We start from the raw sequence: 144179 nt of genomic DNA, 5'->3' as shown, positions 1-144179 counted from the left end.
ATGGTTCTGAAGAACGTAGGGGCAGGACAGGAATAAAGACAGAGTTAGAGAATGGACTTGAGAACACGGGGAGGGGAAGGGTAAGCTGGGACGAAGTGAGAGAGTGGCATGGACATATATAAACTACCAAATGTAAAATAGATAGCTAGTGGGAAGCAGCTGCATGGCACAGGGAGATCAGCTCCATGCTTTGTGACCACCTAGAGGGGTGGGATAGGGAGGGTGGGAGGGAGACGCAAGAGGGTGAGCATATGGGGATATACGTATATGTATAGCTGATTCACTTTGCTGTACAGCAGAAACTAACACACCATTGTAAAGCAATTATACTTCAATAAAGATGTTTAAAAAATAAAGGAGAAAGAAAAATAAATAAAAGAACAAACAAAAGCTTGCTTCCTCCAATAGTACCTTTTCTAGTTCCCCTTCTTGCCTGAAATGCTACAAATAGCAACCCTTTTTCTCAGCAAGTATCTACTGAATGCTTTAAGAAAAATCATTATTTTAATAGCTATTTATGACAATTGCATCAATGAAAAGTTCTACTTACTACTCTGGTGTGGGTAAATGAAAAGAGGAAAATGAGTACTTCTAGGAAGAGAGGAAAAGGAGCCTAGTGGCTGCCACTCAGCTGACGCCAAGTTCTTTGCCTGGTCAAGGTCAGCTACCTTCATCCTGCTAGGAACATGGAAGGCAAAAATAGTAATAGTTCCAAGCCCCTTTCTGTTTTAGTATCTTCCTGAGGGGAAAGGGGGTTTTAATAAATTCCCAGCATATACTCACTTGCTCTCCAATTGAATCTGTAGCTTTAAGAAAGACAGTTCTAACAGTGGTAGTTATTTGGACTTTTCAAAATGGTGTTATTTAATGCCAGTCATATCATCCAATTTCTTCTATTTTCTCAGAGCATTAATTACTTCAATCTCTTCTTCCTTCTCTGTTTCTGTGCTTGGAATTTCCAGAGAGCAGCTTTGTTCCATGAAGAGCAAAATGGCCCCTAAGTCTGAGTAACTGACTTATACATAAAAAGGAGGTTCTTTATTGCACCATTTGTTTCACTGGACTGCAAATTCGGCAGCACTTTGTTCAAGCGCTCAGTGAGAGTGCTGGTAAAGCGTTGATATTTGACACATAAGCTCCAAGCACAGGTATTCTGTGCATCATTCAAAGGTCCAAATAGCAGTCAGACTCTAGTTGCCTCCTCTTAAATGCCTTTAAAATGTTTACAAGTCATACATTCTGCCACATAATCTTATGTCCTGTTTATTGTGAATCTACATCTGTATAATTGTCTCATGCTTCTTTACTGAACTTTAAATTATGTCTTTATATACTCTTGAACCTAAGAAAGTACTGAGAACAAAGTTGGTGCCACATGTTTCATTTACTTGAAACCAGAAAAGCGCTTGTCAGAATATAATTTTTATGACAAACTTATGATGTTTATTAGTATTGAGAAATAGTAACTATGACTTAAATAGATAATGAACATAAGTAGATAATGATAAACACAAATGGATAATGAACAGCAGGGGGAAAACCCCTTTCAGTTGAAATCTTTCTGCCCTTCCTACATAATGGACCTGCTTACCTATAAATATAACCCATAACACTTTCTTTTTCCTGAATAATTCAAAATTACTTGCTAGAATTTATTTGTACTGAAGACAGCAAAAATTACAATCCAAAATGTATTCAGTATGATGTCAAGTCATTTCTTCCAGATATAGAAACAACTGGTAATAAATTTCCAGTCATCACTGATGAAAGGACTGGTGTCACTCAGATGCCACATCTTGTGTTTTGGGACCATTATACCTTCAGTGTGTCTATGGGGGACCCTCTTGGAATCAGAGGCTAATTATTTCCTGAAGTAAACGCCTGTTGTTGTCCCAATGTTTTAGAGACTATAAGCCTACAAGTAATCAGGAAATGTTTCCAACTTACTTTTTAAAAACACACCAAAAAGTATTCTTTTGAGTATGGTTTGCACTTGTTAATAAAGTTAGCAAGTATAAGTTTGCTTACCATCCAAACTGAAGCACTTTGGAGCAAAGGAGAGGATAATTAATAATTTTACCAAGAAAATAGGCATAAACTAAGACTGTCCCAGGCAAAATGGCTTCTATGTTCATCCTACTCATAAATACACTTTTGCCACAATATCAAGAAAAGGTAATTTGTGCCTAAAAGTATATTATTGTTCTAAGAGTACCATGATTTTCATCAAAATTTTTCAGTCTTTTACTGTCTGCATCGTTTTCTCCTGACTGCTGTAATCCAAATGTCAGTCAAATATATAGAACTCACAAAGATGCACAACAGAAAACTCAAAATCTGAGCTGTCCAACATTGGATGTGACTTCCTGATACTGCCGGAGTCTGTCTTACAAGGCATGGAGAGAAAGGGTACCAAATGGGGAACTTGACCTCTTTCAATGCTCTATCTCTCCCACCCCAAACAATAGAGTGAGAAATAGAATCAATTGTTTTGTCTAGACAGTATCAATTAATGTCATCCATAAAAAATGAACAAGCGTGGAAACTAATAGTGAGAAAGTGAACTTGAAGTGCTCACAATTATCTAATTGCACACATATCACCACATAGAGAAGCTCAAAATTAATGCTTAGTTCTTGCTAATGCCTTCAAAGTATGTGGCTTTTATAAATCCACAACCCCTGCATAGGCAGAGCCCCCAAAAGCCATTTTGATTCTAGAGTTTGAATCTTTTGGGAAAATAAATAGAGTAAAAATATTTTTATCCCACATAGTTGAATTTAAAACATGAATCTTGTTTTGTAATTGAAAAAAAGATATCGAGTTTGAAATGTTTTTGCTTCAAGACCTCAGGGAAATTATTTCATTCATTTTGGATGACTATTCTGTCCAAATGAATGTGCACAGGTCTCAAGAGCTAAGGTGTTCCTGAGGCACAGACAAAAGAAGGCAACGACTCCATTCCCCTGGGTAGCCTCGCCTCCTGTGATGTGGAAGGAGAGAGACTAGATCCCAATCTCAGTCAGGCACATTCAATATCTTTGTACTAGAGAAGGCATAAAAGACTGGTCAAGGTCAACTTCTGGTTTTAGTTACACTCAATATCAGTTGTTACTATTCCAGGGTCTGGCTGCTGATAGAATATTTTAATAGCTTCAGGGGGAAAATATAACTGAATCACTATAGCTTAGTTAATGTTCTTCACAAAAGGCTTATATACTTTCAATTCTGTAGTCAGAGAATTTTCATTCTAGAAAAATTGGAAAGAGCTTGCAGAATAGGAGTGTTACCATGCACTCCTTTGTAAGAAGAAGCTTAAGTACAAATAGATTTCGTGGTTTACTTAAGGTCACCCTGTGTGTGTGGCAGAGCTAAGGATGTACAATACGGGTACCTTCTGTTTTGTTAGGCTACAGGGAAGTGAAGGATATTTTTCGGCATTTCAAGAACATTCCCGCAATTTTTTCAGTGAAGAGCACACTGTATGTTTTAATATATCACCCTGATCAGTGGTTCACAGAGTGTGGTCTCCAGACCAGCAGCATCAACATCTCTGGGGAACTTATTAGAAGTGCAAAGGTTTTGCTCCCCGCACCCCCCCAGATCTCTGTGTGGAGTCCCCAAGATCTGCTTTAACGAACATTCCAGCTCATTCTGAAGTATGCTAAAATCTGAGAACTATTGAACTAGTTCCCCAGTATCTATATGAATGGCAACATATTTAGGAGATTCCCTTCCCACCTCTAATTTAAAAAAAGAAACAGGGCTTCCCTGGTGGTGCAGTGGTTGAGAGTCTGCTTGCCGATGCAGGGGACACGGGTTCGTGCCCCGGTCCGGGAAGATCCCACATGACACGGAGCAGCTGGGCCCGTGAGCCATGGCCTCTGAGCCTGCGCATCTGGAGCCTGTGCTCTGCAACGGGAGAGGCCACAACAGTGAGAGGCCCACGTACCGCAAGTCTGTGTTTGAAGCATGACCCTGAGAAAATGTTTAGGACCCCAAATTTAGACCATTTGCTTGGTGGTGATAGTTGAATCCACAGGAGTCTATTCAAATAGCTAGAGAGAATATAGAAAGAATGTGCTTTGAGGAAAGAAACCCTCTATCTACAGAGGATATGAAGTAAAGGAGCTAATGAAATATTATCAGAGGTACAAATTCAAAATAATACAAGGAGGATAATATTAAGAATAGCATGGTTGTTACTAATGATGAATGCTGCAGAGGTTAAGGAGACTGAAAATCCATATGAAATCTATTGTCTCAAATGAACTGAAAGTCATTGAACTTGTACAGAAGATACCATAGAGCAAAGAGTTTGAAAATCATATTGGCAGGGCTAATGGGTTGGAAATAAAAACCCCAAAACAGTAAGTTTACCCTATTCTGCCCACTCCACACTTTAACATTCTTGGGAGATAAGGTAGGAATCTGATTGCCTAATAATATAAAGATAATGAATTTTCCATGAAAAAAGCCTTTTTGACAAAATTTTTTTGAAATAATTTATATTATCAAAAGCCAACCAGGACATACCGTTGTCCATGGCAAACTTGGTGAGGCTTAACCTAGCCCTTTTCCTACCAAGCAAGAGGATAATGGAATCTCTGTATCAATGTGGCTTTGATGACGCCATCAAGTTTTTACTTGAAGAAAGCTGGTTTGAAAGAATGCTTAAAACTTTATAATGCAAAACATATTTCAGAGAGTTCTTGATGGAAGTTTCTGATTAAATCCTTTTTAAAAAGTGAAAAGAAAAAAAAAACCTGTCATCAATAGTTAAGGGTTAGACAAAAAACAAAACATATAAATAACTCTTTGCAGGCACTGAACAGCAACTGGAGCATAGCTCCAATCCTTGAGAGAAGGAGAGAAGAAGCTCTTCCTAGCTCTCCTGGAGGGCATCTTCCAAACCTCAGTGCAGGAAAATAGAGTCCAAACAAAGGACAGTGGTTCTTGCTGGCAAGAAGATGCAAGTCTTTGGGGTTTCCAGGGCAGGTAGGATTTGAAGAGAGTGTCCTCAAACAATAGAGAACAATAGAGTAGGAACTCCAGATATCTGTGTTAACAATTACCTTCAGGTCCATGGCTGACCTCTAAGCTGTATACTCACAGGGAAAAATTCCAAAAGGCCCAGCAGAGAACACCACACAGGTCTGGGGAGATAGAGGTTGGAGTTTGGGCTAAACCAAGGTGCAGAGACCTTGGTGAACAATCTAGTCTTTGATTCCAAGCCCAGAAAGGTCACACCTTAGAAGAAGGGGCAAAACAAAACAGACTTGCTCCAACAAAGGCTAAAATCAGAGGGATCTGCCAATAATTTAACTGACTGTCAGAACAAGATTTATACCTCTTAAAAGGAAGACATGATAGTGTAGAGCCTGACAACATATCATCCAAAATGTGATTAAGCAGGAAAAGGTAATAAAAGAGATTTAAAAAATTAATGAGATTCAGAGATGATTCATGTGTAGGAGTTAGTATGTAACATAATGTGATAAAGGAAACAATGTGATAAGGAAAATGTAGACAAATTAGATACAAAATGGAATATTTAAATACAGAATTTGAATCTAAAAAAATTCAATGGGAATTCTAGAACTGCAACTTGCAATAACTGAAAAATATCTAAAATGAAGAACTCATTGAATAAGTTGAACAGTAGACCAGCACAGAAGACAGGATTAGTGCATGCAAAGACAGTTTAATAGAAAGTGTCAAAACTGAAGCACAGAGAGAAAAAGAATGGAAAGAATAGATCATGTAGGACATTCTCTCAAAGTCTGACACCTTTCACTGGAGTTCCAAAAGGTGATATGAGAGGAGACGGAAGGAACATTTGAGAAATATTAGCAAAGAATTTTTCAAGTCAGCTGAGAGATATCAACCAACAAATTCGGGCTTACTGAACTCTACAACAGGACAAATACAAACAAAATCACACCGAAGCACGGCATAATCAATTGCTTAAAATCAAAAAATGAGAAAATCTTAAAAACAACCAGGAAGAGAGGCACAGTATTGAGTGCTTCCAAAGGAGCTGGAAGAAGACTGACTTTCCCCATCTTCTCCTATTTCCTCCCCCTGTGCTGGGCAGCCCACAATCCCCACCCCTTTCACTAGCAAATAATTCTCTGATATCACTTGTCCTCATAGGCCCCACATTTTAAAGATTTTGTTGAAGACAGAAAAATGAGAAGACTAAAGAAATATTTCTGGACCAGAAAGCTTCAGTCCAGATGGCTGCAAGCTTCACAAGGTCACCTTTGTCCGGGGCCACTCACCTAGTGCCTAGGACAATATAGGCCACGGAGGGATGATTCCATCAAATTTTAAATTATGAAATGAATGATGAGTATTGAAATCTGAGTCTAATAGACTATGACCAAAAATTACAGAAGTAAACTCTACTATAAATCAGGAGTATATTATTAAACATTATTTAACATTATAAACATCATTTAAACATTATATAAATACTATAAAACAATATTTATAAGTGCTCTAAATCCATTCTGAAAGACTTGTATGAGAAAGAAATCAAGATTCCTAATAAGAGTCTACCTGATATGGAAATCTGTCTGACACTTGCAAATATAATAATAAATCTTTCTTTTTAATGTCAGTTTTTTATAATTTGTCTTTCTAGACAATCACATTTCAAGCAAGGAAATTGTTTTCTAGATATTTTGTCATGTACTTGAAATTGCTTTAAAATTGTCTTTCATTGTAAGGCAAATCACTTGGCAAGGCACATTCTTTAAAGTTAAAAAATGGCGGGGAAGGAGGGGTGGAATGGCAAAATAATTTTAAATTGAAGTTCCATCCATGGTATTACATGCTCTTTGATCTTGCCCTCAACCAGTAGAGGAAGCATCACTAAGATTGATCTTAATCTTTAAAGAATATAGTTGAACATAAATGGCTTGAATATCAGAGAAAAGAAGACAGTTCACCATCTCATGCGAGTAGTATCTAATAGCAGTAATATGACTAAGAGTTGGAGGGTCTCTCCCAGAATAATCAGAGTAAATTTGGACCTGCTGAAAAAAGTACATTGGTTCAAACTTCTGAGTTTAGTTATAGCATAATATTTTTACTTTATATTGAAGTATAGTTTACTTACAATATTATATTAGTTTCAGGTGTAAAAATATTGATTCACTATTTTTATAGATTATACTTAGCCCAGGATTCTTTTTAATTTAAAGCTAAGATGGCACACACATACACACAAATAATACAGGTAATTAGAGTTTTTAAAGTTGAAAACTTATATTACAATAACTCATTGTTAGCATTTAATTATATTGTTTCTTTGATAATCCTAGACAATTTATTTATACCATATGTTTCCACTTGAAGATACTTAAGTTACCTCTGTAGTACTACATCTATGATACATAGAGAAACCAGTGGTATGAACATTTGATGCTGGCCACAATTTCACCCCTCTGATACGCCCTCTGGGAAAAAGTGTTATTTCTGATATTTTTATTCATTTTGTTTGCAGACCTCTTATTATATGTTATGTTGGGCACAGTGCTATACAAGGTACAAAGATAAATGAGACAAATTTCTGCCCTCAGAGTCTACTGGAAGAGAAAGGCAAATTATAACATTTGATATTATATAACATTTTATTGATATTGATGTAATGCTGTGCTTTGAGAGAGGTAATTACAGACAGAGCACCTGATCCATCAGGATGGGTATGAGAGGACTCAGGACTCCATGGCACAGAATGAACACTGGAACTACACCTTGAAGCCTGAGCAAAAGCCAGCTCAGTATGAGAGCTGGTGGAGGGGCGCAGGGGTGGCGTGTTGAAAGAAGGGTAACTGTTTCAAGAAGGATCATGCACAAAACATACAGAAAGAGACTGGTAGGGCATCTATTATAGTCTGCCAGCTAGGAGCAAAAAAATAGGTGCATATAGGCAAAGCTGGCTTGGCATAGAATTTTGCCACCGTTTAACATAAATATTCATGAAATGATATATAGATACACATATCTATACTGGCTAACAAAACCGTAGTCTAGTATAATGTGACTATTATACAATATGTTTGCAATGAATAAAACTTTCAGATGCTCTAGAAATTTTCTCCAACCTACCTTCTTTTAAAACCCTGTGATATTTGTTTTTCTCTTTCTGACTTACTTCACTCTGTAAGACAGACTCTAGGTCCATCCATCTCACTACAAATAACGCAATTTCGTTTCCTTTTATGGCTGAGTAATATTCCATTGTATATATGTGCCACATCTTCTTTATCCATTCATCTGTTGATGGACACTTAGGTCGCTTCCATGACCTGGCTACTGTAAATAGAGCTGCAATGAACATTGTGGTACATGACTCTTTTTGAATTATGGTTTTCTCAGGGTATATGCCCAGTAGTGGGATTGCTGGGTCGTATGGTACTTCTATTTTTAGTTTTTTAAGGAACCTCCATACCATTCTCCATAGTGGCTCTATCAATTTACATTCCCACCAACAGTGCAAGAGGGTTCCCTTTTCTCCACACCCTCTCCAGCATTTATTGTTTCTAGATTTTTTGATGATGGCCATTCTGACTGGTGTGAGATGATATCTCCTTGTAGTTTTGATTTGCATTTCTCTAATGATTAATGATGTTGAGCATTCTTTCATGTGTTTGTTGGCAATCTGTATGTCGTCTTTGGAGAAATGTCTATTTAGGTCTTCTGCCCATTTTTGGATTGTGTTGTTTGTTTTTTGATATTGAGCTGCATGAGCTGCTTGTAAATTTTGGAGATTAATCTTTTGTCAGTTGCTTCATTTGCAGATATTTTCTCCCATTCTGAGGGTTGTCTTTATGCTAACACATATATGGAATCTAAGAAGAAAAAAAAAAAGGTCCTGAAGAACCTAGGGGCAAGACGGGAATAAAGACACAGACCTACTAGAGAATGGACTTGAGGATATGGGGAGGGGGAAGGGTATGCTGGGACGAAGTAAGAGAGTGGCATGGACATATATACACTACCAGAGGTAAAATAAATAGCTAGGGGGAAGCAGCCGCATAGCACAGGGAGATCAGCTTGGTGCTTTGTGACCACCTAGAGGTGTGGGATAGCGAGGGTCGGAGGGAGGGAGATGCAAGAGGGAAGAGATATGGGAACATATGTATGTGTATGACTGATTCACTTTGTTGTGAAGCAGAAACTAACACACCATTGTGAAGCAATTATACTCCAATAAAGATGTTTAAAAAATAATAAATAAATAAATAAATAAATACTTCTTCCAAAAAAAAAAACAAAACCCTGTGATAGAGATTTTGTTATAAATCATGCTAAATACTCCACTCATCTAGTTATACACTGTAACTACCTTCTTTATAAGGTAAGAGGACTGCAAGGATCCTATTCAAGATAGTAAATTGCGATACAAATATTGAAGGTTATTCATGTGTGGAAGAAAGTACTTAGCACTATTACTTCTTCACAGTCATTAGGACTGAACCTCGTGGGAGCCAAGGAAACCTCAATTTCCTCTGTAGTTTTCCTGGGTAACCTAGATGTAGCTCCATTTGGGCTTTTGATTAATAACAGAAGACTACCCAGCTCCCGCAGCTTTTCCCTTGTCTCAAACCACCTTATTTTAGGGTCACAGATGTATGTTCGTATTTGATGGAAAGCTGTTTTATTCCTAAACATCGGGGAAAGGTAAACACTGCTTTTTTAAAAATAGTAAGAATAGGGCTTCCCTGGTGGCGCAGTAGTTGAGAGTCCTTCTGCCGATGCAGGGGATGCGGGTTCGTGTCCCGGTCCGGGAAGATCCCACATGCCGCAGAGCGGCTGGGCCCGTGAGCCATGGCCGCTGAGCCTGTGCAACCGGAGCCTGTGCTCTGCAACGGGAGAGGCCACAACAGTGAGAAGCCCGCATACCGCAAAAAAAAAAAAAAAAAAAGTAAGAATCAGGGCAACCTGCCAACCATTGTTATTCATAATGACTTAAACACAAGGCCCTTTACATTCCTATTTCAAACTCAATTTGCTTACAATTCAGGTAAAAGAGTTAAGATGCCAGAATACATAAATGGTAGAGTGGCACTGGATAAAGGCAGCAGTGAGAGGCACTTTATACTTTCAGATGATCAAGCCCTTCTATTTAACGCTGGGGTTTATGTTTAGGATAGTTTGTGTTTCCTTTCTCTATAAATTCCACTACCATAATCACCAGCTCTAAGCAGAACTGGACTCTTAGTTACATTTTATTTGTATAATCAACTCCATCTAATAGGAAAATGGCAATCCTGCTTTCAGGATTGGTAAATGTTGCCATTCTGGTTTGAAAAGGGTTTTGTTGTTGTTATTGTTATTTTTAACAAAATTAGGAAAGGAATAGGATAGATTTGAAGTCTAATGTATTTAGCATATTTATTCAAATATCCTTGAAATTTCTGAACCCAGTTGTCATGAAGAACTGTGTACCTTTAAATGATCACAGCTGTGACTGAAAGGATAACAGACAGCTGATAAACACGAAATAGATTAAATACCAGAAAGAATCATAGATCATCTCCTTAAACATCCTTAGTTTATAAGTAAAGAAACAGACCAGAAAGGATATGTGATATTTCAAATGTCACAGTGGTTGAGTTAGAATGCTGGATGATTCCATAGCCTAACCTTTGAGCTAGTGTGCTTGGTATACACACATTAGACTAGCATTAGTTTACAAATATTGGTGGTTAGAAGTAATATGCAGCACTGCATTCATCCATTCATCATTTCCTTTTCAGTTCTTCAGAAGGGTCTAATGACATACAAAGGCATTTTGCAAAAGAAGAGATTAACATACACAGAAAATAAAAGCCTTAAATTGTATGAAGACAATCACACCAAGTGTTCCTTACTTCTTGTGGTACCAATATCACCTAAATCGACTCTATTTCGATCATTATCATTCTTTCAGTGTTTATGAGAGTTATATTGTATTATAGTATGTCTTATTTTAGTGAATTAATTTTATATTTCCTTCCAGAGGCCCAAAAGATTCCAATACCTTTCTTTAAGTACCTCACAAGACTCCATACAGGAGAGTAGAAGTATTAAGTAATTGAAATGTCAACTGAAAAAAATGCACAACCTATAAGTTGAGAATTATGTTTTATCTGGCAGGCAAAACTGAGGATTTAAGCCTGGGACGCACCCTCTCAGGTAGTTTTGAGGGACTCCTCTGAAGAGGTATGGGACGAACCAGGATATACAGGAGTTTCTGCAACAAAGACCACGTAATCGGAACGTCAAAAGCTTACTGTTAATTAAAGAAAACCAGATGTCTCAAGTTAATGTATTTAGCCCTTTTCTGTGTATGGGAAAATACAGAAGTCTGGGCTCACTGAAATCATTCCTTTGATGTGCACCTCAGCTATCTGGGCCAGCGTCCTGTGTTTTCCCATCCTGAGTCTCCTCAGGGTCATTGGTGGCTGGGCTGCAGTGGCTGAGGGCTTGATGGCGGGCATCCTGTTTCTATCTTGAGTTCCCTCAGGGCTCACTGTTGAAGTGGCTGTAATATGATGGCTTGATGGCTGTAACATCCTTTGTTTACTGATATGGCAGGCAACGTTTTTTCATTGACAGAAATAATGTGAAAATATTGCATGTCTCATTTCTAAAGGCATTGCTTTTAGTGTAAAAATTTTTGGCCATCAGAGCAAAAATGAATAGCTACTACAATTCTACCTCAAACTTAATTGGGGTGGGTTTCTTTTAGCAATAAGTAGAATGCATCTGATCATTGCTAGATGATTGGATTGAATTCATTTCAAGCAATCCCATATGTGAGCGGTAGCAATGTCAGTATCAGACATTCAACAGCATGCTATAATTTTCAAAGAAAAGAAACTTCAGCTTCCATTGTGCGCAGTCAATTAACTTTTATGAGTTCTTGTGACACCAATGAAACCTCTGACTCCACCCCCAAGAGCTCATGTAACAAGATTGAGTATAATCAATCCAAAAAAATTAACTGTGATAGCCAAGGAAACATAAAAACTAGTGTTTTCAAGTAGGAAATTGAATACATGAATTTATAATTTCACTTAGCAATTCAAAATGAAAGGTCAAATCGTGTCCCTGGGCCAGGAAGTAGGAATGACTATTGCTAAACAGTAATTTAATAAGTGAATAAATGGCCAACTAATCTTGCAGTCATGGTAACTGATTTCTCTATGATTATACTGAAAACAGATTTGCCTGAAAAAGTAAAAGCTCTCATTTTATTCATACAGCCTAGATTTCACATAAGACAAGACACAGACATAAGCATTTGCTGCTAATGTTTTCGATATTTGCTATTGAGAAAATGATACTTAAGATGTCTGTAGGAATGGTGAATATTTGATTAACCACTGTACACTCTGATTATTTTTTTCAAAGCAGTAAATAGGCATATATTAAATTACAAGGCATAAAATTTTCAAACTAGGATCCCAAGCTGTGTTTCTGAATCTGCTGATATTAGAAACAAATTTGTGTGACGAGTCTACCTATAAAACAAATGCTTCTGATTAGATTTAGAAAAGACAAAGATGAAAGGTAGATTTGGACATTCAGATAGGCCACATAGAGAAAGCAGCATTCTAATGGCATCTAAACATATACTACATTATGCATATATATTCTATATTGTATATATCCTTAAACTAAATATATATATTCTTAAAGAGAACTGATAAATGCCAGAGCAATGCATAAAATTCTGAGGCTATGAGGTTAGCAGAAGGATAGTAAATACTAAAACTTAGAACAAGTTTAGGATTTATTAGGATTCATGATAAAATGTATGCTACGTGTCCAAAGACCACCATCCTTTCCTGTTTTCAATAGGTTCTAATGGGGGAATTCTCTGGCGGTTCAGTAAATTAGGTTCAGTGGTTAGGACTCTGTGCTTCCACTGCCGATGGCCTGGGTTCAAGCCCTGGTTGGGGAATTAAGATCCCACAAGCCATGGGGCACGGTCAAAAAAAAAAAAAGTTCTAATGGAATGCTTGGTAGAACAAAGATTTTTTTTTTTTTAACTGAAAGATAAGCTACTTCTTGCAGTGGCTCTAGAGGTGTGTGGATCAAAAAAAGAGATGAAAAAATTTTAGGACATTGAAAAATCTGTAGGTTCACAGGAATATTCCAGTCAAGAAGAAGAAACTTATGATGCAAAAGACAGAATGAAACTGTAAGACAAGTAGGAGTAAACAGTTTTCATGTAGAAGGGACCTGGTATATCATGTTTAGTTTGCAGATAATGAAACCATAGAAATTTAGCTTAGCGCCAGAAATAGTCCTAGAACCCTTACCGCACAATCCGTACTTCAATGTGCTTGTAATTACACTGAGCAAAAGGGTTGGGTTTTTTTTTTTTTTTGGTGGGGGGGTTGTTTTTTTTTGTTTGTTTTTTTAACTTTCTTAGTCCCTGAGACAGTAGGATGCTATGATCTTACTTTTGAGGCAGGAAAACAAACAGCTATATCCTAAGGCATTCTTTTCTCCACCAGGGCCTGGTCTAGCTACAAAACTCATCTGTTAAGGTTCCTAAAGCCAGAATTCCAGTGAAAAGGAACTTTCCCCCATCTACTTCAACCTGAAAGGAGTAATCAAATTTGAAACTACAAAGATAATGTTTCTTTAAACAGGTTTACTCCATAAATAAACGTATCAGATTTCTTAGTCAATTTTTCTCTCCCTGAAAGATAAAGTGTGATAATCCCATGAAATGAAACCAGCTAGAGTCATTAAAAAACACAATTTTTCATGTCCAAAAAAACCTTGGGAGAAGACATATGGGGCTTTGGAATATAAGGAAAAAGAACTGTTCTAAGAAATGGAGGCAAAGCAAGTGACCCAACTACAGCACAGGTATTAAAAATTTTTTGTCAAGCATAAGTTATGGAATCAGGTAAATATGGAATCAGGTAAATATGAGACACATTTCCTGTTTTCACAGAACTTAGGAGGAAGCTAAACAAGTAGTCCAGTAATTAGAACAAAGGATGCTGTATGTACACCAAAGGAAACCATAAAGGAAATGAAAAGACAACCTACGGACTGGGAGAAGATATTTTGCAAATGATGCAACCGACAAGAGCTTAATTTCCAAAATATACAAAAAATACAATTCAACAACAACAAAAAAACCCCAAACAGCCCAATCAAAAAACAGGCAGAAGACCTACATAGACATTTCTCCAAAGAAGACATACAGATGGCCAATAGGCACATGAAAAGATGCTCATCATTGCTAATTATAGAGAAATGCAAATCAAAACTACAGTGAGGTATCACCTCACACCAGTCCGAATAGCCATCATTAAAAAGTTTACAAATAATAAATGTTGGAGAGAGTGTGGAGAAAAGGGAGCCCTCTTACACTGTTGGTGGGAATGTAAATTGGTGCAGCCACTGTGGAGGACAGTATGGAAGTTCCTCAAAAAACTAAGAGTTGCAATATGATCCAGCAATCCCACTCCTGAGCATATACCCAGACAAAACTATAGTTCAAAAAGATACACACACCCCTATGTTCATAGCAACACTATTTACAATAGCCAAGACATGGAAACAAGCTACATGTCCATTGACAGATGAATAGATAAAGAAGATGTGGTTTATATATATATATATATATATATATATATATATATATATATATATATATATACACAGTGGAATATTACTCAGTCATAAAAAAAGAATGAAATAATGCCAACTGCAACAACATGGAGGGACCTAGAGATTATCATACTAAACAAAGTAAGTCAGATATCACTTATATGTGGAATCTAAAATACAACACAAATGAACATATCTATAAAACAGAAACAGACTCACAGATGTAGAGAACAGACTTGTGGTTGCCAAGGGGGTAAGGGTCGGGGAGGGAAGGATTGGGAGTTTGGGGTTAGCAGATGCAAACTAGTATATATAAGATGGATAAACAACAAGGTCCTACTGTTTAGCACAGGGAACTACAATCAATATCCTATTCAGAATGGAAAAGAGTATTAAAAGTAACTAAGTCACTTTGCTGTACAGCAGAAATTAACATAACATTGTAAATCAACTATACTTGATTTAAAAAAAAAAAAAAAGGACGCTGTATGGAGAACTATAGCCGGAAACCTGACAGGGTAGTAACTGAACTTTACTGCACACTAGAATCACTGGGGACTTGTTAAGAAAACACAAATAGATGTTCCCCAAACTCACAGTTTTTGTTTATTTATTTGTTTGTTTTTTATAAATTTATTTATTTATTTACTTATTTATTTATGGCTGTGTTTGGTCTTTGTTGCTGTGCACAGGCTTTCTCTAGTTGGCGGCGACTGGGAGCTACTCTTCTTTGCAGTGTGCCAGCTTCTCATTGCAGTGGCTTCTCTTGTTGTGGAGCACGGGCTCTAGGTGCACGGACTTCAGTGGTTGTGGCATATGGGCTTAGTTGCTCTGTGGCATGGAGGATCTTCCTGGACCAGGGTTCGAACCCGTGTCCCCTGCATTGGCAGGTGGATTCTTAACTACTGCTCCACGAGGGAAGTCCCAAACTCGCTGTTTTTGATGTAGCAGGTCTTGAATGAGGCCAGTAAATTTTTATTTCTAACAATTCCCCAAATGATGCTCATCTTAAACTTACACTTTGAGAAGCACTTTCTAAGGAAGCAAGGAAATTCTCCTAGAAGTTTAAGCTTATTTAAGTTATATGATATGGGAAAGCTGAGTATAAAGTACTATTATAAACTTATTTTAAGCTATGGTTATCTAATAGAAACAAAGTAGCTCAAAAACAGTCATTAAGTAAAACTTCTGTTCCTGCCCATGAACCAATTCCACTTCTGCCCAAGATGAAATAACTGATACCCAAGTAATTCTTCCAAGGTGAGCAATAGTAAAATGTGACAAAATATATGAGGAATATTTTCAGATGTTGTACAATAGGCAGCATAAGATTATTATCTATCTAGAGGAAAATCCCTCAGAGAGGAAAATACGTAAGATGAACCAAACAATGACCTTACCTTATTGGCTGGGGCACATTACTGATTGAGGTGTAAGGTGGCCCCATGGGTCTCAATAAGCTGATAAGGTAGAAATCATACTGATGTTGCCACATTGGCTGAATAGGGCAGGTTATCAAAGAGAAGAGAGCTACTAAAAAAAAAAAAAAATCTTTGTATGACTCCTCTTAAGATTTCAGCCAAATACTAATATGCACATGCATAGGACAAAGATAAGTGAGGTCTTCCAGGGACTAGTTTCTAGAGGTCTATGATCTGAATGGAGATTCTAGAGCTGTACAGGAAGACATAGAAATTTTAACGAGCCAGAACAAAGAAACCTTGCTGAATACATACAGGGCTAAATTAAGAGCTACTCTAAAAGCACCCTTAAAAAGCTTAAAAACAAACTTCAGAATGATCAAGTGACCAGTGAGTTAACTGCCGACTGAATAATATGAGGGTGTTTGTGCCAGCTTTAGCCTATTGATAACCAATGTTGTGGTTGGACTGGCCGTTCAGGTTCTTGTTACAGTTGCAAGAGGCCCTCAGCAATAACCATCAAGAAACTTTGAAAAAAGAATGAGGTTTATTACTCACAGGTCCTGGAGAGTACATGGCATATGCCTGGGGCCACAGGGTAAGGTTGTGGGTAGAGAGAAAGAGAGCTTGGTCTTGTGGTTCTTTTACTCAGGCTGAGGGTGGAGGCCTAAGAGTTTTGCAGGTTCACTCTTCGTTGGTGAATTTAAAACATAAGAGTGGGAATTTAAAGCACAAGAAGGGAAAAACAAGCACCCCCAGGGGCGAGCTATGTAAATCAACCAAAATCTCTAAAACAAAGAAGCCTGATTAGGGGCTTGGATGGAGGGATCGGTGGTTACTGCCTCTTTATCTAGTTGTGTGGCTGATATTGTGTTTATTTGAAAGAGCCATCTTTGAAATGGATACCTCAACAATCAAAGTGTAAGTCAGACACACAACATTTCAAAAAAGAAAAACCAATTGTCAGGCTTATGCTACAGAAGGGACAAAATAATTGCAGATGCCATGGATGTTAAATGGATGTTAAAGGGATAATGAGGGTGTCTTGTGGATAACTTTATGCCAATAAATTTAACAACTTAGAAAAATGATCAAATTCCTTGAAAGACAAAACTTACCAAAATTGAGAAAATATGAAATAGAAAATCTAAATAGACTTATTCTTATTATGGTAACTGCAATAATAAAAAAATTTCCACCAAGAGAACACCACATCCAGAATTAGTGAATTATATCAAATACTTAAGAAAGAAATAGGGCTTCCCTGGTGGCGCAGTGGTTGAGAGTCCGCCTGCTGATGCAGGGGACACGGGTTCGTGCCCCGGTCCGGGAAGATCCCACATGCTGCGGAGCGGCTGGGCCTGTGAGCCATGGTCGCTGAGCCTGTGTGTCCAAAGCCTGTGCTCCGCAACGGGAGAGGCCACAACAGTGAGAGCCCCGCATACCGCAAAAAAAAAAAAAAAAAAAAAAAAAAAGAAAGAAAGAAAGAATACCAATTTTACATAATCTCCTTCAGTAGAAGTGGGGAGGATGGAATATTCCCAGACTGTTTTGAGGTCAGCATAATTCTGATACCAAAAGCAAAGATATTACAAGCAGAAAAAACTGCAGACCAATATGTATCATGAACATATATAAAAATCCTTAACAAATTTAGCATATTAATTTAGCCAGATGGTGTTTACCATAGGACTGAAAAATTGGCTTCACATTTGTAAATCAGTGTAAATCAGCACAATAACAGGTTAAAGGAAAAGCCACATGGTCATCTCATCAGATATAGAAAGGACTTGACAAAATTATGTACCAGTCATGAAAAAAGTTCAGAGCAAATTAGGAATAACATGGACTTTCCTCAGTCTGATAAGTGATATCTATAAAAAACCTACAACTTACTTAATGGTGCAACACTGAACACTTTTTTTTTTTTTTTTTTTTGTGGTACGCGGGCCTCTCACTGCTGTGGCCTCTCCCGTTGTGGAGCACAGGCTCCGGACGCGCAGGCTCAGTGGCCATGGCTCACGGGCCCAGCCTCTCTGCGGCATGTGGGATCCTCCCAGACCAGGGCACGAACCCGTGTCCCCTGCATCGGCAGGCGGACTCTCAACCACTGTGCCACCAGGGAAGCCCTGAACACTTTTTACCTTAAGATCAGGAATAAAGCAAGGGTATGTGCTTTCATCATTTCTATTCATTACCATATATCATTTCTACTCAGTACCTTATATGGTCTTATATAATGCAACAAGCCAAGAAAAATATAAACTACATTAAAAAGTAAAACTGTCTCTATTTGCAGATATGAATTTTTATATAAAAATATATGAGGTAATCTATGAAACAACTACTAAGTGAATTCAGCAAGTTCTCTACACAAGTCAATATGCAAAATCAATTTGTGTCTAGGTACTTGCACCATACAGTTACAAAATAAAATCCAAAAATTTTACTTACAATAACATCTAAACAAAATACTTAGGAATAAATTTAACCAAATATCTAAAGGCTTATATACTGAAAACTACAAAGATTGCCCAGAGAAATTAAGAAACTAGGTAAATGAAGGGATGTATCAAATTCATGGATTGAAACACTCAATACTGTTAACCCATTAATTCTCTCCAAAATAGATTGGAATACACTCTAATTACAATCCCAGAAGGATTTTATCAAAATTATCAAGCTATTTCTAAAATTTAAATGGAAATGCAAAGAGCCTACATTATTATAAAATTGATTTTGACAAAAATCATTGGAAGACACTGTCATTTCAAGAATTACTATTAAGGTACAGTAATTAAGATATTGTGGTGTTGGCATAAGGATCAAACAGAAGAGATGGTCCAGAAATAATCACACTTACACGGTCAATTGACTTGAAAGAAAATAAAACTATTCAATAAAGGGAATAAACATCTTTTCAATGAAAATTGGTGAAATAGCTGTTTATCCACCTGGAAGAAATTAACCTCAACACTTATCTTACACCACACAGAAAAATTAACACAAAATGGACATAACATAAATGCTAAACTTATAGGCCAAAATGTAAAATCTAAATCTATAAAACACTTAGAAAAAATATATCTTTGCAACCTGGGTTATGGCAAATATTTCTTAGACAGAATGTAGAAAGTGATAACAACAATAGAAAAAAATGTTACATTTTTGTTCCTCAAGACAGCATTAGAAAATGAACAGACAAACCAACTCAGAGAACACATTCACAACACATACATCTGACAAAAGATATGTATCCAGAATATATAAAGAACGCCTACAACTCAATGACAAAAAGACAATCCTATTTTAAAATGGGGGAAATTTGGGACTTCCCTGTGGGTGCAGTGGTTAAGACCCCATGCTCCCAATGCAGGGAGCCTGGGTTCGATTTCTGGCCAGGGAACTAGATCCCACATGCATGCCACAACTAAGAGTTCACATGCCACAACTAAGGAGCCAGCAAGCCACAACTAAGAAGCCCGCCTGCCACAACTAAGACCCAGCACAAGCAAATAAATAAATAAATAAATAAATATTTTTTTAAATTAAAAAAATAAAAATGAGGGAAATGTTTGACACTTCACTAAGAAACATTCACAAATGGCATATAAGCACATGAAGGAAGCTCAGCAACTTAACCAAGGGAATGCAAACTGCAACACAATGAGATCCATTATACACCCACCACAATGGTTAAAATTTAAAATGCCGACAATACTAAATATCAACAAGGAGGATGTGGAACAACTAGAATATTCATACATTATTAGAATGTATTTTCAGACCAGACAAAACTATGCTATGGTGGTTAAAAAAAAAAAAAAAAAGGCAGAACAGTGTTACTGAGTTCAAACTTGTATGGCTTTCTACCTGGCAGGTCAATAGAGCAAGAGATGAGTTGTTGGGCAAGTAATAGTGACTTTATTCAGAAATTCAGCAGACTAAGAAGATGGTGGACTAGTGCTCCCCAAAAACCATTTTACCTGAGTTAGAATTCAGGTTTCTTTTATAGTAAAAAGGGATGGGGTGCAAACTTCTTGGTGCTGGAATCCTTTGTTCTTGCAGCTGTCCAAGTAGGTCTGGTCACAATGTTCCTCCACCAAGACAATTGTTATTTTCTGTTCCACAACTTTTTATCTCTATATGAATGGTAAAGTGTTATACCTTTAGAGGTAAGAGCCTTGAGAATGGGCTATCCTGTATATTTCAGGCCATAGGCAACATTCTTTTAAAAAGGTGCAGAGAAAGGGCAGACAGCAGAAGTAAGAAGAACTACAATCCTGCAGCCTGTAGAACAAAAACCACATTCAGAGAAAGATAGACAAGATGAAAAAGCAGAGGGCTATGTACCAGATGAAGGAACAAGATAAAACCCCAGAAAAACAACTAAATGCAATGGAGATAGGCAATCTTCCAGAAAAAGAATTCAGAACAATGATAGTGAAGATGATCCAGGACCTCAGAAAAAGAATGGAGGCAAAGATCTAGAAGATGCAAGAAATGTTTAACAAAGACTTAGAAGAATTAAAGAACAAACAAACAGAGATGCACAATACAATAACTGAAATGAAAAATACACTAGAAGGAATCAATAGCAGAATAACTGAGGCAGAAGAACGGATAAGTGACCTGGAAGACAGAACGGTGGAACTCACTGCTGCGGAACAGAATAAAGAAAAAAGAATGAAAAGAATTGAAGACAGCTTAAGAGACCTCTGGGACAACATTAAATGCAACAACATTCACATTATAGGGGTCCCAGAAAGAGAAGAGAGAGAGAAATGACCCGAGAAAATATTTGAAGAGATTATAGTCAAAAACTTCCCTAACATGGGAAAGGAAATAGCCACCCAAGTCCAGGAAGCACAGAGAGTCCCATACAGGATAAACCCAGGAAGAAACATGCCGAGACACATAATAATCAAATTGGCAAAAATTAAAGACAAAGAAAAATTACTGAAAGCAGCAAGGGAAATATGACAAATAACATACAAGGGAACTCCCATAAGGTTACCAGCTGATTTCTCAGCAGAAACTCGACAAGCCAGAAGGGAGTGGCAGTATATACTTAAAGTGATGAAAGGGAAGAACCTACAGCCAAGATTACTCTACCCAGCAAGGATCTCATTCAGATTCGATGGAGAAATCAAAAGCTTTACAGACAAGCAAAAGCTAAGAGAATTCAGCACCACCAAACCAGCTCTACAACAAATGCTAAAGGAACTTCTCTAAGTGGGAAACACAAGAGAAGAAAAGGACCTACAATAATACCCAAAACAATTAGGAAAATGGTCATATATATAGTCTACCCTTTCTTCATTTTATAAATAATTCATATCCCCAAAGCAAAGCCAGTCTATCACACCTTGGCTTAAGAATCTTAATGGAGTCAGTCCCCTATGTATGGCAGTGTTTCTTTAAGTGGCTGAAAGATTACATGTAGCCAGTTGACTAAAAATCTCTTCTATCTGCATGAGAACATAATGATTCAAAAAGTCTGGTTGCCCTATCCTAGTCAGGACAGCCGTAGCTTAAAGTTAAAATAAAACAAACCAAAACAAAAGTCCTAAGACCCCAAAAAACAGGTTAATATAGAGATAAGACCAATGGATATATTATAAATTAACACTTATACCAAAATACAAATGCTTTCCAAAGGCTAAATTGAAATGAGAAAAATTTTAGTCTGTTGTCATTCTTAATTATTGGTGCAAGAGAACAAATGGAAATAAAACATATGGAATCATGATATTTGGTCAGGTCAGTCTCTCATAGCTGAATATGGGATTTGCAGATACTTTGTGAATTTCCTTCTATATTTGCACTTATTTGGCAACAACAAGAGAGAGAAATAAACAGCATCACTTTTGAAGAAACAAAGGTATAATTTATGCTTAAACAGTGGGTAGTTACTCTACCCTTGTTTTCCTTTCAGTGAATATATTTTTCATTCAATATCATGGACATTAAGTGTTAGATCATTTGTCAAAGGAAAATGTCCCTGTCCTTGTTTATATTGGCATAGTCCTTGGATCTAACTAATGCTGTTTTGTTCTTAACAGCCTTGATGGTTTCATTTTTAAAAATATAACCATGACTTACCTGATAACATAGGGGGGACATATACTGAACCAATCTACCTTCAAAGAATTTTAGAAATAAGTGAAAACAGAAACTCTTTAAGCAAGAGAATCATATGAGCAAAGATTAATTCAGGGTCATCTCTCTTTTTTTCCCCCATCTTTTCTCTTACTCAACCGAAGTGTTCCAATGTATTGGCTGTTTTCATGCTTCCTAATCTTCCCTGGACAGAAAGTAATCCAACTTGCTTTAGCATGCAAGTCTTTCTCATTTTCCCCAAAAATAATCAGCAAAGGAAGGGACATTGAGAACAGGAGGGGCAAAGGGGATATTGTTTGGACACAGGAAACAGGCTGTCTGGTGCCATTCAAATCATACAACATAAAACTCCACTGTGTGAGTCCAGCTCTGAACAAAAAGCGAATTTTCTACTGCAATTCTAAACTTTGCAGTTTATGTTCGAATATTAGACATCTAAGTACTTGGCTGACATTTAAACATATGGCTAACATATGCCAAATTTGTTTAAAGTTGTCTCCAAAAGTTCAAATGTGGAAGACTAAAAGTCCTGATTCATGTTTTCTTATTATATTCTCCTGAAGATAAATCAGTGCCAGTATGTCTATGTGTGTGGCAGGGTTAGGGGGTGGGAGGTCATGAAAAAGGATTAGAGGGCAGGGAGAAAATCCTTTTTTTTTTTCCTTCTCCCTCCTTGGCAAATGGGAAACAAGGTAAAATGCTATGAGTCTTGTAGCAAAGCAAGACTTTGTGTCCAGTAGAATATACATTTTAGATGATAGTTGAAGATAAGGGTACTATTTATCCAGAGCAATGGAAAACCACCAAATTCCATAAAGGGGTGTATATTATAGGGTGGAGTTTTCTAAGCCTGTATAGTAGTAAATTTTCAGTGATTAAAATATATATATATATTGGAAAACTAAAATAGGTAATGTTTAACCATAATTATATAATGATTTATGTTCTTACTTTGTGTCTAGCACTTTTTTAAATGCATATATTCATTAGTTGCATCTCAGAACAATCCCAAGATGTAGATATTTATTATCATTTCCATTTTACAGATAACAGTACAGATGGACTGAGAAACTAAATATTTTGACCAAGTCAAGAGTGCCAGAAAAAGGGGGAGCCAGGATTTAAACTAAGTCAATTTGTTTCCATAATTCATACCCCTACCCACAATGTCATGGAAAGGCTGAACTGATCAAGTCTCTGTTACTATTACTTTGAGAGGAGAAAGTAAAAGTAAATTAGCATACTTTAATAGTAAAAGTAATTAGCATACTTCTTTAGTACTGCAGTCCCAGGTTTGGGGGAAGGGTAGGAGAACATGTGGTTTCGTGTTTTGAACTGCTGTCAGAATTAAATGCACAATTACAACAAACTTTTTTTTAAAAGGACATTGCATTGTACTGCAAAAATCTGGATATTTATGTTTCTTGGGGTTTTTCTTTATATATTTTACATTTTAATACTTTGACAACTGGGAATTTGTAACAGATCAATTTGTGACAGGAGCTTAAATGTGTCGATAAGGTCACAATTTATCCAGAGCAGTAGAATAAATGGCCCATCCTCAGAAACCTAAGAATTAATTTAATTCTTCTTATACCCATCTATTCATCTCCACTCAGTTATTAGAAGTAGGAAGAGCTAAAACAAACAAATGCCACATATGACTTCCTACAATAGAACTTTAGTTTATCAGCAAAAGGAAGTAAGCAGCACAGTGTGGCATTGAGAATAAGCTCTCCAGCATCATTAATGTGCCAAACACAAAAAAGTGGGTTGATGATAAACCATAACTAGTGAAAATGTAGTCCTCAGCCTTCTACCATTACCAGAAAGGGATGATCTCAGAGATCAGTACTGATTAGCACTATAAGCATTCAGTGACACAAGTTAAAATAAGAGATATGCTCTTAAAGTACATAAAAGGAGCAACTTCAACATGACTTTTGTGTTAGTGAATAGAATTTCATCAAAAAGGCAAGTAAATGTATAAATGCATTTTTTAAATATAATAATTCACAATTTTTAAAGGTTATGCTCCATTTATAGTTATTATAAAATACTGGCTATATTCCCCTTGTTGTACAACATATCCTTATAGCTTATTTTATACCTAATTGTTTATACCTCTTTTACTCCCCTACCCCTCTATTGTCCCTCCTGTTTCCCTCTCCTCACTGGTAACCACTACTTTGTTATATTCACTAGTTTGTTTTATTTTTCAGGTTCCACATGTAAGTGATATCATACAGTATTGTTTTTTCTCTGTCTGACTCTGTCTGACTAGCATAATTCCCTCCAAGTCCATCCATGTTGCTACAAATGGCAAAATCTCATTCTTTATTAGGGCTGAATAGTATTCCATTGTATATATGTACCACATCTTCTTTATCCATTCATCTGCTGATGGACACTTAGGTTGCTTCGATATCTTGGCAATTGTAAATAATGCTGCTATGAACATTGGGATGCCTGTATCTTCTCCAATTAATGTTTTTGTTTTTCTTTTTTTCAGATAAATGTGTTTTTCTCAAAAGCGATCTGAAATTGAACCCAAACCTTTCTTCCAGTTGACATATCTACTTATTGTTAGCGATCATACCTAACTTAATCCTATGACAATACCTTAGTTCAAGTCATTCCCATATGACAATAATCTCGCCAAACACATAAAACCTTCTTCAGGGCTTTTCCTTCAAGCCATCCCATTCCCATGAAGCTTTATCTGATCATATGTCTTCTCTGAAATTTGTGGCATTGAATACTTATATACTGCCCTGTATGTTGTCCATATTTTATGTGTTATCCTGTTATCTAAACTGTAAATTCCTGTTGGGCAGATATTTTTATCTACTCACTAATATTATAAATTTATAAACAAGAAATATTCAGTCTACTTGAATGATTTTATATTTTTGTAATTACCATGTAATCTTGAAAAGGGTGACAGAAGATAATGAAAATTGATTGTAAATGAATAGCTAGGAACCCAGGTAATGACATTGTTGCAGCAAAGCAGATAAGAATAATTTTACAAATCACAGGTACACACTGGTACACTTGCCAAGATAAATTTGAGTTATTTTCTCTCACAATGGTCCAGACTCAAAAGGAATTCACAGTGTGCTATGTAACAAGTTTTGAATGCACACATTTACTTTTCAAACCAGCATGATAAGCAAGTTACAGTACTTGTAACTTGTACAGCACATCAGCCCTTATTTATTTATTTTGCAGGCAGCCATTGGAGCCGTGAAGCTGGTCAACAGAGGTTCTATAGAAACATTCAAAGCCTCTACCTCAAAGGACTGGCATGCGGCCATCTTTACAGGTTTTGAGTTTCCTAAGCCACAAACCTACCCAAGGGGTAGAGTTCCAAGCATTCCACTTATCCACCAGCATCAAGAATTTGTTAATTCTGCCAAGACCCACAAGTTTTAACACCTGCAGTCAAACTAGGTTTAGTTTGCGTTCTACCCTAAAGAAAAAATATTTGGGTAGCTTACAACACATTAGCCTAGGAAATATTATTTAGGCTACTAGGCTATAACAGCTGTTGCCTGAGGGGGTAAAAATGAGCAATGGGGTAAGGCAAAAGATTAGAGCATAGGTGGATTAGTGGGAAAACCTTACTATACAATAACTAAAACGAATGTTCCAATACTTAAAGTCAATACTCCGATAATCCAATTAATAACATTAACACTTAAATGTGAAAAAAAACTATATAAGTGATTCTTCTCTAAGTCTTTTAAATAATATACTATGCAAAAATATTTCCTCCAATATATACAATTAGGAAATAATATGTCCTAGAATTGTTGTAGGGAATAAACAGAATGATATCAGTACTTAGTACGGTGCTCAAGAAAGTTAAAATTCCTTATAAGTCTTTAAATGAACAAACACTTTTAATGGGGGTCTAGAATCGACCTTAGAGTATTTTCTACTCTGGCTAAAAGTATGTTAGTGAAGCACCATTGCAGCAACACAGTACTTTCACTAGCTCAGATATTACTCATCAATACCAAGATAATAGCTGACTTTTGATTAATTATGATGCTGTTCTCAACACTTAATTTGAACTAACATATTCAATCAACAGGACAAAGCAAAAAATATCATCCCCACTTTTCAGATGGGGAAACCGAGGCAGAGAGGCATTAAGTAAACTACTTAGGTTATAAGATAGCTGGGCTGAGATTTGAACCAATGCAGTCTGGCTCCAAAACCCTTGCCTTTTTAACTACCGAACTATACCACCTCTGGCATTTGGGGAACTAGAGGTAATAATTAGGGTGAAATTGCACCCTTGACTTATAACTAAACATAGTGGAGCAAAGGCATCTTTACTCTATTCCTCTCTCTTAAAACAGCTGCAAATAAGAATTTAAATAAAGATACAACAACCCAAAAAGGTAAACTTTAAAAACTATTTACCAAATAAGTTTGCAATAAAATAATGGAGTAATTCAAACTGACTGGTGTTCTAATCCTATTTTTTCACTTACCATTGTGGTCTCAGAAAAGTTATTCTACCTTTAGTGTTTGATTCTTCAATTAGATGAAAATACAACTATTGGGATAAGGATTAAACACCTGAAACTATACCCTTTGCTCTTGGAACATATAATGTCTATAAATTATTAATGATAGTTCTTCCCCTCTTCCTTGAGGACACTAGAGTGAAGGAATGGGAGAAGAAAAAAGAAGTCTTAATTAAAGGAACATTCTTAGTACTGAGAAGCCTGTTCCTTGTCTGCTTCAGGGGCAGTAACAGTATTTGTTGTTCAGCTTCTAATTTTATTTAGGTCTCAACTCTGAGACACTCTAGAAATTAGAAACTCTTAGAGCTTTATAAAAACATTGATACTATGACCCCCAACTCAGTCCAATTAAAGCAAATCTCTAGGGAGTAGGACTGGGCATCATAATTTTTTAAATACCCCAGGGGATTCTAGTCCAGGATTGAGACCCACTTTGCCATGTGCTTGTCAGCTTGGCTCTACCAAAGAGCCTACGTTTGTGGTCATGGTTGGTAGCTACAGGTGCCACAGCTCAAGTTACTCCACAGTCACTCAACTGGTAGGGAAGCTTAGCAAAGGAGGGAATGCCAAGACTCACCATCCCATAGTTAATAGAGAATTGGTACAAGGACATTATAGTTAATGAGACTCAAAATGTCAGCTTTATTTAAAGTCAGTCAGGTGCTCATTTCTCTCGTAAAGCACAATGTTCTTTGGCAAAATTGATTTTAACACCACAGTAGGCCATTTTTTCCCCAACCCCAAATGCAGACATCAAAAACAGGCAGGGCTGATCTGATGAACTTACCCAATTGCAGGCCAAGAAGCTGGCACAGAGCTAGCTGGAACAGGTGGACCTTCTAGGAAAAGTCCTTTTCTCTTTCCTCAAGGGGACTAGAAGACTCAACTGCCTTTTTGACTGAGTGGCATCATTTTCCTCGATTAAAGCAAAGTACCCTACTTACTAGTAAAAAGACATGACCCACTGAATGCACAGACTCTGATTATCCACCCTCCATCTAAAGGGAAGGAAAATAAGGATGTGAATTTCTCATTTCAGATTCCCTAGTAACTTTATTCACTATAATTCATCCAAGATTATATGTGACAACATAAATAATATCCCAAATAATACAATACCCTAAAAATTAATAACATAGATTGCCTAAATATGAAGTTGCCAGAAAGATTAAATTCCTAAGTGGAATATCCTTTTCATGCACTAAAAAATTTAAATTCAAAATCAGTTTTCTCTTTAGCTCAGCTCAGAAGATACTCACTTAATCTGGGTTTCTTCAGCAGTTTGGTGCTTCTGGATTCTGTCTTCCATTGGCTACTCCCAAACTGTTGTTATTTCAACTCTAAACCTCGTGTGTTTTCCAGTCACATTGAATAGGATACAGGCTATCACATCACTGTCTTCATACCCATAAAACTTGTAAAACAAATCTTTGACCCCTGTGGGTATATTCCTAGGGGGAAAAATTGTATTCCAGAATTTAAGACTACCCATACCTACAAAAGTACCAGTATTATCTTGGAAAGAATGGTAGACAGGAAGTATAAGAGATAAAGGGAGAAATGTCTTGCCTTCAGTGGATCAGGGTGCCATCCAGTCTATGAACAACAGTCTGAAGCTCACAATCTGTAAGCTGAAACTCATTTCTAAGAAACTGCCCACTGAGAAGTAAATTGTCATAATATGCTTTCCGCATCCTGGGGGTAAAATTTATCCATACGCACTGCTTTCTCTCTCAGACAGAGCATTTGAGACATTTCAATCTCCATAAGCCTTCTTTTTGTCCCTCGATTCCCACATATTTAAAAAGTCTTAATTTCCATTTTCCCTTAGAAAATATACTTAGTACCCTGGCCATGAATTTAGTGTAAATTATCTCTCATGGAACCACTGGTGCTTGTTATAAGTAGAGCTTCTCCCATTTTTAACATGCAACTTCTCCAAGCAACACTTATTACCCTTCTTTCTCTGCAGCCTTTTTATCCCTTTCTGCATCCCAGTAAGATCCCAAGGCTTTGCAGCTATATGCTACATGCAGCCTGTGAATCCTGTCTCCTAGGAAGGGTTCCCCCATTGACTCTACATACATGCCAGCTGGAGAGCTACTCTCAGAAAATTCCAGAAATGAAGCTGCTGTTGGTGCTTCCAAAGGCCATGCCCTCAGAAGCACCATGAGGTTCAAGTCTTTTCTAGATAGTACATAGAAAGCTGAGCAAATAAAAACAAGTCAATTATTAACTCCTGCAAGAAAAAAAGTAACCTCCATACACCAAATGCCTCAGTGAGCAACATGTATGTGGTTCTAATAATCTAAACCTAATGCTGATCTAACCAAATGTGTTGAATAAATGTGATGGAAGGATGGGAAATGGAAGTGCATGGGAACAGGATATAATATAAAAGGACTAAATCTTCATCTTCCAGAGTAGGAAGCCATCACACAATACCCTAAGTTGAAAAAAATCAAGAAATAGCCAATAAGCATACTACTCACAAACATGGATGAAAATACTAGAAGCCATATCCAAACATGTTGATAAACGATTTTCCCAGGGGAGTAGCATGTAGGGATGAGAGACAGGTCATGTGATTACTCCTTGCATGTTTGTGTATATGTGTGTTTAATATAAGCCTGTGAGGCTATCAATATTTCCAAACCATATACAGGTACCAAAATAAAATTTTAAATTAATGTATAACATTACACATACCAAGCTGAGAAAAACCATTTTTCTAATTTTTGTCTTGTCAAGCCACGTAAATACACCAGAAATGGAGCACTGAGGGTGTAATGGCTAAGAACACACCTACAAATATTTAACAGAGCCTATCCCTTATTTCTAAACACAATAAAAACAGACTAATTACTTGGGTTCCCCTCCCTCATTTTTTCTTCTCATCTATATGTAACTTCTCATTCTCAAGCAGAGAAAAGCTATCTGCAATTTTCCATTTCCATGAAGCAAAGAAATAAGACCCATCTGGAAAACTCTGTCTCCCAGCCTAAAAACTTTAGGAAGCTTTATTTGCTTGGGCTTCATAGTGCCTTGAATTTTAAAAAGAGGCAAGGAAAAGAGATCAAGATGGGTAAGTGAACACTCCATGGAGGAAGACGTTTCTGAATTTGAGCCAGTGGAAGGATAAAAAGTCCTGTCTTGCAGATGGAGGCTGAGGCTGCACATTTGGAAGGAGTCCTTCCCACATGCTAATCCAATTGACAAGCCTGCTGAGCCTGACAAGGATTTTACACCAGCAAAGCTTCTTCTTCAGACTTCTGTGTTCCCATTTTAAAAAGAAAAAAAAAAAAGAGACAGAGAGAGAGAGAGAGAGAGAGATCAGCTTCCCTTTCTGGATGCAGGACATAGCATTATAACTTCTTTACAGACAGCTTCATTTTGTTGAAAATACAAGTGTAATTTGAACCAATATCTTTAGTCGCAGGTCAATTTCCTGCCACATCAGTCCATGTGATTCCTATTTAATGCACAGAATTCTTGTGTTGTGTTGGGTCCCTGTTCCTATCATTTAAAATTTACTGATATTTATATGGTATTTCAATGTGCTCTGTAATTAAAATGTAGGTCTTGAGACTTGGAAACAAGAAGAAAATTAATGAAAGGATTGCAAAAGGAACATATGGAAACGCTAACAGAATTCTGAGTTTTGAATCTGAGAAGAAGTATTCATGAATCTGAGAAGTATTCATCGCATATTTCAATGTAGTATAAGAAATTATTATAAGGGAATAACGATCATACATTTTTTCCTCTCACATTGAATAAATGCCAGAAACAACTGTGACTTGCTTCAATTATGGATTGAATACATAACTACTCGTTGATTTTATTTTATCCTGAAATAATCAAACATGGAGCAAACTTCATATTAAGCTTGGCAACGTTCTCTTCCTGCCTCCAATTATGTGGTCTGTTGAGACCAGCTTTGGCCTGGTTTCCAGTGATTACTTCTGTCTGGAACTTTGGTGTTTCTCTGTATTTCACTGCCTCACCGGCAGCCGATTCCCTTCACTTTCTCCCTGGTGGCAGTGGCCAGGCTTAGCCCTCTTTATGTTCAGTAGCCTGCATGCTGTGCAGTCCCATGCCCAGGCAGCATTCTGGGCCTGTGGTCAGCCTCAACCCCTGCTCCCTAGCTTCCTGCTGGTCTCTTGTATCAGTCCCCATGTTCTGGCCAGTCTTACTGGGTGATATCTATTTTAAAGAAAGTTTCAAACACAAAAATACAGAGTACAGCAAAAATAAAGAGTCAAAGTACCCACATCAACACTTGGCCATATTTTTTTCCTCTCTTCCATATACCTTCTTTTATTACAAGATTTTCTATTTTTAAAATGAATCCCAGACTCCAGGAGATTTGATCTTTATCTACTTTAGAATGAATCTCAAAATAATAGTAATGACAATAGTAATGATAACACAAATGACATTTTCTTACCAAAAGACATACCATTTTTATATTTTAAAAAACTACCAATAATTTCTTAATATTATCTAATAGCCAGTCTATTTTCAAATAGGTCTGATTGTTCCTAAAAAATAAATTTAGAGTTTGTTGTTTTTATCAGATGCAAGCAGACTTACTCAATGTATCTGATTGTTACCTCTAACGTCTTTTTAAGTCTATTAATTTAGAATAGTCTCAACAATGTTACTATTATTTTAATGCCATTGTCTTGTTTAAGAAACATGATCACTTCAGTTGGCAGATAGCTTCTTTATATCATTTAACGTGTCCTTCGTATTCCACATTTCCATTAGATTAGAAGTTCAATGTAAAGGCTCAATTCAGTTTCAATTTTTCCTTTTACTTTTTTGGGGAGGTAAACAAGAAAAATTAAGTGGTGCTGTATAATTCATATAGCATGACATCAGGAAGCATAGAATTTATTTTTCCTCTTAATAACATTAAGGGTGGTCAGTAAATTCAGGTGGTAAACTTCCTTATCAGTAAAGTTCCTTATCATTCTTTCCCCTAATGATACCACGATCATTGATAACCTTTGCCTGAATCATTTTTTTAAAATTAGAGATTACAAAATTGTGTTTTTCCAACTCCAGTTCCTTCTGCATTTATTACTTGGAATTCTTCAATTGAGAACTAGCCTTCATTCACTTGGGCTATTCGACTACCTTGAAACAGATCTCAAACTAGAAAGGATAAAACTGGGTCATTTGTAGAGATGTGGATGGACCTAGAGTCTGTCATACAGAGTGAAGTAAGCCAGAAAGAGAAAAACAAATATTGTATATTAACGCATATATGTATAATCTAGAAAAATGGTACAGAGGAACCCATTTGCAGGGAAGGAATAGAGATGGAGACATAGAGAACAGACATATGGACACAGGGGGGAAAGGAGAGTGTGAGGCGAACTGGGAGATTAGGACTGACATATATACACTACCATGTGTAAAATAGATAGCTAGTGGGAACATGCTATAAAGCACAGGAAGCTCAGCTCAGTGCTCTGTGCTTCTAGATGCGTGGGATGAGGAGAGGGGTGGGAGGGAGGTCCAAGAGGGAGGAGATATATGTCTACATATAGCTGATTCACTTCATTGTATGGCAGAAACTAACACAACATTGTAAAGCAAGTATACTCCACACACAAAAAAATAATAACTAGAAAGGATAAATACTTAATTCTTATCCTTTACGTATTGGTTTTCACTATTAAGAGTTGTTAGCAAACAATAGTGGCTAAAGAGTTTTCTGTTGTGCCTTTTTTCCCCCATTGGTATCTTTGTCTTCATGGTTCATATCACACAAATTCATGGCATTTACATATTCAATATGTTTTAATCAGGTGCAGTTACTATGGGTGGAGGCAGTGCTAAAATGGTCTTATTTTGGCCAGTAGAAGCCCCTTCAACCTGGCTTCTATGTCTTTTTGATACAACATCATTAAGATTTGATAGTTTTCTTGCATTCTGGCTTAACATATACAGATTTATTTTGTACATTTACTGTCCCAGAGCTGGAATTAGTCATTTTTCTAAAGAACCCTGACCCTTGTAGTGGAAAATATTAATTAGAAACCATAATCTGGGCATTATGTATGTTCATTGTTCCTGAGTTTTCATTGTTTTTAGGTCTTTTTGTCAAGCAGAGTTAAGAAATACATGTTTATAAAGAAAAAATATGAATTTCACTGATATTTACCATTCAAATTTAATATTAACCTCCTTGATTTTATATTTGTATCTCTTATTCTAAATAATACCCAAATATTTCCTAACAACATTAACATAGTTCTATGCTTTATTACACAGTGAACATATAATACTTTCAAATTAATAATACAGGTTATTTTTAACTAAAATTAAGCTTCTAAATGAAGTTCAAGGGCTTCCCCAGTTAAGAATCCACCTGCCAATGTAGGGGACATGGGTTCGAGCCCCTGTCCGGGAAGATTCCGCATGCCGCGGAGCAACTAAGCCCGTGAGCCACAACTACTGAGCTCATGTGCCACAATTACTGAAGCCCACGTGCCTAGAGCTGTGCTCCACAACAAGAGAAGCCACCACAATGAGAAGCCTGCGCACTGCAAGGAAGAGTAGCCCCACTCGCCACAACTAGAGAAAGCTCGAGTGCAGCAATGAAGACCCAATGCAGCCAAAAATAAATTAATTAGAAAAAAAAAGTAATCCATTTTGAAAAGTAAATTCAGTACTTAATATATACATAAGGTACCCTAAATTCAAAAGGTCATTAATTGTTAATGAGATTAACTATACACTCATGATCTAGAATAAACTAAAAAATAAATAAATAATGAAGTTCAAGGTTTTTTGCAGTTTTTAGTCCTTAAGTTATACACAGTCACAGCATTGTGTTCTAAGATCAGGTGGAATAAATCTTTTCTCTGTAACATTTTTCCACCAACTTAGTATATAGTAACATTCATTTGTTTCTATTGTTTTCAAATTTCAGCAATACAAAAGACTTCTTCTTCATTACTTAATTTTTGCCTATGTAAAATATTTACATGATTCCAAACTCAAAACTCACTGAGGACAGCAGAAACTAACACACCATTGTAAAGCAATTATACTCCAATAAAGACGTTAAGAAAAAAAAAACTCAATGAGGTATATTCAAAGAATTCTTACATCAACCTTAAATTTCCCTCGTGTTTCTTTTTGTAAATACATATATTTTCCCATTTCCCTTTTTTATACAAAAGTGAGCACTCTATATACACTCCTCTGTACCTTGCTCTTTTCACTTTACCATATTTTCTGGAGATGACTGTACTTCAATGTACACAGTCTTCTAATACCTTTAATCCTTTAAAAAACTGCATAGTGTTCCATTGTGTGATTGTACTCTAATTGTTCAACCAATTGCCTATTGATAACCACGTGAGTTTTTTCTTTAGTCTTTGCTATTACAAATAATGCCATAATGAGTAACCTTGTGCATATATTTTTCATTTTTGAAAAGTTATGTTTATGATAGATTTCCAAAAGTGAGATTGCTAAATCAAAGGAGGAAATTTAATGGGAATTTTACAAACTGCAGCAAACTCTCCTACATAAGAGTTATATCATTTTGCATTCTTGCTAGCAAAGTATGAGAAGGCCTGTCTTCCCAGAGCACACCAACAGAATATGCTGTGAAACTGATGGCTAGAAACAGTATCTCAGTGTGGTTTTAATTTTCATTTCTCTTACCATGAGTAAGGTTGAACAGTACTGTTTCATATTCATTCATCAAGATCATTGTCATTCTTTTTTGAGAAATCTGTATTTTTGCCCATTTAAAAAATCAAGTTGTTCTATTTCTCCTTGATATTTAGGATATTGTTATATATTAGGGTCATTAGTCCTTTTCTGTGAGAGAAGTTGCAACAGTTTTTTCCCCAGTGGGTCATTTGTCTCTTGATTTTTTGCTATGCAGAAGTTTATTGGGCTTTTTTGTTTGTTTGTTTGTTTGCGGTACGTGGGCCTCTCACTGCTGTGGCCTCTCCCGTTGCGGAGCACAGGCTCCGGACATGCAGGCTCAGCGGCCATGGCTCACGGGCCCAGCCGCTCCACGGCATGTGGGATCTTCCCGGACTGGGGCACGAACCCGTGTCCCCTGCATCGGCAGGCGGACTCCCAACCACTGAGCCACCAGGGAAGCCCTGGAGCATATTTTTAATTACAGTGATATCAACATGATTTCTGCATAGACATTCTTCTTTTCTAGTCCTGCATAACCTTCTGTTTTGGTTTGGTTCTAAAGGTAATTAGAGAGAGTGACAGTAGCAGTGACTTTGATTAGCCTCTCACATCCAGACTTTTGGAACTACATGATTTCAACAAAAAAGAAAGTGACTTACTTGAGTATTTCCTCTCCCCTCAAGCAGTTGTCCTACATATTTTTCAGGGAAACATGAGTTAGGAAAGTGGTTTTTAAACTGTTGGCAGGGAAAAACAGATTGGGCTTGAGTCTCCTCCCCCAGATATCTCACTTCTAGGTGAACAACTCAGATCTATAGGCGTTATTTATGTTACACATCCATGTTACAAAAAAAAGAAAGAAACAAACAAAACCAAAAAAATACAAGATTTTAAACATTGTGAAGATGGGTCTCGGAGTTTTTTTTTTTTTTTCTGTACGTGGGCCTCTCACTGCTGTGGCCTCTCCCGTTGCGGAGCACAGGCTCCGGACACACAGGCTCCGCGGCCATGGCTCGCGGGCCCAGCCGCTCCGCGGCATGTGGGATCTTCCGGGATCGGGGCACGAACCCGTGTCCCCTGCATCGGCAGGCAGACTCTCAACCACTGCGCCACCAGGGAAGCCCGGGTCTCAGAGTTTTGATGTGGTGTGTTAATAAAGAGTGAGGATGGGAAATGCAGGGATAATGGATACCAAGGAGGAATGGTAAATGCCCAACATTTGTACATGTTGCTGTTCACGGTGGGCAAAATTAGAGATGTCTGTATCACTACTTTCCCCAAGGTTAAAATCTGCTGATGTATTTTCCCATAGGTGTTTTGCACTTCAAGCTGTTTATTTTTGATTGTAGAATAAAATAATTTGTCCTCTCTTAAAAGTTTTTAGTCATCAACAAGCATGAGAACATGTATGGTGAAACCTTTTCTTGTACTCCTAAAATCACATTTTCTTCACACAAATAAGACAGACCAAGCCTGGCAGAAAAGATAAAATCTGTTTGTCATAAGGTCCACATATCTGAAACTCTCAGGTGTTGAATTCTGGGAATTCAACATTTTAGCAAATCTAATCAAACATAGTATAAAAGGAATAATCCGTCATGACCAAGTAGAATTTACTCCATATATGTAAGCTGGTTTAATCTTCAAAATTTAATCAATCTAATTCACCATAACAACCAGCTAAAGAGGAAAAATCATATGATCATATCAATTAACACCAAAAAAATTCAACATAATTCAACTTCCGTTCATTATAAAAACTCTCTGTATGCTAGGAATTGAGGGCGACTTTTCCAACCTCATAAAGAACATCAATAAGTAATCTACAGCTAACATCATATTTAATGATGAAAGATAGAATGCTTTCCCTCTAAGATCAGAAACAAAGCAAGGATCTCTCACTTCTATTTAACATAGAACTGGAAGTTTTAGTCACTGCAATAGTGTTACTGAGTCCAAGCTCATAGTGCTCTTAGCATGACAGGCCAATAAATTGAGAGACGAGTTTTGGGGGCAAGGAATAGTGACTTTATTTGGAAAGCCAGCAAACCAAGAAGGTGGTGGACTAGTGTCCCAAAGAACCATCTTACCTGAGTTAGAATTCAGGTTTCTTTATACTAAAAGGTGATGGGGATGTGGCTGGTTGTTACAGACTTCTTGGTAAAGGAATCCTTTGTTTTTGCAGCTGTCCAAGTAGGTCTGGTCACAATGTTCCTATAAACCTGCAACAAGACAATTTTTATTTTCTGTTTTGCAACTTTTTATCTTTATATGAATAGAAAAGTATTATACCTTTAAAGGTCAGAGCCTTGAAAATGGGCTATCATGTACATATCAGTCTACAGGAACATTCTTTTAAAAAGGTGCAGAGCCAGCATGACTAAGCACAGGCAACAGAGTTAAAGAAATAGATTCAATATGGAGTCAGGTTTGTTCTTCTCTGTCACAATTATAAGGCATGAAAAAAAAAAAAGGCATACAAACTGGAAAAATAAATAAATCAAACAACCTCTGTTTGCAAATGGCATCGTGTAGAGATAGAAAATTCCAAAGAATCTACAAAACAAAACCACCTAGAACATTTTAGTAGGATCACAGGATTAATTATCAGGACACAAAAATATTGACAATGATTTTGAAAATGAAAATGTAGAAACTGAAATAAAATATGCATATCATTTACAATTGCCCAAAAGAAAATGAAATAGATATAAATGTAGCAAAACATGTATGGGAGCTGTACGTGAAAATGAGAAAATGCTGAGGAAAAAATCAAAGAAAATTTAAATACTTGGAGAGAGTATGCCATGTTCATGGATTTGAAAACTCCACATAATAAATATCAATCCTCCCTAAATTTATGTATATGTTTATCAAAATTCCTATCAAAATCCCAGAAAGTTTTATGTAGACATTGACAAACTTATTCTAGAATTTATACAGAAGGGGAAAGACTCTAGACCTTTATTTTTCAAAATAATTTTGAAAATTAAAAATGAAGTGGGAGGAATCCCTCTTCCCAATGTTCAGGCTTAGTATATAGTTGAAATATGCAAGAAAGTATATTACTGACAGAGGGAAAGACACAAAGATCAATGAAATAAATAGAGAACCCTGAAATTGAGCCACATTAACATGTCCAGTTGATTTTTGACAAATAAGCAAAAGCAATTCAATTCAATGGAGAAAGCATTACTTTTTCAATAAATGGTGCTGGAGCAGCTGAGTATTCATTGGCAAAAAATGAATCTTAACCTATATCTCACACCTTATACAGAATTAACTTACGCAAAATTTAACTTACACAAAAATGGGTCATGGACTTAAATGTAAAATTATAAAATGCCTAGAAAAGAACATAGGATAAAATATTTGGGACTTAGGATTAGCCAAAGTGTTCTCAGACTTGACACTAAAAGCACGATGCATAAGAGGAGAAAGTAATAAATTGAATCTAATCAAAATCAAGAACTTTGATCTGCAAAATATCTTGTTAAAAGAAAAGACAAATTATAGACTCAGAGAAAATATTTGTAAATCACATATCCAACCAAGGCTTTATATTTAGAAGCACATGGAAATATGTTCCACATCATAAATAATTAGTGAAATGAAAATAAAAATCACAATTAGAATCCCTACATACCTATCAAAATGGCTAAAAATACAAAATAATGACAACATGCAATGCTGGTGAGGATGAAAAGAAACTGCAACTGCAATTCTCCCTGTAATCCCACACTCATACATTGCTGATGTGGATGTAAAAGCCACTTTGAAAAACAGTTTGGCAATTAAGTAAAAAAAAAAAAAAAAAAAAGAATAGCGTGAAACTATTATATAGCCTAACAGTTGCACTCCTGGGCATTTATCCAAGAGAAATGAAAACTTATGCTCACACATAAACCTATACAGAGATGGTCCTAGCTGCTTTATTCATGATAGTAAGAAACTAGCAAAATCCCAAACGTCTTTCAACATCTGAATAGTTAAAGTGTGTTACATCCGTACCATAGATTATACTTCACAATAAAAAGGAATAAACTCTCAATATGTGCAAGAACATGAATTTCCAGAGAATTATGCTGATTTAAAAAAATCGAATTCCGAAAGATTCATCCTATACGATTACATTTGTATAACACTCTTAAAAGGACAAAACTATAGAAATGGAGAAGAGATTAGTGGTTGCCAGGGGTTAAGGAAGAGGCAGGAGGGAGGTTCATTAAAAATTTTAAAAAGTGCTCTTCTGATATTACCTCTGATACTGAGAAAACTCAGTCAATGACAGTATCCTTCTCTATCCAAGAATGAGAATTTTCTATGTCTACTCTTCCAATCTTTCTCTTCCACTCTTGACCTTTGTTGGAGGTACTACGATGTAGATGCTGTCAGTCCCCATCCACGCCCCTTTTGATGTTATCATTGGAGTGAAAACCAGCCAATTTTCAACTTTCTGAGGACTTTCTCTGCAGGTGAGAGCCTGCATAAATCTGGCTAGAAGTGTTGGGGAATCAGTGTTCTCCCTTTACACCCACCTCTGCAACATTTCTTAACCCTCGCCCTTTGGATGGGCAAACTATGAAGTACATTTTCAACATCCTGGGAGAATTAAGCTCCAGTCACAAACAGCAGTAAATGGTTTGATAATGCACCCTTTATTGACTGACTTCCCTACCCTTTCTCAATTTCCCACTCTCCAGCTGGCTTTTCCTGAGTCGCCACCTCCCAATCAAATTTCTTGCATTAAAATCTTTGTATTAGGATCTTTTCCTGAAGAACCCAAAACAAGACAATCACTCCACAAATCTAGGAGTTAATTCTGGTGAACTTGGGATGGTCTTTTCTTCCACTGTGTGTTTCTGTACTTCACATGCCCTTACCTAGACCTTGGAAGGAGGAGATCTGAGGTTCATTCTTTTCCTCTATTTGCTTTGACCTCATGAGCAATGAGTACAGAACCAGCCTAAGCATCCCTGGTTCTAGTACATTTCCCATCCCTTATTAGCTCCCTGAACATAGCCCGGACAAACAACCTCATTGGCTCTGAATTTCTTTTCTTGAATAAATAAGGATAACAGTACCTGCCTTGCTGCCCCCAGAAATCTGTCTCTAGGATAAAACGTGAACATGATTGGGAAAGAATAAAACACGATAACATGTGAAGTCAGAACATCCGTACCTTTGTTTTCTCAGGGAAAATTCTCTCTGTAATCCCACTGTCCTGGTGTGACCGGATGCAGAGAGGGGAGAGGCTCTGAATCATCCATTGAACCTTCCCCTTCAAGTCTTTCTCTGCATTCCACTAGCGCCAAATGGTTTTTGTAGGCAGTATAAGTCTGGTTGTGTTCTATCTTGTTGGGAACTTCAAAATATCTAATTTCCTCTTCACCAACCCTGCCACAACATCGTTTTGTGTTCAGCCTAAGCCAGCAAAGGAGCTTCCATTCTGTAAAAAGCATTTACACGTTCCCTTTGTTGTTTTGTGTGAATCTCTAACAAAGGGATCTGAGTTTTATGAATTTTCCCTTCCCCACATTCATAACAGAGATATACTATTTTCTCTGTCTTTTAAATTCAAAGGGAAGATGTTGCCCAAGGCAGAGACTACTTATTATCAGATATTCATTTTTCATGCAGCTTTCCCCCTGTTGTGGCTTAATGTAGAGATGATGAAGCTACAGCTCTCATATAATCTGGGTTTTAAATAACTACGACAAAGGTCTCTCACCCATCTTGGCTGAAGTGGTGCAGATCTCTTAAAATGAGGGAAAGCTTTCAGAGTAAAGAAATGAGAAGTGTTTGGTAGAACATGTAGAAAAAATTCTCTTTTTCTACATTCTCTTAGAGGCAGTAGTAACTATAATGCCAAAGAGGCTTTCTCATTATACTTTTATTTAAGAGCTGTGTGACCTTCAGCAAGAGACTTAACCTTTGTGAACCTTCATCCGGAAAATGGGTATAATAATGATGACACCTACCTCAGAGGTAAAAATGCTCAGTTCCTGGTACAGAGTAAGTTTTCAACAAATGTTCGCTGCTGCTATTATTACCATCATCATCAGTAGCATTAAGATCATTTTTTCAAAAGTAACATTATGGTCATTAAGATTCTCTTCTTAGAAGATGTACATCTGTTAACTACTTTTTCTTTTCTTTAAATAGCAGATTATTCATTTGCTTCCAATGGTAGGGCAATGCTGGCTCATTTGAGAATCTATTCCACTCCACAGAAAAATTTTCATGAGTGTCCCAAGGATCACCACTTCTTCATCTGTAATGCTTGGCACTAACGATGCCAAGAAAAAAGTGTCTGCCTGTGTTTCCCTAATGTCATCTTTACTTTAGTTTCTTAATGTTCTTGTGTTCCCTATCATCAGGGAAGGGGCTTAATAAAGCAGGCATAAGTGGTAAGCAAACTTATTACTTTCCTGTTTTCAGGAATTGTGTGTACTTTTAAAACATGTAATTAATAGACTTTATTTTTTGAGTAGTTTTAGGTTTATGGAAACATTGAACAGAAAGAGAGTTATCATATAATTGTACACTTTTAAAATCAATAAAATAATAGTCATGAGCCACTTACAAATATGACTCCAACTGGCTAAGAAAAGTGCATCTCTCTTGTAAAAGAGACGGTCTCAAACTGAAGAGTTCAATTTTGCTTGAGGGTAGGACGCAAAGGTAACATAAGTAAGAGATGATGCTTAAGAAAAGGAGAGAGAGAACTCAAAAGACACTGAAAAGGTGTAAAGATTTTGTTCTAGAGGTAGTGGGAAACTATTAAAGAATTTTGCACAGAGAAAATGACATAATCAGATTCGTGTGGTAATGTCATTCTGATAGTAATGTGTCAGATGGATTAAGGAAAGTCAAGGCTAGGTGAGTGGAAACTAACATGTCTATTGAAATAATTCAAATGTGATAATTCAAATGAGAACTCAAGCAATGACAGTAAAACGAAGGAGAGGGTGGCTCATATTTATAAATTATTTGAGATGAAATTAACAGACCATGTTGGGTCATTCTCGGTGAGGACAGCATAGAGGAAGAAATATAAAATGACTCCCAGGTTCTGACTTGAGCAATTAAATTAATGATGATGTCAATTCCCGATAAAGAGCATGTAAGGAGAGAAGGACATCAGAAAAGAGAGTAAGTTGAGTTTTAAATATGTTGAGTTTGGGACATTCAGGTAGAGCTATCTAATAATGTATAGGATGTAACATTCTGGGGCCCAGAGAAAGATGTTTAAGGTGGAGATAAGATTGGGAGGCCAGTAGCTAGTTGAAGAGTTTTCCTAGGGTGTATGTACTTGGAATAAAGGGGAGGGTCTAGGATAAAACCCTGAAGAATACCAATATTTATGGAGTAGCTAGAGGAAACAGCTTTAGCAGAAAAAGAACCAGGTGAAGGTGAAGTCAAGGAATCCAATAGAGAAGAAAGCTTAAAGAAGAAGGAAATAATCAATGAGGATCTGTAAAAAATGCTTCTAATGTGGCTTGTCACTAGAAGGTCATTGACAACCTCAGCAAGGGGAATTTGCAGTAGACTGAGGTATGAAATTGAAATCAGTCTTATTCATCGCTGAATCCCCATCACCTAGCACAATGATTTGCCCTTCTCTTTGTTCAGTAAATATTTATTGAATGACTGCATGATGTAGTCACTTAACCGACAGGAAGAAGCAGAATTGTTGTTCTTTTGTTGTACTCAAAATTTAGTGATTCTTCTCTGATCTGAAAGCTTATCTGATAGACTAACGTAATCACATGCGCTCAGCTATACACTTTCCATTCTGTGCTCCTACTCAATTATTCTTGATAGAATTTTAAAACAAAGTCCTTTTCTTTGCCAAACAGTTTAAAATAAATTTTTAATGCTTTTAGAAATTTTTAATTGTGGTAAAAAAAAAAACATTAAATTTACCATCTTAACTTTTCTATGTCTTAGTTCCCTAATGTTAAGTGCATTCACATTGTTGTGCAACAGAGCTATAGAACTTTTTCACCTTGCAAAACTGAAATTCTATTATCAATTGAACAACTCCCTATTTCCCCCTCCCCCAGCCCCTGGCAACCACCATTATACTCTCTGTTTCTATGAGTTTGGCTACTTAGGTATTTCCTATAAGTGGAATCATGCAGTTTTTGTCTTTTTGTGTTGGGCTTATTGTCCTCAAGCGTCAAACATGCTGTATCACATAAAATGGACCTGTTTTTTTAAACATGGCTTCTGTACTTTTCTCCCAAAAGTTCTAAGAATCCAACACCACATATAAATCATACAATTTCAAGTTAAGTGGGAATCATTAGGGTTTGTCCAACTGTTTTGTGTGTTTCTTTAACAGGGAAAGAAATTCTTCTTCCTATCAGAAATCATTCAGTGATAGGGAACCCACAAACTCTGAGGGTGCCTACCCCATTTTTTAATATACCTCACCATTGAAAGTTACCACTACTCTACTCTCTATAATGTTCTGGAGAGGCATTTATTGAAATCCTAGAATCTGACAGAAATAAAGCAGCGATCTAATGCCAGTTTAGAGCACTGATTTTCCTCAAAACCTCATAACATCCTTCAAGTCACCTTTGTCTTTCTGGCAACTAGCCATTCTATTCCTTGTATCATTAAACTGGGGTTACTGATTAATCATCACCCATGAGATGACTGAGGTAACAATGTTTTGCAAAAAGTTTAAGCTTTCTGGCTTGAGGGAATGAAAAGAGAGAGAGGTATAAGAGAGGAAGGTTTGAATTTATCCCCAAAGACCAGACAGAAACAAAAAGCTGTCTGCTATCTCAGCTGCTGAAGGCTACCTCCTACCCTACCAGATTTTACTATAATTAAGCTCTCAGTATCCAATTTAGCTCGACTGCAATTTCCAAAAGTATTTCAGATACAGAAAGCCTAAAGCATATTCCACACATTTTCATTTGTAGTTTGATCAACAGAAAAGCTGAAAATGAGAAAGGAAGATGTCTAAATTCCTACGTAAATAGAAGATGAGGATAATCCAGTCATGGTGCTTCTACCTACACTTCTCAATTCTGCCACATATGTATTCCAGAAAGAACTGGGTTAATCTTATTTAATGTCGTTCTTCCTTTTGGCCAGGTACAATAGTCTAGTCTCCCGAAGGTAAACATGTTTAGTTATTTTTATAGGGTTGAACAAATAAGCACTAAATCTTTCTTTAAAACTTCAGCTGATCCTCAACATAACCTTTTAGGAAGTTCCAAAAGGTTTTCTTGCCTTAAGTTTTCAACCTGGTGGTTTCACTTGTTTCCCTGTTGTCTACCAGCCAATCCTCATTTTTTTTAAAAAATTGTTTTGAGAAAGATTTTATCAGTTCTCCATATAAAATATGAGAACAAATTCCATGATTCCTCTGTATACAGTTACTTAAACTATCTTTTTAAAAAGTTTTTGCCAGGCAAGTATTCTTCTTTCTACCATAGAACACAAGCAGTACAAACAGTATTGTGGGCTTAGTACTAGCATTTACTAAAGTTTTCCCTTTGAGAAGACCCAAAAGTGTACATTGAAATTAACAGAAATTCCTTTATATGGAAGATGTTAAGTTAAATTTTACTATCGTATCTACTCAGATATATACGCTCTTGAATGCCCTTCATAACGGTTCCCTATGCCCAAGAATCCAGAGTTAGGTTATGAAGTATGACTTGGGTTTTTGCCAAACTACATGATTCTGCTCTAGGATGAAGCTGACTCTCTTTAGCCCCAAGCCCTCTACAGACTTGCAAAACATCCTCTCAGCCTTCTGACTTACACATGAGGCACAGCTGTACATAAACAGTGATTCTTGACACTTTTAAAGAAAACACAATTACAAAGTATGTTCTTATGTGTTACCTTAACACAACAATCTGAGATACCCAGGTCTGGAAACAGCCGCATTTTATAGATGGGGAAACTAAGGATAAGCCCATGGTCTAAAAACAAAGAGGTGAGCAGAGTGGAGACCAGATCCTTGGTTTCCTGACTGTGGTTTTCCTTCTGGTTATCTGTGTAAGACCTAGAGTGAAAGCAACATTGTTCTTCATATTTCTTCTTCCATTCAGCTGTCTTTCTCTATACCCCTCATCTCTGTCTTCCCTTCATCAGTCTTCTATGCTTCTCCGGAAATTACCTCTGCCTCATAAGAGCCAGTGCATATTTACCCTTTGTAGCCACTCCCTGAGACTTCCTGAGCTGATGATTTTCCTGAGCTCTAGAAACCTCTCATTTTTCTCAATGCCCTGCTAGACTGTTGGGACCAATTCATGAATAATTAATGGAAGGTAGTGGTTTAGTGCAGTGCTTCTCAATCAGGGTGATTTTATCCCCTAGGTGCCCTTTGCAGTGTCTGGAGACATTTTGTGCTATTGGCATCTAATGGGTAGAGGCCAGAGATGCTGCTAAACATCCTACAATGCACAGGACAGCCCCCCAAGACAAAGAATTACCTAGCCCCAAAAGTCAAGATTGAAAAACCTTGCCTTAGAGCAATAACCCACCCCACAATATTTATTACAACCATTTTCCCAAAAGAATGACCAACATGAGGACTTTCTGTCACCATGGTAGTTGGAGAAGATAATAGGATTCAACGGAGTGGGGAGCGGGAGTGGCAAGAGGGTGTGGTGTTTTCAGTGAGGTCACGGAAGTCATAGCCTAGTTGGATTGTATGAACTGATCGTTCTTGACACCATAAGCCACGTTAAACTTGCAGGGCTGCTTTCTGGCAACATAGCAGAGCCTCGCCATGAGAGGAAAGCAAAAAAGGGAATGTGACCATGGAGTTCTCCATCTCAGAGACACTCAAGGTTTGTTGTGTGAGTCCCACAATGGATCTCCTGCTTTCAGAGGTGAGTTCTGGGCAAATAAGTCCCAAGTAACTACAGGAAATGATTACTTGATGGGCAAAACCTTGAGAATTAAAAGACAAAACTTATTTTTGATGTAGTATCCCACGGTGAGGAACACATATCAGACGTGAGAACTTGAATGTGAAATCTATGGTCTGCTTTTGCTGGATCTATCAGAGCCGGAGGTCATCTAATTCCACTCCATCTACAGAATAAAATACTTATAAAAATTCATTCTGAGACCTGTGCCATGTAAATTTCTAACTAGGAGTGCAAAATTCCATTTCATCTCAAGAACAAAGAACATTTTACTCTCAGCCACAAGCATCCTTTCTTCCTTCTCTGACATCATCAATTCTGTTCTTGGTTCCTCCTGTCTACCCTCATGTGGAACCAGCTCAAAGGACAAAGATGTCCTTTCACCCTATTGTCCCTCCTCTTTTGGTTCATGACATGTATTCACAGTATTTTGAATGCACTATGATTACTTAATTCTAACTTTTTTGAAAGAACATTTTCCTTAAACTTCTTACTTTCTGACTCCAATTCTCCCAATCCAAAGTAATTTCTTCCCTCCCACTTAGCTAAATCCTGGGACCAATCTTTGTTGTTTACCTTCTTGACCCCTGTTTCACATTTGATGTTTTTCCATACTCTCTACCTAACTGCTTTCCAGTTTCAACTGCAGAGGCATTTAGTTTTTACCTTTCCTCTCTTATTGCTTCTTTATGTTACCAGAACATTACATGTACAGACATCACTTCTTTTCTTTTTGTACTATAGGATTGAAACTATATGGGTATACAAGTTCTACTCACCACTACTCATGGAAAACTGCATTTATTTTGAGCTTTCATCCCAATTAACTACAACCCACCCATCACAGTCTGATTCACTGATTCTTCAACTGAGATAAATAGGCTGGAGCTCTTCTACATTTCTCCTTTCCATAATCAAGTTAAAGCAAAACTACTTGTGGGGTGTGTGTGAGTGACTGTGTGTGTGTGTGTGTGACCATCAGAAAAAGAGAGAAAGAAGATTATTTTCAGGTATTTAAAGGTGATAGAAGTCCTTTTTCTTAAATAAGTTTCTACCTGTGTCACTGGCTGGTGTAGTACATACAACATAACACAATGACCCCCTGCTCTTCCACTTCAAGGTCCCAAGCTTATAAGGATCATGCTAAAAGAAGAGGGATTTAGGGCTGTGTTAGTTTCCATTCACTACTGGAGTCTCTTCCAATGGTCAACTATTTTTTATCCTTTGGCAAGGAGAAGTTTTTGTTTTGTTCAGAAAATCCTTTGCTGTTGGCAGTAGGAGATATTTCAGTTCTCTGAAGGAATTGGAGAGAACTATGTGACAGAACATTTTTCTTGATTTTTTTCCTCAAAATGGAAGGATATGGGTCATTGAGGATGAGAAAAATAAGGTGTATTTTGACCTCTACAAAGTAAATACTGTATGTACTTCACCGTCCCACAGAGCCTAGTTAAATCTCTATAACCACTCAGTGTCAGGTCAGTATTATCACCAGTCTGTTTTTGTCCTGAAAGTCTAAGAAAAAAATAGATAAGAACTTCATGCGAAAGTATACATTTCACCTTTATAATAAAATACTGTTTAGAAGGTTAAAGGGATCCACCTAATGAAAGTATATACAAAGGCTTTAAACCTTTCAATGTGCTGCTCCCTAGTGAGCATTTGCTAAAAAGACATCTCTGCCTGAACGTTTTCTACCACAAGCTGGAGGCGGCGCCACAGCCCATGGGGCCAAGTTGGTGGTGATGATGGTGCTGATGTTGGGGGGAGATGAGGAGGGGCAAGAAATCCACCAGGGAGACTGAGACAGAAATACAGAGACCAAAACTGGTGTGGAATGGCTACTTCTCAGAAGTTTCTCTGATGCATTCATAGATTTTGTGGACTAAGCCTGCCAGGCTTAAGTCATGGCAAGTTCCAACGATCACCCCAGCACTCTATTTTGGAAACCAGGGGCTAATGGGGGGGGATTGAAAGGCAGTGAGAAAGAAGTTGGCCTACCAGCTGGTGGTAAAAAAACAAACCTGAAATTTACATATGATCACAATCCTGAAAGATGCTCTCTGAAAGAGCTGGCTGGCTATTGAGAAATACTCCAACTTTGACACATTACCTTCTCTGCACAACAAAATTATTGTGAGAAAAGGAGTTGAATTTGTGCCACGTTGGGAAGGGTTGAGTCTGGGCCCTGGGAGTTCGCAGGTCCAACATCGGCACACTGCCAGAGGGGAGATGTGGGTAAGCTGAATCCAGCATACAAAGGATGAGGAGTTTGGAGGTCTGACCACGCCAGTAAATACTGAATCTTTTGTTTCAGCATTCTAAAGTAGCCTACTGTCCCCTTTTTGGGTATGGAATATAGGCTTAACTTCTTCAAAATTGTATAAAGGTAAAATACATTTTAGATGCCATCTCTTTAACTAGCAGCCTATCCCTTTTTGGCAGCCTTGCTCTACTACTACTACTAGTATTACTACTACTAATGTAGGAAACATTGTTTTTGAATACCTACTGTGTCTTTCTTTAATCCTAAAAATAACCAACCCTAGATGTAAATCTAATTCCCCAGAGATTGCTGCAAAGAGAGTTGCCCATGATTAGGAAACTAGTACATGGCAGTACTGAGACTTGAACTGCTTTGTCTGATACTAAAGACTAGAGTCTTTTCACTATGCTCAAGTTGCCTTCTCCCCTCTTTAACAATCATTTCCTTTCAAGACATACAAAATTCTGTTTGCTCTTCAGGAAGATAACTAGTGAAGTTGATCTAATCTGAGCAAAGTAACCGTCCCTCTTCTCCTGAGTCATATGGGCATTTGTCACCATGGTTTTGGGAGATGGTGTCAGATTCAAGGAGATCATTGGACATTTCTAATCAGACGTAAAGGGAAACTATGATAGAATAGTAGAAGTAATTCTGGGCAGATGAAACCTTGCAATTCCTCTCAAATTAAACAATATTTCTTTGGATGAGCAGACTTTCCCTCCTGCTTCGTCTTACTTACCCATTGTACTGGGCTGTATAGTGTCTCCCCAATTTATGTCCATCTGGAACCTTAGAATGTGTCCTTATTTGGAAATAGGGTCTTTGCAGAAGTAATTAGCTAAGATGATGTCATACTGGATTATAGTGGGCCCTAAATTTATAAGAGAAGAGAGAAGGAGACTCAGACAGGAAAACACAGAGGAGGCATAAGGAACATGGAACTTAGGGAACAGAGATGGGAGTGATCTCTCTGAGCCAAGGAACACTGAGGATTGCTGAGAGCCACGAGAAGCCAGGGAGAAACAAGGAAATTTCTTCTCCTAGAGCCTTCAGAAGGACTGCAAACCTGCCAACACTTGACTTTGGACTTTTAGCCTCCTGAGCAGTGAGAGAATAAATCTCTGCTCACCTATTTTGCGGTACTTTGTTACGACAGACCTAGAGAACTAACAGAACCTTCATCACTAATTGATTTATCCATGCAGTTATCCCCTTGAACACTGAAAAAGCATAGAATGTGAAAGACTGAAATAGAAAATAGTCAAGGTTCAGTGGCTGCTGAAAGCACAGCAGTTGGAGGGGAAGTACATGGTTGGAGGGGAAATACAGCGATCCAGGAACTGAGAAAGCAGATAAGGCGAAAAGGACAGGTCAAAAATACGATATTGATGTGAAACCACTTGCTGTTCACTTTTGTCTAAGGGTCCCAGTTGATGGTAATCAGTCCTGCCAATTTCCTAAAAATAAATTAGGAAAATTAACATGCTGAGAGGATTATTTTTTGTATTGGGGTATAGTTGATTTACAATATATTAGTTTCAGGTGTACAACATAGTGATTCAATATTTTTGTAGATAATACTCCATTTAAAGTTATTACAAGGGACTTCCTTGGTGACGCAGTGGTTGGGAATCCACCTGCCAATGCAGGGGCATAGATTCCAGCCCTGCTCTGGGAAGATCCCACATGCCACAGAGCAACTAAGCCTGTTTGCCACAACTACTGAGCCTGAGTGCCACAACTACTGAAGCCCACACGCCTGGAGCCCATGCTCCGCAACAAGAGAGGCCACTGCAGTGAGAAGCCCACACACTGTAGCACAGAATAACCCCTGCTCGCCACAGCTAGAGAAAGCCCACATTCAGCAACGAAGACCCAGTGCAGCCAAAAATAATTAATTAATTAATTTTTTAAAAAGTTATTACCAAATAATAACTATACTTCCCTGTGCTGTACAATATATCCTGTTGCTTATTTATTCTATACATAGTAGTTTGTGCCTTTTAATCCCATACTCCTATCTCACCCCTCCCCGCTTCCCTTGTAAACACTACTTTGTTCTCTGTATATGTGAGTCCCTTTCTGTGTTGTTATATTCATTTGTTTGTTTTAATTTTTAGATTACACATATAAGTGATAACATAAAGTATTTGTCTTTGTCTGACTTATTTCACTAAACATAATAATCGCTTAGAGGATGTTTTTAAAATTAGTGTATTTCTTTTAAGTTATGCTTTAGGTATTTTATGTAAATAAAACCAGTTTTCCCAATAAAAACATTATCTAACAAACTTTGATTCCAATATGCTAAATCAAAACATATATTTTTAGATAAATGAGTGATTTTTTTAAATAAATAAACTTCAAAACCCGATATTCATATGAAGGCCTTCCTAAAGTCAACAGTAAATGTACGTTTATATTAGTTCTAGGCAGAAAACACTTTCAAAATGGTATTAGTACACACAGTTCTTTGCTTAAGGTTTCATAAAACCCTTAGTGGATACTTTTCGGGGCTCTTCAAAACAACAAAGTTTGAGTTAAAGTTAATTGCTTTCTCAGAACAAGCAAGCAGGAGTCTTGGATGGAGTGTGGAAATCCTTTCTAGTCCCATTCATTATTAAGGAAAAAACAAAAGGACTTCATAGTTTAATAAAAGGAGCCTTGTGCAGAGAATCAGAAGACTCCAACTGAATTATAACCCAGGCTCTGACAGTGATTTACTGTATGACTTTTTTTTTACAACTTTATTGGAGTATAATTGCTTCACAATGGTTAGTTTCTGCTTTTTAACAAAGTGAATCAGTTATACATATACATCTGTTCCGATATCCCTTCCCTCTTGCGTCTCCCTCTCTCCGACCCTCCCTATCCCACCCCTCCAGGTGGTCACAAAGCACCGATCTGATCTCCCTGTGCTATACGGCTGCTTCCCACTAGCTATCTACCTTACGTTTGGTAGTGTATATATGTCCATGCCTCTCTTTCGCTTTGTCACAGCTTACCCTTCCCCCTCCCCATATCCTCAAATCCATTCTCAAGTAGGTCTGTGTCTTTATTCCTGTTTTACCCCCAGGTTCTTCATGACATTTTTTTTTCTTAAATTCCATATATATGTGCTAGCATACAGTATTTGTCTTTCTCCTTCTGACTTACTTCTCTCTGTATGACACACTCTAGGTCTATCCACCTCATTACAAATAGCTCAATTTCGTTTCTTTTTATGGCTGAGTAATATTCCATTGTATATATGTGCCACATCTTCTTTATCCATTCATCCGATAATGGACACTTAGGCTGTTTCCATCTCTGGGCTATTGTAAATAGAGCTGCAATGAACATTTTGGTACATGACTCTTTTTGAATTATGGTTTTCTCAGGGTATATGCCCATTAGTGGGATTGATGGGTCATATGACAGTTCTATTTGTAGTTTTTTAAGGAACCTCCATACTGTACTCCATATTGGCTGTACCAATTCACATTCCCCCCAGCAGTGCAAGAGGGTTCCCTTTTCTCCACACCCTCTCCAGCATTTATTGTTTCTAGATTTTTTGATGATGGCCATTCTGACTGGTGTGAGATGATATCTCATTGTAGTTTTGATTTTCATTTCTCTAATGATTAAAGATGTTGAGCATTTTTTCATGTGTTTGTTGGCAGTCTGTATATCTTCTTTGGAGAAATGTCTATTTAGGTTTTCTCACCATTTTTGGATTGGGTTGTTTGCTTTTTTTGTTATTGAGCTGCATGAGCTGCTTATAAATTTTGGAGATTAATCCTTTGTCAGTTGCTTCATTTGCAAATATTTTCTCCCATTCCGAGGGTTGTCTTTTGGTCTTGTTTATGGTTTCCTTTGCTGTGCAAAAGCTTTGAAGTTTCATTAGGTCCCATGTGTTTATTTTTGTCTTTATTTCCATTTCTCTAGGAGGTGGGTCAAAAAGGATCTTGCTGTGATTGATGTCATAGAGTGTTCTGCCTATGTTTTCCTCTAAGAGTTTGATAGTTTCTGGCCTTACATTTAGGTCTTTAATCCATTTTGAGCTTATTTTTGTGAATGGTGTTAGGGAGTGATCTAATCTCATACTTTTACATGTCCCTGTCCAGTTTTCCCAGCACCACTTATTGAAGAGGCTGTCCTTTCTCCACTGTACATTCCTGCCTCTTTTATCAAAGATAAGGTGACCATATGTTCATGGGTTTATCTCTGGGTTTTCTATCTCGTTCCATTGATCTATCTTTCTGTTTTTCTGCCAGTACTATACTGTCTTGATTACTGTAGCTTTGTAGTATAGTCTGAAGTCAGGGAGCCTGATTCCTCCAGCTCCATTTTTCGTTGTCAAGATTGCTTTGGCTAGTCGGGGTCTTCTGTGTTTCCATACAAATTGTGAAATTTTTTGTTCTAGTTCTGTGAAAGATGCCAGTGGTAGTTTGATAGGGATTGCATTGAATCTGTAGATTGCTTTGGGTAGTAGAGTCATTTTCACAATGTTGATTCTTCCAATCCAAGAACATGGTATATCTCTCCATCTATTTGTATCATCTTTAATTTCTTTCATCAGTGTCTTATAATTTTCTGCATACAGGTCTTTTGTCTCCTTAGGTACGTTTATTCCTAGATATTTTATTCTTTTTGTTGCAATGGTAAATGGGAGTGTTTTCTTCATTTCACTTTCAGATTTTTCATCATTAGTATATAGGAATGCCAGAGATTTCTGTGCATTAATTTTGTATCCTGCTACTTTACCAAATTCATTGATTAGCTCTAGTAGTTTTCTGGTAGCATCTTTAGGATTCTCTATGTATAGTATCATGTCATCTGAAAACAGTGACAGCTTTACTTCTTCTTTTCCGATTTGGATTCCTTTTATTTCCTTTTCTTCTCTGACTGCTGTGGCTAAAACTTCCAAAACTATGTTGAATAAGAGTGGTGAGAATGGGCAACCTTGTCTTGTTCCTGACCTTAGTGGAAATGCTTTCAGTTTTTCACCATTGAGGACGATGTTGGCTGTGGGTTTGTCATATATGGCCTTTATTATGTTGAGGAAAGTTCCCTCTATGCCTACTTTCTGCAAGGTTTTTATCATATATGGGTGTGGAATTTTGTCAAAAGCTTTCTCTGCATCTATTGAGATGATCATATGGTTTTTCTCCTTCAATTAGTTAATATGGTGTATCACGTTGATTGATTTGCATATATTGAAGAATCCTTGCATTCCTGGAATAAACCCCACTTGATCATGGTGTATGATCCGTTTAATGTGCTGTTGGATTCTGTCTGCTAGTATTTTGTTGAGGATTTTTGCATCTATGTTCATCAGTCATATTGGCCTGTAGTTTTCTTTCTTTGTGACATCCTTGTCTGGTTTTGGTATCAAGGTGATGGTGGCCTCGTAGAATGAGTTTGGGAGTGTTCCTCCCTCTGCTATATTTTGGAAGAGTTTGAGAAGGATAGGTGTTCACTCTTCTCTAAATGTTTGATAGAATTCCCCTGTGAAGCCAACTGGTCCTGGGATTTTGTTTGTTGGAAGATTTTTAATCACAGTTTCAATTTCAGTGCTTGTGATTGGTCTGTTCATATTTTCTATTTCCTCCTGATTCAGTCTTGGTAGGTTGTGCATTTCTAAGAATTTGTCCATTTCTTCCAGGTTGTCCATTTTATTGGCATAGAGTTGCTTGTAGTAATCTCTCATGATCTTTTGTATTTCTGCAGTGTCAGTTGTTACTTCTTTTTCATTTCTAATTCTATTGATTTCAGTCTTCTCCGTTTTTTTCTTAATGAGTCTGGCTAATGGTTTGTCAATTTTGTTTATCTTCTCAAAGAACCAGCTTTTAGTTTTATTGATCTTTGCTATCATTTCCTTCATTTCTTTTTCATTTATTTCTGATCTGATTTTTATGATTTCTTTCCTTCTGCTAACTTTGGGGTTTTTTTTTGTTCTTTCTCTAATTGTTTTAGGTGCAAGTTTAGGTCGTTTATTTGAGATGTTTCCTGTTTTTTAAGGTGGGATTGTATTGCTATAAACTTCCCTCTTAGAACTGCTTTTGCTGCATCCCATAGGTTTTGGGTCATCGTGTCTCCATTGCCATTTGTTTCTAGGTACTTTTTTATTTCCTCTTTGATTTCTTCAGTGATCACTTCGTTATTGAGTAGTGTATTGTTTAGCCTCCATGTGTTTGTATTTTTTACAGACCTTTTCCTGTAAGTGATATCTAGTCTCATAGCGTTGTGGTCAGAAAAGATACTTGATACAGTTTCAATTTTCTTAAATTTACCAAGGCTTGATTTGTGACCCAAGATATGATCTATCCTGGAGAATATTCTATGAGCACTTGAGAAAAATGTGTATTCTGTTGTTTTGGGGTGGAATGTCCTATAAATATCAATTAAGTCCATCTTGTTTAATGTATCATTTAAAGCTTGTGTTTCCTTATTTATTTTCATTTTGGATGATCTGTCCATTGGTGAAAGTGGGGTGTTAAAGTCCCCTACTATGAATGTGTTACTGTCGATTTCCCCTTTTATGGCTGTTAGTATTTGCATTACGTATTGAGGTGCTCCTATGTTGGGTGAATAAATATTTACAGTTGTTATATCTTCTTCTTGGATCAATCCCTTGATCATTATGTAGTGTCCTTCTTTGTCTCTTCTAATAGTCTTTATTTTAAAGTCTATTTTGTCTGATATGAGAATTGCTACTCCAGCTTTCTTTTGGTTTCCATTTGCATGGAGTATCTTTTTCCATCCCCTTACTTTCAGTCTGTATGTGTCTCTAGGTCTGAAGTGGGTCTCTTGTAGACAGCATATATATGGGTCTTGTTTTTTTATCCATTCAGCCACTCTGTGTCTTTTGGTGGGAGCATTTAATCCATTTACATTTAAGGTAATTATTGATATGTATGTTCCTATTCCCATTTTCTTAATTGTTTTGGGTTCGTTATTGTAGGTCTTTTCCTTCTATTGTGTTTCTTGCCTAGAGAAGTTCCTTTAGCATTTGTTGTAAAGCTGGTTTGGTGGTGCTGAACTCTCTCAGTTTTTGCTTGTCTGTAAACGTTTTAATTTCTCTATCAAATCTGAGAGAGATCCTTGCTGGGTAGAGTAATCTTGGTTACAGGTTTTTCTCCTTCATCACTTTAAATATGTCCTGCCAGTTCCTTCTGGGTTGCAGAGTTTCTGCTGAAAGATCAGCTGTTAACCTGATGGGGATTCCCTGTGCGTTATTCGTTGTTTTTCCCTTGCTGCTTTTAATGTTTTCTTTGCATTTAATTTTTGACTGCTTAATATGTGTCTTGGCGTATTCCTCCTTGGATTTATCCTGTATGGGACTCCCTGTGCCTCCTGGACTTAACTATTTCCTTTCCCATATTAGGGAAGTTTTCAACTATAATCTCTTCAAATATTTTCTCAGTCCCTTTCTTTTTCTCTTCTTCTTCTGGAACCCCTATAATTCGAATGTTGGTGCATTTAATATTGTCCCAGAGGTCTCTGAGACTGTCTTCAGTTCTTTTCATTCTTTTTTCTTTCTTCTGCTCTGCAGTAGTTATTTCCACTATTTTATCTTCCACATCACTTATCCGTTCTTCTGCCTCAGTTATTCTGCTATTGATCCCATCTAGGGTATTTTTAATTTCATTTATTGTGTTGTTCATCGTTGCTTGTTTCATCTTTAGTTCTTCTAGGTCCTTGTTAAATGTTTCTTGCATTTTGTCTATTCTATTTCCAAGATTTTGGATCATCTTTACTATCATTATTCTGAATTCTTTTTCAAGTAGACTGCCTGTTTCCTCTTCATTTGTTAGGTCTGGTGGGTTTTTATCTTGCTCCTTCACCTGCTGTGTGTTTTTCTGTCTTCTCATTTTGTTTATCTTACTGTGTGGGGTCTCCTTTTTGCAGGCTGCAGGTTCGTAGTTCCCGTTGTTTTTGGTGTCTGTCTCCAGTGGCTAAGGTTGGTTCAGTGGGTTGTGTAGGCTTCCTGGTGGAGGGGACTAGTGCCTGTGTTCTGGTGGATAAGGCTGAATCTTGTCTTTCTGGTGGGCAGGTCCACATCTGGTGGTGTGTTTTGGGGTGTCTGTGGACTTATTATGATTTTAGGCAGCCTCTCTGCTAATGGGTTCCTGTTCCTGTCTTGCTAGTTGTCTGGCATAGGGTGTCCAGCACTACAGCTTGCTGCTCATTGAGTGAAGCTGGGTGCTGGTGTTGAGATGGAGATCTCTGGAAGATTTTCGCCGTTTGATATTATGTGGAGCTGGGAGGTCTGTTGTGGACCCGTGTCCTGAAGTTGGCTCTCCCACCTCAGAGGCACAGCACTGACTCCTGGCTGCAGCACCAAGAGCATTTCATCCACACGGCTCCTCAATTTGGGATGATTCGTTGTCTATTCATGTATTCCACAGATGCAGGGTACATCAAGTTAACTGTGGAGCTTTAATCCGCTCCTTCTGAGGCTGCTGGGAGAAATTTCCCTTTCTCTTCTTTGTTCTCACAGCTCCCGGGTCTCAGCTTTGGATTTGGCCCCGCCTCTGCGTGTAGGTCGCCGGACGGCATCTGTTCTTCGCTCAGACAGGACAGGGTTAAAGGAGCAGCCACTTCGGGGTCTCTGGTTCACTCAGGCTGGCGGGAGGGAGGGGTATGGAGGCGGGGCGGTCCTGCGGCGGCAGAGGCCGGCGTGACGTTGCACCAGCCCGAGGCGCGCCGTGCGTTCTCCCAGGGAAGCTGTTCCTGAATCCCGGGACCCTGGCAGTGGCGGGCTGCACAGGCTCCCCGGAAGCGGGGCGTGGACAGTGACCTGCGCTCGCACACAGGCCTCTTGGCGGCGGCAGCGGCAGCCCCAGTGTCCCACGCCCGTCTCTGTGGTCCGCGCTGTTAGCCGCGGCTCGCGCCCATCTCTAGAACTCCTTTAAGCAGCGCTCTTAATCCCCTCTCCTCGCGCACCAGGAAACAAAGAGGGAAGAAAAAGTCTCTTGCCTCTTCGGCAGGTCCAGACTTTTTCCCGGACTCCCTCCCGGCCAGCTGTGGCGCACTAACCCGCTGCAGGCTGTGTTCACGCCGCCAGCCCCAGTCCTCTCCCTGTGCTCCGACCGAAGCCCGAGCCTCAGCTCCCAGACCCGCCCGCCCTAGCGGGCGAGCAGACAAGCCTCTCGGGCTGGTGAGTGCTGGTCGGCACCGATCCTCTGTGCGGGAATCTCTCTGCTTTGCCCTCCAAACCCCTGTTGCTGCGCTCTCTTCCACGACTCGGAAGCTTCCTCCTCCGCAACCCGCAGTCTCTGCCCGCGAAGGAGCTTTCTAGTGTGTGGAAACCTTTCCTCCTTCATGGCTCCCTCCCACTGGTGCAAGTCCCGTCCCTATCCTTTTGTCTCTGTTTATCCTTTTTTCTTTTGCCCTACCCAGGTACGTGGGGAGTTACTTGCCTTTTGGGAGGTCTGGGGTCTTCTGCCAGCGTTCAGTAGGTGTTCTGTAGGAGTTGTTCCACGTGTAGCTGTATTTCTGGTGTATCTGTGGGGAGGAAGGTGATCTCCGCGTCTTACTCTTCCGCCGTCTTCCCCGGAAGTTACTGTATGACTTTAAGGCAAATATTTCATCTCCCGCTATCTCACCTTTCAACTTACTTTCTGCTGTGTAACATTTGACCAGTTATATAATAATGTTCTACCTCAGTTTCCTCAGCAATTAAATTAAATAACGCCATCTTCTTGTAGGGCTGCTATGAGGATTAAATGAATTAACATGTCTAAAGCATTGAGAACAATGTCTGGCAGAGTCACTAATATCAGTGATTGTGGTCTAACATGTCTTCTCTCCCCTTTGAAATTTTAAGCTTCTTGAGGACAAGGATCATATCTTGCTCATCTTGCTATCTCTCAAAATACCTAGAAAAGGATCTGGCATATAGTAGTTGCTCAATAATTATTTACTGACTTGAACGTAAACATCAAGGACAGCGGCTATATACTATCTAGGTTGCTGAAGTTGCATTCATTTAAATGTTTCTAAAATCCTGTCATCCAGGAAAATAAGAGAAATCACTGGGGGAAACATCTGTGAACAAAGCATTCCCGTGAGAAAGTTTCTATCAGGTTGGAAAAGTACTTTAAAAAATCTTCCCCCCAGTGAGGGCAGAAGACTTTCAGTCTCTCTGGGCGCCAGTGTCTGCTCTCTTAGCACAGCCTGGAATATACCCACTGTCTGGAAAAGCCTAGTTCCTCTCGTGATCCCCTTCTCTTCTTTCTACTTTCCCCTTCCTGGCCCCAGGCCTCACCCCAGTCTCTTTCCCATTCTGCTGGAGGCCTCCTTCTCCCAGGAGAACTAACTGTAAATTCTTTATTACTTTAGCTTTATTGCTTTTAGCTCTGGAAACAGCGCGCTTTTAGGCAGTAATTATATTTCATTTATAAATATTATCTCTAAGAGAATAGCTAATAGCTTTTTGGTAATGCTATCTGTAATTCTGTAGCTGCTAAAGTTATGTGTCAACTAGAATCTCGAACTAAACAAAGCTTATAAATTGATTCCTGTAGAATGATGTAAGATCTTGCTAGACTCTAATGCCACTCAGATAAGAACAACCAAGCTCTTCAGCTAAGCCAGCAGTGAAATCAAAAATACAATGAACATTCTGAGCAGTCTTGGAGAACCAGGATAGATTAACAGTGAAATTCAACATGTGAATGTCAATTGTTTTGTGAAGCAGTCAGGTTGCAGGTTATCCAGCCTCCAAAGGTTCACGTGTTTTTTTTTTCCCCAAATTCGGTTCAAGTTAGCTTTTCCCATAAAAAAAAAAATTATTTCAATAGAAAGAGCCTTTAACCTTCACAGCGAAGAGTTCAAGGAATTGTGAAAAGAATATAAATCACAGGTAGCTCTATTGACCCCTGTAGAAGGTCAGCAGATAGAAATGCTTCTCAGTAAGAAGTTCACTTCCACTCTGATGTCTTAGCTGTAATGACAGAGTCAGGATGAGGATAGCATGGTTGTTGGATCCCATCCTCATCTGGAGGAGCCCGTAAGGTAAACTACGTGTGGTGGCCTTCCCAACACTAAAAAGCATGAAATGTTGGGAAACTTCTGTATGCTAAGATGAGATTCACATTCTCTCAAGAGATAGCATTATGGAATGATAAACTGCATAAGCTCTGAGGACAGAACTTCACAGGTTTATATTCAAATACTCTTTGAGTTGGACAAGCTGTGTCGGTTTTTTCCATTTGCAAAACAGGCAGTAGTTGCGAAGACTAAATGAGTTAATAGAACAGAAGGACCTAGCACATCATAAGAGATCAATGAGTGTTTGCAATTATTATGTTACTACTATTATTATTATTTAGAGTTATTTTTCTTCAAAATAATTATTAGAGTTATTTCATTCTGAATTGTTCTATTATTTAGAATTATTATTTAGCTCTCTCTTAGCTCTTGCAACCTTTATTTCAGCTCAGCTACTGCCAAGCTGCTGTCATCATCTTTACTGTCCTGAAAATCTCTTTTTTTTTAAATTAAAAGACCAAACAAGAATAAAAACAGTTAAATATGAACAGAGAGATAATTCAGAACACAGCCTTCCAGAGTGACTTGTTGCTAGTGCTAAGGGAACTGAGGTCCCCGGGGAGCCTTTGGCGTCCGCAGGGTTGGGGGAGGCTCTATTTCTGGAAATACAAGGAATTTAGCCAGTTTTCTCCTCCTCTGATCTGTGGCTTCTGTTTTCATTTACTGAGATTTCTATTTCCTCAAGACTGATTCCAGAGTGGATCATAATTCTCCCCGAACTTTCCGTTTTTGTGCTATCTCCCCAAATTAACAAACAACACTTTTTCATCCAAGAATTTGATTACTATTGCTATAGAGTAAAAAAAAAAAAAAAATGGTGCTTAAATTTTTAAAACATTTAAAAAACATTTCTCAAACAAAAAGTAAAATTGGGAAGCTGCAGAGCTCTCAAAGTTCTTATGAAACACTGGGATTTTGACCATGAATGTCTTTCTTGCATGGAACACAGACCCCGCTGTCCTCCAGTTCTTCTGCCCATCTTAAAGGTGGAACCTTTAACCAAAATAGCATCCATCACTAAATCTTCTCCAAATCCTTTTCTTTTTAAAGACTCTTCAAAATACGGGTAAGGACATAATTAGGGTGAATGAATTAGGCTCTTTGCAAATGAGTGCCATGTACCTCAGATGAATTCCAGATGTACAACTCTCATTTGGGGCCACCTCTGTGTTCCTCCATTTCTGTACATTAAAGGTCACTGGGTGAAGTCCGTTTATTTCAGGACCCAGTTCCCATTCTTAAACCAGTGCTTCTCAAATTTTAGTGTGTATCACAGTTACCTGGAGGGCTTGAAAAGGCACTGATTACTGGTTCCCACTATCAGAGTTTCTTATCCAATAGGTCTGGGTTAGAACCTGAGAATTTGCATTTCCAACCAGAATCCAGGTGATGCTGATTCTGCTGGGAGCACTTTGAGAACCACTGACTTATGGTCTTCCTACCCCGGTCCCTCCTTTTTGCTCAAACGGGGAGAGCCTTTCTGCAGAATGAAACCAGAGTGAGTCACACAAAATCAAGGGAAAGGACAGGCCACACCAACAGAAACAGAAATAAGATTGTTCAGCTCTGGGACCCATCAGGATCTGAAGCCAGCTTCAACACTCCATTTTCCAGTTATATATTAAAAGTTATAAATATACTTTTGGCTAAGCTAGTGTGAATTGGGTTGATGCCACTTGCAACAAGAGACAACACAGCCAATATAATCTCAGTAAAATGTACCGTTATAACGATGTCCCTTCGAGGGCATTTCTCACTACTTCTGTAGGTAATCAGAGAAGTTATTTCTCCACATCAGTTTATCAGCTTCATCAACAACAAATATCTGTTAACGACGTGACAACCACCACATGTTTGATGATGGAGATCTGACGGGGTTGCAGCAGATGGAAATTCCCCCAGGTAGCTGCAGGCACAGAAGGCAAAGTTGAGTATATGTTTGGTGAGCCCAGAATCATTCATCTATTGATTCAATAAATATTTGTTAAACCCCAGCTACGTGCCCCTCACTATGCCAAGGGCTGGAAGAAAACAGTGAAAAAGACCCATCCTGTCAAGTTGGGATGACAGAAGTAAACAGTCATTTACAGTAGAGTCAGATCAGTGCTCTGCAGACATCAACATGGCACCATTGGCTCTGGAGTGAACAGAGGCACCAGGGAACCAGGAATGTGCTCTGTCAACTATTGCTCTGAGACAAGTTTTGGGTGATGGTGAGAACACAGTGGATTTTAATGGTTTGACGGACAGGCTTTTGTCTTCGAATAGACTTGGATTGGAGGCATGGCTCCACTGTCTTCTCATCTAGTTAGTTACATTGATTAATTACCCCAAGAGCCTCAGTTTCTCTTATTTATAAACAGCTGTTTTTACCTATTTTAGGTTAATATTGCAGTAAGAACTGCACACCAGTATCAAACATACAATAAATGTTCTATCAATGTTTACAAAACAAACTCCCCCCAAATTACATAATTTTAGAAAAACAGTAAAGGAAGCCACCGTCTTCCACTGGAAATCTACTTATAGAGGAAACATGAAACCTGAAATTCCAAAGACCAATGTGACACTAAAATTAAATAGAAGAGGAATTTTGAGTGATCAATAGCTTCAGACCTGAAACTCCAAGGAACATCTGTAAGAATCAAGACTGAGGCTATAACATTTTTTGGAAAATATAAGAAATGGCATGGTATCTGTTTTTGAAAATAGAAAGATGATGGAAATAAAAAAGAAGCCATGAGAGACATGCAGATTAGAAGCAGTGAAGACATAAGTGCTCTGTGGCCCTCATTAATGGAAAACAGGAAAATTGCCACTGCAAGATTATTCATGTGCACATAGTAGAAGAAGGAAAAAAGACAAACCATCAGGCTTTAGACTTAGATTTCACTAAGAACTAGCTCCACTACTTTCTAGTTGTGGGGCATTAAATTCTGGGTTCAAGTCTCATGATAAATTATGTCATCATAACACCTACAAGACAGGTTTGTGGAGAATCAAGAGAGACAGGAGTGTGAAGCGCCTAGGATAGCGCTTTGCACCCAAGAGGCACTCGAAGGATGGGAGCTACAGTAACTGGTGAGACAGAGAGAAGTGAATTGATTCCCACTCCACTGGGCAAGCAGCACTCCATTCTGATGGCTTGAACCTTCCCACTGCATGACTCCTTCATCTTTTGCAGAACACAAAAAAATGCTGTCATAGCCAAAGTCAAGTTGGTTGCTGGACCTTCAATCAACAATTCTGAGACAGAAAGCCTACTGTAGGCTTAATTGTGAAATTATTGAATGCAAAGAATTTCAGGCATTTTAGATGGCATTTTCTGCCCCAGCCCAGGTGTTTCTAATGAAGAATTAACTTTGAAAGCTGCCGTGACTCTGACCCAGCAAGAGAGGAGAGTTTCTTAAAACGTGGTTCTCAAAGTCCATGGACCTTCATCCCCTCTTACTCTGAGCAGATGCTGGCACAAATGAGCAAGTGGTGTGTCAAGATTGGGTGCTCCTGGAAGCTACTGAAATTGTTCCATATGAAAATTTTACCTGTCTGATGATAGGATTATAAACCTATAGACAGTTTTTCTCCCCTCCAATATGATAGAGAAAGGGACGATCTCAGAATCCGTGGACCATTGAGTTTTTTACGTAGCATTTTAAAAAATAGGTGCTTTTAAAAGTAAGAGAACATTGATCCCACTGAAATGTGTTAAAATTGATAAATAAGTATGACACTTATATTCTGTACATACCTCCACTTGTTTTATGTATTTAAATATCCACTATCAGAAAAATATTTCTAAATTAAGAGAAACCCTGCAGTTAAAAATTTTTTAACATCTTTATTGGAATATAATTGCTTTACAATTGTGTGTTAGTTTCTGCTGTATAACAAAGTGAGTCAAATATATGTATACATATATCCCCATATCTCCTCCCTCTTGCATCTCCCTCCCACCCTCCCTATCCCACCCCTCTAGGTGGTCACAAAGCATCGAGCTGATCTCCCTGTGCTATGCGGCTGCTTCCCACTTGCTATCTATTTTACATTTGGTAGTGTATATATGTCCATGCCTCTCTCTCGCTTTGTCACAGCTTACCCTTCCCCATCCCCATATCCTCAAGTCCATTCTCTAGTGGGTCTGTGTCTTTATTCCTGTCTTACCCCTAGGTTCTTCATGACATTTTTTTTTCTTAAATTCCATATATATGTGTTAGCATATGGTATTTGTCTTTCTCTTTCTGACTTACTTCACTCTGTGTGACAGACTCTAGGTCCATCCACCTCATTACAAATAGCTCAATTTCGTTTCTTTTATGGCTGAGTAATATTCCATTGTATATATGTGCCACATCTTCTTTATCCATTCCCATTTCTTGACGACAGGAAATAGGCTTCATTTGTCCTCCATGACTTTCCCTGAGTTCCGTTAATTAGGGAAGGGAGAAGATGCAGAGACAAGGGAGAAACAAACAGTCAAGAGAAACAATAGTGTAGCCTTGGGGCAGGGTCCTGGTTCCCCATCAAGGAATATACATAACAATATCTTTGAGCTGTTTTGCAGTTACTGAAAACCCCACCCGGTGGGAGAAATTAACTGTACGCTGCCCACAAACATGTAGACCCCTAAACCCCAGACCAGTTGGAACCAGAAGGCTCATGACGGTGACTCCCACTTACCTCACCACCAACCAATCAGAAGAATGTCCACGAGCTGATCACACCCTCTTTGAACCATTACTATAAAACTCGTCACTAGCCCCTCTAGGTCAGGACACACAGTTTTGAGGACATTAGCCTACTGTGACCCCCTTTGCCTGACAAAGCAATAAAACTATTCTTTTCTACTTCACCCAAAACTGTCTCTGAGATTTAATTCGGTGTCAGGGTACAGAGGCCAGATTCAGCTTCACAACCATCCATGTGAAACAGGAAGGAAGGAGGCAGGGCACAACCTCTGAAACAATGACATAGCCCGAGGACATGACTTAAACTGATTAGAACCAAATGGGTCCAAGATGGCGGACAAGTCACCTTCCACTAGACCTTGAGCCTCAGTATACGGTCACATCAGCAAGCTAAATGACACACCCACAGGCACCATGACAGTCCCAAGATCGACCATAAGGATCAAAATGTGGGTGGTGGCCCAGTTCCTGGAAATCCCCGCCCCTTCCTAAAATAGCTGGAATACTCCTCCCACTCATTAGCCTATGAAATTACCCACCCCTATAAAAACTGACAACCCCATACCCTGGTGCCTTTCTCGCCTTCTGAGATGGCCCACACTCTGTCTGTGGAGTGTGTTTCTCTCTAAATAAATCCACTTCTTACCTATCACTTTGTCTCTCACTGAGTTCTTTCTGCAATGAGACATCAAGAACCTGAGCTTCCTTAAGTCCTGAAACCAGGTGTGTGATCTCAGTTGGAAGACTGCGGGTTTTGGCCAGGTTCGAGCCCCAGCCATGTGGTTTCAAGTCCCAATCTGGGTTTTGGCCGGATTCAAGTCCTGGCTGCATGGGTTCAAGTCCCAATCTGAGGTGCATGGTTTCACATGCACAAAATCATCTCATTCATTTATTCTTGGATTTATTCACCCAAGAAGTATTTATTGATGTCCTTCTCTTTCCAGGCATTTTTCAAGGGGCTGAGATGGCTATAACAGTGAATAAGATAGATAAATTCCTTGTCCTCATGGAGCTAACATTCCAGTGGGGCAGATGGACAACAAACAAATACATAATCAATGGCCAGTAGTGCTAGGTCCATGGGGAAAAGAGGGTATTCAATCCACTTTCTTTTCCTAATGTGATGAACACACAGAACATTTTATAAAAATAAATAATTGCTCCAGTTTACCTGGATTGACATTTTACATTAACATTCTCTCTGTCATAAGCCATCATTTCAACTGTCAAGTGGCTCATATTAAGCAGCCTGATTGACATCGTGTACCTGATAAAAGAACATCTAAGATTTATTGTTTTCTGAGAAGAGCCAAAATACTGACACATCAGCTCAAATGCAGCTCGTTGAGGTGGGTGGACTGTAGGAAACTCTCTCTGAAGATGTTCTGGTGTCCCAGACATATCTTGTGTGTGTCTGAAATGATCCATCTCAAAGAGATTTAGCGATGAGCTGCAAGCACAGATTTTGTAGGAGAAATTAAAACCTAGAGGAGATGTTTCAGGGACTGATCCTTCTTTTAAATCTTCAGTGGCAAATCACCTATTTGTAGCTTAGTGTACAGTTAGTTGCCTAGATAAAATAATATCATAAGATGATTCTTTTAACTTTATTTTTACTGTGGGAAAAAGATATATTACAGATGCCTTAACCCCAACTTGTTGTGCTTCTTCTAGGCACTATGACTATTAAAATATGGAGAAAATTAATCAAATTGCATGCGTGTGTGTGTGTGTGTGTGTGTTGTGGTAACCTCTGTTAGAAGAAATAACTGAGGTTATAACATACATTTACTAATCCTTAACTAATTTAAACTCTATGCAATATCCACAGATTATGTATACTAACATTTTTAAATGCCATGGATATAAATCTTAATTATTTTTAGAGCACTTAAAAAAAAATCTCTGCTCTGCCATATGATCCAGCCATCCTACTCCTAGGCATATATCTGAAAAAAACTCGAATTCGAAAAAATACATGCACCACTATGTTCATAGCAGCACTATTTACAATAGGAAAGACATGGAAACAACCTAAATGTCTATCAATAGATGAATGGATAAAGAAGATGTGGTAGCACATCTTCTTTAGTAAAATAGAATACTACTCAGCCATAAGAAAGAATGAAATAATGCCATTTGTAGCAACATGGATGGACCTAGAGACTATCATACTAAGTGAAGTAAGTCAGAAAGAGAAAGACAAATACCATATGATATCACTTATATGTGGAATCTAAAATACAGCACAGATGAACTTATCTACAGAACAGAAACAGACTCGCAGACGTAGAGAACACATTTGCGGTTGCCAAGGGGGAGGAAGTTTGGAGGAGGGACGGATTGGGAGGTTGGGATGAGCAGGTGCAAAATATTATGTATAGAATGGATAAAAAAACAAGGTCCTACTGTATAGCACATGAACTATATCAATATCCTGTGATACACCATGATGAAAAAGAATATAAAAAAGAATATATATATGTGTGACTAATCACTTTGCTGTACAGTAGAAATTAACACAACAATGTAAATCAATTATACTTCAATTAAATAAATTTAAAAAAAAAACTCTTCTCACCATATTCCTTCTCATACCTAACACTACAACTCATATTCTGACTCCTCTTCTGAGAATCTAGGAATACTGGGCCCAAATTCCCAGTGGCTACTGCTTGTCGATGTCATGTAAAATGTAGCACAGTCTCTGGTTCTGCTCAGGCAGCTTCACCCAGTTTCTGCACGTACTGGCCCCTGGAGGCATTTGAGCTTTGCAGACTCTGCATTCTACTGAAGAGCTTAGAAGAAGTATTAAAAATATTTAATACCCAGTAAGGCACAGACAATAGAGTGTGTTCCTAAAGGTCTCAGGCAATGTTAGGTATTCATCTCCTGGTTTATGATTGTGGGGAGAAGAGGCTAGGGCGTGTGGGTGCAGGGAACACTTAGGGGGCTCAGGAGGTCATTACTTGCCTATGTTGTGGAAATATCAATATCTGAACAACCCATATGGCCATATCAATTATATATCAAACCTAGGTGAACACTTTAGGTTGAAGGAGTCATGAAACTCCATGAGTTTAAGGTAACTATTGAGAGAAGGGAAGATGTAGAAGAGAAAGAAAAGGTGGAATGAAGAAAGAAGACATAAAACTAGAGGACAAAGGAAGTGTGTGTGTGTGTGTGTGTGTGTGTGTGTGTGTGTGTGTGTTTCTACCAGAAAACCTAACTAAGGAAATCTGTAGAGATTAGAAAGAATACTATTTCTGAGGCCCTGAGCTTTGAACTACATAAGATGCTTGACCTACAAAACATCTAAGAGACTCTGTCTTAAAATGGATATGAGGGCTTCCCTGGTGGCGCAGTGGTTGAGAGTCCGCCTGCCGATGCAGGGGACACGGGTTCGTGCCCTGGTCCAGGAAGATCCCACATGCCGCGGAGCGGCTGGGCCCGTGAGCCATGGCCGTTGAGCCTGCACATCCGGAGCCTGTGCTCCGCAACAGGAGAGGCCACAACAGTAAGAGGCCCGCGTACCGCAAAAAAAAAAGAGTGTGTCTGGGATGACATAGCAATGCAACAAGGTTGGAAAACAATGAGTCCAGAGTGGTCCAGTAGGACAGAAGCTCTGGTAGGGGTGACTTCCCCAAAACAGTCAGAAGACTTGGTGCAATAAACAAAATAATCATGAAGCCAGATAAACTTGAGGGTATGACAAAGGCATATCATTCTTTTGCCCCCCCCAAAAAAATAGAAAAACATGAGAAATAAACAAGTAAACAAAACAAAAAACTTTACAGGACTTTAAGTAATTGATGACATGTAAGGAAAGAGAGTCCTTTTTTTTTTTTTTTTTTTTTCCCAATGCTACATAAATTGTTTCAAAGCACTTTCTATGAAACAAATTCTTTTTTTTGGTTTTTTTTTTTTTTTTTTTTTTTTTTTTTTTTTTTTTTTTTTTTGCGGTATGCGGGCCTCTCACTGTTGTGGCCTCCCCCGTTGCGGAGCACAGGCTCCGGACGCGCAGGCTCCGGACGCACAGGCTCAGCGGCCATGGCTCACGGGCCCAGCCGCTCCGCGGCATATGGGATCCTCCCAGACCGGGGCACGAACCCGTATCCCCTGCATCGGCAGGCGGACTCTCAACCACTTGCGCCACCAGGGAGGCCCTTTTTTTTTGTTTTGTTTTGTTTTTTGTTTTTTTTTTTACAAATTTAATCAGTTATACATATACATATGTTCCCATATCCCCTCCCTTTTGCGTCTCCCTCCCACCCGAAAGAGAGTCCTTTTGACCTTAGTCCTGGGAGATGTTCCACTGAGCAGCCTGGAAATGTAGACATTGAATGGATGGAGGGGAGAATGTTTTCTAAAGCATGCTACTTGGCCTTGCTTGAAACAAATAACATTATATGGTCCTAATAATGGAACTGCTGTTGATTAGTTCTGCTTTTAGAATCAATATATAGGAAAAAATATATACGGTTCATGTAGGGCTAGTGAACAGAAAACTAATGCTAAAAACTGTGAGAATGTAAAAGAAAAGTTGTGGTGACAGAATGGGGAAAAGAGGAAGGAAAGTCAGAGGGAGGCATAAAGGCACTAACAGTCTCATCCTAAGTAAGCAAAGATTCGAGACAATGACTGAAGCTGATGGAAGAAGAAATACCACTTGAACTATATTTTCAAAATTATAGTGATAATCAATGAGACCTAAAAATATTAAGGATTGAATTTAGGGAATAAGAATGGATGGGGAAAGTAGCCAATGGTATAAGTTAATATCTCATCTTTTATAGCAGGGAGTCTCTAAATGTTGTTTAATTAAATAAAGGTATAAATCTATTACTTAAAGTTGTGGTAACTACAAGAAGATGAAAAATAGAAGCAGTTAAGGAGTCAACTCTAGGAAGTGGAGAACAGAAAGAGTATAATGGGTACTTTGCTGTTTGGAATAAGCTCTTTAGTTTTATGAAATGCATTTTTACACTGGTTTTATAACACTAATTTTGTAATAAAATAATGTATTAAGAGAATTCCCTGGTGGTTCAGTGGTTAGGACTCCACGTTTCCACTGCAGGGGGCAGGGGTTTGATCCCTGATCAGGGAACTAAGATCCTGCAAGTAGCCAAAAAACAAACAAACAAACAAAAACTATAATACGTTGCTATTTAAATGTTTCATGTAACTCACAAGAAAATAATGTATTAAGAACCATCCCTCAGCCTCATCCCTATTCCTGAACCTCATCCTATCTTTATTCTCACTCCAAATCTCATATCCGTCCAGCCTGGGACTTACATAGTCTTCATTACTGAGCTTGAAAGGAGAACATGGCTGATGTATCGAAATTGCCCATCAGATTAGCCAAACGAAAATATCATGAGTGACTAGTCATTTCACCCTCTGGACCTCAGGCTTTTTCTTCAGTAAAATGAGGGCATCAGTGAATAATCTAAAGTCTCTTCCAGACTTCAAATATCTTAAGAAAGTATGTGCATATTTATTTATTCGTCTACATATTTGTTCTTGTCAGCACTAGATTGCAAATCTAAGTATCCACAAGATGGCAGTATAAGTCCAGTTCTATAAAGAATCTGCCCTTATTTTGCTTTATAATTGTCTTAGACTTGCTGGTAGAAACTACACAGCATAAAGAACCAAGAGAAATATTTTGAGGAAAAGTTCAGTATGGCCATCAACCACACCCAGAAAGCAGGCTTACCTCCCCTAACCTTCAAGCATTAACCAAACCTCTCCAACAGCAAGTGAATTGCATTGTCAGAAGTCCTAACAGCCTGAGTGTAAACATGTTCAAAATAACGATCACAAAACCAAATTCTCTGCTTTGGACCTCCATTATCACAGTAGGAAGTGCAGTCTGCTGCTCATTCCGCTATGCCTTCCAGCTATTTCTGAGATTCCTGGCAGGTGCTTCATCAGCCAAACCTGTTACACCTTTATTTCTGTATCAGCCAATGTTCTGCTGCAGAAACACAACAACTAGGATATAAACACAGAGGGATAAATTAGGAGTTTGGGGTTAACATACGCACACTACTACATATAAAATAGATAACCAACAAGGACCTACTGTAAAGCCCAGGGAACCCTACTCAATATTTTGTAATAACCTATAAGGGAAAAGAATCTAAAAAAGAATCTATATATATTATATGTATAGATATATACATATAATATATATACATATAATATATATATATATATATATGAGTCACTTCACTGTACACCTGGAACTAACACAACGTTGTAAATCAACTATATTTCAAATAAATAAATAATTTTATGGCAGAAATTAATGTACGTGATTGTGGGAGTTGATTAGCAAGACTGAAATCTTTAGGACAGTCTAGAAACTCTAAAGCAGGTCCACAACCAGGTTTCTTCTCCAGGGAAACTTCAGTACTACTCTGAAAGTGTTGCAACTGATTAGGTCAGGCCCACCTAGATTAGCAAAGATGATCTCTTTTATTTAAGTCAGCTGATTGTAGATGTTAATCACACCTACAAAATACTTTCACAGCCATACCTAGTGTTTGACTGAATAACTGTAGCCTTGCCAAGTTAGTACATAAAACTGACCACCACAGTTTTTGTACCATTTTCCTTTCCTCCCTCTTGAGGGGGGATGGGTTCTTTGGGGCAATGTCGGCTCCCAAAGATGCAGATGTTGCTGATGCTGCTTACATTGGGGGTGTCTGGAGCACTCCTTCTGAACTATTGAAGCTGCAGCACCCAAGGGTTTGAATATCCTCGTGCTCCCTTGTCCTCTTAATTTCTTCACCCAGATTTCAGCAACATGGTCTTTGGTTAAGGCCTCTCTTCCCTGGCTCTCAGGACACAGGATAATCTAAGTGAGAAGAACCCAGGACACATTCATGTACAAACCCACCCTCAGCCACCAGCTGTTTTCTTTAGACTAAACTTGTATACCTTGACTTTCTCCTCCATTCTCTTAGAATGGATAAATAAAGGTCTAATTCTTGGCATGGCCTATGAGACACAAAGTGTCTGACATTTTCTGTTTCTGTCTGGTCTTGCACTGTGTTCCCACTGCCTCCCTACACTTGTTAATTGCTTTGTTCAATTCCTTGCCGTTGCCAGCCTCACTCCTGCCTCGGGACCTTGTATGCACTCTGCTCTCTGCCTGGTGTGCTCCCATCAGCCACACCTTCATTACTCCAGTATCTACATAATTGTATTTTCCCTCCAGATTTCACTTCAGTTGTCATTTCTTCAAGAAAGTCTGTCCTGACAACATTACCCGGTTATTTCCCCACTATATACACCTATAGATTTATGTGCCACAAATACTTATAGACCTTACCACAGTTGAAATATTTTTATATGTCAATTTTGTTTCAAGTATTTCTTCCCAACTAGAGGGTAAGTACCACGAAGCTAGAGACTATGTCTGGTTTTGTTCCTTATCATGTCTGCAGCACTTAGCAAGAGCACCTGACATAAATTGGAGCTTAAAAAATTTGGTGACTGAAGAAATAACTATCTTTTGTATTCCTTTCAAAACTTAACCAAGTATATTCATTTCCTATGACACTGCCATAACAAAGGCAAATCAGGCTTCCGTAACAAAGTGTCACCAACTGGGTGACTTAAAACAACGAAAATTAATTCTCTCACAATTTTGAAGGCTAGAGTCTGATATGAAGGTTTTGGTCAGGCCATATTCCCGCAAACCTCTAGGGAAGCATCTTTCCTTGCTTCATCCAGCTTCTGATAGTACCAGATGTTCCTTAGTTATGACAGTATAACTTCTGTCTCTACCTTTATTGCCACATGGCCATCTTCCCTGTGTTTGTCTGTGTCTGTGTCCCAATTCCCTTTTTTCATTTTTTCTTAATCTTTTCTATTGTTTTCTCATTTATTAATCAAAGTAGAGTTGACTTACAATACCATGTTAGTTTCAGGTGTACAGCACAGTGATTCAGATATATATATATTCTTTTGCAGATTTTTTCCCCTTATAAGTTACTACAAAATATTGAGTAGAGTTCCCTGTGCTATATAGTAGGTCCTTGTGGATGAACTATTTTATATACAGTAGTGTGTATCTGTCAATCCCAAACTCCTAATTTATCCCTCCCCCTCCCCTTTCTCCTTTGGTAACCATAAGTTGGTTTTCTATGTCTGTGAGTCTCTTTCTGTTTTGTAAATAAGCTCATTCGTAGCTTTTTTTTTTTAGAGTCCACATATAAGCGATATCATATGATATTTGCCTTTATCTGGCTTACTTCACTTAGTATGATAATCTCTAGGCCCATCCATGTTGCTACAAATGGCATTATTTCATTCTTTTTTTATGGCTGAGTAATATCTAAAAAATGGGCAGCAGATCTAAATAGACATTTCTCCAAAGAAGACATACAAATGGCCCACAAACACATGAAAAGATGCTCAATATCACTAATTATTAGAGAAATGCAAATCAAAACTACAATGAGGTATCACCTTACGTTGGTCAGAATGACCATCATCAAAAAGTCTACAAATAATAAATGCTGGAGAAGGTGTGGAGAAAAAGGAACTCTCTTACACTGTTGGCAGAAATGTAAATTGGTACAACCACTATGGAGAACATTATGGAGGTTCCTTTAAAAAGTAAAAAGAGAGTTACCAGATAATTCTGCAATCCCAGTCCTGGGCATATATCCAGAGAAAACCATAGTTCAGAAAGATACACGCACCACAGTGTTCATTGCAGCACAATAGCCAAGATATGGAAGCAACCTAAATGTCCACCAACCGATGAATGGATAAAGATGTAGTATATATATTTAATGGAATACTACTCAGCCACAAATTCCCCTTTTCTTAAGGACAACAGTCATATTGGATTATGGACATAGGGCATGGGGTAGAAAAGAGACTTATCGTTGTACTGTATTCACTTGTATACTCTTTTAATGTTCATCTTGTACATAGACAAACATGTACATGATAAACATGGACAGCCAAGTAGCACAACAAGTTTAAACTGGTCAATAAGGGGGAATGAATTCAGAATTAGCTCAATGGATTCCAAAGTCTAATAGAAATGGTCTTCCCAGGGTTCATGAAGTGTTCATTCATGACAGCAGGTGGCAGCATTATGCATGATTTGGTTTAGGGGACCGTGGAGAAATGTGAAAGGAAAGTAGTTAACCGCTCATTCTGAAAAAAGCTGGAAACAGTCTCAGGGCCTTGGACCTCTGGCCATAAAGAGAATGGTTTGCTCATGTTTGAAATATGTTTAGATTTATTACCTGAGTTTTAGAGTTTTATACTGGAAGGGTCCTTGGCAATTATTTCATCCAATATCCTTTCTTTAATCCTCAAACATTGAGCCCCAAGAAGACGAGTGAATTAGCTGATTACCTAGTAGGTGCTCTGTGGCAGGGCCAGGCAGAACAGAGCGCTCCTGACTGCTTTGTCTCAAGAAGATGGTGTCCACTGGTGTGGACAATTGTCCACACGATTCTCACTTTTAAATTTCAGTTTTCAGCAGCCTGACTCTGCCCTAATGAAGCGAGAAGTCAAGCAGCTCATTTCAAGTTACAAAAAGAGAAAAATAAATACCGTATGCTAACACATATGTATGGAATCTAAAAAAAAAAAAAATGCTTCTAAAGAACCTAGGGACAGGACAGGAATAAACACACAGAGCTAGAGAATGCACTTGAGGACACGGGGAGGGGGAAGGGGTAAGCTGGGACGAAGTGAGAGAGTGGCATGGACATATATACACTACCAAATGTAAAATAGACAGCTAGTGTGCTTCCCTGGTGGTGCAGTGGTTGGGGGTCCGCCTGCCGATGCAGGGGACGTGGGTTTGTGCCCCGGTCTGTGAGGATCCCGCGTGCCGCGGAGCAGCTGGGCCCGTGGGCCATGGCCGCTGAGCCTGCGCGTCTGGAGCCTGTGCTCCGCGGCGGGAGAGGCCACAGCAGTGGGAGGCTCGCGTCCCGCAAAAAAAAAAAAAAAAAAAAAAAAAAAAAGCTAGTGGGAAACAGCCGCATAGCACAGGGAGATCAGCTCGGTGCTTTGTGACCACCTAGAGGGGTGGGATAGGGAGGGTGGGAGGGAGATGCAAGAGGGAAGAGATATGGGGATATATGTATACGTATATTTGATTCACTTTGTTATACAGCAGAAACTAACACACCATTGTAAAGCAATTATACTCCAATAAAGATGTTTAAAATAAAAAAGCACATGCTAGTTTACACAAACACACAATTTTTATGGCCTGTATAAGCCTTCCCCTCTGGCCTTTTATAAAACAGAAGTTCTCTTCTGTTTCTCTCTTTGAAATAATTCAGTGTCATATCTGCTCAGTTCTCATAATATTAGCTTTTATGTTGCTCAGTCTTGTGTGATTCTTTTTCCTCTTGTGCTAAATATTGGACTTACTGATTATTCTTGTCTGTGTATCTTTTCCCTTTGCTTCTCTAGTTGTTGAGAAAATGCTCTCCTTTCCTCAGTTTATGGTGATTCTTGATCTTTTTACAACAGCAGAGTGGCAATTGTTTAATAGCAACTGTGTCTCTTTGCCTAGGGTGTGTACACCAGAGGAGCACTTTCTCCTTATATACAGTTTTCTGCTCTAACTGTAATGCTAGGAACTCTGGAATGGGGGTTGGTATCTACATCACCAGCACCATCAACCCCAACCTCTACCCAAGGATGCAAACAAATAGGAAAGGGGTGGAGGGTAAGTGAAGGTCACTGCCTCACCTGCCCAGAAAAATCTCTCATTCTCTCTGGTCTACCTACTCCCGTCAGAGGAAGCAGATGAGGACAGGGAGTGACAGAGGCTGTAGAGGGAGGGTGGCCACGCCAGGCAATGGCAAGGAGTCACCCCTGGGAATAATGGTGGCTGTTGGGCTCTAGCTTCTTGGAATTTGTCCAACACTTAGATTCTGGACTCTCTGACATTCTCTGCAACTGCAGAAGCACTTAACTGGGTTAGGTGTGGAGGAGGGAGGCATCGTCTATCTCATTAGTCCACACAACGGTCTGAGAGTCAGAACACATGACTATTAGCCCCTGTTCTCACCCATATTACATATGTTTTGGGGGCAAGTGGAACTGATCTCGGAGAGAAAGCAGTGAGCGTTCCTGAAGAGGGATCTTAGTTCCCTGTCTGGGAATTGGACCTGGGTAGCCTGGATGAAGACCAGGAATTCTAGCCACTAGACCACCAGGGGCAAGAGGCTTGAAGCAAACTTCCCCTGGCTCTTACCCCCAGTGAAAGTAAGAATATTTCAAGAAGGCAAAAACTGTAAAAACAGGTACAAAGTATATTAATAGAGACACAGCACAAGGTATGGGAGAGCCCACAGAGAAGCAGTTTATTTATTTAAAGTCAGAAGCTAGGCAGAAATACACACCCAGAGAGAAAGGGTATGGGCATCCTTCCTAATGAGAAGGGCGGTAAGGAGGTGATTTAAATCCCTTATATAGGACGGTTCTTCCAGGTCTTTGTTTACCTTTGGCCAATGATCCTGTTTCTTTTTTCACACCTGACCTGCCCTAGGGTACTCCCCAACATGAGTGCGCAAATTTTTGCTAGGATGGATCCCACTGCAGAAGCCTGTGGGTGCATGTCCACACTTATTATGGGGTGGCGCTCCCTCCCTTTTTGACCCCCAAGGAGGCTTCCTATGCTTGGGCAGACGGGCGGGTCTTCCTTGACCTCAGGTGTGGGTGCCTTATCTCTTCAGCAGAGCTCAGCTTCTGCCACTAGCTTTGTCCTTGGAGTGTCTGGGTGCGAACAAAGCTTCTATTTTACTCCACCTGACAAACACCAGCTGTTCAGCCCAGGGGCACATCTACCTACAACCTCAGAGCCAGTTAAATCAGTCCCTGGATGGCAATAAGCTAAGAATTCGCTAATTCCCAATGTTTAAAATATAGGCTTGGACCACATCAGTGTTTTCAAACTGACACAAATTAAGAAGCATTGGGGACCCATATTAAAAATATAGATTCTAAGATCTTTTCCTTGGAGATTCTTCTTCAGAAAACCTGGTGTGAGGTCCAAACTGCATGTGTTTATGACAAGAGATTCTCAGTGGCTCTTGTTATCGAGAAAGTGTCAGAAGATTTCAAAAAAATCCTCCAAACCCTAAACTTCTACGAGAACTCCCTTCTGCAATTGCTCTTTTTCATCTATTGTGTTCTTCCTATTTGACATTGCGCTTCCTCCGCTTCTGGGGTTTATATTAGAATCAACTTTGGAGGTTTTAAATGTAACCATGCTATTTCCCAACTCTAAGTAAAGATCACTGGTTGACAAAGAGTGTCTGTTCTTTGATACCATTGCTCTACTGGCTATGTCCAATTTGCCCCTTTACATCCATTCTCCACCCTTCTCCACCTGATCTTTGGTGTTGAAGGTGAACGCTACTCACCACACCAATGGGCTCCTTTGCCTCCTGACTTCAAGTTAGGTTTATCCAATGGGAGGCATCAACAGAAAAGTAGAGGATGGGAGAACAACATTGGGGTATTAATTAGCCTCACTCCCACCCCTCCTGATTACCCATGGGATCACGGTGGGTTGGCTGTATCTTACTACTGAAGACCACCTCCCTCTCGGGGTTGGGGGGTGCACTTCCTTATGATTAGAGCTGACCTCTTAGGGTTCCTCCAGATCTAGGTTGGTCACGTAGCCCCCAAATTGTTGCTAGCCCCAATTTACTCTATTACCTTTTGTAGATTCTCCTTAATCCTTCCCAAGCCTTTGTAAACAGTCCCTTTGTTAAAATTTCCCCAATTACTCTGTTTGAGTATGGCATCTCTGCTCCCGGGATTTTGATGGGGATAATAATTCACCTTTATCTCTTTCACATGTGCTATTTGTGTAATAAAGGTTTTCTTGTATCTTATTAAAAATAATAGAAAAGATAGAATTAGAATTTAGGAATAGAAAGAACAAAATTCTAGTGCTTGAATAAGCTTTAAATTATGTCTATTCTACACTATGCTTCATAACAGGAACTAACATTGTAGTAGGTCAAATGTACTTCAAAATCAAACAAACAAACTCATAGAAAAAGAGATCAGATTTGTGGTAACCAAGGGGGGGTGGGGGGATGGGAAGAGAGGGAATTGGATGAAGGCAGTCAAAAGATACAAACTTGCAGTTATAAGATAAATTAGTACTGGGGATGTAAGGTACAATATAATAAATATAATTAATGCTGCTGTATGTTATACATGAAAATTATTAAGAGTAAATTCTAAGAGTTCTCTCATACAAGAAAAACATTTTTTCTATTTCTTTAATTTTCTATCTATATGAGATGACAGCTGTTCACTAAACTTATTGTGATAATCATTTCATGATGTATGTAAGTCAAATCATTATGCTGTATACCTGAAATTTATACATTATTGTATGTCAATTATATCTCAATAAAACTGGAAACAAATAAATAAATTATATCTATTCTAGCTTACTACTAAATACTAGAATCCTACATGAAACAGGTCTGCTCCATCTGTTCATTGCAACTTTTAAAAAATTTATTGACAATGAACATTTTCTCTTTCAGACTAAATATTATGCATTCTTCAACAGTTCTTCACGTAGCATGGTTTCTAGATCCCTCTCCATCCTGGCCATTGGCTACGTTCCTTTGGGTGAATTCTATTGTGTCAACATTATTGCTTCATGTTTAGGAAACATTTGCAAAGTAAGCCAAATGTGGACAGATCTCCCCAGCTGGAGAAGAGCACAGGCATCCCTAAGTGAAAGGCACACCCTTCCACTGGGATGAGCAAGTGCAGACTGAAGGTTCTGGCTGCCAAACGGAGAAGCTGCTCAAAAACAGGCACATGGGTGGAGGCATGAGCTCCTGCTGCAGGGAAAACATCCTTACCACTACACTTCTTGCATGTCATGGTTTCACTTTTGAATTTATACCCTACTTTTTCTTTTATACTTTTCATTTTTCACTAAGTGTAATAGGGAAGAACAAATCTGACTCCATACTGGATCTGTTTCTTTTACTTTAACCTTTGTATTTTATTGCTTTTGCTACAAGTTAATCACTAAAGGGATGTTACCTATAACTTAAAGTATGCATAATGGCCCGTCTCTGAAGCCTGGCTCCCATGCCTGAATGTTAAGCAAAAATGCCTTTGTTTAAGCTCAGAGGAAACATCCTGACTAGCCCACCTGTGAATGGCTACAGGAAAGAAGAAATTAACAATCCCCTCCAGAGTCTGGCCAGGACCAGAAAATATTTGCAACAATTTATCACCTTTTTCACTTTACCTCCTCACACCTCCCCCACTTTTTTCTAGAAAAGAAACTAGCATCCATATACGTGGAATCTAGAAAAATGGTACAGATGAACCTGTTTGCAAGGCGGAAATAGAGACACAGATGTAGAGAAAAAATGTATGGACACAAAGGGGGAAATGCGGGATGTGGAATGAATTGGGAGACTGGGATTGACATATATACACTAATATGTATAAAATAGATAACTAATAAGAACCTGCTGTATAGCACAGGGAACTCCACTTCAGTTCTCTGTACAGTAGAAACTAACACAACATTGTAAAACAACTATACCCCAATTTAAAAGAAAGAGAAACTAGCATGCAAACCTGGACAAGATGGTTCTTTGGGACACTGGTCCACCATCTTCTAGGTCTGCTGGCTTTCTGAATAAAGTCGCTCTTCCTTGCCCCTTTTTTGGCCTATCATGCAGTGAGAAATACGAGCTTGGACTCGGTAACATGAGGAGGTAACAAAGTGGAATTCTAGTTGGGCCAAGGGTTAAAATGAAAAATAGGCATGCTTTAAATTTCCATGATCTGGAAACCCAGTGTCCTTACCCCATTCCAATCCAGATGTGTCCCTTGGGCTTTTAGATTTCTGGCCAGAAGGTAACAATGTCATTTGTGCAAAACAGTGAGTGCAGAGCCTGCAGCAGAAGAAATGTTCCGAAGAAATGTTCTCCAGTGCTGAGCATCTCTCATTCCCGTGCTCAGACAAAGTCACAGAATTTATTGCTACCGTGAACCTTAGATTACTTAATTCAGGCAAACTGGAGGATTTCAAGAGTGAGATCTTTGCCCAAAATGATGGCGTCAGGATTAGAACCCACATCTCTTTCCCCTCTATCATCCTGCCTCTCTTTTCAGTTAATTTACTCCATTCTTTTGCCACAAATTACAAAACTGAAATGAAGAAGTTAATACTGCTAGTACCCAAAGCATCCAAGTCAGACAGAGGCAGCCCTTGAATTGCACAATTGCCTTGAAAGTATCGGGGAAAGATAGCTATGTGCACATTACATTGGACAATACTCCACTGGTGAAGCAAACCATTATCTTATTTTTCCGATTCCACTACCTATCTTTTGCCTCTGAGTCTAAACTTTAAAGGATACAAATCTTTTCAATCAACTGAATCAAGGCACTCAGAAGGTTCAGAGTCTTGAGTTTAAATCTCCAGTTTGCCACCAACTCAGAACTGTACGATTTAAAGCTGCATCAGATCTCAGGGATAACCTAGTCCAGTAAAATTTAGACCCAGAGAGGCCGTGATTTACAAAGTTACAAAGAGGAATCAGAACTTGACTCTTAATCCTATGCTCTTTTGCATGCACTGTGCTTATTTCCTGTGTGACTCTGCCTTCTTTGTTTAATTGGGTCTCAGAACAAGGCATCAGATATTTGCATATAGCATTTAATACAACTTCATCATGAGATTCAAGGTATCTCCTTTATTAAAGAAAAAGGTAGAGGAGTAACATAAATGGTATCTTAAAAGTCTAATACCAATCATAATTAATGCCTAGCAAAAACAGATTTGAAAGACTTAAACTTTAGAGAAGTACTGAAGACTTCTAACCAGCTGATAGGAAAAAGTAGTAATGTTTGAAAGGCCCTATGAAAAGCTGATTTCACCCGCTATTCTGAGCTAAACTATACTGCGTGAGAGAGTCTGACACTAAGAGAGCTCTTAGTAGTAACTTAAGGGAAATGACTGTGTAAGCCAAAGAAACCACTTCCGACAGCTGTATGTCAAGACTCTGGCAGATCAATAGGGCAGAAGTAACCAAAGTTACAGCAGATGCTGTTGAGAGTGGCAGAACCTCTGGTGCCTCAGACGATCCCAAACTGAGCGAGCTCGTGCACCTCCAAGAGGCTGAATGCCTCCCAAGGACAGATCACCGTGATATCTGCAAGGGAAAAAAGAAGAACTTATAAGCCAATCTCACCCCTAGGAGAGCCTCTTCTGCTCAAAAGGGCATCCTTCAGGCTGAGACCCCCCACCCCTCCCTTCCATATGCTGTCCAGATGACCGGGAAGTTGTCTAGAATGGCCCTTCATCCCAGGAAGGATCAGACCAGTTGCTTAATCCTCTGCAGGGCTCTGATTCCCCCAGAACAGGCTCCCAAGGTATTTGTGTTGGTTTTATTCTGCATCCTTTTTGGGGAGATGATCCAAGGCTTTTGACTGGGACTATCCTGTGGGAGTGTAGCTCTCTGATCACACAGAGTCTCACAAAACCACTAAAGAGGGAACAGAGGTGGAATTCTAGTTAGGCCAAGGGTTAAAGTGAGAAATAGGGGCACTTTAAATTCCCATGGTCTGGAAATCCAGTCTCCTTACTCCTTACCAATCCAGATGTGTTCCTTGGGCTTCTCTGACTGCTCTTAAGCTCCTTTACATTCTGAAATGCCTATATCCCACTGCATACTGAGAGGTGATCTCAAAGCATCATCTCATCCAGTCTCTTGCATCAGCAATAAGATATTATTGTTCCCGAATTACAGGGAAGCTGGCTGATACCCAGAGTGATTAAACACCCAGCAAAAAAATCACACAGTTGTAGAGACTGGACTAGAACCAGATCAAAGACTTCAGAATTTCCATCAGTATAAACCTTTTGCCACTATTCCAAATCTGTTGGCAGAGTTAAGGATATATTCCAGAGTCAAAAGTGAATTTGCTGGTCTTATACACACCTGGCCAAAATAGAGAAGCACTTGATTTAAAAGAGTAGCATATGAGGTTTATAGAAGTGGCTAGAAATTCTATTTGAGATCCGAGGAGTGGCATTAGACAAGAAAAAGTAGATATACTGAGAGTTGCCCGGAAAGGACACTGATTGCTATGAGTGCCACCATTTATCAAAAGTGTATTGGATGAGCTGGAGACATGTGGCTACACAAAAACCTGCACAAGGAAGTTTATAGCAGCTTTATTCATAATTGCCAAAACTTGGAAGCAATCAAGATGCTTATCAATAGGATAAATAAACTGTGAGACAACCATATAATGAAATATTCAGTGATAAAAAGAAATGCACTATCAAACCATGTAAAGACATGGCTTGAGCTTAGATAAATATTACTAAGTGAAAGAACTCATACTATATGATTCCAACTGTAGGACCATCTGGAAAAGGTAAAACTATAGAGACAATAAAAAGATTAGTGCTTGTCAGAAGTTTATGGGGAGAAAGGGATGAACAGGTAGAGCACAAGAGATTTGGGGGGCTAGTGATGGTATTCTGAAAGAACCTGTAATGGTGGATACAGGATATTGTGCATTTGTCAAAACTCATGGAACTGGACAACACAAAGAATGAACAAGCTATTTCAGTTAATAACAATGTATTAATATTGGTTCATGAAGTATAACAAATGCCCCACAATAATGCAAGATGTTAATAATAAGGGAAACGATGTACAGGGGGAGGAAGGTGGCAGAGGGGGTCTATAGGAACTCTGTACTTTCTGTTTAATTTTCCTATAAACCTAAAAATGCTCTAAAAAATAACGTCTATTAATTTTTTTTTCTTTTTTTTTTTTTTTTTTTTGGTACGCAGGCCTCTCACTGTTGTGGCCTCTCCTGGAGCACAGGCTCCGGACGCACAGGCTCAGTGGCCATGGCTCACGGGCCCAGCCCCTCCGCGGCATGTGGGATCTTCCCGGACCGGGGCATGAACCCATGTCCCCTGAATTGGCAAGCAGACTCTCAACCACTGCGCCACCAGGGAAGCCCCACGTCTATTAATTTTTAAAAGGACATGCTTCCCTGCTGGAGCAGTGGTTGGGAGTCCGCCTGCAGGTGCAGGGGACATGGGTTCGAGCCCCGGTCTGGGAGGACACCACATGCCGTGGAGCAACTGGGCCCCTGCACCACAACTGTTGGGCCTGAGCTCTGGAGCCCACGAGCCACGACTGCTGAGCACACGCCCCTAGAGGCCAAGCTCCACAATGGGAGAGGCCACCGCAGTGAGAAGCCCGCGCACCCCGGCGAGGAGCAGTCCCTGCTCTCCGCAGCTAGAGAGATCCCGTGTGAAGCAGCAGAGACCCAGTGCAGCCAAAAATAAATAAATAGAATAAATAATTTTTTTAAAGGATATGCAGTAATTTGCATGCATTAGCCAACAAATAAAAATTCTAGCCAATTAAAAAGTGTTGTACCGGATACTTTCAGTGCAGCCAAAAATAAATAAATAGAATAAATAATTTTTTAAAAAAGGATATGCAGTAATTTGCATGCATTAGCCAACAAATAAAAATTCTAGCCAATTAAAAAATATTGTGCAGGATACTTTCAGTATGTAGGGCCCTGTTCTGGATGCCAGAGGATGTGTGAAAAAAGGAAGTAGGTGAGGGAGTGGTTGGCCCTGTAGAGTGAAAAGGCTTTCCTGGCCCCACCCTTGTTTCCAGTACCTCACTCTGTGGCCTCAGATTGTCACTTAATTCCTCTATGTCTCAGATTTCTCTTCTGAAAAATAAAGTTGGTCTAGACTCACTCTAAGAATCCTTCTACTGTGAAAGACTACAATTCATCATTGTAAGCCCTCAAGAGTATTTAACAAAACACGAAGATTTATTAAACTTTGGGGCAAGTCTGATTTCTTTTAGAGTTATAGCCTCTGGACACACACATACTTATTTAGGAAGTTAAATTAACACCCCACTTTTCTAGGTCTTTAACGAATCTGCTGCCTTAGGTATTTCTGGTAACTTTCAACTGCCCCATGTGGGCTGAAGTAGAAAAAAAGGTGAAAGTCCAAGGGTAAAATTCACTGAAATCTTTGGGTGGCTCACCTGTTCCTAGTCCTTCCATGCCCGGAATGTCATCTCCAAACCTGTGGAAAAAAATGCAAGAGAAATTAGCTGATATCGGAGCCAAAGGATCCTGTAATAAGTCATGTGAAGAGTTTCCTGATTCAAAGAGAAAGAAGGAGAAGTTTAAGTTTTTGTATTTGAGAAATCCCTTCTGTCTGCATTGAGCTGGGGCAAAGGAAATGGCACTCAGGCAGGTTTTAGACAATGTGTCCCAGAGAAGGGATAGTTTCCCCTCTGTAAAAATTTAACTCAAGACAATTGAGAGCCAGAAAAAAAAAAAAAAAGAGATCAGTGGGGCAATTTAGTCAAGCTCCACTTTTTAAAATAGAAATTGGAATGAGAAAGCAATATGAAAGTCATTAAAATGATTAATTTATCCATTTGTTTAGTTTATCCAAAAGTACATAGTAAGCATCTACTATGTCCCTGTGTTAGCCCCTGGGAGTTAAGGAAAAAAACAAACACACAAATTTTCTCTGAGGGATCTCAGTCTCAGGGAACAGATGACAAGAAATAAGTGTAATATAAAATAACACAAGTTACCATCGCTGAATGTACAAAATGCAAACATGGAAGTAATGATGTTTGTCTAAGGGAGTCAGCAATGCCTTTCAGAAGAAATTAACATGAGTGTGTGTTGAAAATAAACAAGATTTTGCCAAGAAGAGAAAGAGGAAAACAAAGAACTGAAGAGAGATTTGAAGCCATAAAAATAAATGGTATGTTCTAGAAGTGGCCAGTGTTTCTGTGTTCCAGATTAAAACACAGGTTACATCAACGGAGAGTGGTCAAGAAAAGTCTGAAAGGTCAAGTCGAAGGTCACTGTGAAGTTTCCATTTTCCATGTTAATTCTGGCTGTAGATCTGGGAGCTGACAGAGAAAGGATTCCAGGACTGAAAACATGATTCAGCAAAGATTCTGTTAGATAGGAAAACAGAGGGTGGGGTTGGAAATGTTTATAAGTCTATTTAATATTGTGAGCATTAATTTCTTAAAACCAAAGCACTCTTTTTTTTTATAGATCTTTATTGGAGTGTAATTGGTTTACAATACTGTGTTAGTTTCTGTTGTACAACAAAGTGAATCAGCCATATGGAGGGAAAAAAACAATAGAAAGTCTTCTCTTTAATCTTGGTCTTACCCTTTCACACCTTTCTTAGGAGGCTTGCTCTTGAACTGACGAGTCTGCCTCTGCTTGAACTTGGGGGGTCCTTTGCGTGGGGTGGTGGGACCTTGGTTTGAAGTTGGAGGGGCCAAAGTAGAATTGTCACTCATTCTGCTGGTCCCTGGGGGGCTGATGGTTTTCTTTCAGGCTCCTTAGACAGTAAGAGAAAAAAAGAAGACCCTTCAAGGTATGAGAACTATTACTTATTAGACCCGGACAATAAACTGGAGGTAGGGAGAAAAGCACCTTGATAAAGAAGCTCAGTATCTTGTGTTGACACCAAAAGGGAGAAGTTATCTTTTAAAGGGATTTTTAAGAGAATGTGGTATAAATCAAGGGAGGCGCTCAGTAGAGTGGGATATAAACTGGCAACTGATAGAGTTCAAAAATCTGGGTGGATTTGTTGCTCCAATAAATCTGCCACTAACTTTCTATGTGAATTTATTATAATGATGTCCTTCTGTTTGATCACCAGTTCTACCATCTATAAAGGAAGAGAAATGAACTAAAGAATATCTATAGTCTTTGCAGCACTGAAAAATTCTTTAAGCTTTACATATTTTTCCATCTAGCTGTAAAATAACCTGACTCTGAATGTTTACTGACACATTTTTTATGGTCTTTTTTCTTTATGGTCCTTATTTTATTTACTTCTCATGTGATCCAGAGAATTCTATCCTAGCTCTGGGGATGACAGTGTAGTAGTCTGGATAGGGGAAACTCTGAACCTGGTATACTGACACCATGGAAGTGTTCAATACATCCCAATACACGCACACACAAACACAAACACACAGAAGACAGTGTGGGGTGATTAAGTAGTAAGTGTGTGCTTTAACTCCACATCCAGATATAGTTTTCTAGCCACCTATTTCTCAGAAATCTTCAACATTTTCTCCTATCTAAATCAAGGAGCTATCCAATATAATTTTCCCAGACTTTCATTTTAGCTACAAAAATGTACATAGTCATTCTTCAAGTACAAATAAAAGGACATAACAAATTTTTATTACGTGCGACAATAACATGTAATAACAAATTAGCATGATTTATGCTAAGCTAAAGAATTTTTTTTTTTTTTTTTTTTTTTTTTTTTTTTTGCGGTACGCGGGCCTCTCACTGTTGTGGCCTCTCCCGTTGCGGAGCACAGGCCCCGGATGCGCAGGCTCAGCGGCCATGGCTCACGGGCCCAGCCGCTCCGCGGCATGTGGGATCTTCCCGGACCAGGGCACGAACCCGTGTCCCCTGCCTCGGCAGGTGGACTCTCAACCACTGCGCCACCAGGGAAGCCCCTTTGTTCATTTCTGTAGCCTCAGAACCTACAACAGTACCCGGCCCATAGTAGGTATGCCATCTACATATTTGTCAGATGAGTGAATAAATAAATAAAGAGAACTAATACTTTGAACCTTGGGTCCTGAGATCCTGACCCTGTGACCTTCTCCGTCAAACCATAGGTAAAGCATCAGCTGATCTTCACCTCATAAAGCCCTCAGTGGCTTTAGAAAATACGCTGCCAGCTCCTCTATTCCCTGAATCCAGTTCTTGTGCTGCGGGCCCTCTCCCGTCCTGGTAAACAGGCAAAGTTTGTGCCTCTCCCAAGTGTGGTTGGGACCATGGGAATGGCTAGGCAGGCCGCCGAGAGCAGCATTACTCTCTGACTGGGCCACCAGTAGCTGACACATCCCAGCTCTGCCAAAGCCACAGAGGAAAATTAGAGAATTTCCCTCAGATCAAGCTTTTGGACTTACCAATTCTTTCAAAGCAGTAAAAAACTACAAACTTTCCTTTGTTTAATCTAGAGAGCCTACTAGGCTTAGGATCACCACATTTAGCAAATAAAAATACAGTAAGACCAGTTAAATTTGAATTTCAGCTATACAACAAATGATTTTTTTTCTAGTATAAATATATCCCAAATATTTCATGGTATGTACTTATACTTAGAAACTTGTCTTGTTGTTGTTTATCTGAAATTCAAATTTATCTAGGCATCTTCTATGTTATCTGGCAACTCTAACTGGGATCCTACTATGTTAGATCCAAAGTCTATAATGTGAGGGTCTAAGGTAACCTTAATCAGTCAAATCACCCTTTAGGGGGCAAAACAGTGTAAAGAGTAGATGCTTTAGAATCAAATAGAAATAATCTCAAATTCCTGCTCCACAAAACTGTTTATGTGACCTTGGATAAGTTGCATAACCTCTCTAGGTCTCACTCCATCTATAAAATGAATCAAATAATATCTTCTTTTTAGGGTAATGGGGAAAATAAGAGGGAATAATGTAGAGTGTTTGGTGAAAAATACTCAAAAAGGTGTAACCTTTTTATAGTAGACCTTCTGACAGACAAGGAAGCCCTGCAAACAAATTTATGGTTTCGACATAGGTTCACCTGGACTCCCACACCCCTTCCTCCAGGCCATCCGCTGAAGGGTCCTTGTCAAGCACCAGAGAGGTACTTGCTACCTGCACTTGCTGGGTAATCCTCTGCATCCTTCAAATGCCCCAACTATTAACTTATTTTTGCTCTCAAAATTCTGTCTTAAGACGACTTCTTTGGATTCCTTTGACAACCCTAACAGCAACCCCAAAGAACTTAAATTTCTTCTATGTACCCCTGATTACACTTCCCCTTTTCTCTGGTGAGTTTCTTTTGCATGTTTATATAATTCTGAAATTGCAGTTGCAAGTTTCTCTAGGCTTGGATCGAGTTCCTGTCTAATTCCAAGTGTGATAGGTTACATAAAAGAATTGTCCTTGGAAAGGGTTATGTAACAGTTGCCTGGCTAATCCCTGAATCCTCATGGCCCTCAGGATTTGCACTATGAATAATAACTGTCTTTACATTTATTGTGCATTTCGAGCACAATATTTCATTTTTGAGTACCTAGGACACTCAACCAATCCCTAGGGTGTTTTTTGTCATAGATTTACCCTCCAGTTTTCCCTGGAATATCTTTGGGATGAGCAGAACAAATATGACCTTGTCCTGCCTTGGAAATCAGTCCTGTCGGCCACAGGTATCACCTACAGCTGAACTTATCCTGACCACGCTTTCCTAAGAACTCCAAGGGCATCCCTGGAAGCTGAAAAATCCTGAACCTAGTATCACACTTGATTTTAGCTGCAAGCAGAGGTTTCACATTTTTGCCTCCCAAAGTGCCAAGTAATTCATTCCTTTGTGAGACAGAATGTTTTCCCTGTTTTTAAAACAGTTAGCCCTTCCACTTTTGAAAATTACAAGCTGTTCCTCTGCAGAAAGTGGATGCAGCAATGTAAGATTTCAAGGCATAGGTTTGAGGGAACTGAGGTTACTGTGGCCTTAGACCCAAGGCAGCAGAGCTCAGCTGTAGGAAGCTACAGATGATGCTCCATAAATTCCAGCTAAGGAAGGACAGTTTCTGAAGGTTCTTGAGTCAGGTTCTCTAACGCTACTATGATCGCCCTAGGTTTCGAGTTCCCTCTTTCTCAGCAAAGATATGGGCAGATAGACGGTTCCCTTGTTGATGGATGAGGATGGGGAGAATATAGGCGAAGGAGCAATTTCCTCCAATGATGTGGTTGGACCTATAAACATAACCCAGGGTCCTGCTGAGGCAGAGAGACTCTAATAATTTGGAGAGCCAAGGAAGACCCAAACCAAAGCCATAAGAAAAACAAAAACAAAAATCCAGCAAGTACCTTGCTTCAGCTAGGAGCAAACAAACATTTTAACCTCGGAGGGAGATGGTTTAGTACACCTGTGCTGCACTGTGGTCATTCCCCCACTGGTTCTGGGATCCTCATCCTCATGCTCCCACATCAGCCTCTTGGTGCCTGGACTAAGTTTTCAAGCACACCCTGGGAGTAAAGAGCTGTGTGCTCTGTGGTCATTTAGTGCCCCAGATCCCTCCTTTCCCAGAAAACTGTTTGCTATGGAGCCACCAAAAGGGAGGGTCAGTTTTGGGTTGCTTCTAAGTGAATTTAGTAATCAAGCTTTGCAATGACCTTGTAATAATCAAATTTCACTTATTAGCTTGTCACATGGCATTATAAGGAAGTTTGGGTGTATTTCCTCCATGATTTCTCCCATTTCCATCCCCAGCCCTGGTCCAGGCCCACAGGTTCAGCGTGTTCTTTTCTTCCATTTCTTTGTTTTAGAGCCAAATCGAACCCCCCTCCCCCCGCAAACAAAAGCCCTTTGATTATATCCTGCTTAAACTCTCCAGAAGTTGAGAAATACTCACAGAGCTGAGTGTTTCTCCGATGAGCTGTCCAGTTGCCTTCTTCACAGTAGATGAATAAAGGACCTTTGCATCCTGATTTATCTCTCTGTAATACCCTCATGCTACCTAAGCGCATCATCATAGGCTTAGGAGCATCTGCCCAGGTGCAAAGAAGCTGGAAGAGTGTGGGGTGAGACTGGGACAGGCTTTTCTGTTAATTGGATGTTCTTACAAACTGACTTGGGCTCTCTCCTGTCCATAAATAGGTATTGAATTCACAAACACACACAAAGTGTTGATTTCCAAGGGGAGACTTGCAGATTGTAGTTCAATATCTTTTTTCCTTCCCCATTGTTACCTTTAGTCCTTACCCCCCCCATTCTTCCCTTTTCCTGACACACACAAGCCCTTGCATACTGTCTCTCTCTCTCCTCTCTCTTTCTGTCACACACACACACACACACATATACACACACAGATGATCACATAATTCTCACAGTGTCCCCTGCTTCATTGGAGACATTGATCGTGTGAGCAGTGTCATTGAGAAATACCAGTATCTCTCCCTAATCGGTGTTATATGCATTTTCTCAGACAGATGAAACCACAAATCAGGAATAACCTAAAATTCAGTGATACGTGACAGAGAAAGAGCACAAGTGATAGCTGGGAACTCTTAACTGATGATATTTATTTGAGAATTGATTGCTGGATCTTTCGCACCAAACACTTCAGGGTGTAGGGTCCAGACTACAATCCCCTTCAGTGGGACACTTGACACCCATCTTCCAATTGCATTGAGCCACTAATATGAATTTGTACATCACTTTATACAGTTTTGAATAGACCTTAACTCATATGCCAGCATCATTAAGCTCTTTTGACAAATTTGTCATAAAGAAATGAAATATTTTATTCAAGATTGCATATAAAGTGAGTAGGGGAGCCAGGAGCAACGCCCAACCCTGCAAATATCTTGTTTATTCAGCTATCTTTCTACTCCACTACAGCAAAGCAGACCTGGACTGAGATGCCTGTGTTGCTGGTTACTCTCATGCATTGCTAGTGAACTACAGTGCGCTTCTCTAAATTGTTACTTATAAGAGAATTGTACTCCATGAGATTATAGAGAAAGAAGATCAATTTATCCTTTCTAGGCAGGGAATGATTCTTAACCTGAAGCCCCAAGCAGATTACATAGGCAGCTAACCAGTTTAAGGGTTATTTTCAGTAATCTTCCCCTTGGTATTTACCAAAATTAGAGGAATTCTGAAGACAGCAAACACCTTGCAGAGGCAGCAGGGTGTTTTGTCTCTGGATGGGTCTTTCCACTCCCTCCTTTGTCTCCATTATTTTTCACATCTTTCTCTACTCCTACACACCAGACCCATGGATGTCTTGATGCTTATCTGTCAAACCCTCCCACATTCTCCATTTCTTTGGTGAAGGACAGAGGTCTTCTCATCAGAAACAGTGGAAGCCAGAAGGAAGGGGAACATTTTTCACATCCTGAAAGAAAAGAATTGTCAACTCTGAATTCTATTATCAAGTGAATTGATCTTTCAGGAATGAAGAGGAAATAAAGACATCCTCAGACAAAGGAAGATTAAAAGAACCTGTCATCAAAATACCCTAAAAGAATAATAAAGGAAATTCTTGAAACAGAAAGGAAATGACAGAAGAAGAAACTGTTGAACATCTAGAAAGAAACAACGATGACAAGAGTAAAAGTATGGGATACAAGGAGGAGTATGAAAGACAAGGAACACAGTCAGCTTCAGCAAGGCTATGTGGAGAATGAAACATTGTTCAAGACCCTGCAGTTCTAAAGACCTGGTCACCTGGTATCTTCAGGAGGTGCATCGTGTTTCCCTGTTCCAAGTGGCTGCTCTTTCTGCTCTGCCTCCACTACTTCTATTGAGTCTTAGAGGATTGGAGTAGACTAGCCAGTCAATCAACACCTCCTGCCTCTGTTGGACAGAGTTCTTCTACCAGGTCACTCCATTGGTCATTGCCTTGCCTAGTGTGGTGAACTTTTGGTCAGTTATCTATCTCAGATCTTATCAATCAGGTAATAGGGTCACACAGCTATAAACAAGGTGATCAATAACCAAGTAATTTCCTGGAGGAAGCTGGGGGGGGGCCTGGATTTCACAGACAAAAGAAACAAAGCCAGCAGGAACCTTGCTGGGGGGAAAAATATAGAAGATTTATAGATGGATGGAGTGACATAAATGTAATAACATTATTTAATAGATGAATATTAAACACATTTTGCTAAGTGAAAGAATCCAAAGTCAAAAGACTCTAGACTGTCTGATTTTATTTATGATGTTCTCAAAAAGGCAAAACTATAGGGCTGGAGAACAGATTGGTGGCTGCCAGGGGTTGAGAGGAGGAGTTGACTATAAAGGGAAATGAAAGGAATTTTTGAAGGGTTATGGAATGATTTGGTATCTAGATCATAGTGGTGGATATACAACTCTATGCATTTGGCCAAACCTATAGAATTGTACACCACAGAGAGTGAGTCTTCCTATATGTCCATTTTAAATCTAAATATCATAAAATACTTTTAAAAAAATAATCTTTGTTCCATAGCTCTATAATCCTTGGCTCTTAATCCTTTCTGATGGATGGGAAAGTCTTGTTAATTATATATAGGGAAAGAGTTAAAGGGCAGGTACTAAGTAATTAGAAAGTAATTAAGATTTTATCTGTCCTATAAGCTGCTTACACAAGTGCTAATCTCTAATCTTTCTTTAGTGTTTCTTAAAATACCATTGAGTCGGAAGACACACGTCAAAAACGCATCTCCTCCACATTTTGAATCTACTAGACTGAGCTTCCCCCTCTACTAATGCACAGTGGACCCTAGAGAGGAACACTCTAAATGTGAAGGAGGAATGCACAAGGCCAGTCCCTCCTTCCCTTAACACCCTACCATGCTAAGGGATTCTCCAGAACAACGTTATTAATCTTGAAACAATAACTTCGTTAAAAATACAATATTCTCTTTCAGAAAATAGAAAGAAAGGTAGACTTCCCCACTCATTTTATGAGGCCAGTTTTACCCTCATGAGTTTTTTAAATTATTTTTATGTAAGATTCAGGTGTAAGAATTATAGTTTAACATCTGTATACACTACAAAGTGATCACCACAAGTCTAGTTATCTAGTTACCATCTATCACCATACAAGTGACCCCTTCACCCTTTCCCACATGAAACTTTTCACACCAAAATCAAACAAAAACAGTAAAAAGGAAAAATACAGACCAATATCGCCCATGAATTTAGATGTAAAATTCCTTAAAATATTAGCATATCCAATACAGCAATATATAAAAATACTAATACATCAAGACCAAGTGGGATTTATTCCATATATGCAAGATTTGTTCAATATTCAAAACTCAATCAACATAATTCACTATATCAACAGACTAAAGAAGAAAATTTCTATGATCATACTAACTGATGCAGAAAAACCATTTCACAAAATCTGGCAGCCATTCATAATAAAAACTCTCAAAAAACTAGAAATAGAGGGAAACTAATAAAGACCATCTACAAAAACCCTACAGTTACATCATATTTAATTATGAAAGGCTGAATGCTTTCTCTTTAAGCTCGGGAACAAGTCAAGGACGTCTGCTCTCATCACTTTTATTAACACGGTACTGAAAGTTCTGGCCAGTGCAATCAGGCATAAAATAATAGAAACCACAAAGACTGGAAACAAAGGAAGAAAACTGTTTCTATGCACAGATGACATGATTAGAAAATCCTAAGGACTCTATATTTTAAAACCTTCCTAAAACTAATAAGTGAGTTCAGCAATGGGAGATCTCATCCATTTACATAATTAAACCAGTGTTTCTCAAACTTTAAGTTTACCTACAGAGTTTTTTTAAAACAACTTCCTGGCCCCAACCCCTGAGATTCTGATACAATAGTTCTGAAACCAGGCCTAAGAATTTGCATTTCTAACAAATTCCTGGGTGATGCTGATCTGCTGATCCTCAGACCACACTTTGGGTAACCTGGTTTAAACTACTGCCCGTAGCCTGATGAAGTGTAAATCATTAAGGTTGAAATCCAGTTTTATACATCACACCTACTGTCTGAAATCACTTCCTAGAAATGACCCAGTGTCTTTCAAACTCAATACTCAACATGTCCAAACTCAAGTCATTACTCCCCCAATACCTCTATTCATTCCTTTGTGTTCTCTATCTCAGCTGGTATTCCTACCAAGGACCCACTCATCCAAGCAAGAAACCCATAAGTCATCTGTGATTCCTCCCTCCTCCTCACTCTCATCCTTCACATCTCATTCATCACTGAGCCATGCCAATTGCACCTAAATCTTTCTCGAATCTGATCACCTCTGTCTCTAGTTCAGGCCTAAACAGTCTCCAAACTGGTTTTGTTCTCATCGAATCCATCTACACAGCTACCAGAGTAAACTGCAAAGGAAAACACAAATCGATCCTGTCCCTCCTTCACTTTCAATGGCTCTGATCACGGACAGGATCAAGGCCAAGCTCCTTGTTTACATAGTGTAAGGGGTCCACTGTGACCTGGACCTGCACCTACCCCGTTCGAGGCATGCTTCTCCTCCTTATGTAATGTGCACTTTGAGGTCCAGCCACCCTGAGCTGCTTCCTTGTAATCCCCTGCACGTACCACATTATTTTAGGATGCCACTCCTTTGCTCATGTTTCCGCTTTCCTTAAATGCCTTCTCCTCCCCTTCCAACCCTCCCCATGTCAACAACCCAACACCTACTATCCTTTGAGATTGAGCATTGTAGTCACTTCCTCCAAGAAGCCTTCTTTGATATCTTTAGTGCTCTCATAATACCCCATGTATATTACTTTTCTTAAGCTCACAAAAAGTTTTCCATTTGTTTTTTTCTGTTTTCCCTCATTACATCGTTGGCAACTAGGACTAGCTGCACAGATCTAGTTCTGTGTCTTGTTTATCTCTGTACCTGTGCACAGGTTGTGGCATGGTGTGGACTGGGAAAGATAAAGGGTTTGTGGAATTAAGAAATGAGTCTTTATGCCAAGGCTATGGAACCCTGAATAATGTAGTTAAAATGTCATATATATGAAAGAAAGGAAGAAAAAGAAAGGTTGGTCTCATTGATCCCTGCAAACACGTGACCATACTCATCCTCATCCTTCCCCAAGGCAATATTCTCACCACAGGAAGGAGATGGAATCAGGGGTAGAATGTAGGTAATTCTGTCTAGTTTAGATAGATACACTTCTACTAAAGAACTTCAATTCTGGCATGATTTGGTCAAGTCTTACACTGGGTATTCCAAAGACTACAAGTTATGTAAAACACAGACCTTTCCTCCTGCAATGGGTATTTGGGTGGAGAAATGAGACTAATATTCATAAAATAATCACTAAATAATACATGGCAGTGTTTACTAAGGTAGTAAACTATATTTGTATAAACAGTGCACACTCTAGGGGTTCAGAAAAAAATTACACACTTGTTTTGGATCAGCAGTGGAAAGGTTCAACAAAAGAGGTAATATTGGATATGCATGCAGGGTGATTATAAGCATTGAGATGAAAATGACTCTTTTCTAGTTATTCTAACATTTGCTCTGCAGTAATAAGGATCAGAATGTGATGGTGGTGATGATTTTCTTAGGCTGGACCATTTATTGAGCACTTACTCTGAAGTAGGGATGCTGCTATATGATTTCTCACACATTATTTCCAACCCTCCAGCAACGCTGAAGTTTGGTATCAGCCTTCTTTTACAGAAGAGAAAACTAAGGCTCAGAGGAGTGAAACCATTGTCCTAAGGATACAAGGACAGGAAGACACAGAGGCAGGACATCTGCCTGAACTGCAGCTCTCCCCTCCACCCCAGGTGCTGTTTGGGCCTCAAGGACACATTGCAGAATGACTAGCTCTTGGGGCAGAAAGTCTTCCCTGAGAGTTTATTTTCCCTATTTGTAGCCTCCAAGAAATATGTCTGTGCAGGTGGGTGGAGACAATGGTGAGATGCAAATCCCACATCTCTTTGAGGACTGAAGTTGAAGAGTTCCTTTGAGTTGTCTGTCGACTGAAGAAAATTTGCGCAGCCTAAAATTTGTGAGTTAAATTTTATCTGGGGATCTTACTGAGGACTCTAGGCTGGGAGTCAGCCTCTCACATAGCTCTGAGGAACTGCTCCGAAGAGGTAAAAGCTCTGGTTCAAAATGACAGCTCCTACCACTCTGTGACTCTCTCAGAACTTGTCACTGGCAGAGAGAAATTTCATCCCTGCAAGGGAGATGAGCCCTCTGAATTGCCGTTCTTCTTCTCTGTTTAATATAAAAGCACCAGGCCAAAAGAGAAGACTCCCTAAGAACAAGTTCAGTCCTCAGACTCAGATCCTGATGACACCTCTGAAGGCAAGAAGCCGTTAGACCCCAGGCCCTGTGCTATGACCTAGCAGTGCATGGTCTACTTTGGGGGGAAGGGAGGGAAATACAACATTCAAGTTTTTACTCCATCGAATGATGAGAGAATAATGCTAGTTTTGAGCTCAGACAATTTTGGGTCATGATGGATGTATTTAGAGTTGATGCTGGTGATTTCTGCAATGTCAATAGCATTTTCACCAACACTGTGAACTTCTCTTCTCCTGGCTTAAACATCCTTAGTTTCTTCAGTAATTATTCTGATAGTTTCTAGAATTTTCCCTCTGGTCAGCCCTCCTCCACTTCCCCACCAAGCTTGTTGGTCTCATCTAGAATGTATGTAGTTAGCCAACATTTTTCTTGAAATACTGTGTCTGCATTAACATAATACTCCATGTGTCATCTAGCACGGCTAGCCCACATTCTAATAGTACAATATATACATGTGATCAGGGCAGTATTACTGAGAGAGTCCAAAGTTGAATTGTCCACTCTCCCACCATCTGACACATCACACTATTGATTGTCTGCTAAATCTGTTGTCTGCTACAGCCTTGGGAGTAACTTCCAAGACAATCTCAACTCTCTTTATTCTCAACTTTTAGAACTTCCTTTTCTTTTTTCTATTTATTTATAGAACTTTATATCTATTTTATTTCAAATGCATCTAGTTTAAGTCTGTGGAAGGCCTTATTTAGTATCATATGATGTCCCTAGAAGGTGCTTTTAAAATGCTGGTTAATAGAATGCTTAATATATGCTTTTTAAATTAAAAAAAAAAAAACGGGGCCTCCCTGGTGGCGCAAGTGGTTGAGAGTCCGCCTGCCGATGCAGGGGATACGGGTTCGTGCCCCGGTCTGGGAGGATCCCATATGCCGCGGAGCGGCTGGGCCCGTGAGCCATGGCCGCTGAGCCTGTGCGTCCGGAGCCTGCGCATCCGGAGCCTGTGCTCCGCAACGGGGGAGGCCACAACAGTGAGAGGCCCGCATACCGCAAAAAAAAAAAAAAAAAAAAAAAAAAAAAAAACGAAATATGTCTCTGCAGAAAGGGGAAGTTTCAACAGTCTGCAGTCATCCGTCACTTTTTCAGGCTCATGGCGCAGGTACCATGGAAAATTTGCCTAGAATTTACATTTCAGTATCCTTATAGCAGCAAAGGAAAGCTGGAAAATACTTAAAAGTTTTGATTGTTTTCTGGAAATTCCTGTGCAAATTTCCCAGTTCCGTTGATTTCATTTGGCATTACAGACCTAAGGTCCTTAGAGTAAGAGCATCTTACTACCATGACAGGCATTTTCGTACACTTGCAGAAGCTCAGATATGGAGATGGGAGCCTTGGTACATAGCACATCTTTGTCAGCATGGGCTAGAAAGGAGGTGTCTGCTGTGTTAATCTTCTTGACGGAATCTCTTAATCTCAGTTTACTCATCAGATAAAAATACATGTGAAAAATGAACTGCAACAGAAGAAAATGAGAAATGGTAATTTCAAGTGGATCCCAACCCTGACTGTGATGCTGGAAGATATTTTAGAAGAATATGGCAATTGTCCTCCTATTTACTGAAAGTCCATCATTATTTCATCAAGAAGAGGCTCTATTCTACATTAGCAACTCTTAATTCATTTGAGGTCACGGACCTCCTTGAAAATTTGATGAAAGCTATGAATTCTCTCTCCTCCCCCAATAAATGTACACACACTGCATACATACATATTTCTTTTACAGACACTTTTAGGGGCTTCCATACCTTCCAATGTCTGTGCCTAAAGCAGTGCATTAAGAAAAATTATGAGGACATATTGGGTTTAGAAGAAAAAAAATGTCCTGTTTGAATAGTGATGGCTTCCCTAATAGCATGAGAAATGGGTACTGGCAACCATTGAATCTACCACTCCCAATTTTTCAAATCCTTCTTGTTCCAAATAATTTATTCTACCTATGTTGTTGTTTTTTATTGAAGTATAGTTGAGTTACAATGTTGTGTTAGTTTCAGGTATACAGATCCTTCTGTACACCTGATTCTTTTCCAGTATAGGTTATTAAAAGATACTGAATATAGTTCCCTGTGCTATATAGTAGGTCCTTGTTGTTTATCTATTTTATGTACAGTAGTGTGTATCTGTTAATCCCAAGCTCCTAATTTATCCCTCCCTCCTCCTTTCCCCTTTGGTAACCATAAGTTTGTTTTCTACATCTATGAGCCTTTTTCTGTTTTGTAAATAAGTTCATTTGTATCATTTTTTTTAGATTCCACATATAAGTGATATCATATGATACTTGTCTTTCTCTGTCTGACTTACTTCACTTCATATGGCAATCTCTATGTCCATTCATGTTGCTGCAAATTACATTATTTCATTCTTTTTAATGGCTGAGTAATATTCCATCATATATATATACTATGTCTATATATACCTTCTATATATATATATACCATGTCTTCTTTATCCATTCATCTGTCAATGGACATTTAGTTTGCTTCCATGTCTTGGCTACTGTAAATAGTGCTGCTGTGAACATTGGGGTGCATGTATCTTTTTGAATTACAGTTTTCACTTTTTTTGGATATGTGCCCAGGAGTGGGATTGCTGGATCATATGGTAACTCTACCTATGTTATTCTATGTTATTTTTCAATTGTGTGTCTCCCCTAGAACATAAATTCCACAAGAGAGCAGAGATTTTGAGATTGTCTGTTGCCTACTGCTGTATCTAGATACCTGGTATTTATAAACAGTGTATCTAGATGCAGTGTCTAGAACAATACCTGGAGGAATTATATGCTCAAAAAATATTATTGAAAGAAGAAATATGTCCCTTCTTGAGAGCTCTGAGTTACAAACTTTACTATCTTCTGTGTAAATTAATATTTGCTTTTATTTATAATACGGTCAGATACTTTGTTTCAAAGGCTATGTTCTATCTACATCATTTTGAAATTTATAGACTAAATCTGTATTTGGTTTTCCTCACTTTTATTAATTTTAATTCTATACTGTTTTCCTTTTCATGTTTTTCTAGATTAATCTCTTTTCTCCCATCAAATGACCACCACCTCCTTACTTATTTCAGTTCCATTGACTAAGGAAAAGATCTAGTTGGTGGCATCAATTTACTAAATGAAGTGAACAAAATGCACTACATTTAAATGACTACAAAATACATGTCAGTTTCTCATAATAAATGTCAGTTTGAATAATTAGTCAGCTCTAAACATATTAGAACAATGTAAATACTGAATATTGAAATATTAATATAAATAAGCATTTATTATTGGCAGCAACAATGGAAATGTATAGTGAAAATGTGGCTGGGGTGCTTTAAAAACTGTTTGTTCCCTCAAGTGATTTAAATATGGCCTCTGCAACTTGTTCCCATTTAAATTACTTCACAAGCCATTTCCTCAAATAAGGTACAAAGTCAGTTTTAGCACTTGTTAAATTATAACAAGTTCTCAGTTAGGAGACTATGAATTAATGAAGTTTTATTTTGTAATCTGCATTCCTAGGTTTAATCAAAACAGTGCTTTGGCTTCTTTTAATTGAAGAGAAAAATTAGTGAAAACTACAATAAATAACATTTGATGGTTTGTGCTGGAATACACGCTACATCTTGAAATTATGACTGACAAAACTCTAAAGCTCAGTTTGAGGACAAATTTTAAGATTTAGGGCTAAATACATGTAGTTAAAATTCATAATTTCTTAGCACCCTGCATTCACTGCCAGCCAACTTTCAAAATATCTGGCTGATAAGGAAGCTGGCACAGACCCCAAAGGAACAGAAGTTAGTGATACAAAGTAAGGCCTATGTGAATTTTCTGCTACTGGTTTTAGATTACTTGCCTCAGAAGCGTATGCACTGAAATGACTTGATTTTTAGACATATCCACACAATTATTCATAGGACGCACAGTTATAAGCTCCGGACCCTTGTCTGAACACTCAGGTATATCCGTGTTCACATGGGTGGCCATGCTCTCACATGTGCTATGAATTGTCAGGAATGCTGTTCAGAGTTGGCTGATCAAGAGATACACAGCGCAAAGGAACAGGATTTGAGACAGCCCAGGGTTTCCTCTTCAAGTAGGTTTAAAACTTTTTTTTTTTTTTTCTCACAACTTCCTTCCTGTTCTAACTGCCAGTGCTCAGAAGTCAGCCTTGAGAGACAGAGGCACCCAGGACGGAGACGTGAACCCCTGAATGTAAGTTGAAATACCTTCAGGGTAGGGGAGGCTACAGGTGAGCACAGACAAATGGAGGAATCTCTACACCAGACTGCAGTCCTCTACGGTTTATTTTTTTGAGAGGGGTTGTGCCTCTTTAAAACAAACTTTACGAAAAGAAAGTACTAGGAGGCTTCAGAGAAGGGGAAGTCAGAGCCGGGTGTGGCAGCAGTGACTCAGGGGAGGCACCTCGGTGAGGGAGGGTGAGTGCTGCAGCCCAGGAGATAAATTCTGGATGTCCTGGAAAAGGGCTTTGCGTGTACCCACCGGGCGTGCCTGGCCAGCTTCCTACAAGGTTGGAGCCGGCATCTCGCCAAGCTCAGAAGCAAAAAGACTGTAGATCCAAACTGATACGAAACGCGTTGGTGGATGGTGGGTTTCTGCTGGGGTGGAGATGTGTGGTTTCCTGTTTATAGGCAGACTTTAAAGAGACTGGTTGAAAAGAAAAAAAAAAAAGGGTCAAAGTTGTCAAATATTAAGCTCTTTTCCACTGAAGAATTTTCTGGGGATATAAGAGAAATGCATAATGAAAGCCTCCCCTAGGGTACAGTGGGATTTAATTATCCAGGGGGCAGCATGGCTATTTCTCATCACTCTACAGGGATAGCATTTCTACCATTAGCAAAAGCCAGTGAGAATGGCAAAAAGATAAGTTCTGTTGTTGCCAAAAACCATCTCTTTACCTCTGAGAGAACTAAAAGCAAACACAGAAGACACCAAACAATTTATTAAGAGATACATTCTAGAAAAATCCAAGTGGGCTCAGATAGGACCCCCAGTCAGTGGGCCTTCAAAATGTCAGGGTCTGAATTTGGCAGCCATGAGAAGTGCTTTAGGTGTGACCTGAAATACTTTCTTCCTTTTTAGAGGATGTCCTAGGCAGCATGTTTTAGAAAGTGGTCTGTAATTAAACTCTGGACCTAGGGTAACTTGTGGCATGGGTCTGATAAACTCTGAGCTGTTCTTCTGCTCAGGGTCGGGGAATGCAGATTGCTCCTACATGGAGGTCCCATAGTCACCCCTTCACGTAGAGACCAAGAACCACTGAATTCAGGGTTAGCATGTTGGAGCCTCAGTGCAGGAATGATCAAGCAAAGGAAATCAAGCGGTCTGTGCTGGCCCCAGAGAGTTCAGTCATAGGCAACCATCATTCACCTTCGCCATTGCTTTGTTTCATTACATTTATAAGGAAACATCCCTCCCAGATCCAGATATGACACAGGCATAGGAAGATCATCTTATTATTTCCTGAGATGTGTGGACTTCTGAGGGAATTGTTCATTCCCCATCCATACCGCACAGATCCAGCACACGTGGAATAACCATGTTATAGCCGAACAAAGGCTGGCATCTTCCAGGCATTGGAATTTGGTCCTTATTTGGGAGAACTTGAGTTTGTCCCTCAGGAAGTATCCTCTGAGCAATGTCAAGGTTCTGTTTTCAGTGGAAACTCAGAACAGCAGAGTCAATCTGATGCAAAGATGAGGGCCCCGACCAATTCATGGGAGGGCAATAAATTCCAAACTTCAGCTGGCAGGAAGAGAGGTGCCTTGGGGGGAGTAAAAATTAAGCAGATAGAGAAAGAGAAACAACGTAAGTGGAGGGCCTTCTTTGTGTCAGGTCTGGTATGAGAAATTTATAAATCTGAATTCTGAGAGGACAGGAAGGCTCAGAAGTGTTCAGTGACTTGGCTAAGGTCACACACTGGTGCAAAAAAGAACCAGTAGCTACAATGCCTCAGAGGGACATTTTAGGAAATGCGCATGGAAGAAGTATTCTTTAATCCCACATTCTGAGCATCCTTGTTCCTGGGTCAGTGTTATTGTCACCCAGGATCTTGGGTTAGAGTCCATACTGGCATCCCCAGAAATGGGTCTCATGTTACTCCTGAAACTTCAACATTTATCCATTCAATGAAGAATCACTGGGTCCCTCCCTGCTGGTTTGCACACACTCTGGTTTCCACAGCCAGAGCTTGTAAAAATTCACTTGGGTTTTCTTAGAGGGGCTGATAGTCACCATTTGTGCTTATAAAAATTGTCTCTACTTCTGTCTAACTTTTCATGCTTAATTTAAAACCTCTGTGAATGGATCGAGTAGTTGCAGTGTAGTCTTTTGCCCAATAATGGCTGCCTTAATGCAGTTTCCTTTGAGGATTATTTAAAATGAATGTTTGTGGAAGTAGAGTGACTTCACACAGTAGAGGCTCAGGAAAGTTGAATGCATCCGCTGAGTTCTCTCTCCTTTTGCGTATGAATCTGGGTGTCCTGGGGCATTGATCCTAGGACCACCCCCTTTCTTCCTTGATACTAAAATCTATGGATGCTCTGAGTCCCGTGCCCTCAGTATCAGCAGAAGACCAACTGTACTATGAATGTCCAAGAAGGAATGACGTATTATTTCTTGGGAAATAATTATTTCAAGGGAAATGCTAAAGAATTCTGCTTCTAGGAATCTGTACCCTCCTCTGATTGATCTTAATGTTTATTGTATGTAACAAGACACTGTCCTCTCAGGTATTGGGTTGGTTCCTCTTATCCAGCACTGCAGTTTCAGATGTTCTTGGTGGGGCGGAGGTGGTAAAAAGCAGCTCTCAGCTGCTTTTTGGAAGCACCAATTCCTCTAGGTCACTAGGGAATAGTGACACACCAGAAAGGAATCCAGAACCAAGACAGCTTCTGGAGTCCTGAAGGATAAACTTGGATTCCCCAAATGAGCCAAATTACCACGTAGACAGCAAAGCAGACCCAAATCCTCCTCAACTGGCTCTGAGATGGTCCAGCTCTCCATGACCTTCTGTAAAGCTAGAACCCCAGATTTGGGGAAAGTGGGCATATCCTGCATATTGGGAGACAAAGATGACAGGGAATGCTGATGCTCACATAGGTACTTCTCTGATGGAAATCCCCTACTTCTGTTACTTCCACATTTCTCTCTCTCTCTCCCTCCACTTTACTCTTTTATCTAATACTCCCGGCCTGTGCATCTAGAAGCATGATCTGGCAACTTTGGGGCATGAGTTAAGTCTCCACTGTGCTTTGCTCCAGAGCCAGAGGGAATTCTCTCCATTAGCTGTGCCTGTGTCTCCTGTCATTTCCCATCATTCACAGAGTGACCCCTGACTTCACTTATGAAAGGGAGCAATAAATAGAATCTAAAATTAGATAGCTTTTTAAAGAAATATAATAGTGACAGTCCTATTTTATGGTTGACTCAGTTCATAAACAATCCTTGCAATTCCCAGAACTTCTTGTCTCTTTTGTACTCCTCAAAGAGACAAAATCTATTTTTAAGAAGGAAGGAGATGACCTTGTCAACACTGCAGATCCAGAAGAAAGCATTGGGGTCTGGCAGTCAGTTATCTTGCTGAAGCTGAAACTGTAGCAAAACAGACAGCGTCACCAGGAAGGGAGGAGAGGAAGGGAATAGAGTGTTATTGAACATCTACTACTGACCAGGATAGTCCAAGAACTTTTCATGTTTTCTCCCACTCTTCAACCCTGTAAAGAAAAATTATTATTCCCACTTTACTGGTGGAAAAACTTGGGCTCAATGAGGTTAATAACTGGCTTAAGTCCCATAAAAAGTCAATCGTGGATGCACATTTTGAATTTCTGGTCCATCGGTCTCGAAGTTCAAGTCCCAGGAGACATACAGGGTCATCTTTCTATGAATTAACCAGGTGATGTGTTTCATCTAAACTCAAGAGTTTTACCTTTTCTTGCCCTCCACTTATTTAGAACTGCATTAATGAACCAGAAGAGTGTGTTCCATCCTGGAGACTGGTAAAATCTCAAGTGCATTTCACTTTCAGTGTCTTGGAAATTTCACTGAATTTGTAAGCAAAGACACCGACTTGTACTATGTTATACTCATACCATGAGTACCCACCCTAACTTAATTCGTCATTTTAATTGAGCCAGAGAGGATTAAGTTCCTGCCTCAGCCCATCTAAATCTTGGCACTGTTTCACTGAATACTAAACATGGGTGTGTGTGGGTTTGCTGTGAAAATTCACATGTGTAGGCATCTGTGAAGCAGGAAATAGATAACTAGAGTGGTGAGCACATAAAAAAAAAAAGCGCATGTGCTTTGGGGCCTTATGAAATGTAAAATTGATAATTCTCCATTTCACTTCTACTGTGTAAAGAACCAAAGTCAGAAACACCCTACAAAGAAAGAAACAAACAAAACAACCCTGCTCTTTGTGGGGGTGAGCTGCAGAGGGAGGTAAGCAGACCCCAACAAGAATGTTCTATGCCAATGGGCTGGGTTCTCCCCAACCTCACCTCCACTTCCTCTTTCCCTTTCTTGTTTTACAGCCTTCTTTAACTTAGGAGCATTAGGGTCATTGAATTATGAAGGGGTCTCAGAGATCTTTTAACGCAACGATCTCATTTTGCAGAGACCAAAACTGGAGCAGAGGTTTAGTGACTTGAGCAAGGGGACATGGAGCCTAGTTGCACTGAAACCCGCTTTATGTGACACTTCCCTGACTTGCTAAAGCCGCCCTGCAGAGTTTTGCAAAGCAGCACTTACCTCTGCCTGTGCACCCCCCAGGGAGATTCCCACAATGACCAACCGAGCTCTCCAGATCTCTCCAGTTTCATTATTACTTCTTAATAAAGAAAGCTGGAGCGACAGAGCGACAGAGCGTAGAGCCTCAGGTCAGGCCACCCGGGCTCACATATTCATTCTGCCACTTACACAACAAGTCTTCTTGGGCAAGTTACTTACCTCACCTTTAGGTTCCTGATCTCTAGAAGGGAATGATGATAACGGCCTCCTTAAGGTTGTGGTGAGGACTAAATGAGATAATCCTCATGACAGCGGTTAACATTTGTGTGATAACTGTTAGAATTATTATCATCAATTACAAAGCCAGCTGTTCTTTAGATGATGAGATTAGAAAAAAGTCTGGAATTTCCATAAAATTCCTATTTTCACTTCAGCAGCACCCATAAAATGGAAAAGAGAAAAATGAGGGAGTTCCCTTGTGGCCTAGGGGTTAGGATTCTGGGCTTTCACTGCCATGGTCCGGGAACTGAGATACTGCAAGCTGCACGGTGCAGCCAAAAACAAACAAACAAACAAACAAACAAACAAACAGTAAAAATTATTTAAAAAAAAAAAAGGAAAACTGTATTTGTAGTTCAATATACACACACAGGTAGTCTGGGAAACCATTGTCAAGATATATAAACCAGTTGGGGCTTTGGGAGGATCTGAAGTTCCCTGGAAATGAACTGTGAAATTGAAAATGTAGGATCTTTGGGGAATTCACATAAATTTGAAATAGTAAAACAGAGGTAGGTAGTCTCTTATATACACCGGTGAAATAAGGTAATTGAATGGCAATTTAGCTGACACTTGACTACAAGTAAAGGCCTTAGAAAAGGAAAGCACCTAGAGATGGTCTACCCTAACCCCTCACTTCCCTAGATGAGGAAAGGAAGATCACAGCAGCTGGAACATTTGCTCACAGGGTTACAGCTAGTTAGTGGCAAAGCCAGAATGAAAACTCATGCATGATGAGGCCTAGTTCAGTGAGGGAATAATTATCCAAAATCAAATAAATTGACCCAGAACTCTTCCCTAAAACTGCCCCCTGTGCACCATCGCTCTTCTGCTGGGCTTGTGGTCAGATCCAGATGTTACCTGGTATCTTCTCCTGCTTCAGAGAGCCAAAGTTTCAGGTTCACAGACAGTACCCTTGGCTTGAGGCTGAGTGTGTCATTGGTCTGGCCAGGCTTCAGAGACAAGCAAGCTTCCCCTTTAACACTCAACGCTCTGCTTCATTGTTTCCAAAAGTTACAGTTTCAAGGTCAAACTCTTAATCATGGACTTCAGTAGAATCTACAAAGGACTTCAGGGGTCCATGAACCCCTGTACTGCATGCACAATTTCATGGGCTTTTTCCATTTTTCCTTTTATGAGGACCATGACCCTTACCCGATTTTTAAACAGCTTTGTAATCTCCAAAAAGATTAAGAACCATCAGTCAAACAAGCTGGGCTTTTTGATATGGCTAGATTGCTCTTCCTCCAACGTTTTCTCCACTTTGGAGAATAACTTAGATATCAGTATGTACTAAAGTACAGTGTCTTGTAAATACTGGATGCTCATCATATATTTGTGACCTTAATTTTGCTTTAAAAAGGCCTTTCCCTGAGAAGTGGTTTCCAGTCCTTTATTTGCCATATTATGACATTTTCGTCTTTTTTTCCAATCAGCTCTTCAGAGTGAACTGGTTTGGGGTCATCTGACTTCATATCTCTTTTTTTTTATGCTATATAATTAGACCAAATTATTTTCATGTAGTCCCAAATTTCCTCCTCTTGACTATAGTAATCCCACATTATCCTCTGATCTTCAATGTTTTTAAATAAATTTTTGGCTCTTTTTTTTTTTTTTTTTTTTTTTTTTGCAGTACATGGGCCTCTAACTGTTGTGGCCTCTCCTATAGCGGAGCACAGGCTCCGGACACGCAGGCTCAGCGGCCATGGCTCACGGGCCCAGCCGCTCCGCGGCATGTGTTCCCGGACCGGGGCAGGAACCCGTGTCCCCTGCATCGGCAGGCGGACTCTCAACCACTGAGCCACCAGGAAAGCCCTTTTGGATCATTTTTATAGAGCAATTATTGTATCTGTAATGAATCAAGGAAATTTAAAAGTGACACAAGTCTCAGATTCACTAATGAAAAGATCAAGCTCTAGATGACAGATAAATTGACTTGTCAATGATTACACTGTGAGAAGATAGGAAATGCTGTCCTAGACCAGATCTTTCTCTCTCTGTCTCTCTGTCTCTGTCTCTCTGTCTCTGTCTCTATCTCTCTCTCTCTCTTTTCAAAATTGATATTTGAGGGTGCAGAATTACAGCTCCCTAGGTTAGTAAAGTCACCTTGATCTACTGTGATGTCTTCATCTCATGGTCAAACTTCAAGCACATGACTTGTTAGAACCAAGCAATATATTCCAGAAAGTCCTGCCTATGCGGGCCGAGATGCTTTCATCTGTAGATAGCTTTCCTGATGCTCTGTCTGCAGGTTTCTTATGTGACCTCTACCCTGGATATCTGGTCAGGCTCCAGAGGAGAACCTGTCTCATCTGATTAGTCTCCTCTGGGTTGCTCTTTATGTGTGGCTTAATGGTTGTCCTTAAACTACCCACAACCTACAACCTCCACCCACTGCATCCTTCACTGTTTTTCCAACCAGTTCATTCACTTTCCCTGAGTGTTGTTTGTAACATGAGTTGAGTTAGTCACTCTGTTTATTGTGATCTTCTCTAGAGGCTCAACTCTGAGTGGAGCTGGTTCTGTAGCTGAAGCAAGAGTTGCCATAGGAACAGGCCTACATGCTTCCTGCCTACACAGGAAGTGGACCTGGGCATTGCAATACTGTTTTCAGAGTTGATCAAGAGTCACAGTGTTTGGCTTGCTCTTTTGCTGGAAGAGGACTGATGAGCCAGGAGATATGATTTCTTTTCCTTCCTTTTTTTTTATTCTGTTAAAACTGCTTTTGTTTGGCTTCACTTCCAAATTATTTTTCTTCCTGTTGCCAATAATAGTGACATTGAGACTCAAAACCCTAACTGACTTTGGCCAGACACAGCTTCACTCTCAGGGGACTTTATAGAGATTTGAAGAGTCACTCAGGATGAGACGTGATAGGTATTTACTTAGTGTTCTGCCACTTCCAGCACTAAAGCCTTTACCCAAGACAGGGAAGAGAGTTACCCTCAGAGCAGAACAAAAGAAAATCAGGACATCATCTCCTTCTCCAAATATCTCCCTTGTTTCCCCAAATAGCTCCATTGCCCCCAACCATGGGGCCTGAAATTCTTCCAGTAGAGATTTCTTCCTCTAATTTATTAAGACAAGGCATCTCACCCCTCTATGTGAACTTGGGCAATTCTTTTAACCTCTGGGTTTCAAGGTTCTCAATGATTAAATTAGGGTTTGGAATATATTACCTCTAAGGGTCATTTCAGCTCTGAAAAGCTCTGACTATACATGCCCTAAGAGGAATAATTTTTAAATTTATCATTCATTCATCAACACTTATATGTGAATAATTTTATTAGATCTTCCCTCAATGTTTTAACACAAAACAAGTAAATATAAATGATGATGGAAGAAGACAGACCCTAGAGTATGCCCAGGTGAGGTCTTAGAGCATAAGGTCAGTCAGGGGAAATCTCGAGAGGGTAGAGAGGTACTAAAAGGGAAGTGGAAATTGATAGAAGGTACTAAAGACACAGTTACAATTTGTCTGGAGGATTTAGAGTCCTTTGCTATTTTGTGTCATTTCAAAAGAACAGAAGATCTTTATATATAGAACCTATTAAGTCAATGAATGAACGCTTATAAAGTGGCCGAACTCTTCCAGTGTCTTGGGAGATTCAAGAGAAACACAACACTTAGTACCTGCCCTCAAGGAATTATTAGCAGTGTTGGGTGAAAAACAATCAGACACTCAGGCAGGTATCACAGGGACCTACAACTTCTCATGAGTTAACCTTTGAGCTCTTGCAGGAGTTCAGGGAAAGGTTCAATGAATGGGAAAGAGCTAACTTTTTTTAGCATGTACTTGAAACCATCATAACTGGGATTGTACACACTGAGCACTTTGACACTGGCAAGGCTGGCTGGATTTGGAGGACTGTGATAATTTCTATAAGTATATGAGCTAGGGCCACTCATTATCATCCAGGACAGCTGTGCTATGTTGTTTCCCTTGTTTTACAGGATTCCCAAAGAGTTACTTTTTTTCTGTCAGTTTCATTCAGTGAGCAGGAGGGACTCATCACAGTATGGTAACATTCAGGCATGTGAAAGGAAAGCCTGGAATGCATTATATCCTTATTTTGTGAAATAGAATGAGGCTGAATTAGGCGAAAATCACTGACAATTACACAAGTTCATTAGGACAAAAATAATGCTAAGAACAGCCCCACAAACATCGCTCATATCCACTGACTTTTGGCTAATAGACCGTCCTCTCTCTCGCTCTTTCTTTCTCTCCCTCCCTCTCTCTCTAGATCAAAATGACTGAAAAGGCCCCAGAACCACACCTGGAGGAGGAGGAGGAGGAGCTGGATGGCAAGCTCAGTTACAAGCCTCCACCACAGAAGTCCCTGAAGGAGCTGCAGGAGATGGACAAAGATGATGAAAGTCTAGCTAAGTACAAGAAAACGCTCCTGGGGGACGGTCCTGTGGTAGAAGGTGTGTGTGTGCCGAGATGGGGGGCAGGTGGAGGGGCACTGACAAGGCAGACATTTCAGCTACTCAGGAGCAGTTGCAAAGGAAAGTGTACCAAGTGCCTCCAGGGTTAAGTGAGTGAGGTGCAATCTCTATGTGCCGAATCAAGTTATGGACCAGATAATTAAGTTTTCTTCGGAGATAAGGTGCAAGTTAACATTGAAATAGATAAAAATAACACATAGGGAGGGTTTAGAAGGAATGTCAGACTACCACTCAGAATTGTATTCTCTCCACGATTGCTCACATTCTCTCTTTTTCTTCTCTTTCTCGTTCTCACTCCTTACCTAAATAACCATCTCTTCCACATACACATACGCAATGGCGGACTAAGACATAGCCCGAAGATATGGATGGGCTGCGACTAACCAGCAGAGTACACATAGCCACTCAGGAAATGTCTGCTGTTGATGATTGAGATGGACCTACAAGTACCTGAAGCAGAAATAGCATCACTGGAATTTATAAGGCCACTAAGACCAAGCATGATGAATCTGCCACTTCCATTTCTATTTCTCCTCCAGATGGAGATATCCCTTTTCTTTTTTATCTTCTCTCTCTCTCCTACTTTAAATGTGCACACACACACACACACACACACACACACAAAGTGCGTAAATACCTTCTCTCTGTGCTTACATTCCCTTTTGAATCCTGCAGACCCAACAGCCCCCAATGTCACTGTCACCCGTCTTACCCTGGTTTGTGAAAGTGCCCCAGGACCAATCACCATGGACCTCACTGGTAAGTGGACACATCTGTTCTGTTCAGTGGCGCCTAACAGCATCACTGGTTTTTGTCCTCTGTCTCAGCAAAAAAAAAAGAAAAATCCTGGTAAAGTGAATTCTAGTAAGGTATGCTGAGACCAGTTCACAAATCATAGTTGTCACAGTATTTACTGTGCTTAATGAAAAGCCCAGTCTCTGTCTCTACTTGAAAAGGGGTCAGGTGTAAGTACTGGATATATCTACCTGTATCATATTTACTTCAGATTTTTATCTCCACATGGTAGCAGGAGAATTACTATTTGTGTAAAAAGACTGCTGATGGAAATGTTAAGAAGCAAGCTGTATGCTTCTGAAATGGTAATATTTATACCATCTAAGCATCAGAGAAAATATTGACCTTACCTCAGCTACAGAACTTACCCGAAGACAGGAAGCAATCTAAGACCTCCTGAATAATGCTAGGAATTCCACTGTTAAATACACATTATTTAACTTAAAGCTCTGATTCTTTTAAAGAAGCAACTTCCCCCACTAAAGATGTACAAATGAACATGTTATTTTCTTTCACTTTATTGTGACAAGGGTCAAGTCCTTTCCTGAGACTTAGGTCTGGAGGAAATGAGGAGAGATGGGAAGGGGGCTGATTTGGGGAAAACTGGCAAATGGGAGGAATGAGGAAAGGACCACTGAGCTAGGGGTTGGGGGTATGAAAGGCAGGTCTTAGTAAAATACAAACAATTATTACCAGATTCAAAAACATGGACTCATGAGACAGAATATAGCATGACTCTAGAACAGTAGGCTTAGCAGCCAGGAGGTGGTTCCCCTCACACAGGACACATCCACTGTTTACCTTATATGGGCTTTTTGTCAGAGAGAGGAAATTGGAGGCTAAGACACACTTCCTATTCAACCGAAATCATTACAGCATACATTCAACTACCTCCACGTTCTAGCATCTCTCCAAGAGAGAAACTCTCTCTCTCTCTCTCTCATCAGACCTCAGACCTCTTCCTGTGTGAAACTGCATAAAGTTACCGGGTACAGCCATCATTTTGCAAGATAAGGTCTGAATTGGCGCTAAGGAAACCTGCTCTGTTCAGAAGGGCTTGATGATGTTGCAGGGAAAACTTGGTCTCTGTCCTCTTTTCCCAGCAGCAAGAAAACCAAATTCAGGTTTCTGTCACAAAAGAGCTATGGAGGTGAATCCCAGATGTATACATAGGATGCTGGTACCAACTCTGTACATGAAGCAGCTGCACAGAACTGTGCAAAACATAAACACACACACACACACACACACACACACACACAGTCACCCCGAATGTCAAATTATACAGGATCACATTGGGAGAGGAGCAGAGAAAGATCACCTCTCTGACCAGGGTACAGGAATTAGGGGCAGTTCTCAGTTTTATGGAGCCTGAAGCTTTTATAACTTAAGTGATGTTTCCTTTTCCTTAAGAAAAATAATATGAAATTGCAAATGCAAAAGCAAAATTAAGTACCTAAGTGAAATTTTTTTAGAATGATAAAAAGGAACCAAATGAGTACATTTTTTAAAGCTAGAAAACACCACAGATGCTAACAAATCTACAAAAACAAATAGCTGGCACTCATATAATATTTTTCTCCTATTTCTTTATTTGAGGGGTGGGGGCGGAGTCTTTAACCATAACGTCTTACATATTCTTAAGGTTGCAGTCAAACTTGGGGAAAAGCTCTATCACTTTTCTTTCACATCTGGCTGCAAGATTTCAGGCATTTCAAATGTGTGTTTGTGCAGCAACTAATCTCAGACATTCTTTGACTTGAGGACCATGTGGACCATGGTGCTCTGAGGAGCCCAGCAAGTGGCTCTGGAGCTTCAACTTCATTCATCTCCTTGTGAATGTCCTTCTGAGGAGAATTAACTCTTTCAAAATCCACTTCTACAGGGGATCTGGAAGCCCTCAAAAAAGAAACCTTTGTGCTAAAGGAAGGGGTTGAATATAGAGTCAAAATTAACTTCAAAGTAAGTATCTCGTTTTGTATGTTTTAATAAAGTTTAAATCCTTCCTATAATCAGAGGAAGAAAAAATCAAATTTCTTGCATTATCACGTTGGCATACTTTTTGTTTATTTCTCTTTTTTTCCCTGGACTGTCCTCTCCCCAATCCTGGGCTCTACCTGTTACAGGTGTACCTTTGCTTCATGCCTTCTTCCAGCCAGGACCCTTCCCTTGGACTCTCCCTTGATCACTGAAGCCAATGGGATCCCTCTCCTGGGACCTTCTAATACTCACATCCACAAGACACACATTACTTTGTATTATACCACTTGTATCATTTCTCCCCTATTCAGCCTAAACACCTTGAGATAGGGAGAGACTATCTATCCCTTCTTTGCAATATTTCAAGCAAAACTTTGTAAATGGTAGATATTTCATGACTATTCATTGAGAAATAGATAAATGAATGAATCAATTAATAGGAAAAGAGAATAGAACAGCTAGAGCCTCAGCTATAATTGCTCAAAGATATATAAATCCAGGGGGTGTGGTGCTTGATAAATAACTGGAAATTACAACTTAGTTGTAGAGCAGGTAAACAAGTAAGAGCAAAACTAAATAGGAGATAAACTGACATAGAGTGAATAGGCCCATATCCCAGCAAGCAACCAAAATCAAGGAGAAAAGTAACCTTGACTTTGAAAACAAATGAGTTAGAAATTCACTGTTTGCATTTAATTGCTTATATGTGCCTTGGTTGCCCCTCACTCCCACTTGGTCACTTCCTCCAGGGCTTGGGCTCCACCAACAAAGACCCCATCTGCCCTCTCTATTTGCACACCAGCCCTTCTTTCTCAAAGGTTCAGGATATGATTCAGGGTCTTTGGACAATCATTCCCCACCACATACAAATATGCCTCAAAATAATTTCCTTCTGAAAATATTTGTTGACGCCTACTCTATAATAGACACTCTATAATAGTCACTTACTTGTTTCCTGTATTTATTACTAAAGCACCTGAGAGTTTAGTAAGGCATTGTATCCAAATATGCTTCAAATGGGTTTCACATCAGTCCAATTTCGAATCATTAATGCTACTGCCTTAATTTTTCAATTTAATAAGCAGTTGGGATTGACACATATACATTAATATGTATAAGATAGATAACGAATAGGAACCTGCTGTATAAAAATAAATAAATAAAATTCAAAAAGAAAATGTTGATGTGAATAAGATGAGAAGGAAAGGTCTGGTGCATGGGCTTCTGCCATGGGTGGGAAGGCCGGGGTTGGGTCCTCGGCAGTCAGGATTACACATGAAGGCGATGGAGGAGGTGGGCACAGAAAGCAGTTTTCAGGTCCCATCCACTTCAGAGATTTGGCCTTGTCTCTAACAGGGAAAGATCACTCTCTATGTGTAACCCACATAAAGTCGAACCGCCCTGTGGCCTGTCCCAGCGTGGATCGAGGAAGAAACCCCAGTTCAAAACTGAAAATATGTAATTGGAAAGTGATTGAAATCTTTACTGATGTCTCTTGAAAAATGTCCAGGAAAGTTTGCATTCATAACACCAGCAACACACCCTAGAATCCTCTTTCATTCACTCTCTTAGTTGTTCTCAAAGTTCTTCTCTTTCTTCCTCAAAACTTAACAACACTCTCCAAAAACTGGGATGGTTCTTTGAGTTTCTTCCCCTTTTCCTTCTGCCTCCCAAGGAGATGTGGTATATGGGATTTCCATGGCCCTCACTTTTATTCATGCTCCCAGTAAACTGTCATTTCCTGGGGTGGAAAAGACAATTGGGAGGGATGTGCAAGCAGAGGAAGAGAATAACTAGGAATATTTATACTTTTCTTTCGTCTGTCTCAACCATATTTATATTAAATGAACACTCTATTGAGCAGTAGAAAAACAGGAGTCTCTTTATTTTAAAGCCCTTATTTACTACTCTGCCACCATTCCTGTTTTTTGGTCTTTTAACCACCAGACCACATCTTCCACTAGGCCCAGAAGACCAGCTTAGAGACTTCTAGAAAGATGCATTCATTTTTCCTATTTCTATGAGTCACATGTAGAGGTCAGAGGAATTAGAAAGTTTGAGTTTCATTTCATCACAGTTTCTTCAATGAAGCTGTTTTCATTCTGTCTGCTTTTGGTAGGTTTATGCTACAGATTTTACTGAGTGACACTTTCAAACCTCAGCTGGCAGTATTCACTGCTATGCTACCTCATTGCCAACAAAACAAAATGTAGCACTGACAGATTGCTTTAACTACTCTGTCCAAAACAAAAAGGGAGTCCTACCTATTGTTGAGGAGAAACTATTTTTAAGATGCTTTAATTCTTACATCGGTGAACAATTAACCAAGCCATCCAGCTGATGCTGCCATGCCCACTTTAATTTGTTTGTATAAACATGACCACTGTATAAAATTAACAGAGAGACCAGTTCAGTCCTAGGTAGAATGAATCATGGAAAAACAAAGTGCTTGGGCTGTCTATATTTTCATTCTGCTTTAGTAAATTTTCTTTGAAAGACTTGGGAAAGTGGCAAGATCTCAGACAACGTCTGAAAATGACAGCCATCCAAAATACTTGCCAGATGCAAATGGATTTCACCCATTATTTACATATGAGGGGGATGTTTTCCTGTGACCCATCTCCTCATCTCTAGACTCCAATCACAGTTACATTACAGGCAAAGTCATCTTCTAGACCTGATTTCCATTACAACTTTTCTCTTTGTTTGTTTTTCATATGTTAGGTGGATCATTTCTGAAGTTAGGATTTTTCAGATATTTACACAATAGTTTCCACTGGTACCTTTGTAACCTAAAACAAGGATGGTCTTCTGGCCAGTAATATCAGGGAGGGGAGATCAAGACCATTCTCTGGACCATTGAGGAAGGAGAAATGTAATGAAGAATATTGAGACAATGTTGTAATTAACCATCCCACCCCGGACACCAAAAATCACAGGATTAGACAGTTACACCTGGATTGGTAACATTGAGTCTTGTGACCTCCTGTCTCCAATGTCTGCCTCATCACCGCGCTGAAAGACAGTAGTAACTTATTCTGAATCAAATCTTCAGTCCTTTCGTCCTCAGAGAAGCCTCAGCTAGGTAGGATCAGCATGAAAGATGAGGAAAAATGAAAGATCCTCACTAATCTGAATCGCTTGGATCCTTCCCACCTACAGGTGAACAAGGATATTGTGTCAGGACTGAAATATGTTCAACACACCTACCGGACTGGGGTGAAAGGTAAAGTATCCACACTTTCCACTGTCCCAAACTCTGCTTCTCACTGACACTTAAACTTCAGGTTATTAGCAATTTTTTTTTTTTTTTTTTTTTTTTTTTTTTTTTTTTTGCGGTACGCAGGCCTCTTACTGTTGTGGCCTCTCCCGTTGAGGAGCACAGGCTCCGGACGCGCAGGCTCAGCAGCCATGGCTCACGGGCCCAGCCACTCTGCGGCATGTGGGATCTTCCTGGACCGGGGCACGAACCCGTGTCCCCTGCATCGGCAGGTGGACTCTCAACCACTGCGCCACCAGGGAAGCCCTATAAAGTTCCCTTTTACCTGAAGGTGTCACACAGCATCCCCCAGAAGTGTGAAACAATAATGTGTAAGTCAGTTCCTCCAAACCAATCAATGAGGGCTAGGGAAGACACTGATCAATTTGCATGACATAGAGAACCACTCAGTGACTCAAATGCCACAGAAGACTGTTAACCTGAAAGACCTTGGTTGATACTTCCAATACCTGGTCTCATGAAAAAAAAATAGTTCAGTTTATTATTTTCCTTTGGGCGTAAAGACTGTGGTGCTTCACTCGGGCAAGAGGTCGATGAGGTGTCTGTAGCTGTTCCTCCAAGCTTATTCAAAACAACAGCCAACTAAATGTCACCTGCCTGCCTACCTTTACTTATACTTTCTAATCCCTAATATTCTTTTTTTTTTTTTTTTTTTTTTTTTTTTTTTTTTGCGGTAGGCGAGCCTCTCACTGTTGTGGCCTCTCCCGTTGCGGAGCACAGGCTCCAGATGCGCAGGCTCAGCGGCCATGGCTCACGGGCCCAGCCACTCCGCAGCATGTGGGATCCTCCCAGACCGGGGCACGAACCCATGTCCCCTGCATCGGCAGGCGGACTCTCAACCACTGCGCCACCAGGGAAGCCCAGCCTACTATTCTTAATATATATCCCAGTTACCTATTAATAACTTTGGTTGGCTATTTTTACCATCTGTCCCAGTTCATCACTATTTTTTTAACCAAACTATTGGTTTTTCCTTTCATTTAATTATTCCATCCATGAATTCTGTTCATTCTGATCCCCAGCTGTTACCTTATCTCCTCCAACTGTTCATAGAATGATAGTTTGTAGATAGAAGACCCTTGAAGTTCATTATATAGAAAAGAAAGAGAGGCTCCAAAGTGTTAGGTAGTTGCAGAGCTGAAGCCAGAACTCACGTCTCAGCTAGTTGGAGATATTTTTTTTGTGGAGATAGAATTGACATATAACATCGTATCATTTTGAGGCTTATAGCATAATGATCTGATATATGTATATATTGCAAAATAATTACCAAAAGTTTAGTTAATACCCATCACCACACATAGTTACAATGCTTTTTTCTTGTGTTGAGAACTTTTAATATCAACTCTCTCAGCAACTTCCAAATATACACTAGAGTACTGTTAACTATGGTCACCATGTTGTACATTACATCCCCAGGACTTACTTATCTTATAACTGGAAGTTTGTACCTTTTGACCACCTGGGACTTTTTTTATGGTATAATCTGCTACATCTCCATAAAGAGTCTTGATTCCCATGGATTTAGGGCACTGATTCCCCACCTTCCTGAATCTCAAAATCAGCTGTAATGTGTTTTAAAGACACTGATTCTTGGGACTCACAGCAGATCACTAAAGTTTGGGAGTGGGTCAAAGAATAGTGTATTATTAAAAAGAACTCCAATTTTTAAAAAAATGTTTTTAAGAGAAAAAAAAAAAAGTTGCCCCAGGTAAATCTGGTGTTTAGCCAGGATTGGAAACCATTGCTGTGGGCTTTGATCACAGTGAGCTGTGCCCCAAATTCTTCAGTGTGCAGTGTTTGTTTTCCCTCTACCAGGCTTTCACCCTAATGAACTTTTCTTTCTTCCTAGTGGATAAAGCAACATTCATGGTTGGCAGCTACGGGCCTCGGCCAGAGGAGTATGAGTTTCTGACTCCAACTGAGGAGGCCCCCAAGGGCATGCTGGCTCGAGGCACTTACCACAACAAATCCTTCTTCACGGATGATGACAAGCACGACCACCTTACCTGGGAGTGGAGCCTGTCCATCAAGAAGGACTGGACGGAATGAGTGCCCCTGTCCATCCCTTTCCCTACCTTTGCCACCCAGAAGAGCCCCGCCCCTCCTCCCTGACCACAGCTGAGCCCCTTCTCCAGCAACCTCCACCTTCTCTTATCGCTGCGTCCTCTCCCACACTGTCTCTCACAGTGGTCCCCCGAGCAAGATGCTTAAAACCCAGGCTTTAATCCTGCCCCCACGCTTCTGATCCCTTCTCACAGCCAGATCTCCCCAGTTCTCCATCCCAATAGACAATCATTTAATATTCCCTCTTTTATTCCCATTCGAGCAACTAGAAGCCAGGAAGTGGGCAAACTAGCACTAACAGTCCTTTTGCCTTGGGTCCCTGTATCTCCGTCCCATCCCTGGATTCTCCTGTGGTTGCTGCTGGTTCACTGAAGGTCCCTAATCACATTCCCTGCCAACTGGAGTTCTTCTTTATTGGGAGACACTGTAAACAGCACAAGAGTACAAGAATAAAACAGTTGTATGATCCGATTGAGACCCTCATTTCTTTGCTTTCTTCCTTCAAACAAATATGGTAACTGGATGGTTCCCATTCATGACTTTCCTCAGAGCAGGGTACACGTGGTGTTACATCATTGGGAACAGTTTTGTTCCCCTGTTCCAGTGCGATGGGCAATGAGCTTTCAGGATAGGAATGGTAGGAAATCTCAATTTATTTTATTTTATAGTATTATCATATAGAAGTTTCTACTAAGCTTGAGACTTATATATCCCTCTGCCTGTGAGAATCTCTCGAATTTCCACAGGCACCTGGGCCACATCAGGCACTGTTTCTCTCCTGCATAAGACCTTTCAGTGGCTTCCCATCACCTACGAAATAAGACACGTTCCTACACTTAGAATATAAAGCCCCCTGCGATCTGGTCCCAGCGTGCCTTTCTGCCTGGATTTATCATTCCGTTTTCTGGTAATACTAAATTACTAATAATTCTCTCTCTCACACCACGTTTACATCTCTGTGCTTTGGCTCTTTACAGAAACTCCCTTTCCACCTTCGTTGCTTCGTAAAATTTTATTTACCCAGGACTCTGTTTAGGCATCCCCAGCAGGAAGAAAGCCTTCACTGGACCCCACCAGTGTTTAAAATGTCCTTAGTTCATCCTCTCCTAGCACACTGTGAGTTTCCCAATGTTATAATCACTTTCCATTTTATATTTAAACAATCTGTTCATTTGCCCATTTTTCACATAAACAATCTAGGCTGGGAGAGGTGATCAGGTCACAGTTATCATTGTATCTCTAGTGCATAGGTCAATACCCAGCATAGAATATTTTATTTAAATGAACTGACCTGGGCTTCCCTGGTGGCGCAGTGGTTGAGAGTCCGCCTGCCGATGCAGGGGACACGGGTTCATGCCCCAGTCTGGGAAGATCCCACATGCCGTGGAGCCGCTGGGCCCGTGAGCCATGACCACTGAGCCTGCGCATCCGGAGCCTGTGGTCCGCAACGGGAGAGGCCACAACAGTGAGAGGCCCGCGTACCGAAAAAAAAAAAAAATTAAATGAACTGACCTGACTTTCTTCTAGCTGATTTTGTTCTGAGGCCCTGTCACTGAACTCCATCTCTTATCTCAGAAGTTGAAGGTCCCCCATCCCAGAGCCAGCTGCAAAGTTCCCAGAGCTTGACTAACACCACAGTCAGCTAAAGAGTGGGCTGCCCTGAATCGGCAGCCGCAGACACCACGACCGGGGCTCGGAGCAGCAGCAGAGAAACGGGGGCCATGCCGTTCAGACGCCTGTATCTGTTATGTCTCTTCACATGCAAACTATCCCCGGAAGTTGCTGCAGAAGTTCAGGAATCCTCAGGTAAAAGAAAAGAGCACCATGGGGTGAAAGTGTTGTTGGAAGAAGGGAAGGGAGCATGATAGGGCTCTGGGTATTTGTCCTCCAAACCTAGGAAACTTCCCAGGAGATGCTGGACAAAGATCTGCCTCACCTAATCTGGCATTCTCCTTCAGAAATAGGCTATCTTGTGGGGACCCCCTTTCCCATGTTAGTAAAAAATAAATAAATAAAGCCTTGGAATGATAACTGCACTCCTAAATCTCATTGGCCTTAGTATGAAGAGAAAAAGTAGAGATGCCCTTATGATTTAGAGCTGCTTCTTCGCTACTCAGTACGCCCAAAACTTCTGTCTCTCTCTCTCTCCCCCCACCCTCCTCTGTCTCTGCCTAGATGGTCCCGGTGCCCAGGAACCCTTGCGGCTCACAGATGTCCAGGCTGCCATGGAATTCGTCGCTGCTGCTGAGGTGGCTGTCATAGGCTTCTTCCAGGTTTGTCCAGATACCCCCCGCTGTCATTCCTCCAAAGAACCAGAAATATTCTACCTTAAGGGAGCCACGTTAGTCACCTGCTGGCCAGATGACACTGCCTTAGCAGCCAAAGGGTACAGAGTCTGATTTAAGCTTGTCCATCAAGATCTCTCAATTTCTAGCCATTCCCAGTCTCTGAATTATGTCTTCCTCACACTTGCTTCAAGAGTTCTGAGACTGCCGACTGGGTCTCCCCATCTGTGGATGCTTTGAAGCTTCGGACAGTATCTGAATTTCTGAGGCAGGGGCCAGAGTAACCCAACTTCTATCATCCAGGCAATGCATTTGTCAATAGTTGCCTCCAGTCTAGAGCCTCTTACCAAATAAGTAGTCTCCTATGCTTCTTTCTCTTTATTTGCTCTGAAATGTTGAATAAGGATGGCATTTTGTATATTGAAGGTGTTAGCCTCCATCTTCCAGATTGGCTTCCTGGCTAAGAAAAGCAGCCATAAAGGAGAAGGCATCATTCCAGCATTTTTCTATTTGCCTGGAGGCAATATCTGGAGATTCTCACAGCTGATCAAGCCCCTGCTCTCTCCTGGCAGACCTTCTTGTCTTGTTTCCATTCATTAATTCCAACTCATCATCACCCTGTCTATTCTGTGTACACAGCTGGAAATAGCCTTGATGAGATGTAAGTCGGGTAGGAAGACCGGGGAGCAAATTTTTCAGTGATGAGGGATCTGAACTGTAGACAAAAACAGTCACCCTCAGACAGGCAGGAGTGCCAAGGAAGTGGAGTTGGGTGCAATAACTTAAATGACCACCGGGTGTCGTTGTTTGATTCACGAGCAATTCCATTCTAAAAAGCAGAATAAAAAAAGAGGAAGCCTTGATGACCAATTGTTCATGACCTCGAATGAACTCCACACACCCTTTTGGATGAGCAAGGTGCCAACTCCCTCTGCTTGACCCCAGATGCAAGGCTAACCATGATCTTTTCTCTTAGCACATCTCCTTCTCTAGCTAGAGATGTAAGGGACAAATACATTCACTCTAGTTTATTGCCTGGAGCTGCTGAGGACAAAGGTCACATGACAGCAGGGAAATGCCAGCTTGTTATAGAAGGACTGGAATCATCACTCAAAATAGGCTTCCCTGCTCTGTCTTGCAGGCCTGGGTTCTAGAATTGGACCAAAGCATGAACAGTATCTTGATGGTTTACACACAGTGGAAAGAGGACTGACTGTTCCTCTACATCCTACACAAACCTTTGTTAATAAACCTTCTAAGCTTCCACTTTAATTTCTCTTATTTTTATTATTTTCTTTTTTGGCCCTTTTGACAGCACCTATTTCTGATTTTTGCATTTCTTTTTTCTTCCACAAATTATTCCCCAAATATTTGCCCCCTCGGGTATATCAATGACAGTGCAGCCCAACTCTGCAGGTCTCTATGATTTTGAGACCCCTCTCGGCTACTAATAAACTGAAAGTTCTATGGTAAAGCCAGACAAGAGTCCCAGGCTTAGCCACCATGTTATAGTTACCTATTAACCCACCCAGCCTGGAAAATTCAACAGTGTCGCTGCAAATCCAGCCTGCATTTTTAGAGGTCAATGTTGTCTCACTGGACACTATGATTTCTGATATGAGTGAACACATTTCGACTCCCTAGTCTGTTCCTCTGTCTCTCTCCTCCAAAAACAACCTGTGGGGTTTTTTTCTTCTCGTTTTTAGGATTTAGAAGTACCAGCAGTGTCCCTATTCCACAGTGTGGTGAAAAATTTCCAAGATGTGTCATTTGGAATCAGCACTGCCTCCGAGGTTCTGGCCCACTACAGTGTTACTGGGAACACCATTTCCCTCTTTCGTCTGGTAAGTCAGGTGGGCAGCTCCAGCCTTCTCCCAGTTTTTCCTTGGGTTGTGGATGTACAGACTTCTGAGACCAGGAAGGAGTCTAGGTCTTGAACACTAATGGTGCTGCCTGAGTCAGGGACCATGATGACAAGGACAATGGCTCAACTCAAGCTTCCTAAACAGAAGCTGTCATGAAATGAGAAGAAACCTGGACTGAGGGTCAGGACATAAGATTTGGAGCACTGCCTTGTCACTGACCAGCCGTGTGACTTGGGCAGGTCACTGAACATTTTTTCACTTCAGTTCTTTCATCTATAAAATAAAAGAGTTTGACCATATCATCAGTAAGGTCACTGTGAGCTCTAAAATTTTATATTTTCATACCTTTGAGAGTTCACTTACATTCATCAAACATGTGGCAACAACTACTCTGTGTGCTATGCAAGATAATGATAATAAAAACACATTGAGTATATTCTCCCCTCTCATAGATCTTACAAATATAGTAGAGATTGTAAACGTAATATGCACGTATCTATAATACAAAGAGCATCACCATGGATAAAATATTACAAGGGTTCAAATGATAAAGGCAGGGTAGGAATTCTGACCAAAATAAATTATGAAGGAGACAACTGAACTGGGATTAAAGAACAGACAAAATTTGGACAAAATAGAGGAGAATTCATGGCCAACATGGGGGAAAAAAATAAACTTGGGAAACAGTGATCAGGCCAACTTGACTGGATCTCAGGGAACATGTTTTGGGAAAATGAATAAAAGACAGAGAAGCTTGATTGGAACCATATTGCGAGGAAATTTGAATACCAGCTTAAAGGGTTTGCACTTAAGTTGGTTGGCACAAGGCAGCCCCTCAAGCCTTTAGAACAGGGGAATAATATGAACAGAAATGTGTTCACAAAATTATTTTGGCAGCAATGAGTCAGACAGATTGTTAGGCAAAGAGACAAGAGTAGAGAGAACTTTTATTAGGTTGACAACATAGATCATGTACTAAGGATCTGTAGCAAAGAGGTAAGCAGCAGAAAGTGAAGAAAAGGCAGGTCCTGCAAAGATTAGATATCAAAATTAGGGAAAGGAGGCGAGGTTTAAAGCCAGGGTACCTAGGAATAGTGAGGGCATAACAGAAATAGGGATTTCTGATGCTTTATTTTGTTGCTGAGTTTACATTGTTGGTGGAACACCAAGGTGAAAATGACCAGAGTCCACTGGAAATGAGAAACTGAGCAAAAGTTAAAGTTTCAAGATTTCTGGACTGAAGGTCCTTGCTGCTCTCACCTCCATCCTATCTATCTCATATTCCCCATCCAACTGTCTTTTAAATGTATTTTCTACTCAGTGTCTCCAACGTTCTTGAAGCCTTTAAACTACCTAGTTTATATACCACTCCATTAAAACTGCTTTCATCCAGTTCAGGGTGGCTTCCATATTTCCAAATCCAATGAATACCCTTTAAGTCTTATTTTACTGAACATTTCTGCCATATTTGACATTGTTGGCCTCTCTTTTCTCTTTAATATTGTCTCTTTCCTTGACGTAGGAACCTCCTTCTCCTGGTCCACCTCTTCTTTTCGTCTCCCTGGGATATTTTCTTCCTCCCCCTGTACTACTGCCTGACTCAATGCTCTTCCCAATGTAGGTTATATAATTCATGCTCCATGGGGGCAAAGACTGTCTTGTTCATTACTTCAACCACCGAGCATTTAAAAGTACCTGTCATGTAGCAGATACTCATAAATGTTTGGTGAATAGATGAATATGTGAATGAACAATTTTTTTTTTTACTTTTTGAAAAAATATTTACTTGGAGCAGTTTTAGGTTCAGAGCAAAATTAAGAGAAAGACATAGAGATTCCTCTTATCTCCTGCCCCATACATACATGATCTCCCCCATTATCAACATCCCCCTCCAGAGTGGTACATTTGTCACAATTGATGAAACTACACTGAAACATCTTAATCACCCAAATTCCATAGTTTACTTCATGGTTCACTCTTGGTGTCCTATGGTCTATGGTTTTGGACAAATATATAATGACGTGAATCTATCATTACTGTATCCCAGTATTTTCACTGCCTTAAATTCCTCTGTACTATGCCTGTGGAGGAATCAATTACTGAATGAATGTGTAATCCTTCAGTGATATAATTCTTTCTCGTGTTTGACGATTGATGTGTTTGTTGAGGATTTGGAATGTTTTACCTCTAGCCTGGACCTCTCCTGTGATTCAAATGCCTGCTGGATATAACTGTTTGAATATCCTCATAAGCACTGCAGTCTTAAGTTTGTCAAAACTGAATTTGTCATTTGCACCTGCTGAACCATGTTCTTCCCTCTAAAACACTGTCTTACTGAATGGCTGTGTTCATTCAGTATCTAACCTTTACCAATCATACCTCCTACCCTACTGAGCCTATGTTCTCCTCCACTCTTTCTATTTCACTCCTTGCTTAGATTCTTAGCATCTTTGGCATAAACATTTTCAATATCTTCTTCATAGATCTCCCTTTACTACTTCTTAAAGTTTCTATGTTGGTGTCACAATGATGGATATAAAATGGAAATTTGACCATGACACGGCTTTCTTAAAAACTCTTCAATATTCCCCATGTCTTAAGAGAGCAAAATCAAGATATTTAAACATGTAGTTTTTATGACGTGGCACTACCTACTTCTCCATTCCCTTTTCTAGCACATTCCCACCCTGGGCTCTACCCTCTCGATACCCAACTATACACAGCATAGTTCCACCACGTCACACAGGCCATTTCTCTGCTCAGAATGCCAGCTCCCGGCAGGGCCCCTGTCACAGCCTCACCCAGCTAACTCCTCCTCATATCCCAGTGAATCCGTTCAAGCAGCTTATCCTTCAGAAAGCCTCCCTGGAATCTCCAAATTGGCCTAACTATTCCTCTAAACGTCCATGTCTCTGTTTTCATTTACCACTTTATAAGGCATGTCATGTATTTCTGTGTCTGTCTCACCTTTTACCCCACTAGACCATGAGCTATTCAAGGGCAGAAACCATGACTTATTCATCTTTGTATTCCAAGGTCTACAGTATGTCTCTGGTACCTAGAAGACACTCAGAAAGTGTTTTCAGAACTTACTCACTCCTAAAAATATGTCTAAAGATGCCTGAGTCCCTTCAGCAATTCTTCCCCCACCTGGACAGCAGTTGCAGCTTTGCACTGTAAAATAGGATGAAATCAAACTCTTCTGTGAAGAGCTTTGGTGAGAAAGATACAGACTATATATAAAATAGATAACCAACAAGGGCTTACTGTATAACACAGGGAACTATATACAATATCCTGTAATAAACCATAATGGAAAAGAATATGAAAATATACATATATAAAACTGAATCAATTTGCTATACACCAGAAACTAACACAACATTGTAAATCAACTATACTTCAGTAAAAAAATTTTTAAAAAGAAAAGATATGGAAGGTTACACTAATGCATTTCATTGTACTGTTGAACTATTTGTAGCAACCTATCAGTACAAAAATTCTAATTAGCTACAGATCCACAAGTACTTCTTTCCCAGTTTGTTGTTTATAGATCTTATGAAAGCCTGATTTAAAGTCCTAGTACCACCAGGATACAGACGTGGGGAAGAAAAACAAGTGCTGTTGCTTCCAATGTCTCTGCAGGCTTTACAACCTGTAATGGACGCACTACCTCTGTTTACAATTTATTCTTTACAAAGCCCTGTTGATGACTTCCCAGAGCTGCTCGCTCTCCTTTAGAATCTGTTTATTGTTTCCCACTAGTGACAGACCTACTCTGAGTGAACTCTTGGAACCTCTGGGGACAAGATTATTTATGTTCCATACCAAAAACAAGCACCCTGGCTTCTGCCCTACTCCATTGGCAGGTCTGGGACAGGTTCAGCTTCTGCGGTGACAGCTTTTAGATAAACATTTTTTTTCTCAGTTTACACTTTCAAAAATTCAGTCCAAATTTTACTAGGATTATTGTTCAGGAGTTTGGAATAACTTTTTTTTTTTTAAAGAACATCAACCAAGACTATTCTTTTTTTTTTTTTTTTTTTTAGGGTTTTTAAAATTGTGGTGTATTTCAAATTTCTGCACTGAAAAAACTTTTTTTTTAACATCTTTATTGGAGTATAATTGCTTTACAATGGTGGTTAGTTTCTGCTTTTAACACGTTCAGAAAACATCACACAGTGAGATCGTGCCCTTCAGAAGATGATCCCAGTGTTTAGAAACAATGGTCAATTCCTGAGTCCTGCAGGGATGGTCTGGGAGCTAATGGATGTCCTTACATGAGGGACATGGTCTTTATTGACTCCTGCCAGTTGGTCTCTGTGGACTCTATGTAGGCCCATGAGGAGACCCTTTTACATCTGCAGTTAAGACTCCTCTTTTTAACACTGGGAAACATGAGCCAGTTGCAATCTTCTGGTACCTACTTTCATCTAAGGTCTAGAATTTCATGGCTTTTTTTTTTTTTTTTTTTTAGTTTCTGCTTTATAACAAAGTGAATCAATCATACATATACATCTGTTCCCATATCTCTTCCCTCTTGTGTCTCCCTCCCTCCCACCCTCCCTATCCCACCCCTCTAGGCGGTCACAAAGCACCGAGCTGATCTCCCTGTGTTATGCGGCTGCTTCCCACTATCTATCTACCTTACGTTTGGTAGTGTATATATGTCCATGCCTCTCTCTCCATGTGTTTGTTTTTGTGCCTAATTTACGATAGGCACTCTGCCAGGTGTTTCCCAAGGTTCTACCATTGAATTCTCACAAGACTCTGATGAAATTATTATTATTATCCCTGCATTATCAATAAGGAAACTAAAGTTCCATGAGATTGATTCCAGTATCTAGACTCTCACAACTAAAGAGTCACAGACATCTGATTCATCCCCAGCATGGCCGACTCCAAAGCTACCATTTCTACCATATTATAGTGACTTTATACAGTATTTAACCCTGAAGAAAACCGATTTTTTTTTCTTTTTCTATTTCTTAAAAATATTTTTATTGGGCTTCCCTGGTGGCGCAGTGGTTGAGAGTCCGCCTGCCGATGCAAGGGACACGGGTTCGTGCCCCGGTCTGGGAAGATCCCACATGCCGCAGAGCGGCTGGGCCTGTGAGCCATGGCCACTGAGCCTGCGTGTCCAGAGCCTGTGCTCGCAATGGGAGAGGCCACAACAGTGAGAGGCCCACATACCGCAAAAAAAAATATATATATATATATTTTTTATTATCTGATTTAGTTTTTGGTTAACATATAATGTTTTAGAGAAAACATGAGTATTTCAACATTCTAATCCCTGGAACCTGTGAATATGTTACTTTATGTGGCAAAAGGGACTTTGCAGATGTGATTAAGAATCCTGAGATGAGGAGATTATCCTGGATTATCTTGGTGGGCCCAATGTAATCTCAACAATGCTTATGAGGGGGATACAGGAGGTCCAAGAGGAGAGAAGATGCTATCTATGGTGCTGGCTCTGAAGATGGATAAAGGAGCCAGTGAATGGCTATGGTCTCTAGAAGCTGGAAAAGGCAAGAAAATGTCTTTCTTCACTAGAGCTTCTGGGAGGTCTACCAACATCTTGATTTTAGTTCAATGAAACTCATATTGGATTTCTGACCTCCAAAACTGAAGATAATAAAAGTGTATTGTTGGGTTTCTTTTGTTTTTTTTTAAGATAGGTTAGCTATTATTTTTATTCTTCCAATCCAAATCCTCTCCCAGCAACTAGGCATCTTTTTTTTTTTTTTTTTTTTTTTGCGGTACGCGGCCCTCTCACTGTTGTGGCCTCTCCCGTTGCGGGGCACAGGCTCCGGATGCGCAGGCCCAGCGGCCATGGCTCACGGGCCCAGCCGCTCCGTGGCATGTGGGATCCTCCCGGACGGGGGCACGAACCCATGTCTCCTGCATCGGCAGGCGGACTCTCAACCACTGCGCCACCAGGGAAGCCCTAGGCATCTTTTTTTTTTAACATCTTTATTGGAGTATAATTGCTTTACAATGGCATGTTGGTTTCTGCTTTATAACAAAGTGAATCAGTTATACATATACATATGCTCCCATATCTCTTCCCTCTTGCATCTCCCTCCCTCCCACCCTCCCTATCCCACCCCTCTAGGTGGTCACAAACCACCTAGTTGATCTCCCTGTGCTATGCGGCTACTTCCCACTAGCTATCTATTTTACGTTTGGTAGTGTATATATGTCCATGCCACTCTCTCACTTTGTCACAGCTTACCCTTCCCCCTCCCCATATCCTCAAGTCCATGTTCTAGTAGGTCTGTGTCTTTATTCCTGTCTTACCCCAAGGTTCTTCATGAGCTTTTCTTTTTTTATTTCTTAGATTCCATATATGTGTGTTAGCATACGGTATTTGTTTTTCTTTTTCTGACTTACTTCACTCTGTATGACAGACTCTAGGTCCATCTACCTCACTATAAATAACTCAATTTCATTTCTTTTTATGACTGAGTAATATTCCATTGTATATATGTGCCACAGCAAAGGAAACCGTAAACAAGACCAAAAGACAGCCCTCAGAATGGGAGAAAATATTTGCAAATGAAGCAACTGACAAAGGATTAATCTCCAAAATTTACAAGCAGCTCATGCAGCTCATAACAAAAAAACAAACAACACAATCCAAAAATGGGCAGAAGACCTAAATAGACATTTCTCCAAAGAAGATATACAGATTGCCAACAAACACATGAAAGAATGTTCAACATCATTAATCATTAGAGGAATGCAAATCAAAACTACAATGAGATGTCATCTCACACCAGTCAGAATGGTCATCATCAAAATATCTAGAAACAATAAATGCTGGAGAGGGTGTGGAGAAAAGGGAACCCTCTTGCACTGTCAGTGGGAATGTAAATTGATATAGCCACTATGGAGAACAGTATGGAGGTTCCTTAAAAAACTAAAAATAGAACTACCATACGACCCAGCAATCCCACTACTGGGCATATACCCTGAGAAAATCATAATTCAAAAAGAGTCATGTACCAAAATGTTCATTGCAGCTCTATTTACAATAGCCAGGACATGGAAGCAACCTAAGTGTCCATCAACAGATGAATGGATAAAGAAAACCGATGTTTTTACACCTAGATTCTATTTACTCTAATGCTCCTCATTCTAAAGACTTAAAAAAAAAGAAAAGAAACACACTTTCTCCTAAACCATTTCTCTATTTCCCTGGCATTATTTAATCAAACCCCAGGATTATTTCTCAAGAGCTAATCTAGGCATGGCATATTTTGGCAAAGAAATTTCAGAATTTGTCCCTACAGTAAATTTCCACTGTAAGAACGTGTTTAGAAATAAGCTGAAATAATAAGTGGGAATATGAGTTGACAACTATGTTGGAGAGATGAGAGACTGACAAATGCTATATTTGTGGAACGCATCACCTGCCAAAATAGTGCAGGCCAACTATATACATGCGATTGGGAAAAATGTAAAATGGAGCAATAGTAAGTTGTGTATGACAACCTGTCTGTGTGAGGACAGAGCTTGTCTTTTGCGAGAGTGATAGCAACCCTCACCACTCTCAACAGGACTCTTAATGTTACCCCAACAGAGATGTAATCCCATGTTGAATAAGCCATGAGCCTGTCCTAAACTGGAATTTCAGATATTATTTGAATGTTTACCTCATTTTGAGTATTCTCAATCACTTCTATTTTAAGAAATATAGGGACTTCCCTGGTGGTCCAGTGGTTAAGACTCTGTGCTTCCAGTGCAGGGGGTGCAGGTTTGATAACTGGTTGGGGAACTAATATCCCACATGCCAAAAAAGAGATATAATTAGCCTAACTTTGACCCAGTGGGACAGTGATGGAAACACAGTAGAGGCATCCTTTCATGCCTTTCACAATTATTCCTTGGAAACCTATTATAAGAAATGCATCTTTCCAAGCAGAGAATCAGAAGAAACCAGTGCATAAAAATAAACTGATAAGAAAGGCAAGAAGTAAGATACGTCAAATTTTTAAATATTTTTTCTAAAGTAGTATATATTTACCAAGTATATGGTAAGCTAAGCAACTTATAAAAACAACCCAGAGAACTAGCCGCATAGCACAGGGGTGGGATAAGGAGGGTGGGAGGAAGACGCAAGAGGGAGGAGGTATGGGGATATATGTATATGTATAGCTGATTCACTTTGTTGTAGAGCAGAAACTAACACACCATTGTAAAGCAATTATACTCCAATAAAGATGTAAAAAAAAAAAAAAAAACCCAGAGACATGAGGGCATTTGTTAAACAAATGATTTCTCCATGATAGCCCAGATATTTAACATTGTAACTGGTGTAAACTAAGACAACTTTAATATGTTTTATGAACTGTTGGTTTGTTAATTAGAGAAATTGAGCAGAATTCAAAGGAATATTGCTGGAATACTAATAAGCAGAAAAGGAGTGATGAAATCCCTTGGTAGGACACAGTGTCTGAAACATAAAATAATCCACATCTGATTCCCTTGGGGAACCTCAAAATTATATTGTAAGGTGACAACCCTTCTGGTTTACTGTTTACTGTTTTTATTCTGGTGCCTCTTTTCTTGGGGAGAAAAATAATATGATTTTTCAAGGAAAATTCTTTCCAAAAACTGGAAAAATATGTAAAAATTTTTCCCCACTCTTGGTTCCAGGGTTGGGTTTTCTTTCCAGGGCATTAGGCAAATAAATTCCCTTTACAGGAGAAAGAATTCCTTTCAAATGTTGTTTCCAGGAACCTTACACATGAACGTTCCAGAGTTTTTTGGTTTAAGAAATAGAGAAATAATCGGGTATGTTTCGTTCAAAGAAGCCCAACCAACTGGTAAGGCTTCAGGAGGGTGGTTTTTATTAAAGCTGTTTGCTTCTTAGAGAATGTTATCACCGCTTAACCGCGGTGCTTCCAGTATACAGCATTCCTTAAGTCCAGAAACACCTGGAGGAGCTGGCGTTTCCTGTTCGCCTTGTTCTGGGAAATGTGAGGGTTTGCCTGGAAAAGGGAGCAGAAAGGGAGGAACTCCTGGCTCAGACCACAGCTCTGTCCCCTGAGCTTAGACACCAGACCTGCAAGTTTCCAGAAAAATAATCAGGAGATATTTTAACGTATTAAAGATTAAAAGAACACTGGTTGTGATTATAATGACGATTTTGATGGTTGCACAATTAGCAAAGCCTTAGGATGGAGACATGTCAGGTGGCAAAGCAGGCCTTAAGCAGCTTTTAAGATCCTTTATGTTCACTTTCTTCTCTACCAACTAGAGGAGAGGGATGGGAGAAAGGTGGGCAAGGACTCCACCTAGGAAGACTTTTTTCTCCTGCTTTTATATTTCTGCCCCAAGCTTTCTACTGAAACTTTGTGAATTTTAAAACAATTAAATATGCAAAAGGAGTTCACCTTTTAAAATATCCTGTGGTTTTGTTGAATTTTTTTCCAAATTCTTTTTTTGAAAGACAAACATTTTCTGTACCTCAGCATTATGTATTTCATAAGTTTGGGTTGTGAAAAACAATCATGAAATAAAATGATTAAATTGCCATCTGAGTGAGGTCAGTACTTCTGGGCCTCAGTACCTAATATACAGCAGGCACTCAACAAATAATTGAACACAAATGGATTATAAGAGAAATACCCAGATATGACTAAATAGACTCAGAATTAATAAAATTAACCATAAAGAGTGCATTGGGTTTCTTGGAGGTTCATATTGCTTTTAACTAACCCAGTGAGAGACCACCTTGAAGAAAAGAAGAGAAAAATAGAAGATGGTTCTGATCCAGGGCAAGATCTGGTGGGGTAGGACTGATATAAGACAGCAGATAAAGGGAAAGAGTTAAGGAGTCTTCAAGTGTTGATGGCCCAAAGATCTCAAAAGTGACCCAAACTGGGCTTCCCTGGTGGCACAGTGGTTGAGAGTCCGCCTGCCGATGCAGGGGACGCGGGTTCGTGCCCCGGTCCGGGAAGATCCCACGTGCCGCGGGGCAGCTGGGCCCGTGAGCCGTGGCCGCTGAGCCTGCGCGTCCGGAGCCTGTGCTCCGCAACGGGAGAGGCCACAACAGTGAGAGGCCCGAGTACCACAAAAAAAAAAAGAAAGAAAAGTGACCCAAACTATTTCAGGAAGCAGAATTGTTCAGGATCTGGCCCTGACAGTTTTATCTGTAGGCATAGTTGCTATGGGTGATGGATGCTTTACCTTCTGTCTCTACGGGCATGAGGAGATGGGAGAGGGGAATGGGAAACTTCTGGGAACAATGTTTGGCAATATGACATCCTATCTTTCAACATACATGAGTATCATGGAAAGGCAGCTCTAAAATTCAAATCTGGGATAGCAGACCAGGTAACTAGACAATCCCTTCCACTAAGGATAATTTTTTGAAAAAGCTGAGCAAAAAAAAATATTTTAAAGAAAGACCTTGGAGAACCAGCAAGAGAAGGGGGAATGTCTAGGCTAAGATCTAAAATAAAATGGAAACCCAAAAAGATGAACCCTGTATTTGGACTGCTTTTCATCTGGGGGACATAGCCATTTCTAGAAGGAGGAGCAGAGAGGCTGAGAGGTTTATTAGCATTTTTGCAATATTCAAGGAGCCAGAAAATTAAATGTTGGAGTTCAGGGACCACAAGGGGAAGTAGGAGGTAAAACTAGTAAGACATCCTTTGCTCTACTTTGGACCCTAAAGAGAAATACCCTAAAATCAAAGATGAACCATAAGTAGATCAGCCCTCCCAAGAGCTGCAGCACAGATTCGAGTCACCTCAACCCCTGATCATATATGAATATATAAATACACACACACACATACACACACACATATATATATATATATACACACACACACTACATACACCTGCACACATATGTAATTATATATATGTATCATCTATATAATTTATCCATAGCCATGCCATAGTATAATAACAGAAAGTCAAAGAAAAAGAGAAAAATCTTAAATCAGACAAAAAAGATTACCTTCAAAGTAAGCTCGAAGGATAATGTTAAGATTCTCAGATGACTTCTCAATAGAAAGAATGGAATGCAGAAAACAAATAATTATATCTTTCAAAAACTGAAAGAAAATAACTCTCAACAAAGAATGCTACCCCCAGCAAAAATAACCTTCAAAACTAAAGGTGAAATAAGCATATTTTAAACAATCAAACTGAAAGAATTTGTCACCCAACAGATCTAACTCATTCTAAAGGAAATACTAAATGTGTTCTCTGGGCAGAGGGAAAAAATTCCCAGATAGAAGCTCAAAAATGCAGGAAGAAATGAAAAGAAACTAAATGTACATATATGCATAAATGTAAATGTATATTGATTATATAACAATAATAATAATGTCTTGTGAGATTTAGAATTAACACACAGAACAATAATCGCCTGTAAGTCTTGAGTGTGGGCCATGGACGGATGTGGGAGGAAGTAAAGTGTATTAGAATGTTCTAATGTCTGCATTATCCAAGAAGAAGGTAGAATTGCCAGCTAATATTAGATTCTGATAAGTAAAGTATGCATGTTGTAACACATGCTGGTGATCCTTAGGAGAATAATTATAGCATGTGTAACTTCTGAATCAAAGAAAAGAGAAAGAAGACATAATAAAAAGTGCTCAATGGATTCAAAGTAGGCAAAAAATGAAGGAAAATGAGATTTGGAACAGGCAGAACCAATGGAAAAATGCATATTTAATTAAATATATTAGTAATTACATTATATAAAAATAATCCAATTAAAAGGCAAAGATTATCAGACTGGATTTAAAAATAAAACCATGTGCTTTCTACAAGAGATACAATGTTTTTAAAAATAGGGACATATATAAAGTATAAAGATAGGTTGAAAGTAAAAGGATGGAGATATGCCATGTAAACACTTCTAAAAGAATGCTGGTATAAGTATACTAGTATAAACAAAATAGTCTTTTATTGCAATGAGCATCCCTAGGGATAAAGAAGGACACTTCATAAAGACAACAATTTTAATTTGCCCGGAAGATTTACCAATTCTAAATCTGCATACATGACTTGAGAATATATAAGAAGAAACTGACAGAATTGTAAGAAAAAATGGTTAAGTCCACAATCATACTGGAAGATTTTGACACTCCTCTACTGAGAGAATAAGCTAGTCAAAACAAAACGAAACAAAACAAAACAAAAAAATATATATATATATATATATATAATTTGAATTATAAATTAACTACGTGTCCTGATGAGCATATGCAGAATACTGTATTCAAAAACTATAATATATGCATAATTTTAAAGACACATATCACATATACAGAAGTTGACAAATAATAAAAATAAAATGTAGAAATTAAACTGGAAATCAAAAACAAGCATATAACCCAAAAATCTTACATTTTGAAATTAAAAAATACACTTCTAAATAACCAATAGGTTAGAGAAAAATAAGAACAGAAATTAGAAAACATTTTGAATTGAATGATAATAAAATATACATAAAAATTTTATGAATTTAGAAGGCATCCATAGCCTTATAAAGGGAAATATGGAGATTTAAACATGTATTTTAGAGAAGAGTAATACTAAAAATCAGAATCTAAGCATCATTTTAAGAAGGAAGAAAAAATGAGTCCCAGGTAGATTTTAGATCCATTGTGAATGACAAAATAATAATGTTTCTAGGAGATAAAATAAGAGAATATATTCAAAACTTTGGTGTAGTCAAAGCACTTTAAACAAAACGAAACAAAAACACACACGAGTTATAGGAAAAGGCTGATAACTTGAGTACATTGAAATTACCTTCTGTTCATATGCAATCACCATTAAAAGGGAAGTCCCCAGTGAGAAAAGATATATAATATAAAACCCCAAAGTTCATATCCAGAATATATAAAACATCTTCAAATCAGCAAAGAAAGGATCAACTCATTAGAAAAAAGGCAAGTGACTTGAACACACACTTCAAAGAAATGGATATACAACTGGTTAATCAGAGAAATACAAGTGAAACCACAGTGAGATACTACCAGATATTCACCAAAATGAATAAAATTATTCATTATTATCAAAATTATTCGAGGATAATGCCAAGTGTTGGCAAGGATGTGGAACAATGGGACATTTCCAACAGTACAGATGCAAATGTACATTATTGTCCATTTTAGAAAATAGTCTGGCATTGTCTCCCAAACACACATCAAAATACATGTCAAAAATACACATATCCTACAATCAAATCCTAATCCTAGATACATGCCCAACAGATATAGAGACATGAGTACCAAGAGAAATGAACAAGAGTGTTCATTGCAGCCTTATTTTAATAACCAGAAGCTGAAAACAGTCTAAATTTTCATCAGTAGTAAAATGAATAAATGCTTTGCATATTTATACAATCAGATATTATAGAGCAAGGAAAATGAACAAACTATAGCTAAATGCAATAACATGGATGGCTCTTATAAACAAAATTTTAAGCAAAAGAATTGAGATACACATACAAAAAATAGTTTGTTTCCACTTACATAATGTTTTTAAAAAGATGAAACTAAACTATAACATTAAGAGATGCATTTTTAAGCAGTAAAACTATAAAGGAAAGGATGAAGATGGTCATCATAAGTCAGGATAATGGTCACTTTGGCAGAAAACTAATGGATTATTGATTAGAAAGGATCACAGAGAGCTTCAGGCATTCTGGCAATGTTCTATTTCTTTCCCTGAGTGGTGGTTCCACAGTTATTTGTTCTGTGATCATTTACTGAGGTTTATATTTTCTGTTTTGTGCTTTTCTCTATATGTGTGTTTTATTTCACATTAGAAGGGTACATAAATAAAACATAAATCTAATCCTGTAAGTGTCTCCCCTTGCCCTCAGGTTAGAGTTTAATCTACCTACCTTGACTTCAAGGCTCTTTGGGAATTTGCCCTGCCTACCCCACTGTCTATGTCTCTCTTCTACCCGCACTTAACATCTACTGCTAGAGTCAAGCTAAACAAACTGCAGCTTCGAGAATGGGCATCTCGCATCTTTTTGCCTTTGGCAAATACTGTTCTTTATTTAAAATCCCACCCCCATCCTCATTCATCTGAACAAGTCTTAGCCATTCTTGTGGAGCTGCCTCTTCCTGGGAGTTTTTCTGCTCTTCCTTAGGTGACAAATGGGTCTGTGATGACACTAGCCGCATTCTGTGTGATGTTTCTGTTTACTTCTCTGTGTCCCACAGGACAGTGTGTTCCTAGAGGGCAGGGAACATTTCTTATTTACCTTTCTGTCTTTAGAGCTCTAGTTAGTGCCTGACATGTGGTAAATAGTCTAGAAACATTTATTGATGAATGAAGACAGTGACAATTTTATCCTTTTTGTGTGACCCAGGTGGATAACAAACAACTGGATTTAAAGAGTGAAGACATTGAAAGCATGGATGCTACCAAGTTAAGCCATTTCATTGAGAGAAACAACCTCCACTTGGTGACAGAGTATAACCCTATGGTAAATAGCCCCTGTCTGCAGACCCTTAAGTCCCTATGTCAGGGAGGGTACTTGCCTTCATAGCAGAAATCCTTTCCTCCAGGAGTTCTGATCTTTTGACCAATAATAATATTAACCACCATTAATTGAACACCTAGTTGTTTATGTTGCCATCCCTCTACAACCCTTAAGATTGATAGACTTGTCCCTACACAACAAAGAAAGAAACAGAAAAGTTAAATGACGTCACATGACTAGTAAGAAAGAGAAAGTGCAGTGCTGAGGTGACTAATTCAAAACTTCTGGGGAAGGGCCTCCCTGGTGGCGCAGTGGTTGAGAGTCCGCCTGCCGATACAGGGGATACGGGTTCGTGCCCCGGTCCGGGAGGATCCCATATGCCATGGAGCGGCTGGGCCCATGAGCCATGGCCGCTGAGCCTGCGCGTCCGGAGCCTGTGCTCCGCAACGGGAGAGGCCACAACAGTGAGAGGCCCGCGTACCGCAAAAAAAAAAAAAAAAACTTCTGGGGCTTCCCTGGTGGCACAGTGGTTGAGAGTCCACCTGCCGATGCAGGGGACACGGGTTCGTGCCCCGGTCTGGGAAGATCCCACATGCCGTGGAGCGGCTGGGCCCGTGAGCCATGGCCGCTGAGCCTGCGCGTCTGGAGCCTGTGCTCCACAACGGGAGAGGCCACAGCAGTGAGAGGCCCACGTACCGCAAAATAAATAAATAAATTAATTAATTAAAAAAAAAAAAAACTTCTGAGTTTGGTTACCTGAGAGAGTTCAGTGAAGGCAGCAAGATTGTGAGCTTGCCACAACTGCAAAAATGCTGAAGGTCCATTTTGTTTTCCTAAAGCATTGGTGGCCAATACTTTTGTAAAATACAATAAAAGTAAATTAATAGGCGAATGAAATGTTTAAAAACAAAGCCCACCAATCACGTATTTGGATGTCGCAATGACGTAAAATTTCTTTAAAGTTTTTATACACCTATTCCCATTTTCTGTGCCTATCTCCTTGTGGACTAGTAACTAACATTTCCTGGTCTTGCCTAGACCCTCAAGGGGTCTCAGGTTTCTTTCTGGGTTTGTCTTCCTTGGGTGTTGCATGCTGCCTAAAACCTGGGTGAAGGTGCTGGTCCACCTGTCCTGCTGGCCTTCTAACACTCTACAGCTTCTAGAATTACCTTGCATGTCCTGCCTTTTGCCTTCCTGTACGTAAATCATAGACTGATGGAGTGTTGATTTCCAGTGATCTACATCAGCTCAGAAATGCTATGCGTTCTCTAGTAACAGTACTTTATATGCATGTCATGCTTTTTAGAACTTAGAAAGCCCTTTCACACCATTTTCTCATTTAATACTCACAGAGATTCTTTGAGGTAGAAGAGAGGATATTATTATGTCCATTTCATAGAGAACTCTTAAGTTCCAAACAACATTCAAGATTACACAGTAAGTGGAAAAGGCATCTTTTAAGTCAGAAAATTTAACTGATGATGCATTAGCTCATATTGTCTATTCCTCTTCTACTGGAGAGGAAATGGGAGTTCAGAAAAGTGAAGTAACTTCCTCAAGGCCATATGACTAGGAATTTGAGCTTCAGTGACAGCCCTGGCCCAGATTTTTTTATGACTGGTCTGTCTGACTGAGTCCCGTGGTGTTTTCATTGCCCCACACAGCCTTCGACAGAAGACACCCCTTTTCCTGTTGACTAAGTTCCTGTCCACCTCTCACACCATGTTTTTCTCCATGGAATGGTGACTCCATTTCCACTTCTGCCAGGATTCCAAACACACGCACCTCAGGGGTGTTGGCAGCAATCATTGAAATGGCATTTTTCTCCTAGACCATCATCATTCGGTCATTGTGTCTATAAAGCTGCCAGGAGTGAATGTGGGACCAGAAAAGATGATCTTCCGGTCCCTGAACTTATGGTCCAGGGTCCTGGAGTTCTGCAGGTGAACGAGGGCAGACGCAAGGACTAGCCTTCCTGAGCTCTGATGCCTGGTCCATCTCTAATCTTATAGACCAATGACATTTGTTAAGTTCCATATTAGTAGTGACAGCAAATCACATCAAGAAGAAATTAGGAAATAATTTCTTTAGAGAAGCAAGTTCAACTTTTATTGTGACTTGTACATTTCCGAAAAGTAGTTTTTCTCAACTGGTGACCTGCCCACACTACTATAGTTGTTTCTCATCTGTCGCTGGTACAAAGGTTTGTATCAGTAGCAACTGGGCAGAAATTCATAGCCATGTTGTTGGCCTCCTGTGCACTTTTAAGGCACACACTCAATACTTGGCTTCAAGGTGAAAGTCCAGCTGTTTAATCTATTAGAATTAAACTAATCACTTCTGCTGTGTTCAATCCCTTCTGCTAAGACAACTATATCATTTGACTCCTCAGCTTTGATTTTTTTGACTCTTCTTAAGATTTATTCTCCAGCTCCACTCTAGGAGAGCAGATGCATGCTCTAAATTTAAGTAGCAGAATCTAGTAGAACAAGAGACAATTATTTAGCATCCAATCTCCCAAACTTAAAATGTAAGACCTGGTTTGAAACTCCAGGGAGAAAGTTTTGGGAAAGAACTCACTGAATTCTCCTTACCTACATGTTGGCCAGTAGAGCTGAAAAAAATCTCTACAGAGTAGTGTGTAGCTTCTGGAAGGATCCTACCTAGTTGCTCACCTTCCCACCACCCTGAGACTCTGCCCAAAGATGCCTTAACACACCACACTCTCTCTTCTTGTGCACATGCTAGTTTTACAGCAGTGCTTTCTGTATTTAGAAGCGAGGGGTGAAAAGGAATGGGATTTTGTTTAAAATAGCGACAGTTGCAGCACTATTTCAGGAAAGGGAAATGAAGGGAACCCGTGCCAGGGTTTTACGCTCTATCTTCTCTCCTCCCTCTGGTTCACAGCTGTCCCCTCCCCTCCATCACCGACAACGTCCTGGGGAATGACCATCTCTAATCAGCAAAAAAGGGCCAATGCTTCTGGTCTCCTGAAGAGCTTCCCTTATGGCTGACCTGAGGCAGTCTGATTCAACCATGCTGAGGGCTGAATTGGTTTTGTTGAGGATTTGCCATTAGCTGTGTATGAGGCAGTACACCCTGCTGGTTAAGATCATGGACTCTGGAGCCACACTGCTTGCTGCGAATCACAGTTCAACACTTTCATGACTTTAGGAGATCTTGGGTCTCAATTTCTTCTTTTATAAAACTGGGACTTTGAGGATTAAATTAGTTCTTACACATAAAGACCTGAAAACAGTGCCCAGCACATCATAAGCACTCAAAAGTATACACTACTAACATGCAAAGTCCACATTGTAAGTGCATCTGGCTGTTCTTGCAACATGAAAAGGGGTTTAAAAGGTGACTAAAATGTTCCATGATGTATGTGTTACCTATTGATGCATAACAGCTTACTCCAAAATTTAACAACTTAGAACAGAAAAAAAATGGATTGTCTCGCACAGTTTCTGTGGGTCAACCGTTTGGAAGTGGCTAGGGTTAGGTGCTGCAAATCTGGGGGCTCATGTGAAGTGGCAGCCATTGGTCAGGGAGGCAAGCATGGGAAGGTTTGACTGGGGCTGAAGAGTTTGCTTCCAAGATGGCTCAATCACAGACAAGTCAGTGCTGGCTGTTAGCAGGAGGCCTTAGCTCCTTGCCATGCGAATCTCTTCATAAGACTGCTTGAGTGACCAGTATAAGAGAATAAGTGATATGAGTGAGAACAAGGCAGAAGTCACTATGTCTTCTATGACCTAACCTTGGAGTCACCCTCCAGCATTACTGCAATATCCCTTTGGTTACTCAGCTCAGCCCTATTCAGTGTGGAGAGGAGAAAACTACACAGTTGCATGTAAACCAGAGGGTGAGACTCACTCAGAACCATCTTGGCGGAGTTGCCACTGATGTGATGGATGGACAGCTCTCATATATGTTCTAGTGTACCTATTCACCGGTTGTCACTAATGTTTTTTTTCCCTCCTTTTCACTTTCATTCTACTTCAATACATTTCAATTTCCCAGGCTGTAATTGGCCTATTTGATAGTATGATTCCAATTCATCTTCTACTGATGATGAACAAGGCCTCCCCAGAGTATGAAGAAAGCTTGCACAGATACCAGGAAGCAGCTAAGCTCTTCCAGGGGAAGGTAAGTCTGGACTGGGAAATACCTTTTTGAATACTCAGCAACAAGACACTAGAAAAAGGGAGATGGGACCAGGGAAGTGAGATAAATGAGGAAAATACATCAGGTTAAGAGATAACAAAGTGAGACCTGGGGCATAATAAATCCCATTACTCTGATTTAAAACTTAAGATATATTTTATACTATTAAAGATGTATTTAATCATATCTTCCATTAGCAGTAAGTCTATTTCTTTTTTTATGCCTTGATGGGTGCAGAGAAAATAGAGACCCAAAGAAACTGAAAATAAAAATCACCTATTAGTCACGATTTATTTACTCCTTGCTATGAACTCTGAAGTTTTAGACCTCAGGGCTTATTTCTCATCTAAAACACCTGTCAGGTATCTAGTGCCCACTGGATGTCCAATAAATATTTATTTCTTTCCCTTCCCTATTTTGTGCTATTCTGCTTATGTTACTGAAATACTAAAACTTCAACCACTTCAAGGCTACTGCATTGAATTAGAGACCTCGATGACAAGGGCTGTCTGGTAATAAAACAAGCTGACTTTCTGGTGGTTGTTTCCCTAGCACTGGAAGTTTTCAGTGTTACTAAACGTAGATAACTCTCTAGACTATTATCAAGAAGATTTCCACTTTGGGCCAAAGGTTTGATTTAATAATATAAAATAGTTAACAGTTTTCAAGCACTTACTATATGCTAAAAACTGTACTAGAAATATTAAATCCATTCTCTCATTCAATCTCCCCCAACAAAAGCCCATTTTTCCAATGAGAACACCTAATCTCAGGGAAGCTGAGTAATGTACCCAAAGTCACACAGGTAGAAAGTACTACAGGTAACATTTAAAAAGAATTCTCCACATTTAGCCAATAGGCCATACTTTCTCCCTTACCTAACCCCTAAAGTCTCTTCCAGTTCTATGGTCTTAAAATTAAATAAACCCGATCAAAGGGATAAAAAACCAAAACAATGCAAAATAAGAAGAAATTCATTTTAAGTCAATGAAGTTTTAAATTGTGTGGCACAGACCCTAAATTCCATCAGTGTAAACTCCAACAATCACAAGGTGTCTCTTCCCCCCGAGAGCCTCAGAGAGATCTTTCTTTTCCAAACTTCTCCAACTGCAGATTCTTTTTATTCTGGTGGACAGTGGTGTGAAGCAAAATGGGAAGGTGATATCATTTTTCAAACTAAAGAAGTCTCAGCTGCCTGCATTGGCAATTTACCAGACTCTGGATGATGTGTGGGATACACTGCCCATAACGGAAGTCTCAGTAGAGCACGTGCAAAACTTTTGTGATGGATTCCTGAAAGGGAAGAGGTTGGTAAGTGTGAGACTACAGGTTAAGCAAGTTGAGGTTTGTTTCCCCTCTTGGTCCCTTTAATTTCCTGTTGAATAAAAATTCTTTGACCTCCACTGGATTTGATTAAGAGTAAAGGGATAGGAAATGTGCATATAAATACATGCACTCACCCTCTTCTTTTGCATAATTGACAGAGTATTATACACTATTGTATATTATTGTACAGCTTGACTCTTTTACTTAACATGAAGTATCATTTCATGTGTGAAAACTTTCTTATAGTTTATTAACCAACTACACAGAATTTTAATGTATTGATGGACCATGATTTATTTAACTATTCTCTTATTGATAGACATTTAGATTGTTTCCAGTTTTTTTCCAGCTGTTTCTCATCCCCCAATAATATAAACAAAAGTCTGTTTTACCCAAACTTTGTCCACACAATGTGTTCTCAAGCTTTCTGATCTTTATCAATATTAAAGGTGAAAAAATGGTATCAGTGTAAAAAAAGAAAAGAGTAAAGGGATAGGAGGATATGATGGTCAGAGTTGGGATGCTTTTTAAGATATAGCCATGGGAACAGAACTCCAAAAACATTTTTGGAAAGGTCTTGCATATTCAAAGGAGCTGAATTTTGGATTTTACCATTCTGTGTACAACATCAGTGGGAAACAAGTAAATCCATATGAGGAGTCCATGAGATAAAAATTGAAGATGGATTTAGGACTTTCAGGAGGAATTAAATAGCTCAATTTGCTAATCTCAGAGTTCAAAAACAAGAGTGGACTCCAAATCTGAATATCAGTCTCATGGTGTTTTTCAGAGAGAAAATCATGAATCAGAAGAAAAGACGTCAAAGATGGAACTATGATTTCTCCCTGCTTCTTCTGTGTAGGACCAAGTAGCTACTTTATGCCAAATAAAAAGGGGTGACCCAAACCTCAGAGACAGTAAACAGGATCACCAGACTTTATACATACATGTACACACACAAACACACACACACACACACACACACACACACGGCTCCAGTTTGTTCCTTAAAATCTCATTGACTCTACTTTCCCTTTCTTTTAAATTTCCTCTACCCTTCTGATTTTCTCTTCTGCATTCCTACTGAGTAGGCCCATGCACTGTCATACATATCACTGGATGGAGGCTTTATGAGAAATACTGCGCTACTGCTATGAAGGGGCAACATTCCTAGAGGGAGATTGTTCTGGTGGGTCATTTGATATTGAATCCGTATACTGCACACGACTTACACACAACCTCTTGTAGGGTTGCCTAAGGGTTGAAACTCTGCTTTCCTCATAAGCCCATGTCCCTCTCTGACTCAGGGTCAAGGACAAAAAGATGGTTTTAAACGCCTTCCTGAAATTGTCTTTTTGCCAGAAGTCAAATGATATTTCCAAGTCTCTGAACTCAGCAGAAACAGACCGTGTAAAAACTCTATGCTTGTTTCAAGTTCCTAACTCCCCATATAAATCAACAGCTGCATGATAAATAAAAGGCCATCATGTTATAGGAAAAGACTAGCATCTCTTTGCAGACCAAACCCCTTATAAATACCCCACCACCCAACTCAGCAGAACGGACCTCCCCCTTTGGTATCTACTGTTAGAGTCAGACCATGGGCCACTAATGTTTTATCGTTCACTGTGGGTGGGATGGGAGCTGGTAGAGACCATCTTGCATGAGGGTTGGTATAAATGTGGCAGAGGAGCTATGGGAATCAAATTAGGTAAAAGGTTGGAGAAGGGGTAGGAGGGGGGAACTTGGCCCCAGGGGCGAGCTGGGGCTGGCTAAACGTGGATTATTGCAGGTGAAGTGTGCAATCCAGCCCTTGTGGAATGGAGGGAGAGTTTGGCTGAGTGTCTCTGGCCCACAGGCTGTTACTGTGAACACACAGACAAGGCATTGTTCCCAGGAGGCCCTTGGCTCCAAAGCAAAGTACCTAAGTGCTGAAGAGCTGAAAAACTACAGTGTATACCTAAGGACTTGTCCAAGTGGGGAACAGAGACTGAAAGACTTAGTTGTTCCTTCCTGGGGGGGAAATCTCCATGGCCACTGAGCTGGGAGTCAGCTGCTGGCATGGACTCTGTGAAAGCAGCTGTGTATGGTACACCCCTCGGCAACACGAGACCAGTAGATTCTGAGAAGCCCATCTCATCCATCCACAGGTCTACTGAAAACCACCCAAACAGTCTCTTGCTTAAGGCTGGAAAAAATATTCCTGGGATAGGCACATCCCAGAAGCCTCCCTTTGATACTGCAAACCAGAACTCTTGACATTTACAGTCAGGAAATTCTTCCTGATATCCAGCTGAGGTCCAGTAGCCACACGAGCTCGTTTCTTCTTACCTGTACTGAGTGGAAATTCTTAACAGCTGCCAATCACCATCACTAAATGGTCCCTTTAACTCCTTACTGGTTGGTCTTAAGCCCCTTATCCAATCTTCTTTCCTCCATACTCATAATCCAAACTTTTCACCTTTTTAAAAAATTTCCAAGTCATTTGATTGACTTTATTATTTTCTCTCTTCCCTCTTTTTCAAAGTTCCCTCTTTCTTTGCTTAAAATAATGGGATTCCAGACTATCATAGGAATTTGGTAAACGCTAAAACATAAATTCCCATGAGCTATATTTTATTCAATATTGAGTTAATTTTTCAAATATTTTACTTGAAGTGTTCTGACAATAGGTCTTACATTTTTACAGTGTATTTTTCTGCTTGATTACCTTCAAATAGCGATTTTACTATACATAGTACTTTGTATGTGCCTTTTTATCTTTATGGTATTTAATTTAATTATTCCTTCTCAGTTTATGTTTCTCCAGAACTGAAAGATATTTTTGTCTGTCTTCTTCACAGTCAGTCTTGTTCTTTGTACAGGAGTTATGACCAAAGAATGGAACTTCTTTCAAAAGAAGAGATTTATAAATGTTCTCATTCATTCACTAAAGATCACACTTAGTATTATAAACTTCTGTCATCTCTAGATCTTCTCTGTCTTTGAGTAATATCTTCCTAAGACTCTAGATTCATTTTCGCAAGGCCATATTATTTTTGAAATATCTAGATATATCACAACTATTTTTCATTGTGGAGTCATTTATTGGTCCTAGCTGGCAAGACTGCCATACTTTTTTCCTTAGAGGATGAAGGAAGTGGTGATGTTATACAATAGAACTTTGTAAAATCTATTAGAAGGTTTGGAAGACTACAACAGAAGGCAGGAGTGGGAGGAGGGCATGAGTCAGAGGAATGCCAGGAAAGTTTATATATGAGTCTCACCTCTTCTGTGCCTGTGGCTTTGTGACCTTGGAAAAACCACTTTCTATCTTAGAACTTCAGTTCACTGAAGATAATACAATAATAATTCATAGGACTTTTTGAGATCCCAGAGTGATAATACATATTAAGTAAGTTTGTCATTACTTTTATTTTTTGGTTTAATGCTACTCTGTCTTCTCTGGGTAATGGTCATTTCTCCAATTGTCAGAACTTATGGCAAAGGAAAGGCTTCCTTCAGGAGAAGTAGTTGAAATAACTTTTAAAGTTTTGTGTTTTTGTTAATCAATCAAACATGGAGGGGCTGGGAGTTGAACCCATGGCCTCATGTATGCTAAGCATGTGCTCTACCACTGAGCTACACCCCCTCCTTCCTTGAAATAATTTTTTAAATGTAGACTTTATTATTATCCATGTATGGTGAAGCCAACAGATCAGGAGATAATTGCCATTGAAAAGATAGTTTGTTACTCACAGTTCCCAAGAGGAGGGCACATGCCGTGTCACAAATGGTCACATGGGGAAACACCAGCGTTGGTTAGGAGACAGAAGAAACAAGGGGGAAATATGGGCAAGAGCCTTCATTGTGGCTTTTGTGGGAAGGAACAGTCAAGCTAGGGTAAGCAGGATTGGCTGGTTTGAATAATTTCAGCAGACTCTGGGCCATAGAAGCTGTCCCTGGTTGCCCTGAACATGGCCCTGGTGTTATTAGGGCAAATGGATTTTGTCCCAGAGTGTAAGAGCCTTGTGAGAGTTCAGTAAAGGAGGTGGTATGGGTACAGAATGTGGACTTGTTAATTTGCATATGAAAGAAACTCTAGCAGATGAGTTGTTTACTACGTCTAGGATTGGCTAGCTCTGGGAGGAGCAATCTCTCCAGGGTCAGCAAGGCCCCAGATGTCAAAGCATCAGAAACATATGGTTAATACAATCCTCTTACACTCACCTGT

The 144179-nt window shown here is 39.4% G+C and overlaps 3 protein-coding genes and 1 non-coding gene across 4 annotated transcripts; 2 read left to right on the top strand and 2 right to left on the bottom strand.

Annotated features, from left to right (window-relative positions):
* Nucleotides 1-79452: 79452 nt before the first annotated feature.
* PDE6H (phosphodiesterase 6H) lies at nt 79453-83714 on the bottom strand. Its single transcript, XM_060113874.1, has 3 exons — nt 83581-83714; nt 82419-82459; nt 79453-79529 (listed from the first exon to the last, which is right to left on the bottom strand). The coding sequence occupies exons 1-3, from the start codon at nt 83712-83714 to the stop codon at nt 79453-79455; spliced, it is 252 nt and encodes an 83-aa protein (XP_059969857.1).
* Nucleotides 83715-98355: 14641 nt separating this feature from the next.
* ARHGDIB (Rho GDP dissociation inhibitor beta) lies at nt 98356-116316 on the top strand. The gene is made up of 6 exons (XM_060112551.1): nt 98356-98453; nt 107519-107702; nt 108399-108482; nt 110404-110480; nt 113661-113724; nt 115631-116316. The coding sequence occupies exons 2-6, from the start codon at nt 107525-107527 to the stop codon at nt 115828-115830; spliced, it is 603 nt and encodes a 200-aa protein (XP_059968534.1). The 5' UTR covers nt 98356-98453; nt 107519-107524; the 3' UTR covers nt 115831-116316.
* Nucleotides 116317-116460: 144 nt separating this feature from the next.
* Nucleotides 116461-140804, top strand: ERP27 (endoplasmic reticulum protein 27). The gene is made up of 8 exons (XM_060114151.1): nt 116461-116482; nt 117517-117651; nt 118021-118118; nt 119837-119974; nt 134360-134476; nt 138497-138622; nt 139754-139951; nt 140757-140804. The coding sequence occupies exons 1-8, from the start codon at nt 116461-116463 to the stop codon at nt 140802-140804; spliced, it is 882 nt and encodes a 293-aa protein (XP_059970134.1).
* A 2721-nt stretch (nt 140805-143525) lies between these two features.
* Nucleotides 143526-143600, bottom strand: TRNAA-AGC (transfer RNA alanine (anticodon AGC)). The gene has a single exon. It is a non-coding gene; the product is annotated as a tRNA-Ala (tRNA).
* Between the last annotated feature and the right edge of the window lie 579 nt (nt 143601-144179).

Source organism: Mesoplodon densirostris, chromosome 11 (assembly GCF_025265405.1).
Source record: "Mesoplodon densirostris isolate mMesDen1 chromosome 11, mMesDen1 primary haplotype, whole genome shotgun sequence".
Classification (NCBI taxonomy): domain Eukaryota; kingdom Metazoa; phylum Chordata; class Mammalia; order Artiodactyla; family Ziphiidae; genus Mesoplodon; species Mesoplodon densirostris.
The sequence above is the reverse complement of the archived record's forward strand: the minus strand, read 5'-3'. Positions and strand labels throughout refer to the sequence as shown.

Coding starts and splice junctions, on each gene's coding strand:
- PDE6H (XM_060113874.1), bottom strand. CDS start 83,714: ATGAGTGACAATTCTACTTTGGCCCCTCCAACTTCAAACCAAGGTCCC. Junction 82,460..83,580: donor CCTAAGAAAGGTGTGAAAGG/GTAAGACCAAGA, acceptor TTTTTTCCACAG/GTTTGGAGATGACATTCCGG. Junction 79,530..82,418: donor CATGGAAGGACTAGGAACAG/GTGAGCCACCCA, acceptor TTTCCCTTGCAG/ATATCACGGTGATCTGTCCT.
- ARHGDIB (XM_060112551.1), top strand. CDS start 107,525: ATGACTGAAAAGGCCCCAGAACCACACCTGGAGGAGGAGGAGGAGGAG. Junction 108,483..110,403: donor AATCACCATGGACCTCACTG/GTAAGTGGACAC, acceptor CCACTTCTACAG/GGGATCTGGAAGCCCTCAAA. Junction 110,481..113,660: donor GAGTCAAAATTAACTTCAAA/GTAAGTATCTCG, acceptor TCCCACCTACAG/GTGAACAAGGATATTGTGTC.
- ERP27 (XM_060114151.1), top strand. CDS start 116,461: ATGAGCTTTCAGGATAGGAATG. Junction 134,477..138,496: donor TGACAGAGTATAACCCTATG/GTAAATAGCCCC, acceptor TCAATTTCCCAG/GCTGTAATTGGCCTATTTGA. Junction 138,623..139,753: donor CTAAGCTCTTCCAGGGGAAG/GTAAGTCTGGAC, acceptor CTCCAACTGCAG/ATTCTTTTTATTCTGGTGGA.